This window comes from Trichosurus vulpecula, chromosome 3, assembly GCF_011100635.1.
Source record: "Trichosurus vulpecula isolate mTriVul1 chromosome 3, mTriVul1.pri, whole genome shotgun sequence".
NCBI lineage: Eukaryota > Metazoa > Chordata > Mammalia > Diprotodontia > Phalangeridae > Trichosurus > Trichosurus vulpecula.
In genome coordinates, this window is record NC_050575.1 from 290,754,351 (window position 1) to 290,898,529 (window position 144,179).

At 38.9% G+C, this 144,179-nt stretch overlaps 1 protein-coding gene across 1 annotated transcript; it reads left to right on the forward strand.

Moving 5' to 3' along the window:
- The first annotated feature begins 1,450 nt into the window (after positions 1-1,450).
- Positions 1,451-115,406, forward strand: ELP3 (elongator acetyltransferase complex subunit 3). Its single transcript, XM_036751231.1, has 15 exons — positions 1,451-1,531; positions 4,487-4,586; positions 8,292-8,430; positions 16,802-16,872; positions 17,705-17,768; positions 20,527-20,595; positions 23,440-23,594; positions 36,756-36,917; positions 43,460-43,586; positions 54,702-54,895; positions 64,034-64,124; positions 67,004-67,069; positions 79,556-79,783; positions 80,529-80,610; positions 114,103-115,406. Exons 1-15 carry the CDS (start codon positions 1,513-1,515, stop codon positions 114,177-114,179), a joined length of 1,644 nt encoding a protein of 547 aa, XP_036607126.1. The 5' UTR covers positions 1,451-1,512; the 3' UTR covers positions 114,180-115,406.
- The last annotated feature ends 28,773 nt before the right edge of the window (positions 115,407-144,179 follow it).

Sequence of the window (144,179 nt, forward strand, 5' to 3'; positions counted from 1 at the left end):
AGTTCACAACCTTGGAGTCTTCTTTGACTCTTCCCTCTCCTTCAACCCTCATATCCAATCATTTTCTAAAGCTTGTCAAGTCTGCCTCCACAATATATTTTCTATCTATCGCCTCGTCTCCACTTTACACAGCCACCACACACTTTCAGGCCCACATCACCTCTAACGCTGACTATTACTAAAGTCTCCAACTCATTTTCTTGCCTCAGGTCTCTGTTTCCTCTAATCCATTCTCCATACAGCTACCAAATCTATCTATCTATCTATCTATCTAGCACAGGGTTAATCATATCACTCTTCTGCTCAAGAAGCTTCAATGGCTCCTTCTTGACTTTAGAATGATATACAAGTCCTCTGGCTTTTAAAGCCCTTCAAAATCTGGCTCCAGCTTTACCGTTCAGGTTTACTGCATGTCATTGTCCCAAACACACTCCCCATTCCAGTCAGCCCGTCCTGCTAGCTGTTTCCCCAAAAAGGCCATTCTCTTTCCTGTCTCCATGCCCTCTCTTCACCTCCACCCCATATAATCTTTCGTTTTCCTCAAAGCTCAGTTTGGGCTGCCTGCCCAGAGGAAGACCTTCCTGATCTTCTCTAGATGTTAGCGCCCTCCTCTGAGAAATTCCTGCTTCTATTTTGTATTGAACCTTCTACATACATGTTTCCACTCAATAAACACCTTAAAGGCAGGAACTGTTTCAGTTTTGCCTTTGCATCCCTGGTGGCTAAACCAGCGCCTGGCACAGCTGGCAGCTGATAAACGTCTGTTGAGTCAAATTAAAACAGGGAGAGATACAGGAAGCGGCGGTGTATTGGTGAGAGCCCTGAATTTGGAGGCAGGAGGATGTAGGTTCCAGTCCTGCCACATACCAGCTATATGCCACTTACTCTCTCAGCGCCTCAATGTCTTCATCGGTAAAACCAGAGGCGTGGACTAGATCATCAATTCTAAATCTTTTTTTATGCCACCAGACTCCTCTGGCAGTTTGGTGAAGTCTATGGGCTCCTTCTCAGAATAACGTTAAATGAATAAAATAAATATGTGTATATGTGTGTGTACGTGTATGTGTATATATGTGTGTATATGTATGTATATCTCTATGTGTGTATATATCTCTATCTATCTATCTGATTACAAAGGAAACCAAAAGTCTTGGCGAAGTTGTAAGAGCTGACGGAGAATTTTGGAACACGTTGCGTATCACGGATAATGCATAAAGGATTATCTGGACGTCTCCTACCTTCCTCAGATCACCCCAGTACAATTTGGTAATTACCACAACTTCCCGCACACAACAGATGCTAAATGGTCAAAACCAATTTCCTAATACCTTTACTTTGTCTCTTTTTTTTTCCCTATCCACAATATAGAGGGAGACGGGGGAGAGGAAGGAAGCGTCACTTTACGGCGATTTTACGGCAGTTTCGCGACAGGGCTTCGTTGCTTGCCGGCTGCAAGCGGAAGTTGACCAATATCCGCCGGGAGTTTCTTCCGCGTCGGGCGGCGTTGACAACATGAAGCAAAAACGTAAAGGTGCGAAAGGGAAAGTGCTGTGACCTGTAGACTCTGCTTTTGGGGTCCTGGGGACACCTTCTCAGCAGCCCTGATGGGCTGTGTTTGTGTCGCTCTTTCTTTGACTTTGTATATGTGTGTGAGTGTGTCAGTGAGTGAGTGGGTCCGTGACCGTGTGTGTGTCTGCACGTGCCCGGCGGGTCGGGGTGGTGTGTGTGTGCGTGTGTGTGTGTGTGTGTGTGTGTGTCCGTGTCCCCGTCCGTCCCTAGGCAGGCTTCATCCCGAAGCCGCTTCCTCTTCCTCGGCCTTTAAATCACGCGGGGGTCTCACGCGCCCCGATCTCTTGGGCTTCCCATTGGCCTTCAGAGGCTGCAGCAAACCCCCGGGTCAAGTTTGTTTCCTAGCTTCGAGTGATTTGAAACAGTTTTTGGTAAAAACGTAAAATCTGCACTCTTTGATTTAAGGTCCCTTAGGTTAGACCTTAATTTGCGTCTCAGGATAGTGCGGTCTCAACGTGCACAGTAATTTATTTCGATGAAACGTTATCATCTTGTAAAGCTTCTGGTCAGTTAAATTTATACTCTCCTCCGATGACCACACTCCTCTCCGAGGCCACCCTCACCCCCCTTTCTTATGAGGGGAGAGGGACCCTGATTGTGTTAGAGAAAAGGCGTCCCCACGCCAAAGTTTTGGAAGGAAACCTCTAAGTATTTGGACAGCGGGTAAAAGAGTCCTTGTCAGGCTTCTGTTCTGCCAGTTCAGTGTCTGGCACTAAATACAGGTTGTCCCAAAAAGTCTAACGGCAGTTTTAAGCTGTTAAACCTTTTAAATTGTGGTAGCTTAAAACTAAACCTTTGGAAACATCTTGTATTTCATTGGACTCTTTGTTTCCTTTCCACAAGGAAGACCTGGAGGAAAATAAATCTGTTTTGGTTTAGCTCCTTTTTCAAGAAAAAGTGTGTTGAGCTAAGAAAAGTTAGGAGATTGGATTCTATTTCTGGTTCATTTACAAGTTAGCTCTATGACTTGGACAACTCATAACCTTGCTGTGTCAGTTTCCTGATTTGTAAAATGAGAATAAGGCCTTCATCTTTCGTAGGGTTATTTTAAGGATCAAAATGTACATGTATTTTAAAAGGCATAAAACAATCATTTTAAATGTTCTGTAATAGTGATTTTGCTGCTGTTATTCAGTCGTTTCAGTTGGGTCTGACTCTTTGTGACCCCACTTGGGGTTTTCTTGGCAAAGATACTGGAGTGGTTTGCCATTTCCTTCTCCGGTTCATTTTACAAATGAGGAAACTTAAGCAAACAGGATTAAGTGACTTGCCCAGGGTCATACACCTAGTAAATATCTGAGCCTGGATTTGACCTTAGGTCTTCCTAACTCCAGGCCCAGTGCTCTATCCACTGCACCAGGCAAGCTGACCCAGTGGTGTTTATATCTGCCTTCATTATTAGTTAGAGGGCGTATCTCTTTCTACTAAGAATTCCACCCATGAAAGTTTATCAGTGGGGCCCATTAACCACCTACAAATATCACAAGGCACTTCCCCTTGAGCAAATCTTTCTCTGCTAGTATTTTTTCCTTCCTCATGTTCCCCAGTATTTACTTACATTTGTGGATATAAACTTCCCAGGAACAAATGTTGGTGGGTTTTTTTCCTTTGTATCCGACACCAAGCACCACACTTTTCCAGTAGGGACTTAGTAAATGTCTGTCAAATTGTATATGTGACCGCTTGAAAAGCAAAATGATAGATAACTTTGATGCAGTGTTTAAAGGCTTGCAAAGTGTTCTTTTCATGTTAATTGAATGTTCACAATAGCCCTAAGAAGTAGGTACTATTATTGTCCTCACTTTTTAGGTGAGGAAACTGAGGCAGCTGGAGGTTAAGTGACTTGCCCAGGGTCATACATCTAGTAAATGCCTGAGACAAGAGTTGAACTCAGATGTTCTTGGCACCACACACCATGATCTGTCCACGGGGCCACCTAGCTACATCATGTAGAGTAGTACAAGAAGGGGTGGTGGGGATGTTCCAATTATTTGGGGGGAAGAAGCTTCAATTACCTCCATTTCTTTCCTGTGGGTAAAAAGTTTTGGAGAGCACCCTCCACAGATTTATGCCCTTCTATCACTTTTGGTTCCTTTTCCTCTTTAGTTAAGGAAGAAGAAGAGAATCTTCTGTTAATATTATCACAGAATTTCAGAGTGGGAAGTAATGTCAGCAGCCACTTAGTCCAACCCTGCCTAGAAAAGAATCCCAGTTACTACACTCCTGACAAGTGATCAACCAGACTGCTCAGAGGTTTAGTAACAGAGAACTCACTACCTCCACAGGTGGCCTATTCTATTTCTAAATACTTTATTGTTCAGAAATTTTTCTTCCTTCACCCCCAAATTTTCCTTTAAAACTTCTGCCCCTTGCTTTTAGTTTTGCTCTCTGGAGCCAGACAAAACAAATTTGATCGCTCTTCCACATGACAGCTTTTCAGACATTTAGAAACAGCTATGTTGTGTCCCTTCTCAGTTTTCTCTTCCCCATGCTAAGTATCCCTAGTTCCTTCCACCAACCCACATACAACATTAACTCTTCACCCCCTCGTGGACTCAATCCATCTTAATACTAACTACCTCCAGGATTTGTGTATATATACATGTTCATATATTAACCCAATACCTCTGCCTTTGCTACCATAAAGTGGATCTTTTCTTTATGTTGTCTTCCATCCTGTGAATGAATACCTTAAAATATAGCTGCTGAAGTACAGCCATTCCTTACTTAAACTGTAGATAATGGCTTCATTTTTATTAAAATGTAAAAAACATAGAATAGTAGGATGGCTAAGGTTAAAAGTCTTGCTTAAGTTTTTAATTTTGCAGGGTTAGATCAATAATCATAGTATGCATAAGCTTTGAAAAGTTTATACAATATAATATTTTGGTTTTGAATATTGATTTTTTTTTTCCAGGAGATCTCAGTTCTGCTGAGCTGATGATACTGACCATAGGTGATGTTATTAAACAACTGATTGAAGCCCATGAACAGGGGAAAGATATCGATCTAAATAAGTAAGTGAAATTTATTTCTTTTAGTGCTCTAAAAAAACTTATTTATTGACACTGCAGAACTGTTCATGTCATTTTCTAAAACTTCTGACTTTGTCGTATGTCATCTTCAGTCTTGGAAATTTAGGTTTCCTGTCTCCCATACTCTCAACCTCAAAAAATATCTCTTTGTACTCTATTTTCCTTCCCTTCTGTCCTAGGAGAAAAAGTGATCGTCCTTTTGAAGATGAACCTTTCCATTCATGTTTATAATCCTGTCCCTTTCCTCCTCTGAGACCTGGAGGTAGTGCTTATTTCCATTCTGACATTTTCAACTTTTTCACCCTTTCCCCTCTACCCATTCTTCCTCTTTACCCCACACCACCCTGTTTGCATAATAAACATTTCTTGATTAACATGACATTATACTTTTTTGGTTCTCCTGCTATGTCTTTAGCAGCTGCCCTCTAAACATGAACATTCCTATACTTTTTCTCTGTGTATTCTCTCCTTTGGACATCTTGTCTACAGCCATTAGCTCATTGTGTAAGTTTGAAATCTGATATCTCTGAGTTTTTGTATCACATCTCCAGCTATCTTCTGAGTATTATTATTTGTATGTGTGGTCATTCCTTGAAACTCTAAAATCATACTTCTTGTTTCTTCCCCTGGAGCCAGCTTCACCTATGTCTCCTGTTAGACTTTACTCCTTCTTTCGGTGGTACCACCATTCCCCTACTCATCCCTCTACCTGGCTTTACCTGTATCTTCTACTAGACTTTACTCTTTCTTTCGGTGGTACCACCATTCCCCTACTCATAATCTTAGTATTAATTTTGATTCTTCCCTTGCGAATATCAGTCCACATACCCAATTAGTTATTGTGTCCTGTTGTTTCTTCCTTTACTGACTAAAATCAGCAGTATTACAATAGTCTGCTCTTTTTTTAAAGGTCCAGCCTACCCCTACACCCTTCATAAGCCTTTCAACAACCATTCCAGCCTATAATAATCTCCTTCATCTAAACTCTGATGTAGCAATTGCTATTGGGACGACTTTAGGAGCTTACTTTACATTTTGTTATTTTGTCTTCTTATTTATCTTTGAATAAATGAATGACTGTGTCTTATGCCTCCTTGTATCCCCAGCAGCTAGAACAATGTTCTGCGTGATAAATGCTCAGTTTGTGGATGGTGATAACCCCCCAAATATCCCTAGTCAAGTAAAAAGTATAATTGATTGTCTTGTAGTTTGTATAGTACTTTGAATTTATGGCCTCTTTGATGTGGATACTCCATCCAAAGGTACAAATGCAACCCATCTATTTTCATTTTGTGCTGCTCTTGCCCCTATCTTCCCGTAAAGCCTCAACAAAGTGTCTACTGAACATGCTGAGGCCCTTCTTATAGGTCTCTTGACATTGGGCAGATGCTAGTGGAATTGTATCTATTGGTTATCTCCTCCTCTTACTATGTGAATAACTCTCTCTCTTCTTTTTTTAAATAAATCATCACCTCTACTTCCTTTCCTCTCCCTCTTTTTAAACTCTTTGCAGTCTGGCCTCTGATGTCATCATTCAGCTGAAACTGTTCTCTCCAAAGTTGCGAGTGATTTCTTAATTGCTAAATCTAATGGCCATTTCTCAGGCCTCATCCTTCTTGATCTTACTGCAGCCTTTGACACTGTCAACTCTTAAGTAAACCCTCCTCTCTAAGTTTTCATGGCAGTGCTTTCTCCTGGTTCTTCTACTGTCGAATAGCTCCTCACTGTCCTTTATTGGATCTTCTTGTAGCCCATGTTCAGCCACTGGGCCCTCTTTTCTGTTCGCCCTACACCAGCTCATTTGTTGATCTCATCAGCTCCAGTAAGTTCAATATTCATCTCTATGTAAATGACTTGCCGATGTATTCATCCAGCCTTAACTGCTGTCCTGACTTCTAGTCTCACATCACTGACTGCCTGTTGAACATTTCAAACTGGGGGTCCCAAAGACATCTTAGATTCAGCATGTCTCAGACAGAACTTAGTGTCCTTTCTCCCTGGACTTTCTCCTTTTCCCAATTTCCCTCTTATTGGTCAAGGGCACCAACATCCTCCAGTCACCCAAGCTCACAGTCTCATCACTGTCAACCTCAGCTACTTACTCACATGTGCCCACATATCCCATCAGTTGCCATGGCTTGTTTTTTCTTTTATGGGGAGTGGGAGTGGGGTGGGGCAATCAGGGTTAAATGACTTGCCTTGGGTCACAAAGCTAGTAAGTATCTGAGGCTGGATTTGAACTCAGGTCCCCCTGACTCCAGGGCCTTGTTTTTACTTTCACAACCTCTCTCACATAAATCTCTCACATAAATGCTGGTCCTTATCACCACATACCTGGACTGGATTATTGGAGTAGCCTGCCGGTTGGTCTTCTTGCCTCAAGTCTCTCCCCACTCTATTCAGCTGCCAGAATGATCTTTCTAAAGTGCAGTTCTGACAGTGTCACACTCCATGCTCAGTAAACTCCAGTGGCTCCCTGTTTTTACCAGAAACAAGTATAGAATCCTCTGTTTAGCTTTTTAAACCTGGGCTTCTTCCTGCCTTGCCATTTTTCTTACACCTTGCTCCATCCCTATACTCCATGACCCAGGGACACCAGGCTCACTTATACATGACACTCCCCCTTCTATCTCCCTGCCTTTGCACAGGCTATCCACTTGTCTCTCCTCACCTCTGTCTTTTGGCTTCTCTGGCTTCAGATCCCATTTAGAACTTTGCTCTTCCCTCTCCCACTCCCCCCACTAGTGCCTTTCCTTCAAGATTACCTCCCACTTACACTGTTTGTCTCTTTTATATACATACTTGTTTGTGGGTGATCTCCCCTATTAGAATGTGAATTCCTTGAGAGCATGGATCATGTTTTTGCCTTTCTTTGAGTCTCCAGGGCTTAGCACAATACCTGGCACATACAGTTATCCCTTCTACATCACCACTTTCCCCTGATTTCAATATATTGAGGGTCAGCATAGGACATCAAATGGAAATTTTTGAAGAGTTTTGCAGGAGCTGTAGATAACACTGAAGGTCAGCAGATGACACAGAAGAAATTTAGAAATGCAGAAATGCATAAAATATTTGTATAGTATTGTATAATATCAGCATATTTTATCTTTTAATACCATAATAATTTAGACTTCTTCTCTGGTATGAAGGGAGGGCCAAAAATTTCTACACTGATTTTCCAGATCATGGGGGTGCCACATCCCCAACCCCTACTATGTGGAAGAGATAGCTATAGTGAATTCTTAATAAATACTTGTTGATTGACAGTTTTGGTCCCAGCATTGAACTTGGATAGGAGACATGAAAAATGTCTGTTGTTATTAGTTCTCATTCCAGGGAAAGATCCTTCCTTTATTCTCACTGTCCAAAAACAATGTTTTGTCTATAGTTCCTGTGGTACTAGAACAAAAGTTGTAGGCATCTGGAATTAGAGTTTCAGAATTGTTGGTGCCTTCTACAGTAATAAGACCTATTGGTATTCCAAGGCCAAAGAAAGCCAACATTCAGGCATGTCGACTCCAGCTCTCTAAGCGTTGAACAATTGAAGCTATTATTGCCACTTGCCGGATGGAGAGGGATACCTGGAACTAATCAGCATACTCTTGCCTACAAGCACCTTAATTGTTTTGGTAGTCTGTCTGGGAATGAAAATAAGCCTTTTCATGTCAAGTGATTGTTTTTTAGAGTGAAAACCAGAACAGCTGCCAAGTATGGCCTTTCAGACCAGCCTCGACTGGTGGATATCATTGCTGCGGTCCCACCTCAGTATCGTAAAATCTTGGTGCCCAAGTTAAAAGCAAAGCCAATCAGAACTGCCAGTGGGGTAAGTGATGGCTTTTTACAGTAATAGCTAGAGAGGTAAGCTTGATTGTCTTTAAAATTTGCTACACATGCTGTTCCCATTGTAAATTGCTATTTTATTGCTAGGAAGACAAGGCATATACACAGAAAAAGACAGCTATCCATACAGAGGACATAATGTCAAATGAGTGGTATAGAAAGTGAGTACTGTAGATATTCAGAGGAGGGAGAGACAGGTGAATGTAGATGGGAAAGACGTGATGTGAGGGATAAACTTTCAATGGGTAAAGAAGAGGGGATTAGGGAAATATTGTAAGTAAAGGTGGGGAATGTACAAAGTACTGCAGTCCCATCTCAGTGTCATAAAATCTTGATGCCCAAACATTAAGTTCCTACTGTGCCAAGCACTGTGCTAAGCACTGGGGATACAGAGAAAGGCAAAAGAAAGTCTCTGTCCTGAGAACCTGTAGCTGGGTGGGTAAAGAGCTAGCTGCACTGGGCCCTCTCCTTAAATGCAGGATCTGGGAGGAGCTCTCCATTCAGAGGGAGGGAGAGAGGGAGGAGTCTCAAGGCCAAGGAGTACTAAGAAGGTGCAAACTTCAGAGTTGATTCAATGCTGCAGGAAGATGAGTTGCTGGAGACAAGGATGAAGTCTAGAAGATTATCCCAGTGGGAAATGATTGACACTAATGGGAAAGTTTAGAAGAAGGGTGGGTTGAGGGAGAGAGGTAATGTGTTCTGTCGGCGGCCGGACGGGTGTGCCCCACAATAGCACCCCGTTCTCCCCGACTACCGCCTCACACTCACCCTGCCCACGGGTCTTCGGACGTCTCCGGTTCCTCCCCCCGGGGGATGCGAGAGGAGAATCACCAGGCAGCTACCGGAAGCGACAAGCAGCTTTATTGCAATGGCGTACCAGAAATCTTACAAAAGTCCCACTGACCCTCTCTGGGGTGCTCCTTATATTGGGAGTTTCAGGTTAGCTCCTCCCCAGTTCCTCCCCGAAGGTGGAGCCCTTCCAGTTGGAGCCGCCCCGGTACTGACGTAACAGAAGCCACACAGGCACTGCTGCGTCAGCAGGTCCAGACTCCCTGGCGTCTCACTACCCTTTCAGGAGGCCCAGGTCCAGAGCGCCCCTAACAACTCCCCCTTTTTGTTTAATGACATCGGCTTTTACAGCTTCTAAGGAGCAGCGCAAAACCCCAATCATACAAGAAATCAAGCAGGGCAGGAACAAACAGATGAGAAAGGCTAGTATGAGAACAAGTCCTCCAATGGAGGCCCATTGGAGCAACTGGTGGACACTGAGAGTGTCCCACCAGGCCTTAGCGTTGGTATAGTTCTCTTCCCAGTCGCCATTGAATTGTATAGTGGCATTCTGTATGGCCGCAATGACCTCATCTAGCATATGCAGTTCAGTTGTGAAATTAGTGGCAGTGTTATAAGAAGTGTCTCTAATTGTGCATACTGGGAGGCATTGTAGGGAATAGGGGTTACACAGAGATTCGGGGTAATGACCCAGTGCGTAGGATTCACTGCCAGGGGTGGCAAGATGGCAGGAGCAGATGTGGATGGGGTCGCCAACTGGATCATGGCAAGCAGGCAGCTAAGGGCATTGTTCAAGGCAGCCCTCCTTCTCTGGACGGTCCTGTTTTTCCCCCCCGCGGCCTCCGTTCCCTGGGGCGTCGACGGGGGCGCAACCTCACGGACCCGGCGGATGGGCACCCAGATTTGTTCTCCTGTGGCATCTGTGGAGACACAAAGATACCCTCTCCCTCCAATTACGACCCTCCCCGGCCCGTGCCACACCCCTTTCTCATCTTTCCACCAGACCGGGCTGCCTTGAAGGCACGCAGTTGGCGGCGGTGTCTCCTTTTGGCCCGGCTCCTGTCTTTCACACCGGCCTCCAGCATAATATTTTAGCGCAGGCGTGAGGCCATCATCACGAAATCGTAAAAAATAAAAAATTGGCAGTAATAAAAAATGGGCAGTAAAGGTAGCTGTAGCGAGCTGCGCATGGGTCAGCCTACCCACCACTCCCCCTTTTTGTTTTATGAGAATAGGACTCACATATATAAGGGATTTAATTAAACATCTTTCATCCTCTACGTTAAACTTATCCCAGTGTAAAAGCCAAATATTAGAATCCTTTCCATCTATTGTACATTCAGTTCCTCAGCAAGTCAAGTGCATTGTTTAGGACCTACATAACTCAAACAAGTTCTTTCTCTGGGCTGATGACCTTGCCCGTGCAGAGAGTGCAGAGAGTTTCCAAGGGCCTTGGCAATGTTACAAAATAAGGAGAAGCAACATGGTCTCTAGGAAGGGGTTACACAGAGAACTCTGTGTGCTATCTGTTGCTGTTCCCCTGAGCAAACTTATTCAAGGTCGAGTCTTACCAAAAATTATGCAAAGGAGTGCACAAAACTTTCCTTCATAAAAAATCTCTCTTTCTCAGACAGCTTATAATTTATCCTGATATTATTAATTTCCACCTTCTCCACATAATTAAAAAAAAGGAAAACTAAACTTAACAAGGTAGGGTTAGCAAGGCTGAGAAAGTAACTTAACCAGTTTTACACAATTGTTTTCATTTTGTAGTTTCACCAAAATTCAAATTAAAGATCACTTTGTCTAACCTCATATCTGGTCACTTAAATTTTACAATGTAGGAGAATTTTACTACAATTCAGAAGTACAATAAGAGTACAAACAGAAAAATTTCAGATGACATTAACTGCATTCCCAAATCATTACATACATTAGGCTTACCAAGCATAGAGGCTTTTCTTCTCATAGTTGCAGAGCCTGGCTGTGGACTGAAAGGGGGAAAGGTGCTGGGAAGCTGCAGAGTCCAGCACCTGAATTAAAGGTCTAAGGAATTATTGAGGGGTCCCTGAGAGATCTTTACCTTCTTATAGGGGTTGTATTTTAATTTCTACAGTTTCTATGTATTATGATTTAATTTATTTGAGGACTTTTAGGGGAAAGGCACATCAGAATAAAAGGGCCTAAATAAGAAAAAGCAGCTTGTACACAGGGCAATTATTTTGAAAAGAAGCCAACTCTCTATTGTATATTTGCAAATCACTTTCTAAACTTTCCAAGTAGCAAACGTAGGAAAATCACAGCGAGCTAGAAATGTTTTCACCCAGGCGGACTGGGTTATATCTATGGAGATAATTCCTATCCGAAGAAGTATTTTTGTTTCTCAGGACTACAGTAACAGTCTTTTGGGTACACTATGTTCAGATTGGCTTTCACGTTTAGCTTTCATTTCTCTGTTTTGGAAGCTTTAAACCACTTGTTTCAAATTCAAACAGGAATGAGGATCACTAAATTGCACATAAGGATCTCTGTAGTTGTATATTGAAAAGTACTTATTAACTCTATAGATTTAATACCGTTATGTCATTAAATATTTTCCAACTTTTTTATCTATACTAGTCTCATGGTGATTCTCATTCACCACACAGGAATTAAAACATCTTTGTATATACTTCTGACATAGAGCTGGAATTCTTAACCCCCCAAGGAGTCTACGGATTGGAGGGGGATACAGAATATCTTTTGTCATATAAACTGATTTTTCTTCACATTCATACGTGCATTATTATTTTGAAAAAGGTTTTATATACTTCACCAGATTATCTATGGTTAACAGAATCTGCTAAATCAAAATCTTAATGGTTCTAATTTTCTCAAGTAAATTTTACTTCTGTGTTCACTCCTTAAAAACTTTTTTGGAAGTGAGAGCTTTGAATTTGCCAGTCTAAGGTGAGTGGGACTCTGGAAAAGATCCAGTGGTACCATGTCCCTTTCTCCTCATACTGGGAGACTCAGAGTGTCTCTTCCTTATGCATTTTCCAAATTTGCCTTAGTGCCAAATGGTATGAGAAATTCTGACTTTATCTTAAGCATCAAATCAGGAGTAACACATTTCTTTAAATTTCAGGGAAAAGGTCCCCGCCTCCTCTCTTATCTCTCCTCACATCCCAAATTGGCCAGATTTGGGATGAAGAGAGAAAGAAAGAGCATTATTTTCAACAACTATAAACCGTTAAACAAGAAGACATTTTCCTCTCTCCTGCTCTCCCCCCCTGCCCTCCCGCTCCTCTGAAGAGACTGGAGTCAGGGAGGGAGAGAAAGAGACAGCGGACATTACAGGGTGTCAGGTTACACACACACAGAAACACAGATACAGCACACAGACACAGAGACAAAAAACACAGAGAGGATTTTTGAATCCTATGCACAAATTGCTTGGCCCTCTGATGTAACGGAGGCCAGGTGCCGTGCTTTATTGGGGTCTTGGAGACCCTGCTTTTAAGATGATCAGAGGCAGATCGCTGGCTGGTCTCTTCCAGTTGTTTAGGAGACAGCTTTCTCTTACTAACTTCTTCAAAACTTTCATATAATGTGAGGAGTTGGGGGAGGGGCTAAAGGAGACTTCATTCTTTCCTCCGGATCATATTCTAAGTTGCCTTTTTCTGGTATCTTGTCCTTGGAGTCTACCGAGTGTGCAAATTCCTCCTCTTGCTCTGTTCCGGGAGCCACATCTGTAATTCGGGGAGTGATTGTACACCCCTGATCTTGGCCATCTTGTATATGATTCTTATGAATGTGGCCTGATCCGTGGCTTAAGTTTCTCAGTTTCCATTTCTCTTTCTTTATACTTTTGTGTCACATTCATTGGCTTTGTGTTCAGCATCTCAATCTCTAAGTTCTGCAACTGTTGGTTTAGTAGCTTATTATCTGAACCAACCTTCTCAAGTTCTTTCTGTAATGTCTGATTCCTCAAAGTTAACTCAGTGATTTTCTTTCCAAATTCACCTGACTTTTGTTCAAATTTGTCTTTAAGTTGTTCATGTTCTTCTGGCCTAACATGTTGAGAAAGCTTAGCTTCATAGTTCTCAAGTTCTCTCTTTAACTGCCTAAGTTCAGCCTGTGATTTTTCATATTCCCTTTCCATCTCTACGAACTTTTTTGCTTTCTCATTCACTTCATTTGATAGTAAGCTCTTCATGTTTTCAAATTTTTCCGTAGGGATGGAGAGGGCCAACTTTGTTGCTAACTCCTTTAATTGGCCTTCCATCTCCAAGGCTTTTCTTCCTCTCTTCTCTCGCTCTATTTCAGACATGCTAAATTCTTTCTGTAGTCGCTTATTTTCTTCTCCTAGTCTCCCTTTATCCCTTTTAAATTCCTCTACTAACTTTTCATTTCTTTTGATTTGGTTCTTTAGCCTTCCTGCTTCAGCAGAAGCTCCCTCATATTTTGCTTTCATTTCTTTCAATTGCTCCCTTAGTTCTTCTGTTAATCTGTTATTTCCTGAAGCTGCTTCATTCGTCAAGTGCTCCTTTAGAGCAAGAAAATGAGTCTGCATTTGCTTTATTTTACCTTCTGAATCATACATTCTCTTTTGCACATCTTTTAAAGCATCCTCCAACTGCTTTATCTGGTCATCAGAATCCTCCTTGACTCTTTCACATTCTAATGCCAAAGCTTTGCATACTGCCACCTTATGGGCCAGTTCATTTTGGAGCTTAATCTTATCTTGCTTAACTGAATCACAAAAGGCTCTCAAGGCATCTAACTCTTTCTTTAAAATCTCATTTTCAGAAATGGCAGTTTGACTGGGTAAGGATAGTTCCAATGGTCTTAGCATGGAACGACAGTTTTTGGCTACATGCCCTAACTTGCCACATGAGAAGCATTTAATGCCGTTAAATGGCGCACGGCAAGCGTTCTTCATATGCCCCTCTTTCCCACAGTTGAAGCAAGTAAGCCTCCTTCCATTCCCGCCCCACTGTGCCATCAACTGAGTTTGTTTTTCCAGGCATGAAGCCATCATGGTCATAGGGTCTCGGTGTGGCAAATCCATCATTTTTTCAATAATTTGATCAAGGGAGGGATTATGTGGCAGCGATGCAAGCGCTGCACGATATTGCGGTAACAGCCCTCCCTTCACCAACTGCACTATCAGAGGTGGTGCTGCGCCCGTCTTGCCAAAGGTGGCATGGACTACTGTTTTCACCCTGCTAATAAAGTCCAGAGGTGATTCATTATTCCTCTGCTTGAGGGAAGTTAAGGAGACCTTGCTCCCAGGAGTGCCTAATTTTTGGAGGGCCTTAATGTGACAGGTATTCACTGCCCTCCTCACCAGGTCGTCATAATTTAACTGGTGTTGTAAAGACACATAAGGTCCTTGTCCGAGGATCATGTCTAAGGCATCCTGCTCGTCTGCAATATTATGCTCTGCAATAAACTTCTGCGCTTCCCTACGGACGTAAGCCTTGAAGGCTACTGCCGTGGCGGGCTCAAAAATCGCCTCGGCAACCTCCTGAAAATCGAATGGGGTCCAGGGGAGCGCAAGGCAGGATGATTCTAAAGCCTTTTGAACATAGGCTGAGCCTGGGCCATATTTCTGGACTGCCTCCTTCAAATCTTTAATAAACTTAAAGGGAACAGGTCGGTGATATCTGTCCTCGTCTATATCGCCTGGATTTTCTATCAGCACCGGTAGTGCCATCGGGGAGTCCCACTCTGCCCAATCTACATCCTCCCCGTCCTTCACAGCCTGGCGTAGGCTGAAGGACAGCAGGCTCTGTGGGGGCCGGGCTGCAGCTGCACCCTTTGTACTGAACGAAAAGCCTTTCCGCGGCCCCAGTGTCATCTCTGCCAGCAGGGCGGTGGCCCCTTCCTCCTTCTCCCTGAACTCATGAGTTCCCTCCCACTTACGCCAGCCTGTCTGTTCCTCTTTTCCCTCTTTGAAGAGGTGCCGAGGCGGTAAAGAAGCACCTCCTTTGCCTAGGGAGTTCTGCTCTTCCTTCCTTTTGGGGGCTGCTAACAACCCCTCCCTCGGAGGGGGACATGGGAAGTCCTCTTTGCCTTGCTGTAAAGCCTCCCAAGGGTAGATGGATTTTGGCTCGGGAGTTTTCTCTTCCTCATCGTCATCATCCGAGCCTGCCAGGGATGCCCCTACTTGGGCCCCCCTTTCGTCCCGTATAGGGGGTGGCTGGGGCGATAGGGCAGTCCCAATCGCCGAGTAAATCGTAAAATCCTTGGGGTCTAAGAATGTGGGGTCCGTTTTATGGTAAGAGGCCATTTGCTGGCCCACCAAACCCCATCTCTGTGGATCTACCCCCGTGTGTTCTAACCACGGGCTAACTACCCAAACTTTCTCCACCCACTCTCTACATGCTCTTATATGAATTCTAACGCCTTGCTCCTTACAGACCTTGTAGATCTGGCAGGCGAGTACGCCTTTGTCCTCCGGCTCAACACGGGCTTTACAGACCTTCGGTCCCATCCCAAGGGCTCAACCTGTCTCCTTGGGTTCTGCCTGGTCTTCCGCTCCCCTTATCTATTGGGAGCAGGAGCGGCCTCACTGGTCAAGCCCCACGTTTGGGCGCCAGCTGTCGGCGGCCGGACGGGTGTGCCCCACAATAGCACCCCGTTCTCCCCGACTACCGCCTCACACTCACCCTGCCCACGGGTCTTCGGACGTCTCCGGTTCCTCCCCCCGGGGGATGCGAGAGGAGAATCACCAGGCAGCTACCGGAAGCGACAAGCAGCTTTATTGCAATGGCGTACCAGAAATCTTACAAAAGTCCCACTGACCCTCTCTGGGGTGCTCCTTATATTGGGAGTTTCAGGTTAGCTCCTCCCCAGTTCCTCCCCGAAGGTGGAGCCCTTCCAGTTGGAGCCGCCCCGGTACTGACGTAACAGAAGCCACACAGGCACTGCTGCGTCAGCAGGTCCAGACTCCCTGGCGTCTCACTACCCTTTCAGGAGGCCCAGGTCCAGAGCGCCCCTAACAGTGTTCTGTTCTTAAAATGTTGACTTCCCAAAGCCTGGAATATACTTTTTTCTCATCTCCGCCTTTCCGAATCCTAGTGGAGATAAGACTTAGCTCAGTGTGACTACCTTTATAGACTTCCCATTTCATCATCTTCACATTTTGCAGTAGCTCTTTGTTTTCTCCATTGTCCCCTTTGCTCTGTCTCGTTTGATGCTTATCTGAGTTAGGGTCATATCTGGATATAATGCAGATTGGTAGTTTGGGATTTGCAGACTATAATTCTTTAATTCTACAGCTTAATACTTTTAAAGTCATTGAGAACATGTGACTTACTTAGGGAATTGAGGTCATAAAAGAAAACATTAGCTGATGCTTTTGTAAAATTGTTTTTCATCTGCATGTGTTATGATCTGGAGCCATTGCACTTCAGAGATATAAATAGAACTAGAGAATATGCACTACCCAAAACAGTTTTGGGAGAGGGAAAAGGGAGTCTGAGAAAATTGGGGCAATATGTAGACCTTGTTGTTGTGGGGGTGGGGTAGAAGAGTGATGTTGATTTATTTATTTTTTACAAATCTTCCCATTACAGATTGCTGTTGTGGCTGTGATGTGCAAACCCCACAGATGTCCACATATTAATTTTACAGGAAATATATGTGTGTAAGTATGATGGTTATAATTAGTGATGGGTATGTTCTTTTATCAATGACAGTAGATGCTCATTAATCTCCAGATTGGTTTTAATTCTGGTAACTTAAGTTTAGGTTTCATAAGAAACAAAAATTATAATTCACTTCTTTAAAACAGCCTGCACATGACTTATAAAATGCTCCCATTTTTAAAAAAATATATTTTCGGTATGCTTCTGTCTATTTTGCATTTAGTGACTTGTCATAGTATTTACTGAAGAACATATAATAAAATCAGAAGACAAAAGAACACATATTTGTCCTATTAACTGGATAAATCAAACCTGAAAATATGCGTAGACTCAGCTATGAGTGCTGGAGAATTAAGGTAGAGTTGTGTCAGAAAAAGGAATTTTGATAAGGAAAGACTTCTATAGAAATATTTCATATTTGTCTCCATGGATTTTAATTAAAGATAGGGAGCATATGGGTGATCTCAGTTGGTAAGAAGGGGAAGAGGTAGTCCTGTATATATTTAAAACCAAACCTTTCTTCCTGAGGATTTAATTAGCATTCTGAGGAAAATATTCATAATTTATTTCCATTAAAAATGCCTAAAAATACAACCTATTAATGACTGTGTCCTTTAAAAGTGCAATAATGTTATTCTTTTATGCATTTCCACATCTTTGTTGATAGCAAAACATTCACTGAAGTTGGTGCTGAGTTGGACATTTCTGTTAGTATCTCTATGATGGAACTCTTAATTTCAGTAGCGTGGAGAACATAGAATCTTGGGTATTTTTTGAGCTCTTGAAATAAGGTTTGTAATAACATTTTAATCTGTTTTTCATTTTGACAAGTTACTGTCCTGGTGGACCTGACTCAGATTTTGAGTATTCAACGCAGTCTTATACTGGATATGAGGTAAAATATCTTTTTGTTACTTTATTTGTCATAATTAAATACTTTGTCAGACTTCGTATTCAGTGTAGTGTTCCACAAGAATTTTTTTTAAAGTTAGATGAAGGAAAATCCGTCCCCAAAAGGAAAAAGCCTACCTTTCCTAGTAAATGGTATATGGACCATTCAGTGCTTGGAAATAGATTTAGTGCTCTTTTGGTTGGGCAGAATATCATTGTTCTTTTTTTGAAAGGGAAATAATTACTTAAGAAGCTTAATTATATAAAATGCTAATCTAAAACTATGAATACTGAGAAATTTTCCCTAGTAGGCAAAGATGAACATAACTTTCCTGTTTGCTTCTAATGGCCAGTGGAAACAGAGTGGAAATAATTTCTTTAACAAAAGTAATAGCGTCTGTACTTTGAGTTACTCTTGATTATGTACAGTTGTTTTCCACAAGAGTCGGCGTTCTGTTCCTTTGCTGCTTTGAATTTTTTATTGGTCATTTTATTCATTATTTCCTTGTTCTTTTTTTTGTCGTATTTTTAATTTTTTCCTAAAGTGATTTTTTTTAAAGTCATACAATATATGAGAGCAATTTAAAATGGAAGGTGGTGATAATTATGCTAACAATCTTCATTTTCTCCAAAGCATTCATAATTTGGGGAACAAAAAGAAAACTCCTGTCCAGTTGTTTTCTCTAGATTAATGCCTGTAGGCTGTCCCTTACCTCTTTATGTGCTGTCTTTTGTGTGCTGTTGCCTTGGGCTACCTCCTCTTCTTCCTCATGCTACTGCGTGCTCCTTCTGTGAGGTGTAGGGTTGTTAAGGAAGCTATTTCTGTCTTTGGTTTGGTAGAACATTTAAAGAAGGGAGAAGATGTAGATTGGGTTGGCTGTGAGGATCTTTCTGTGTGTATTTAGAATATAGATACTCTTTAAGAGTATTGGAATGAAATAAAGCACATTCAGAGATTTTTAAAGTTGAGCTAGTGAATTTTTTTTAGAGATGAACTCTAAAAAGCTATATTGAAATCTACTTTATTTTATCTCATTTCATTACTACTTAGATCTAGTGTGTAGTGTCAGGTGCTTTGTAAAACAAGTTAGATACTGGTATCTTGTGATCATTTCATTGGCTAACTTTGCTACCTATCTTCTTATTTTCTTCAGTCATCTCTCTCTTTCACCTGTGTACTACTTATCTTCAGCTTTCAAAACACTTGTGTGTTCTGTTCAACTCTCCACATCCGCTTTTGGACTTTTAGTCTGTGTGTGGTGTAAAAATTGGGTGACACTAGGGAGTACTAAGAGGCAGCATTGTATAGGGGAAGGAATGTCGGACTGTGTATCCAGAGACATGGGTTCTTGTCCCAGTCAGTGTGACCAAAGAGTTTCATTCTTTGGGGCTTCACTTGCTTTCAGCTATTCAAATGAGAGAAACATCAAAGGATATAAACAGTTTCAGATGAGATAATCAAACTATCTATGGCCATATGAAAAAATGTTCTGACTCACTATCGATTGGAGAAATGCAAATTGAAATAATTCATACCTATTGTATTGACTAATAGGACAGAGGAGGAAAGTGAGAAATGTTGGAGGAGATGTGGGAAAAGTAAGACATTAGTGCACTGTTGGTGGAGTTGTGAACTGATTCAACTATTCTTTAGAGCAATTTGGAACTGTGCCCCAGGGGCGGGCTATAGAGAACTAGCAGTGTCACTACTAGGTCTGTATCCCGAAAGAGATTAAAAAAAAACAGAAAGGAAAGGGACCTATATGTATAAAAGTAGTTCTAGCAGCTCTTTTCTGGTGACAGAGAATTGGGTGTTGGGGGATGCTTATCGATTGGGGAATGGCTGAACAGGTTGTGCTATGTGATTGGGATAGAATGCTGTTCTGCTGTGAGAAATGATGAGCAGGATGCCTTCAGAAAAACCTGGAAAGACTTGCATGAGCTGATACAAAGTGAAATGTACTGTGTACAAAGTAACGGCAGCGTTGTAAGACATTCAGTTGTGAGTGACTTAGTTACTCTCAGCAGTACCGTGATCCAGTACAGCTCTGAAGAACGTATGGGAAGCGTGCTATCCATTCCCAGAGAAAGAACTGATGGTGTCTGAATACAGGCTGAAATCTGCTTATTTTTGCTTTCTTTATTTTTCTTGAGGGTTTTTTTTTTGATCTGTGTTTTCTTTCATAACATGACTGTTATGGAAATGTTTTGCATGAGTACACATGTATTACCTATATCAAATTATTTGCCTTCTCAATGAAGGGGACTGGGGGGGTGAAGGGAGAGAATTTGGAACTCACAATTTTAAAAACAAATGTTAAAAATTGTTTTTACATATAACTGAGGAAAAATAAAATACTAAACAAAAAAAACAAATGAGGGGATCAGACTAGGTGATCTTTAAAGTTTTAATATATTCCTTCTCTAACATGTTCATGCTATGACCCTGCTGTGCAAATCATTGATTGTTTAACAGATAGGTGATCCAGAGGAACATCCTATAACTCAAGTGCTTGCAACATTGGGCAATGGTTAAGGCAAATGTTAATCCCAGCCCACACTGCTGAACCTTGGAGGGGTGGAAAGAGAAGGGGGCGGGGCACTAGTAAGTAAGTAAGTAAGTAAGTAAGAGGAGGAGGGAAGGAAGGAGAGAGAGAGAACTATTTACTTTCTTATTTTTAATCTACATTTATTTGACAACTGACAGCTAATTAGATGACCAAGAAAAAGAAACTTTGGATACTTTTTCTTTTTTTATTTAGCCAACTTCCATGCGAGCTATCCGTGCCAGATATGACCCTTTTCTTCAGACAAGGCACCGAATAGACCAGGTAAATATGTTAAAACATTTTAAAAACCATTTTCTGTCTGTAATAAAAGAATTAAGAGCTTGATGGTAGATGTTTGTTGAGCACAGTGCCTGGTGCCTGAAAGCAAGGTAATGAACGCTTGCTTGATTGATTCAAAACATAGCCAGTGAATTTAAACTAGATGTAGATTAAGAAGTGAAGTAACTGTAGTTTTCCTCTTTGTATAGTGGATCATTGACTTCAGGTGAGAGTAGAAGACCTTGTCATCCCTGCTGACACTTCAGATAAATCAGAAACACCACTTCCTTCAAGGGAAGTTGAATTTTTTTCATTTCTAAAGGCCCCTACTGTGTTTTACTGCATGTTGTTCCATTTCTCCATGTTACCACCTCTCCACTTTGGCTCCCGTGAGCCTGATGAAGAATGTTCTATGTTGTAGGTAGGCTGACCCTTTCCCTTTGTCCAAACTATGCACTTTATTTTTGCCCTGGGATTTTGTTTTGTCTTGATATTATGAGTACAAACAATGTGCAGAGATGCACTATGACATAGCTGTCATAGTGCATCTCTGCACATTGTTTGTACTCATAATAGTAGGGAGCAATTCCTAGATCTAGGAAAACCTCTGGCTTTGTGAACCTAGGCAAATCACTTAATTCCTTAGTGCCTTCAGGTAACTATGAATGAATGAATGAGCATTTAGTAAGCATTTACTGCGTGCCAAGCTCTGTATTAAGTGCTAGGGACATAACTACAAAAGCTAAATAGTCCGTGCCCTCACATTCTAACATACGTAGCGCAACTAGAGTTTGAAGAAAGGGAGGAAATAGAGGTCTCATATGCAGTGACTTGATTTGGAGGTGGCTGGGAAGTGGCTTAGTGGTTTTGGGCAAGAATAGGTAAAATTCGCCTCTTAGTGCCCAGGGTGCCAGAAGCAGGATTCTCAGTTCTGGTGGGAGGTGAAGGAAGGCTGGAGTGCAGTAAATTGCACTGATAGAGGGAGTTTCCTCTAGTAGTTCTCTATACCATAGTTACATTCCCTTAACAACAGCAACATGAAATAACAAAAACTACTTTTAGGTTTATACAGTTACATACAAGAAGGCAAATTTAATGCTTGATGTAGAATAAGATAAATGTATGTATTTAAATATTTAAATATTTATACTTCACATGTCATCTCAAAACCACACTCTTAATAAATAAAACCTGACATTAGTTAGGAAGGACATTTGTGAGTAAGGGGGGAGGCTCCAAACATTGTAACTTGAGAAGTCTAAAGAAAAAAATGCCCCGAGAGCTATCACTTGTCATGAATTGCAGACCTACTGGTAGTTTTACTAGCCTGGATCCAGAAGTTAATTCTCTCCAGGCTCTTCTTCTAGCCCCTTACCATCATGCATAGACCATTGGTGCTTCACAAGGCACTCCCATTCTCCATGCAGAGGACAGGACATGCTTACCCTAGACCAGTACCAGCAGCCCCAACCAAGAGAACATGTTATCCAGGCCTACTATCTATGTATTCTAGGATCAAGGTTTCTTTGATAAGCCCCCTCTTATCTACAAATATATCTTCGAAATCATACTTCTTAGAGCACCTAATCTGAAGAAACCCTAAACTAGATTGGGAATAGAGGAGAGAAGAAAGCAGAATAATAGTGACTAGCAAGAGGTAGTGTTACCCTTCTATCTCCTACTACCAAATAGGAGCAGTCATTTTTATGTTTTGTGTTGTTTTTTTAACCTGAGACAGACAGCTATCTAAACCAGTAGTTCTAAAAGTATGGTCCAGAGATCTTGAGTCTTGGAGTCCTTGTGATGCTTTCAGGGGGTCCATAAGGTCAAAACTATTTTCATAACAAATATCAATGGATATACATAATTTTTAAGAGTATAAAGGGATCTTGAGACTAACAAATTTTGAGAACCACCGATCTAAAATCCTGCCCTCTAGCTCTAAAGGTAAAGGAGAGAAATGTCCTTTCTCAAAGTCATGTGTCTACCAAATGGAACTGCTTATCATGTGGGTCACAAAGGGTTCCTTTTCTGGAATTGTCATAACTATTTACAAGGACCAAAAAGAGAACAGAACAGGCCTTTGAGTCATGTATGTGTGGCAAATGAAATTTGCTAGCTCCTTGAGCTCTTTGGGAAACTTGCTCTCTGCTTGTATCAGGATTGAAAATTTTGCAAAAAGCTTGTGCAAAGATGGACTTCATGATTTCTGCTCATGAATGGAGTCTTTGCCCCCTTACTGATGTTGAATTGTAGTTGAGGAAACAGAAAGTTTGTCCACAGAATTGTCATAATTTCTAGTTTCTAATTTTTAGCAGGGAAATAATGCTCCTTTATAGCTTGGCTAGTGATTAAAATAATTTTGCTTTTCATACTTTGCTTCTGAAAGTTAAAAACTAAAACTTCTGCGAGTACTTCAGTCACCCTACTTTCTCTTCTATATCATTGTAATTTACTTTTTAACTTAACAGTTCTTTATTTTTCCTGTCTCTTGAGTTTTCTGTTAGCATATATTCCTAATTCATGGCATACATAGCTATACTTTTTGTGTTCTGCCCTCCTTTTTGACATCTCCTTAGTTTTGTCTTAATTATCTACATGGAGTTGTTCATTATTTACTTAATAATTCCTTTTACCTCATTCTGGCTTTTCAGGTTTTTCTTTTAACATGTTTGGAGCCCTTCTTATTAGAAACAACTCTTTCGCAGAATTAAGTAAAATGTATATAGATAGTTACTAATTTTTCAATTTCAATACTGATGAAACATTTCACAAAAACAAAATCTAGAAGTTTAAGGCACAGTTGTTAATGTCTTTTATCATACTAGTGAATTTTATTTCTTTCAGTTGAAACAACTGGGTCACAGTGTGGATAAGGTAGAGTTCATCGTGATGGGTGGAACATTTATGGCCCTCTCAGAAGAGTACAGAGATTATTTTATCCGAAATTTGCATGATGCCTTATCTGGACATACTTCCAACAATGTATCTGAAGCAGTCAGGTGAGAGTTTTTTATTTCACAAAACATTTTCTGAGTGCAGACGATCATTTTAAATATTTTCGACATCTGGGGTGTAAAGGTCTATAAGGAAACATTCTTATTTCTTCAGATCTTTTTTCAGTGGATTTTGTGCAAGTGGAAGTTTTGTTGACACATCCTCTTTTATAAAGCAGTACTGTCCATTGGTAAAAGAATGTACTTCTTCATCTAACTAATGATATAAAAATATTGTATGAGCATATTCCAAGTGTTCCTCAGATTGGTCTGAACTGCAAAGAGGAGGTGGGTTGCTATATAGTTGAGGTTCCAAATAACACAAGATAAAAAGAGATATATACTTAGAAGGGAATGGAATAGAATGTCAGAACTGGAAGCGACAACCTTAAGAGATTTTTTTGGTTAGGAACACTTTGGCTACTTCAAATTCAGTGAAAATCATGTTGTTCTGCTTACCTTAAAGAGATTTCTGTTTATTTTCAACTCAGTTACCATCTATGGATAATAAAGTGTAAAAGAATTACATGATTCTCTGAATGGAGAGATAAGTTCACCTTATGTTGCTTAAGAACTCAGATCATTCATTTGCTTTTTCTTGATTGTCTTTTTAAAAAATTGATAACTTTCTGGTTTTTATTCACAATCATTTCTGAATATACTTTTTTTTCCCCTCTGCCCCTACCTATTGAGTCATCCTTGTAAGAAAGATTGCAAAAGAAAGGGAAAGAAGAAGCAGTTGAGTATAACTGAGGAATGCATCAACCAGGTCTGACAGAATATATAGTATTCCATACCTATGGTATTCCACCTCTGCAATAAAGGGAAGGAGATGCATTTTCTCAGCTCTTTACCACAGTCAAGCTTTATACATTGTTTTGTTTTAGTCTTCTTTCTCTTTATGGTTTTGTCATTGTGTATACTGTTTTCTTCATAGTCTTTACCTTATCATTTCGTAAACTTTCAGTTCTTTGGGACCACAAAAAAATGCTGCTATGCAAATTTTGGCATATATGAAATCTTTCTTTCTGGATGATTTCTGTATTTTCGTGTTGCCCTCTCCTTGTTCTTCTGCCGAGCACCATTCCTTCTCAGTCTTCTTTGCTGGATCATCATCCTTATCTCACCTCACTATAGAAGCATTCTCCTGCTGTATTAAGCCCTCTTCTCTCTACATTTCTCTCTCCATTTACTCATCATCTCCCCTGGGTCCGGTTGTCACCTCCATGCAGACAACCCTCAGTTGTATTTTTCTGACAACCCTAGTCTCCCAAGCTCTGATCCTGCATCTTTAGGTGCCTTTTGTTATTTCAAACTGTTCCTATAAACATACAAAACTAACGTTCAAATTGAACTTCTCTTTCCCCCCCAAACCTATCCCTCTTCCCCCGGTCACTATCCTTTCAGTCACTCAGGTTTGAAACCTTGGTTTTGTCCTTGCCTCTTCACTCTCCCTTATCTTCCATATTCAGTCAGTTGCCGAGTCTTGTTGATTCTACCTCCACAAAAATTCTTGCTTTTATACCTTTCTTTCCATTTCACATGGCCATCACCCACATCATTTCTCACCTAAATTATTCTAGTAGCCTCCTAATTGGTTTAGACAGGTCTGATCATGTCAGTCCCCTGCTTAAGAAACTCCCTAGTACCTCTGGGATCAAATACAAACCCCTCTGTTTGGCATTAAAAACTCTTCATAAGAGCAGCTATGCCCAAAGGGCTATACAACTGCATACCCTTTGATCCAGAAATACCACTGCTAGGTCTATATCCCAAAGACATCCAACAAAAAGCAAAAAGGACCTATTTGTACAAAAATATTTATAGCAGCTCTTTGTGGTAGCTACAAGTTGAAATCAAAGTGATGTCCATCAATTGGGGAATGACTAAACAAGCTGTGGTTTATGATAGTAATGGAATATCACTGTGCTATAAGAAATGACAAGATAATTTCAGAAAAACTTGGACTTACATGAACTGATGCATAGTGAAGTGAACAGAACCAGGAGAACATTGTACATAGTAGCAGCAATATTCTTCACTGAAGAGCTGTGAATAACTTAGCTATTCTCAGCAATAGAATGAGCCAGAATAATCCCAAAGGACTAATGATGAGGCATACTATCTGCCTCCAGAGAACGAACTGATATTGATTGAATACAGACTGAGACATGCTATTTTTCACTTTCTTTCATTTTTTTTCTTTTATTTGAGTCTTCTTATGTAAAATGACTAATATGGAAATGTTTTACATAATTGCACATGTATAACCAAAAAAAAACCCAACTCCTCATAAACCGGCCCTGACCTACCTTTTTGACATTATATGTTATTCCCTGACATGTATTCTTTGGTACAGTCCTACGAGCCTTTTTGCTTTCCTTACACATGATATTCCATTTCCTTTTTTAAAAAAATATTTTCCAATTACATGTTAAAAAAATAACAATCATTTCTTTTAAAATGTATGTGTTTGTTTTTAGTTTGCAACATTCATTCTTACAAGATTTTGAGTTCTAAATTTTCCCCACTCCCCCCTGCCCAAGACGGACTGCAATCTGATATAGGCTATACATGTACAATCATATTAAACATATTTCCACATTAGTCATGTTATGAAAGAAAAATCAGAGCAAAAGGGAAAAACCATGAGAAAGAAAAAACAAAAAAAAAAGAGAAAAAAGTATGCTTCAATCTGCGTTCAGACTCCATAGTTCTTTCTCTGAATGTGGATAGCATTTTCTGTTATGAGTCTTTTGGAATTGTCTTAGATCATTGTATTGTTGAGAAGAGTTAAGTCTATCAAAGTTGGTCATCACACAATGTTGCTGTTACTATGTACAGTGTTCTTCTGGTTCTGCTCACTTCACTTAGCATTAGTTCATGCAAATCTTTCCAGGTTTTTCTGAAGTCTGCCTGCTCAACATTTCTTATGGAATAGTAGTATTCCATTATATTCATATACCACAACTTGTTCAACCATTCCTCAATTAATGGCATCCTCTCAATTTCCAATTCTTTGCCACCACAAAAAAGAGCTGCTATGAATATTTTTGTACATGTGGGTCCTTTTCCCTTTTTCATGATCTCTTTGGGATACAAACCTAGTAGTGGTGTTTCTGGATCAAAGGTTATATACAGTTTTATAGTCCTTTGGGCAGAGTTCCAAATTGTTCTCTAGAATGGTTGGATCAGTTCACAACTCCACCAACAATGCATTCATTAGTGATCTAGTTTCCCCACATCTTCTCCAACATTCGTTATTTTCTTGTTTTGTCATGTTAGCCAATCTGATAGGTGTGATGTGGTCCCTCAGAATTGTTTTAATTTTCATTTCTCTAATAGTGATTTAGAGCACTTTTTCATATGTGGCTATAGATTTTATAGTTTTAATTTCTTCCTCTGAAAACTTTCTTAGGGAGTCCATTGATGGCTTATTCAGTTTCTTTTTCTGAAATGAGGTTATTTAAGTATTTTATTTCCTCTCCTGTTAGTCTGGGCAATGTACATTTTTGTAAATATTCATCCATTTCACTTAGATCGTCAGATTTATTGGCATAGAGTTGGGCAAAATAGCTCCTAATTAATTGTTTTAATTTCCTCTTCATTGGTGGTGAATTCACTTTTTTCATTTTTGATACTGGTAATTTGGTTTTCTTTTTTTTTAAATCAAATTAACCAAAGGTTTATCAATTTTATTGGTTTTTTCATAAAACCAGCTCTTAGTTTTATTTATTAGTTCAGTAGTTTTCTTAATTTCCATTTTATTAATCTCTCCTTTGATTTTCAGAATCTGCTTCTGACTATTACCTCCCCCAGTCTGCTCTCCCTTCTATCACCCCCCCCCATTTTTTTTTATCCCTTTCTCCTCCTACTTTCCTGTAGGGTAAGATAGATTTCTACATGCAATGGAGTGTGTATATTATTCCCTCTTTGAGCCAGTTCTTATGAGAGTCAGGTTCACTCACTCCTCCTCCACCTCCCCCTTCTTCCACTCTACTGCAAAAGCTTTTCTTGCCTCTTTTATGTGAGATAATTTACCCCATTCTACTTCTTCCTTTCTCTTTTTCCCAGTACATTCTTCTCTCACCATTTAATTTTATTTTTTAGATATCATCCCTTCATATTCAACTCACAGCTATTCCCTCTGTCTATATATACTCCTTCTAACTACCCTAATAATGAGAAAAGTCTTATGAATTACAAATATGATCTTCCCATATAGGAATGTGAACAGTTTAGCCTTACTAAGACCCTTATGATTTCTCTTTCCTGTTTACCTTTAATGCTTCTCTTGAGTTTTGTCTTTGAAAGTCACATTTTCTATTCAGCTGTGGTCTTTTGATCAAGAATGCTTGAAAGTCCTCTATCTCATTGAATGTCCATTTTTCCCCCTGAAGATTATACTCAGTTTTGCTGGGTAGGCGATTCTTGGTTGTAATCCTAGCTCCTTTGTTCTCCAGAATATCATATTCTAAGTCCTCCAATCCTTTAATGTAGAGGCTGCTAAATCTTGTGTTATCATGACTGTGTGATCATACTTGAATTGTTTCTTTCTGGCTGCTTGTGATACTTTGCTCTTGACCTGGGAACTCTGTAATTTGGCTGTACTATTGCTGGCAATGGATTCTTTAAATTTCTATTTTACCTTCTATTTCTAGACTACCAGGGCATTTTTGCTTCATAATTTCTTAAAAGATGTTGTCTAGGCTCTTTTTTTTTTTTTAATCATGGCTTTCAGGTAGTCCAGTTATTTTTAAATTATCTCCCCTGGATCTTTTTTCCAGTGAGATATGTCACAGTCTTCTATTTTTCTTTCATTCTCTTGGTTTTGTTTTGTCATTTATTGATTTCTCATAAAGTCATTAGCTTCCATTTGTTTCTTTCTAATTTTCAGGGAATTATTTTTTTCAGTGAACTTTTGGACCTCCTTTACCATTTGGCCAATTCTGCTTTTTAAGGCATTCTTTTCCGTATTGGCTTTTTGGACCCCTTTTATCATTTGGCCTAGTCTGTTTTTTAAGGTGTTATTTTCTTCAGTATTGTTTTAATGTCTCTTTTACCAAGCTGTTCATTCTTTTCTCATGATTTTTTTGCATCACTCTTTGTTTTTCTTCCCAATTTTTCCTCTACCTCTCTTACTTGATTTTCAAAATCTTTTTTGAACTCTTCCATAGTCTAAGACTATTTCATATTTTTCTTGGAAGCTTTGAATGTAGGAGCTTTGACTTTATTTTCTTCTTCTGAGTGTGTGTTTTGATTTTTATTGTCACCAAAATAACTTTCAATAGTCAGTTTTTTTCCCTTTGTTTGCTCATTTTCCCAGCTTATTAGTTGACTTTTAAGTCTTTGTTAAAGTAGGGCTCTTCATCTAGGGTGGAGGGCATGCTGTTGCAAGTTTCAGGGAATTTATACAGCTGTTTTCAGAGATACTTCTAGGGACCTGTAGGTTTTCAGTTCTTTCAAGGTGGAGAGGTGTTTACTACTCTCCTGGTCTGTGAGAGACCACAGACACTGTCCACCCTGGAATTTTGAGGAGGGTACTCCTTCTGCTGTGGCTGCAAGCTCTGCTATGCTCGTGCTCCTCCTCGTCCTCGTACTGCCACCTAGGACCTGGATCCAAGTATGGGCAAAGCAACAGAGTCCTGTCTCAGCTAGAAAAAGACCCCGTCATCTCCTTCTGACCAGTTGTTTGATCCCCTTACTGTCTGTGGGCTGAGAGCTCTGGAAGTAGCTTCTGCCGCTGCACCTGCTGATTCAGTCACTCCCAAGGCCTGGTCCTGGTTTGCTGAGGGCAGGGCTGTGCTGGTGCAGGCATGCACTAGACTGCACTCCACTCTCACCCAGATGCAACAGACCTTTCTTAATGATCTTCTAAGTTGTCTTGGGCATCTGTGGACTGAGAGGTCTGGAGATTATCGCTGCTGTGAGTGATTTGGTAGCCCCATTGCCTGCTCCAGCTTTGATGGAGCCCAGTCTACACTGTGCTGGACTGTGCTCCTCTCTCACTCTGGTGCAAAAGACCTCTTACTGATCTTCCAAGTTGTCTTGGGCTAGAAATTTGTTTCACTCTGTCTTTTTGTGGGTTCTACTACTGTAGAATTTGTTTAGAGTCATTTTTTTAAAGGTATTTGGAGGGGTTTTGGGGAGAGCTCAGGTGAGTCCCTGCCTTTACTCCACACACATATGTATTTTTGTAGCTATATGGAGCAGATTCAAATATATAAGATTAAGAACCGTTCCCTTATAGACAAATAATCAAAGAATATAAACAAACAGATCTCAAAGATTAAAAACAAGTGATTCAAAACAACCATATAAAAAAGCCACCTAAAAATTAGAATTGTTATTAAAATTAAATTAAAATGATGAGGCTGTACTTCATACCCATCATATTGGCAAAGATGACAGGAATGGAAAATGACAGTTGTTGGAGGGGCTGCATGAAAACAGGCATACTAATGCACTTTTGGTGGAAGTGTGAACAACAATTATGGAAGGTCTGGTATACATGCATACCAGACCTTTATCAGAGAAACTCGCTATTAAGATTTTTCCCAGTTAATCATTTCCCTTCTAATTTAACTGCATGGATTTGACTTGTGCAAAAACTTTTCAGTTTTATGCACATTTATGTCCATTTTATCTCACTTGGTAAAGCATTCTTCCCCTGCTCATTACTGATAAGAGGAATCTTGATAAAAGCAATGTGGTATAATAAAGATTGGAAACATTAGAAGGGATATGGGAACTGAGTTCAAGAACAGAGCAAGTATAGTTTCCCAGAAGACTTGATTAGTCTAAATGACACTAACACTGTGCATGCAATGCAGTCTACTAGTTTTTATAAAGTAGCAGCTTTTGGTGATTACCAAAATTAGATATAAAAATTGCAGATTGGGAGATGAAAAGAAATTGAGGGAGAGATCTGAGTCATCCAAACACCAAAATGTAAGAGCATAGAACAACCTGGTCATGCTTTTTAGATAATTTTATTCTTTATTAATCAGTGCTGCCCAAAAGCAATTTTATGCCCCATCTTTAATGCTTCCTAGCTATTCTCAGTAGAAGCTATTTAAAATGAGTTACTCATCAAGGATTTTTCAAGAGTAGATGAATCAGTATTTCTTCTTATGGAATCTGTAATTTGTTGCAGTCTTTTCATTTCTCTCATAGTCTTCTTTAAGTTCTTTGACTTAATTCGATATGTTCTCTGATGGATTATTGCCTTGAATGTGGTAGAGAGAGTAAATGTTTTGCTAGGCATTGGCTGAGTCATTTGAGTGTCATGTGTGGTTGTAGCCTTGGACACCACTGAATGGAGTAGGAGAAAAACTAAGCCACAAGGCTGAATTTTGCTTCAACCTTGCCTTAAATTTGACAGACTTCAGATTATTTTAGTACCTCTGGACCTCTGCTCTCTCCTAGACTTAAGGCTTACTAAACTCTACTCTCTGATTCAACTTGGCTTTTTACCTACCAGTCTGTACTTCAGTTGAGGTTAGGAGAGGCAGCCAGCCACAAGTGTGTTGAAGGATAGTTTTTAATGACTGTTTATAATTGCACATATACTAAATGCTACAACAGTTAACTCTGTATAACACATAGGAATTTATTTTGTAATAAATTACATTACAGGTCTTACAGTGAAAGGTCAAAGATAGAGAGTATATTACCAAGAAGGAGTAATATTCAAACCCTAGCTGCTTGTCTCTCCCAACTCTTAATTCCACTCACTAGACCTAGCCTTCATAATTGTTCATTGGCTAATATGAGTGGTTTCTGACTGTATTTTTAATAGATGGGGTTATTATCTACCTCTCATATTCTGCAGGATGCTAGAGAAATCCTAATTTGCAAAATGAAAATAGGATTGCAGAAAATAATCAGAGTGAAAGTTTTTTATTGTTATCTATAGAATATTAACTACTAACTTTCATTGTTTGTTTCTTCCATTTCTCTTCCTGCAATTGAATTAACAAAGGTGATGGTGTTTTTTTTTAAACCCCTGAAGAAAAGCATTTTGAAATGAAGTTGAAAATAATTATGTGAGGGCTAGTTTGTATTCCTGTCCCTTGTGCCCTCTAAACCTCTACTCATGAAGAGACGTTATCACGCCTGCAGCAGCTTCCTGTTTCCTTGATTGGGTCTTTGATGCTCTCCCCTCCAGTAGAAAGATTAGCTTGTAAATTCCGCTGGCCTCATCCTGTGATTGCCTCTCTAGTATACAAAATTCACATTTGTGCAGTTGCTTTCCCAGTGGTATTTTCAGTGAGTCACTGGTGTGTCATTTGGCAGTGAACTTGCTGACTTAATGGCATGAATTCTAAGAAATGGATTTTTTAGTATATAGGTTAAGTGAGGTTTTATATTTTCAACTGTGGCTTCATCTGAGCTCAGAATTCTTTTGTTTTACATAATTAAATGCCTTTTTAGCGTGTCAGTACTATTGTCTGTTGAAGGCTAAAAATATCAGTAGGCTACGACTTTTGCTTCCTGATGGAATTTGTTAACCAGAGAAGCAATAAAATGTGGTTACATTTTGGGTTAGTCCTTTTTCTTCAGTTGCTATCCTTTAGTGAATGCACAAATTGATTACTGTTGCTTTTTGTTATCTTCATGTAGCATAGTACTGTTGATAAAATAAGGTTTGAACTTTATCCAATAAGTAAAAAAAGAACCCAAAACACTCTATTTTCAGGTTCCTGGGTACAATTTGGAGATAATTAATTCAATTATATTGATTGCTTGGGGAAAACAGATTCATTTTTTAAATAATAGAATCTTCGAATTTTAGAGCTGAAGGAGACCTTAGACCTCTTATAGTTGAACCTTCTCTTTTTGTGACTGAAAAAACTGAGGCCTAGATTGGCAGAGAAAATGAAAGCAAACCAAAACCTGAATTGTTCTGATCCTAGTCCTGTTTGGTATTCTTTTCCCTGGTGTGGGGTGTTAGGTAGAGTGTGCAGTTGTAGTCCTTCTTAGTCCTCACCAGTATCATCTCATTCTGAATGTTGGTGTTTCTCGACACTGTCTTACAAAATTGTTTCATACCTTTTCATTCTCTTGTCACTTGCCTTTGCTTCCTTTTTCTGTATGTCCCTTCCTCCCTATCTAAATTAATCAGTGAACTCCCTGTTATGCTTTTATTTTCAGTCGTTAAGTCCTGTAACTTCTCTGTCACACACAAACACTACTCCCCTTCATTCCGTATTACAGGCCCTCATAACCACCAGCATACTGTCTCTACCTTCCATGCTTCTGCCGTACTCTTCTTTCTTTTTCAGTAGATCTGATCACAGTCATTTAATAAGAACCCTGAAATTCTATTCTTTGTCGAAGTTCATACTTCTTAACCTAATAATCAAGGCCCTCTGCAATGTTATCTTACCTTCCCTCCAACTTTCTCATGGTACTCTATACCCACCTGATGATGATGATGATGATGATGATGTTGATTGTAATAACTTACATTTATATAACACTTTAAAGTTTTCCAGATCCTTTGTATACATGATCTCATTTGATTCTCACAACAATCCTGTAAGTATTAAAAATGGATTTTAGCTGGGAAACTTATTCCACCAATGCAAGTCACCTGAGGCTTATAGAGGTTAAATCATTGAATTAAACAGAAGGGAACTTGACAGTCATATAGTCCAACCCCTCCCCTAAAATGAATCACCTCTATAACACACCCAATGACTGGTCATCCATCCTCTGTTTAAAGACTTCTCATGAAGGGTAACTAATTACCTCTAAAAAGAACCAATTTCAGAATAGCAATGATTGTAAGGAGTGCATATGTTTAGCACAAATTTGCCTCTCCATGGCTTCTACCTGTTTCTCCTGGTTCTGCCTTTTGAGGCCAAGCAGAACAAATACAATTTTTCCTCTGTGTGATAGGCCTACAAATTTTGAGGCAACTATCATGCTCCTGCCTCCCAACACCACACCCCCTAGTCCTTTCTTCTTAAGGTTACATATCTCCAGTTCTCTCAGGAGATGTTCATATGGCATGTACTCAAGGCCCTTTACCATTCTTTTTGTCCTCTTCTGGACTCTTAGCACTATTCCTGTTTATAAGCGTTCCAACTTTTAGAGACTCTGTCTTTAAAAAGGCAAGAGTTTCTTGTGATTGTAGCTCAAGTTCTGCTTTGGTATGGACAAGACTAGATTTTTAGCTTGTATTAATGTAATGTTTTAAAGTTACAAAGTACGTCATTTTAGTCTCTCAACTGGTTGCGAGGTTGATGCTACAGTTATTATTTCTTTTTTACCAGTAAGGAAATGACCAGTCAGGCTTGCTTAGGGCTCCGCACTGAGTAGGTATCTGTCTACTCAGTGCGTTTAAATGCAGACCTTCCTGACTCTAAGTCCAATGCTCAGTCCAGTACATCAAGCTGTCGTTCTCCATCCAGGGTGAAAACTAGGATTAGTTTGCAATCTGGAACAATTGCATGACTGAGTTTAAGAGCCAAAACCAGAGTCACCAAGTTAGCCATATTTTAATCAGCAGAACAAGGCTAGGAAACAAAAAAATAAGTATAGTACAGGAAGATAGAAAAGCAGATAGTATCAGAAAGGAAAGTTGATATAGGTGGCAGTATAATACCATGAAGAAAATGCTGAATTTGGAATCAGAAGACCTGAGTATGAATCCTAGCCCTGCTACTTTATTATCTTGAGACTTTGAGTAATTCATTTAATCTCCTTGGGCTCCAGTTTCCTTATCTGTAAAATGATGACTTAAAGTCAATTCCATCTCTAAACCTACGAAGTATATTAACTCTTTAGGCCTCTACGCTCTCTGTCTCTTTATCAAGTAAACACTGACGAATTTCCAGGGCTCGTGAATTGGGGCAGAGAGGGTTTTTATAGGATAGAAGTTCAGTTAATCATACTCGGTTTAGGGAGCAAACTCAGAAGGCCAATTTAGGCAAATCCCATTTGATCAGGGACTTTCAGGAATCAAGGACAAGGAATAAGATCAAAATGCCAACAAACCCTAATATAAACATGAATTTAATATGTAATTGAATCAATTCCCTGATATATAAATTTTATGAAAAGGAAATTCTACTTTAGTTATATAATGCTATGATTAACTGTTTTGGTATGGCATTTTAAGCTTTGCAGAATGCTTTAAATATATTATCTCATTTAATTTGGCATTGTTTTAAATATTGACTGGCAAATCTATTGTTCTTATTTCTCAGATTAAAAGCAGAGCCTTTTCATTCAGACCACATATCTAAGGCAATATAATTTAACTAGGAACAGATCTCCCTAAGTGTATACAAATGACAGAAGAGAAAATAATCTTGTGTTGGATTTGTAAATCTAACTTTAGAAGGTCACAGAAACAGATATCATGAACCAAAAGTAAGGGGGGAAGTTGGTTCAGCATGTTCTTTTGTCCCCTGTCTGTGTATGTGTGTGTAAGATTTGTTCAAAACAGTAGTAGTTGGGGAATGCTCTCCATTTGCTTGTGTTGTTAAATGTAAGGAGTATAATTTCAGTATTGGAAAAGATTTTAGTGGTGTATTCAGAGTGGAAAAATCAAACTTTTTCAATTTGCTTTTATTTCTTTGTTGTATGTTATGTTAATCTGAAGGAGAGGGTCTCAGACTGGTGAATGAGAATAATCCGCCAGTCATGATTATTACTGGTATTACACACATTTTCATTTCCATGTACAAGATACTGTATTGGCAAAGCTTAATAGCAAGTAATGTCAGTAACAAAGATAATAAGTTAGCCATCTCTGATTATAAGTCAGACAAGCCAATTAGCCTTGGTTTTGCCTTGATTATAAGTAATTGTGATGACCATCAATAAATGAAATGAGTATTTGTATTTCACAAATATGTTTGAACTTTTGCATCTTGAGTTTATAAAAGAACTAAGCTTGGTTATTATTTTTTATGGAAACAATAGTGATTAGAGCTCAATACTAGGGAATAGACAAGGTAGGTCTACCTATCCAGGGTATGCAACAGAATGTTACTTTTTAATAAATTCGTGTGTTTTAATGTCAAAAAAGTTCAAATTTGCACATGTATTTGTGATGAATTGGTTTTACTATACAATACAGAATATAGTACAATTTTCAAACCTTAGTTACCGTATATTTTATTATAGCTCTGCGTAAGTCAGCATACAAAGCATTATTCAAATTAACATTTAATTTTTGGAATTTAAGTAAAAACAGAGGAACAATTCATTATTTTCCTAATTATTCCCCAAAGTAGATAAATGCTAATATTTATCCTAGCGGGTTCAATTTCTATTAGCAACTGAGGAATGAACAAGTAAACAGTGAGCTAATTGCATACATTATTAAGAGAATCATTGTTTCAAGAAACAATAGAGTAGAAAACATGGCTGTATTTGGAGTCAGAAAACTGAATCCTGAAACTTTTTCAGTTAACTACTGATGTGGATTTAGACGAATGATACAGAGACTTCCCTGGGTCTTTTTCCTTATCTGTAAAATGAGGCACTCACAATATATTCTCTATTACTTGTATCTTTTTAGTGTGATGGACATAAATTCTGAAAAGAGAGGAAGCAGCCTAGCATGCAAAATGGGTTTTATTTGTAATAGAGTGTTAGGAAAGTTCTGGCTGGAAGCATTAAGAAGAATGACTGGTGGGTGGGAGGGGATACAATTACAATATTCCATTCTGGGTCCTTTCCCCAACAATCTTTGCTTACTCCTTCTTGCAGGTGATTGATGTGCTTTTCTGCATCCAGAGGTGATCAGCACTTAGAATATTGACTAAAGTAATTGGAAGATATTCTGATATTTAGCAGCCTAATATCTTGACATTAAGGAAAAGGTGTCAAACAGAAAGATTGATAATTATTATGGGCTATTTCTAAGATTAGCAGCCACTTAGAGAATGTGCACATTATAAAATATTTGCATTGACTAATTCATAGGAAGGGAGATAAAATTCATGTAAATACTTTTCAGTTAAATGTGATACCGATTGGTAGGACCAGAAAGATGATTTTATGTGAGAAGCCATTACTTCCAAGAGGAGTGTGATTGCAGAAGCACTGGATTCTCAGTTGGGGAAAAGAAATCCTGGCTTTATGGAGTAGGCAACGATTTCCTATAATTGGAAAATGTGGTTTATTTTTAGGTTTGTTTTACAGATACTCTGAAAGAAGCCTCACAAAATGCATTGGGATCACCATTGAGACACGACCAGATTATTGCCTGAAGAAGCATTTGAGTGATATGTTATCTTATGGCTGTACAAGACTGGAGATTGGAGTGCAAAGTGTTTATGAAGATGTAGCCAGAGATACCAACAGGTAAGATAGTGGTTACCTCTGAAAGCTGGTATGTGACAGTGGCATTTTATGCCATTGCAGTCCAAAGGTCCCATGTAAAATGATATATTACTCAGTGCCTGCAAACGGAATGTGAAAAAAAGCTGAGTACTTTAATTTTAAGTCACTTAAATGAAAGATTGTCTCCAACACAAGAAGCAGCTAGGTGTGTGGAGTAGATACAGTCTTAGACCTAGAATAAGGAAGACCTGAGTTCACATCCAGCTTCCTACAGTAGCTATGTGACCCTGGGCAAGTTACTTGTCTTGTTTGTTTAGGTTTTCTTATCTGTAAAATGGGGATGATACTAGCACCTGCCTCCCAGGGTTGTTGAGAAGATAAAATGAGATAATATTTGTAAAGCACTTTGCAAACCTTAAAGCACTATATAAATAATTTTTATTAACACAAACTGTGCTCACCCTAGAATGCATGCCATTTTCATCATCTCCTTTTGGAGTCTCTGGTTTCCTTCAAGACTCAGATCAAATCTAGTCATACATTCCAGAAACTGTGTTAAGCCTCTTTAAGAGTTTTTTTTTAGTCCCCGACTAACCAGTGCCTTTTCCTACCTAAGGTTACCTTTGTATGTGTTTTATATGTAACTGTAAATGTGTTTTGTCTTCCCTGAGGTCAGGTACTGTTTCACTTTTGTCTTTGTGTTCCCTGTGCCTGGCACATAGTAAGGACTTAGTAAATGCTGGTTAATTGATAGATTTCCCCAACTCCACCTTGTTAGGTTTTATGGGGAATATGAAGCAACTAGAGAATAGTGTAGTACACTTAAGTGTGGAAGGTAATGGTACAAAAAGTACTGTAAGAATTCAGAAAAGAAGAAAGAGGATTGCGCCTTGTAGCATTTGGACAAATTGAGGCTTGAGCTAACCTTTGGAGATCAGATAGGATCTGGATAGAGGTTAGTGCGGAGAACATGCCAAGTGGAGGGAAGCAGAATGAACAAAGACAAGATAAGAGTAGTTAGTGACATGTATGAAATGCAGGAAAGAGATAGGCCTGACAGAAGCAAAAAGTTCATGTGGATTGTAGTGAGAAATAAAGTTGAATATGTGCAGTATATTCAGTTTGTACATGAGGCAGAGCAGTGTAGGCTAGATGTGGGCCTTGGATGACAGTATTGTGGTGTAATGGTCAGCTCAGCACACTTGGAATCAGAAAACCTAATCTTAGGTTCTTAGTCTTCTACCTAATAATTTTGTAAATTACTTAGACCCACTGAGCCTAAATTTCCTCATCTGTCAAATAGGAATCAAAACATTTAATAGGTAGAATGCTTGTAAATGAATGAATGAGGAGGCCAAACAGGAAATGTTGATGTTGTAGAACTATTCATTTCCTCCTTTTCCCCTCACCTTTTGTTCAGTATTGTCACTTTCTTTATGGTATCCAGGGAATAAAAATTCAATCCAAATAGATCTTTGACTTATGTCCCTGGCTAGTAGCTTGGTTGTCCCTGGCTAGTAGCTTGGTTTTTGGACCCCATGGCCTAAAGTGTGCTTTAAAAGGAAAAAAAAAAATCATTTGCCAGTGGGTACTCTTTTTAGTCACTGTCAATTTCTGTAGTATGCATTTTAGAGAAATACAAAAGAAGAGGCATGAGCTCCTTCCAGCTCAGAATGGCTTTGTGATATTCAGAACCCCTGCATGGATGAATGAATATACATACAAAATTCCATGCAGTTTGAAGATATACATAGCCAGGCCAAACTCTTATGGAAATTACCTCATTAAAGTCTATTGCATTTTCCCATGGAAACAACTAATTTCACATTTTAGGAGTTGCATTCTTGACCTAGAACTTAGAGATAAAATCATTCATAGATATAACCAGTGTATGACTTAAATGCAACAATAAAAGAACTGTAAAATTCTGTAATAATTTTAAGTATTTAAAAATAGTCCAGATCCCGTAAAAGTGCGTAACATATTCAGGGTACCCAGTTTATACACTAGCTATAATAAATATTTAACTAACAAAGTTTGGAGAATAATTTAAATAGCCTAGGTCTGTTAAAGTCATCAGGAGAGTTTGATTTGATTCCTCTTTTGCTCTTGATAAACTTTCCTGTAGCAAGCAATGTTGTTTATTAGTAGGTTTGTTAATTTGTAAATAGGCAGCTGTGCTACCGGCTAAAAAGTGTGAGCGTATATGTGTGGGGTTTACTATGCTAATCAAATAAAAGTTTCAGCATAGTCAATTTGATATATTTAATAATATGCAGAATGATCACTGTACTGCATAGTAATTAAATGTACATGAAAAACAGTTCACTTAATGTCTATAATTAACATTACTTTTATAAGCCCATTTTTTGGGAGGTTTTCTTTTGTTAGTTCTCTGTTATCATATATAATTAGTTGTCATTAATGGTAGTTTTCCTTAATACCATATACTGTCTTATCATCATCACCTTATATATTGACATGTATAACACATTAAAAAACAAAGATACCACTGATTTGGTACTTAAACACATTCTGTGGTGCTAGATTTTCACATTTGTCTATTAATTATGCTCAACTAGATCTAAACTCTTCGAGGATAGAGACCTTATCATAGTTCTTGTTTCCTTTGTGACACCTACTACAACAGAATTAAGGATATAAAGACAATATCAAAGATAACTTTGAGTTTATAAATATCATTAATTGGGAGAATTGTGGCAGTCTTTAGAAGAAAATCATGATTTGGGCATATTTGTATCAAAGACCTGGCATTCAAGTGGAAATTTCTAGTAAACAATTAAACTTATATAAGCTCAAGTCAAGCCTGGAGATAAAGCCTTGGGAGCCATCTACATAGAGTTAAGAGTTGAAGCAGAGAGAGCAGCTAAGTTCCCAAGGGAGGAAGTATAAATAGAGGCAGGTACTGGGATAAAAACCTTGAGACTACCCAAGGTTTATGAGATAGAAGAACCTTTCAGGTATATTAGTGCCTACACTTCTGGAAAGCAACTTGAAATTTTGTTAAGAAAGTTACTGAAATATATATTCACTTGTGATCCAGAGATACTACTGCTAGCATATATCCTAAGGAGGTCAGTGATGAAAAGAAAGGTTCCATAGACATGAAAATATTTACAGTAGCATTTTTTGTAGTAGCAAAGAACTAGAAATACAAATAAATGCCCACAGACTAACAAATTGTGATATATAAATATAATAGAATATTACTGTGATGTAAAAAGCAATGAATGTCATCAACATGGAGAAGTCCTGGGAAGACCTCTATGAACTGAAACACTGTGAGGTAATCAGAACCAGGAAAACCATGTACACAATTACCACAACAATACAAATGGGAAAAACAACAACAAAGCAGTTGAAATTGAGCTCTATTAAATTATACCGACAGTGTTTGGACCCAAAGCAGAGGTAATGGCGATGCACCTCATTTCCCTCTGTAAGGGCAAGAGATACGGAATATTAGCATATGATGTCAGACTTGGTTAATATGTTAGTTTTGTTGAACTGTTGTTTTTTTCCCCCTCCATTCATAAAACTTTTATTCTACTTGCATTAAATTAATACACATGTTATTAAAATTTACACTTGTATTCATGAAAATTTCATAAGACATTAAACAAAGCTGGCCATCATCTCAAATTACTTCCTTGTTAACTATTTTTACAGCTTATGCATGTTAGGCAAGTATCAAAAAAAATCACAAAAGCAAAAAACCTGAAGTTAAATACATGGGTTTTTTATTTTATTGCTATGCTTGATATACAGTTACTTTATGAATATCAAGCAATTCATTTTTACTGCATCTTGTACCTTTATTCTTAGGTTGCCTAAACCATTTAAGTACAAATAAAATGAGTGTAGCAAAAATAATGAAAGCAAAACAGCAGGTAACTTTACAAATAATGGAATGTGAACCATTTCTGCCTTTCTCTGGAGTAAATTGACTGGATTAAAACTTTATCTTAAAGAACACTTTTGCAACTGCCGTCGTAAGTGTGTATATGTTGAGGTTGTGTTTTCCACTGATACATGTGGCATGACCTATAATATCTACAAGACATCCGTTTCTACCACAGCTGACAATGCTCCAGTCCTAAAGTGCCCACAATAGCTACACCTGTGACTGGAACCAATTATCCCTTTTTCCACCCCCCACGACAGACCAAGATATAGGCAGCTCTCTTTGCTTAGACATAGAAGCTGTTTTAACACTGGCATTATGAAATCAGTGTACTAAGAGTACTGTGTAAAACATGTATAAAAATTCCACACCCCCATATTGGCCACCTCAGATGAAAACAGATAACGCCCCAAATGGTAGCTAGCTCCACTCCCCTAATAGTAAACATAAAAACCACGTGGGAAATGAAGAAATCCAAATAGAAGTAACATAAATCTGTCATAAATCATAAAAAAAAACTATTAGTGGGACAGCATGAATGACAAATGGTCAACTGTATAAGTTTTAGAGTGAGGCGGGCAAAAGTTGGAAAACTGATTAATTCTCTCCTTCTATTGAGTTTCATCTCCTTGGGTGTCCAGTGTTTAGTGTCAGATTGTCTCCCAGTAATTACATTATTATGGGTAGCTAGGCACAGTGGATACAGCACTGGGCGTGGTGTCAAGAAAACCTGAGTTCAAATCTGTTCTCAGACACTTAACCGTTTGCATCAGTTTCCTCATGTGTAAGTGAGCTGGAGAAAGGAATGACAAACCATTCCAGTATCCTTGCCAAGAAAACCCCACACGGGGTCACGAAGAATCAGACACAACTGAAACGACTAAACAATAAGAAATTGCATTATTATTGTGCTGTCTTTGTATCATGCTTCACTTAATGTATCAAGTTCAGCAGTGGCTTTATCGGAAACTGTCTTTGCAAGGGAACAGGCTTTCTCTGGAGAGTTCAGGATCTCATAAAAAGAAGCTCCAGACCAGACCCATTCTTTTAGGATGCATTGGTTGTGTCTTCTTTTTGCTGATTTCAAATGCTTCTTGATATGCTTGTTGTAATTGATCCACAGTTCCTCTGTTGTCATCACTAGCAGCAATCTCAGCCAGATAATGGTGTGGTCTCCTTTCATTTTAAAATAGAAAACTTTGCTTTCTGCTTGTGAAGCATTAAGAATCAAGAATTTTTTCAGTTGAAATAGTGCATCATTGAAGATATCTCAATTTTCTCTCTTTTTTCTCAAGCCATCTGCTGTTTTTTTCAGCACCTTTTGTTCAGTACTTGAAATGACCCTCCAACGTGACCTTGGGCCCCTATGACATTTTTTCAAGCAACAGAGAAGAGGTTTTTCTCCTCATTAGATAATTCAGCTCCTTGCTCAGTTACAGCTTTCATGCAGGCTGCCATGTCACCATACTTCTCAGCCTACTCAGCCAATTTGGCCTTCTGTACCAGCTCATTTTTGTCCATGACTAAATACTGTGCCTGGAGTGAGTAGTGGCGGCAGCCAGCCAGCCGGGGGAAAGGGGAGGGGGAAGAGCTCAGCGGCTTCTGGGCAGCAACAGTGGCCACTGAACTATTTTTTTCTGCTTCTTTATACTTTGCTATGAGCCATAGTTCTTTCTAGAAGGAGATGGGGGAGTAATATATTTGGACATTTAGATTAAAAAAAAGGCCTCAGTTTTTAAAAAAATTAAAGAGGATGTTTATGTTCAGGTCAAGTTCATATTTAGTAACACGTTACAATTTGCAGTTTACAAGATGCTTGCTTCGCAGTAATTTTCAGAGGTAGTTCATGTGTTAGCTACATTTTACCGATAAGAAAACTGAGGCAGAGCTTAAGTAACATGCCTCCAGAGCTAGTAGTATTATAGCTACTTTAGAGCCACAGCTCAAACGTAGGTGTCCTGACTCCAAATCCAGTGGTATTTCTACTATATTATACTTTATAAGTGCATAAGAGAGGTAAGAATGATGATTACTGATATCTATATGGTGCTTTAAAGTTTGCCACTCTTTACACATATTTTCTCATTTGAACCTTAGAGCAACCTTCTGAAGTAGGTACTAGAGATATTGTTATTCCATTTTACAGAGAAGCGCACTGTGGCTCTGACAGGTCAGGTGATTTGTGCACGGTCACACAATGTCATTGTGAAGTTTTGAACTTGGATTGTCCTGACTCAAGTCTAGCACTCTCTCCACTATGTCAGGCTTTTTCTCAAGCATTCTGTGAGAGTTGTAAGGAGAGAGAAGTCACCTCTGATTGAGAGGAACAGGAAAGGCCTTGGAAAGGTCACCTTTAAGCCAAGTTTTAGAAGATGGGTAAGATTTCAACAGGTAGAAATTGTGGCATGGGTAATAGGCGTTAAACAATGTCTTATCCAGAATGGTTTAACTGTAGGCCCTTTTGAAGGCAAAAAGGTACAGCAAGTAATTATTTGAGTGTTAAAACTTTTCACAAACATCTTTAAGATTCTTAGGTTCAGTCTTGCTCTGGTATATCCAAATGATTGTCTTGCCTTGTGTTAATACTGTCCCTCACTTGTTTGTATAATCAATATATATGGTGCCTTTGTTTCTTTAGGGGCCACACAGTAAAGGCAGTGTGTGAATCATTCCATCTGGCTAAGGATGCAGGTTTCAAAGTTGTGGCACATATGATGCCAGATTTGCCAAATGTGGGACTAGAAAGAGACATTGAACAGTTCACAGTGAGTATTTATTTAAATAATTTTAGACTTCATATCTTGTGAATCCTTCCTATTATTTGATATGGTTTTGGAAATGGAATTGGAAATTTCACCAAAAAATGAAAATTGGAAATGTTGGCAGAGCTGTGAGATAAGTACACTAATGAGTTTTGACTTGTTCCAGATGATCTGAATAACAATTTGAAATTATCCCAGAAAAGGCACTAACCCATACCAAGTATGGTATCCTTTGACATTGTAATACCACTAGTAGGCATACCAGTCAACCAATAAGCATTATTTAAGCACTAATTATGTTCCAGGCAGTTGGTTAAGTGCTGGGAGGTTTAAAAAAAAAAGTTAAAAACAGTCCCTGCCTTCAAGGAGTTTAATTCTAATGGAAAATACAACATATATAAATCAGTAAATACTATAAAACATAGAGGTCAAAGACAAGGAAAAGTCCTACATACACAAACATTTTTTTTTCCAGTGATACCAAAGAATTAGAAACAAAATTTGGTGCCCATCAGTTGGGGAATGGTTGAACAAATTGTTCAATATGACTGTAAAATATTGTTACACCATACTAAAATAATGAATATGTAAAATTCAGAAAAACTTGAAAATACTTGAATAAACTGATACAGAGCAAAGTAAGCAGAGTCATATAAAGGAAAATAATATTGAAATACTTCAGAACTCTAATTGGTGCAATAACTATTTCTGACTTTGTAGGCTCATAGGTTTAGAACTAGACCAGACCTCAGAGATCATATAGTCCAGACCTTCATTTTGCAAATTGACAGCTGAGACCCAGAGAGGTTGAGTGACTTGTTTAAAGTCAAACAAGTAATAACTGGCAGGGCCAAGATCGAACATAGGTCCCCAAATTTCCACTTTCAGAACTCTTCCCAGTGTACCACCTTGTTTTCTTTGGAGAACTAATAGTTAGTCATGCCTCACTTCTCTTAACAGAAAAGTAGTGAACTAAAGGTATGGAATGAAGTATACATCAACAGATATTTTCAGTGTATTTATTTGTTTTGCTGTATTTGAGGGAGAAGAATAATCATTGATAAGTAACAGCTATATGTTTTAAAGCATCAACATAACTTTTTTATTAAAGAAATGCGATTGCTAATGTTTCTTCCCATTAACAAGCAAAGAAAATGTTATTTACAAATATATTTTTGGGAGGAAGGCTAAATATAATTCATTTGTTAAGCTGCATAGAAAATTTTCTTTTGCTATGTGCCTCATAAAAAATGGAATTGTGTTTATGAAAGAAACCTTCAGATGTGGCGCAATACATTTATTAATATCTCTTTTCTTAGCTTTCAAAAGCTATCTTTATTTAGAGCCAATGTACCCCCAAATAAAGAACCATTTATACAAAGAAAATAGGTCTCAGGCATCACTATTAGTAATTCCTCAAATAATGCCTCCATAATAATTTGTGGTTTTCAGTAGGGCCTACCTAGGGTTTTCAGTCGTAGTCCTAGGTATTTGAACAATAGGACTATTAACACCTAAAGCTCAGTTTTCATTAGCAGAACTCCTGGGAAGATCAATAACAGTCAGTGCTCTAAGGGCCCTATTAAAAGAATATAGTGTGTTCCAAATAATAGCAAATAGCCTAATCTCAATTAATTATTCTTCGTATCCAAGGAGAAAGGTTATTTCACCAGTATATCTTGCAGATAGTGTATTTACATAAGCAGATTTATTTATCTGCTTGTTTATGATCTTTTCAGTCCACAGGGAATATTGGCAGACCTATCTCATTTCTAACTACATCTCAGCAGTTGAATGGCAGAGAGCTAAAATGGAAACTCTGATTTATCCCTGGAGAATAATACTCTCCAAGTTAATGGTATCATTTCCTCTATAAATTTTTTGGTTAGATAATAACATTGTTCAGGCCCAGTAGTATTCAGAACCTCTTTTTCCAACTTCTGAGTGACTTCAGTTTGTATTCTAAATCCTGCTTACTATTTGTTCCTCAGTTTCTTTCATGTAACACCTGGCTCCTAATTAGCAGCACCTAGGTCTTTCTAGATTTAACTTTACTCCATAAATAGAGTTGCTGAGTCAGAAATCTACTAGTCTGATTACAAAGACTCTGTATTGTACTGAATCTTGCCTTCGGATGCACTCTCATAGGCTGTCATCTTCTCTCACTGAAAACAGGCACATTTTAGAGCCCCTTCTGGTGGGGCGACTGGCAGAGGACAAGAGAGTAGTGTCTGTTGAATGATCTATATCTACATTTCCATGAATTTCTTAATCATTGTGAAAGAAGAAATTAAAATTTCACATGGATTCCTTAGTAGAATAGGAAAGAAATAGTTCTCTGGTTGGTTTCCTGCATCATTCTCAAGATCTCTCACCATGTATAACTTGGTCAGAACAGTGCATAAGGAGAATTATTTAGCAACCTCACATGTGTGAAATTCTCTGTTCTGGGCTCTCTACCTCATATTCCCCTGCTTTAATAGAAAAAAACACTGAACTAGAAGTCAGGAGAACTGATTCGTAGTCTCATTTCTGCAGTGATAGGATTTGAGATCTAGAGCTACATGGAATTAATAGGAAAACTGAGGCCTGGGGTGGATAAGTGACTTGCCCAAGGTCTTATAGCTCTAAATTCAGTACGCTTTTCACTACAGATTCTAATCTCAAAGAACTCATATTCTGCTTTGGTAGATACAGCATACATTCAAATAAGTAAATATGATAATTTGAGGAAGGAGGGATCCTTTTGAAAGACTTTGCAGATTGAGGTAGCAACTGAGCTTTGATTTAAAAGAAGAAGAAGATTTTGAGAGGAAAAGATGGCAGGGGTTGGGGCAGTACATTCCAGTCACAGGGAAAATCCTGTGTAAAGACACATAGAAAGGCATTAGAATGCCAAAATCCAAGAGTAGCTAGTAATCCAATTTGACTGGAACATAGAGTGTATGAGTTAATATAAAGACTGGGAAGGCCACAGAGGACTTTAAATGCCAGACTGAGAGGATTGTGTTTTATCTCAGAGATATGAGAGAACTATGAGATTTTTGATTAGGTAAGTGTCATGGTTAGACCTGTCTGTGCCTTATGTAGGTATTGTTGACATCTGTATGAAATATAGACTGAAAAGGGGGAGAGACTGGAAGACAGACCAGTTAGGAGGTACAGTATCCCCTTTCCTTAAAAAATCCCCCACTATGCCCTGCTATCTCCTCAAGCTGTCATCCTGTGTCTCTCCCCCTCTTCACAGCCAAACTTGAAAAAGCTTTCGCCACTCAATGCTTCTACTTCCTCTTCTCTCCATTTCTTCTAAACCCTCTGCAATCTGGCTTCCAGCCCATCTCTCAACTGAAACTAATTACTCCAAAGTTAGCAGTGGTCTCTTAATTCACAAATCCAATGGCCTTTTCTCATTTCTAATCCTTCTTGCCCTTTCTGCATCCTTTCATGTTGTTGCTCACCCTCTCCTGGATACTTTCTTCTCTCCGGGTTTTCCTGATACTGTTCTTAGGTAGATCCTACCTAAGACCATTCCTTAATCTCTTTTGCTTCATCATCATCCATTCCATGTCCCCTTACACTGGATCTACAACAAGGCTCTTTCTTTGGCTCTTTTCTCTTTTTATCTTCTCAGTGACTTTATTGCTTCTGTGGGTTTAGCTATCATATCTATGTAGATGACTTGCAAAACGATGTTTTCAGTTCTAGTCATTCTCTTTAAAGATTGGATTGAATAGTTAAAAGATAATGGATAGCCATGGAAAAGAGCAGTTGTACTCAATATAGTATAATAATTTGAGAGGAGAGCAGAATCAAGTGAAGATTTTTTGAGGATAAGGAGATCTAGATATGTTTTAGGTAGGAAACAAGGTGCCTAATGACTGAAAAGATTGACTTGAAAGAGACTGATCTAAGGGGCACGCTCTCAAAGAAGACAGAAGAGAATAAGATCAGCCACATAATGACTTAAATGTGTGGACAAGAAAAAGAACAATAAGGTTTTCTTTTTTTTCTTTTTTTGCTTCAACCTGCATTCAAACTCCATAATTCCTTCTCTGAATGCTAATAGCTTTTTCCAACATGAGTCTTTTGGAGTGGTCTTAGAATCTTGCATTGCTGCGAGGATCCAAGTCTATCAAAGTTAGACATCACAGATACAATGTGGCTGTAACTGTGTACAATGTTTTCCTGGTTCTGCTCCCTTCACTTAGCATCAGTTCATGTAAGTCTTTTGAGATTATTCTGAAGTCCACTTGCTCATTATTTCTTATAACACAGTAGTATTCCATTACATTCATATACCACAACTTGTTTAGCCATTCCCCAGTGATGGGCATCCCCTTGATTTCCAATTCTTTGCCACCACAAAAAGAGTTGCTATAAGTATTTTTGTACATGTGGGTCCTTTTCCCATTTTTATATCTCTTCGGAATACAGCCCCAGAAGTGGTATTTCTGGGTCAAAGTCTTTTGGGCATAGTTCCAAATTGCTCTCCAGAATGTTTGGATCAGTTCATAACTCCACCAACAATCCATTTCTGGATCAATAGCCTTTTGGGCATAGTTCCAAATTGCTCTCCAGAATGTTTGGATCAGTTCATAACTCCACCAACAATCCATTAGTGTTCCAATTTTCCCACATCTCCAGCATTTATAATTTTCCTGTTTTCTCATGTTAGCCAATGTGACAGGTGATGTGGTACCTAAGAGTTGTTTTGATTTGCATTTCTCTAATCAATGGTGATTTAGAGTATTTTTTCATATGAGTATTAGATATCTTTAATTTCTTCCTCTGAAAACTGCCTGTTCATATCCTTTGACCATTTATCAGCTGGGGAAAACAATAAGGTTTTCAATCTAGATTCTTGCCTACAAGTCAAATCTATGCAGTTTAGCATCTAAAGGAGAAATGTAAAGTATAAAAGGAGATGATATTCATCAACTACAAGACCATTATTTGTGTACCTACTTCAAAAAGGTCTTTTGATTCAACAAAATTCATTCCGGTAATAAAAATTTGGGGTGACATTGGGCTCAACCTCATATAAATAGATCTGTTGGCGGAAGTGAACAAGATTTGTACAGTGGAAATTCTAGTTTTCTAGGATCCACATAATTTTTACAAGAAGAAAGGAACAAACTAGGATAACACAGTCACTATAAGAATATTTACACAAATATTGGTTATGGGGTTTCAAAATGATAGTATGGGAAACTGTCGTCAGGAGAGCTGGAGAACAACTGACACGTTTGCTCTTTGCAGACACCTGCATAACATTTGCCAAAGACCTTATAAATTGGGAACATAAAATACGACAGCTACAAAGAAAACTGTATATAGTTTACTAGAGTTGAATTTCTCTAAGGCCAAGTGGATATACAATGAATCTTGAGATGAAAGATGTTTCAAAACCAACAAGAGGGAAATCGAAGAAGTCAATAGTTTCATGTACTTGGAAGTACAATGGAAATACCATCAAAGGAGGATGCAGTAGATAAAAAGGCATCCTGGGCAAAAAATAAAAAAAAGATTAAAAACATCATTGTGTTGGACAATTATTGATTCAAAGGAGGAGAGCTACTCAAGAATTGTGATTCTTCCATTATACATGATACAAAACAAGAGCAGATTATAGTCAAAAAAGGCGAAAAAATGTGCTAGTATAAAGAGCAGTTAAAACACATATAGTGTCCCTTTACCAATGCCAAATGAAGAAATAGAACTGCAGACTTGGGTGACAAGCATAATAGATTGTTTACAATGCCAAAAGGATAATATCATAAATTTAGGAGATTTTCTGGTCTTAATGTTCATTGTCAAGATCACAGGCCTGGAGACAACTATCAAATAAACAGAAAAGTTTAGATCCAGAAATGGAATTCTTGTTTTTCTAAACATAACAGTAGAATGGACTGATGGTTATGTCATTCTGTATTCATATATGTTGGACATGAGAGATTTAAATTTTATAGGCTAAGAACAAATAACGTATGAAGCTCTGTCTTCATATCTCCTGCTTCCAAACTCAACACTGACACTTTCTAATCTATCCTGGGAAAAACATAATCTCTCAAGCCACTGTAAAAAAATGGGCCTAAGCAAACTTGCTTCTCTCTTATTCTAAGCTTGATTTCTTTCTGACTCACACCATCACAGTGAGTAAAGAATGTAATTAAATGTTTTATTTACAAGGCCTGGCAGTTGAGTCTTAGCTTGGGGATCAGCCCAGTTCTTGTTAAACTGTAGGTTGCATTTAGAAAAAGTAAACATAGATAGTGAAATTTTTACTAAAGGAGTTGCATAAGCAGAGGAAAGAGCTTTTTTTTTTTTTAATATATTCAACCAGTAGTTGATTCAGAATTCCTAAATACATGAAGTTTTCACAGTTCTGATTTCCAGTGGAAATTGGTTCTGGAGCAAAATCTAAATTAGTCTCCATCCACTCAAAGTTTGAATTGTGATGAGGTAAGAGAAAGGATTTAGAGGAAATGACCAAGAGTCTAAGAACTCTGAGTAACTTTTTCTGAAAAGGCCCACTGAAAATACAGCCATTGAATATTACTACTTTCAATACTGAATCATACAGAAGCCATCTAGTCCAACTTGAACCTAAAAGGAATCTGTTACAGTATCTCTAAGAAGTTGTTCTTTAGCCTTCACTGGATGACCTATAGTGATAATGAAAAAACCTAGTCCCTCCAAAAGCAGTCCATTTCACTTTTGAACAACTCTAATTATTTACAAGTTTTCTTTCTTGATATATCTCCCCGAAGGTTTCCTGTCCACTACTCAAATTTCTGGGCTCTGGAACCAAGAAGAACAAATCCAAGCTATTTTTTATTATATAGCCCTCCGTTTACTCAAAGACAGCTTGGATCACTTCCATCATTAGAGCAAGTTATTTTCTATCTGGTCTAAACATTCTCTTTTCCTTCAACTGATTCTTTTAGATCACTGTCCCTATTCTCTTGACTGACTATCCTGGTTCCACTTTGGAATCATCCTTCCTACAATGCAGTGCCCAGAATTCCACATCACCTGACCAGTACAGAATAACACAAGATTATTGGACCTCTCTATCTGGACATAATGCTTCTCTTAATGAAGGATGAGCTCACATTAGCTTTTCTGGCTGCTATTATACTTTTAACTTGAGTTTGCTGTTCAGAAAAACTCCAGTTTCTTGTTCCTTTTCACACAAACTGTTGTGTAGCTGCACCTCTCCTGTCTAATACTTCCTCAATGGATTATTTGGACCCAAGTGTTAGGCTTTACATTTGTCCTTATCTGTTACATATTAATAGATCCAGCCTTTCACAGTAGCCTATCAAGATCTTTTTGGATCTGGACTCTATAATCCAATTTGTTAGCTATCCCTTCCAGCTTGGTGTCATCTGCATATTTGACAGATATGACATCTTTGCCAATTCATTGATAAAAAAGCTGAAAACAAGGCCAAGTGTAGTGGGTCACTCTACAGGGATCTTCCCCCAAGGCCAAGTGCACTAAAGCACTCTACAGAGATCTTCTCTCATCATGGCATGGATCTAGGAACTACTACTTTTTGGATATAGTCATTTAGCTCATTTTGATTGCAGCTAACTGACCTATTGATTAATCCCGTGCTGGCTTCTAGTGATCAATACTTGGACGCTTCATTTTTCTTTCTAACCACTCACAAACCATCTCTTTTAATATTCTGCTTTTAAAATTGACCCAGAATTCAAGCAAACCAGCCATTAGAAAAGCAGGACAGCACTTTCCCACCTCCAAGCCTGATTTTTGGCAGTTTTTTATAGATTAGCAAGTGGCTTAGCCACCTCATCCATAAGCTATTATTATATGATGGGATAAAGTTTGGATAGGTCTGTTGGGGAAGTAGAATTTACTTACGGCAGCCAGATGAACTCTTACTGTCTATTCAGATCAGATTTCATTCACCATTTTGGTTCTTCCAGTCTAAATAAAGATCATTTGTTTTGCTGGAGAAATGGACCCATTCATTCCAAGCAACCGTCTTATCTTTTCATCTTTCTCTTATTCTCAACTTGTCTAAATTACTGTCCTTAGAATTTATCCCCAGTTCTTTCTTAGCCTTAACATTTCTGTCACTATTCTTACAAGACCATGCTACCCTATTCAATTTTTCATTTATCTAGCCTTACTTCAATCCTCTCTACTTGTCTTTTTAAAACCTAAGTTGACTGCTGAGTCTCCCCTGTGCATCTTCATTAATATTAGACATATCTTACTCTTAAACTTCTATTTTAAAGTTTTATTTATGTCTTTTGGTTTTTAAACAATTTCCCAATATTATCACCATTCTACCACCCCAAATCTCCCTTTGTTATTTAAACAAAAAGATTAAGCAAAACCAACTAATATATCAGCCACGTTTGACAACCTGAGTAACATTCAGTACCCATAGTCAAGAGGAAGGATGTTTGTTTTATCATCTGCCTTCCACAACCAGTATTGTGTATGCCTTTACTCTTGAGTTCAACCACTCTTTACTATTATCTTTATTTACTTTATTGTAGTAAATGTGTGTATTCATCTTCTGGTTTTACTTTCTTCACTATGTATCTCTTTATATAAGTCCTCCATGCTTCTCTGAATAACCCTTATTCTACGTGTATTATGATGCACTAGTATTCTATTGCCTTCATGTACCGCAATTTGTTCAACTATTCTCCAGTCAATTGACCCAGTTTTCTTTTAAACCTTATCCCCTACCTTAATTTCTTTTAAGTTTTATGCCACTGCAAAAAGGCCTACTATGAATATTTTGATATCTTTTGGACCATTCTTCCTTCCTTTGGCCTCTTTGGGCAAAGAGTGTCTGAACACCAGCAAGTGGGAATATTGAATCAAAGTGTCAGAACAGTTTAATAACCTTTCTTTAATGAGTCAAAACTTTTCCAGAATGTATTAATGTGCCCATTTTCCCATAGCCCCTCCAATACTATTTCCTTCTTTGCCAGTTTGATGGGTGTGTGATGAAACCTCAGTTTAAATTACATTTCTCTTAGTGTTTGGAATGTTTTTACATGGTCGATGATGGTTGTAAATGTTCTGAATACCTTTTGTTTATTTCCTTTGACTGCTTATCTCATTGAAATCCTTTGTATTTGTGTCTTCAGAATTTCATTCTTCCCTTCACCTTACATTAGCCAGCTTTCTATATAAAATTTTAGGATCTGGGGTCATACCTAGCCATTCTCTGAATTCTTTGAAATCCATTTTCTCAAAATCTGAGGCATTTAGACTATCTGACTTTCCTGTCTTTCTCCCTCATGAACTATAAGGTAGAGTTCAGCTGTATCTCAATGTTACCATCATGTCAGACTCAGCTACTTACTTCTTATTAGTCAGAATCAGATCAAGGATAGCTCTCACAATTTCCTCATATTTTGAAGAATGAAGTCATCGTTAGCACAAGTTAAGAATTTATCATCAACTTTGCTTTGAGCAGAGAATGAGCTCTAACATATATCTATGTGCTTCCTAGGTTCCTTTTAGTGGTGTCATTTGTTTCCAGTTGAATCTCCAGAAAGAGGATTGGTTGTCAAGTTTGGCAGTATTATCTCCCTGGAAACAGTATTTGTTGTTTTTCAGTCCTGTCCAGCTCCTCATATCTGATTTTTTAATGATCCCATTTGGATTTTTCTTGGCAGAAGTACCAAAGTGGTTTGTCTTTTCATTTTCCAGTTCATTTTACAAATGAGAAACTGAGGCACATTAGGGTTAAGTGACTTGCCCAGCATTACACAGCTACTAAAGTCTGAGGCTGGATTTGAACTCCAGGTCTTCCTGGTTCCAAGTCCAGTGCTCTATTCACCATACCACCTACGAGCCCTAACAGCTTATCTCTCTATTATTAATGTTAAGTTGGCATATGAGTACCTCACTGTCTCTTAGCAAGGAGTCATTAACCACCACTACTTTTCTTCCACTGAAGAGAAACTGATTCCCTCTCTCCTTGGATCACAAGTTCCTTCGTTACAGTTTCTAGCTCTACTTTCTCTGGGAAGTATCTTGTACCAATTATATAACTTGAAGTGTTAGTGGTCCTTTTCTTCTTTCTCTGCATCCTATTCTCTTACCGTCCAGCCTCCTGACTTAATGTTGATAGTTCTCTCTCTCAAGACTATTTTTCTTCTTCCTTTTCCTTGTGAAATACCTCTTCCATTATTTCAGAGATTACTTTATTCTGCCTGATAAGCTTATGATGAAAGAGGTTTTGTTCCTAGACCCTTTGCCTTCTGTCTACAGGTCACTGATTTTCACATTGTCCATATGGAGCTAATATTTGTCACTGGCAGAAATAGAGACAAATCCTATTTCTGCCACTTCCATGCAATATTCCTCTTGCTCTGCATACTTAAGAATAGAGAGATCCTCATTCCTGTCTTCTTGTTGTTAGCTCTTGCGGCTCACTCACTTGTCAAACTGCCTATTTGCCACATACGATTTCAGCACATTTATGGGCTTTTCAGATTGTAGCCTCCAAACATTTTTCCCATGGGGAAATTGACACCGGTTATGAATTGAACTTGATCTAGTCCTCTCTCCTCTGGGCTGACAGTTACCTTTGAAAGGAAACATTCTTACTACAAAAGATCAAAAAAGCTTTGATTAGCTTATGCATCACTCTGGACAGAAAACATTGCTCTACAAATTAAATTGTAAAAGACAGTCTATTAAAGAAATATGTAGGACAGTGTTATCCCTTCTTTAACACTATCCAGTTTTGCTGTGTTGCATCAAGTTCCAAAACAAAGAACTCTATGGTAACAATTGGGCAGCTAACCAATGAGTGGTACAATAAATCATACTAGGACTATCAGCCTAAACTTGCTTTAAAGTTTGGATTTTCTAGAACTGAGTTAAAAACTTCCTTTCAGTACCTTCGTTAGAATTGTACTTTATTCTTTTAAAACAAGTCCTCTGCTCCAATCAGGCTAAACACATATCAGCTGAGTGGTAAGGAAAGATAATCCAGGAGGATTGTGGGTAAGTAAGATAAACTTACCCAAGACTAAAAATTCACACTGAATAATTCAAAAAGTGCATAATCTGTATATGGATAATTGAGAGTTATTTATTCTTTGTCGTCAGGAGTTTTTTGAGAATCCTGCCTTCCGCCCTGATGGTATGAAACTCTACCCTACACTGGTGATACGTGGAACTGGTCTTTATGAGCTTTGGAAATCAGGAAGATATAAGAGTTATTCTCCTAGTTGCCTTGTAGAATTAGTAGCTCGAATATTGGCTCTCGTACCACCATGGACACGAGTGTACCGAGTGCAGAGGTAATGTGTTGATCTGTCTGTGTTATTTCTTACTTCAATACTTTGTTAACACTATGATCTCCTCATTTTGGATATTCCCTTCATTGGTGAAGATCAGAACTGTTCCATGCATGCCTTCTGACTTTCTTTTTTTTTTTTTTTAATTTATTTAACATATTTAGTTTTCAGCATTGATTTTCACAAGAGTTTGGATTACAAATTTTCTCCCCATTTCTACCCTCCCCCCCACTCCAAGATGGCATATATTCTGGTTGCCCTGTTCCCCAGTCAGCGCTCCCCTCTGTCACCCCACTCCCCTCCCATCCCCTTTTCCCTTCCTTTCTTGTAGGGCAAGATAAATTTTTATGCCCCATTGCCTGTGTATCTTATTTTCTTGTTGCATGCAAAAACATTTTTTTTTGTTTTTGAACATCTGTTTTTAAAACTTTGAGTTCCAAATTCTCTCCCCTCTTCCCTTCCCACCCACCCTCCCTAAGAAGTCAAGCAATTCAACATAGGCCACATGCGTATCATTATGTATAACCTTTCCACAATACTCATGTTGTGAAAGACTAACTATATTTTGCTCCTTCCTAATCTATCCCCCTTTATTGAATTTTCTCCCTTGACCCTGTCCCCTTTTGAAAGTGTTTGTTTTTGACTACCTCCACCCCCATCTGCCCTCCCCTCCATCATCCCCCCCCCTTTTATTTTTTTTTATCTTCCTCCCTCTTCTTTCCTGTGGGGTAAGATACCCAATTGAGTATGCATGGTATTCCCTCCTCAGGCCAAATCTGATGAGAGCAAGGTTCATTCATTCCCCCCCTCACCTGTCCTCTCCCCTCCTCCCACAGAACTGCTTCCTCTTGCCACCTTTATGGGAGATAATCCATCCCATTCTATCTCTCCTTATCTCCCTCTCTCAGTATGTTCCTCTCTCATCCCTTAATTTGATTTTATTTCTTTTAGATATCTTCCCTTCATCTTCAACTCACCCTGTGTCTGCTCTCTCCCTCTCTCCCTCTCTCTCTCTCTCTCTTTCTCTCTCTACATATATATATGTATATATATACACACACATAGACATATACATACATACACATTCACCCATATATATACATAAACATATATGTATGCATATTCCCTTCAGCTACCCAAATACTGAGGTCTCCTGAATCATACACATCATCTTTCCATGTAGGAATGTCAACAAAACAGTTCACCTTTAGTAAGTCCCTTGCAATTTCTTTTTCTTGTTCTTTTTCTTGATTACCTTTTCATACTTCTCTTGATTCTTGTGTTTGAAAGTCAAATTTTCTATTCAGTTCTGGTCTTTTCACTGAGAAAGCTTGAAAGTCCTCTATTTTATTGAAAGTCCATATTTTGCCTTGAAGCATGATACTCAGTTTTGCTGGGTAGGTGATTCTAGGTTTTAATCCTAGCTCCATTGACCTCCGGAATATCGTATTCCAAGCCTTTCGATCTCTTAATGTAGAGGCTGCCAGATCTTGGGTTATTCTGATTGGGTTTCCACAATACTCAAATTGTTTCTTTCTGGCTGCTTGCAGTATTTTCTCCTTGATCTGGGAGCTCTGGAATTTGGCGACAATATTCCTGGGAGATTTCTTTTTGGGATCTACTTGAGGAGGTGATCGATGGATTCTTTCAATTTCTATTTTGCCCTGTGGCTCTAGAATATCAGGGCAGTTCTCCTTGATGATTTCTTGAAAGATGATATCTAGGCTCTTTTTTTGATCATGGCTTTCAAGTAGTCCAATAATTTTTAAATTATCTCTCCTGGATCTATTTTCCAGGTCAGTGGTTTTTCCAAGGAGATATTTCACATTATCTTCCATTTTTTCATTCCTTTGGTTCTGTTTTATAATATCTTGGTTTCTCATAAAATCACTGGCTTCCACTTGCTCCAATCTAATTTTTAAAGTAGTATTTTCTTCAGTGGTCTTTTGGACCTCCTTTTCCATTTGGCTAATTCTGCCTTTCAAGGCATTCTTCTCCTCATTGGCTTTTTGGAGCTCTTTTGCCATTTGAGTTAGTCTGTTTTTTAAGGTGTTGTTTTCTTCAGTGTATTTTTTGGTATTTTTTTGGGTCTCCTTTAGCAAGTCATTGACTTTTTTTTTCATGGTTTTCTTGCATCCTTCTCATTTCTCTTCCCAATTTTTCCTCTACTTCTCTAACTTGCTTTTCCAAATCCTTTTTGAGCTCTTCCATGGCCTGGGACCAGATCATGTTTTTCTTGGAGGCTGTTGGTGTAGGCTCTTGCACTTTATTGACTTCTTTAGGCTGTATGTTTTGGTCTTCTTTGTCAGCAAAGAAAGAATGCAAAGTCTGAGACTGAATCTTGATGCATTTTCGCTGCCTGGCCATATTCCCAGCCAACTAACTTGACCTTTGAGTTTTTCAGTGGGGTATGACTGCTTGTAGACTAGAGAGTTCTATGTTCCACGTTTGGGGGGGAGGTGCCAGCTCTGCCACACCAGCACTGCTCCTTACCCAACCCCCAACCTGAACTGGGCTTAGATCTTCAGCAGGCCGTGCACTCCTGTTCTGATCCGCCACTTAATTCCTCCCACCAGGTGGGCCTGGAGCCGGAAGTAACAACAGCTGTAGCTGCCCCACCTCTGCTGCCCCCGGGGCTGGAAGCCGAACTGAGAACTCTTTCTATTCCCGCAGCTTTTCCCACTAACCTTCTCCGCAGTCTTTGGCGTTTGTGGGTTAAGGAGTCTGGTAACTGCCGCAGCTCACTGATTCAGGGCGCTAGGGCCCCCTCCGCCCGGCTTCTGGTCTGGATGGTCCACGCTGCCCAGGCTGGACTCTGCTCCACTCCGTTCCCAGCTCCCAGCTCCGTGTGGGATAGACCTCACCCAGAGACCATCCAGGCTGTCCTGGGCTGGAGCCCTGCTTCCCTCTGCTGTTTTGTGGGTTCTGCCATTCTAGAATTGGTTCAGAGCCATTTTTTATAGGTTTTTGGAGGGACTCAGTACGGAGCTCATACTAGTTCCTGCTTACCAGCCGCCATCTTGGCTCCGACCCCCATGCCTTCTGACTTTCAATGATTCTTGTCCATATTTTTCCATAAATATTCAGTAGAGGAGTTACGCAGTCTGCTAGAGAATTTCCTTGAGGATTTTTATTTTCACAGATACCAGTATAACACTTAGGCCTATCCATCTGTTATCTCTTGTTCTATTGCCTTTTGTCCTAAATATCTTTTATCACTTGCTTGTATCCACCATGTATCTCTCCATTGCGTTTTGGGTCACCAGCAATTTTGGTTTTTTGGACATAATGGTATTCCATTATTTGCAGCTATATAGCATATCCAGACAGATGTTGATATTGAAAATATGGGCTTTTTTTTTTAAATCAGGAAACAGCTTAGAATCATTGAAAAGTCTGTACAGTTTTCCAAATGCTGCCTAGCCACTATTTTTCTTAGTTCTCAGACCGGCCCATTGTCCATCTGAAGTTCCTATCCAGGATATGCATAGTGATAGACTAATTCAGTAGACTTTTCCTTCCTAATACATTTCATGGTTTGGGCAATATTGATGAAGCAAATTCCTACCCTGACAAAATTAAATTGATTGGCTCTGTCCACATTTTTACCAATTTATTATAACCATTGAATATTTTGAGAGGCTTAAAGATATCGATGATTGCGACACAGTAAATTTTTTTAAATGATATTAGTTTATTGTTTAACCCCAGAATCTTAATGAAATTTGAAAGTAGAAGGAAATGAAGATGCACACATAGTGTCAGAATTTCTCTGCCCCTTTGAAAAGATGAGGAAGAACATAGCAGAAAACTCTTCAGTTACTTCCTACTCTTATTAAGGGGACATTTACTTGGAAAATGAAGTCTTCTCTCAAACCAGTTTTGATTATTTGGAAAGGACGAAAATGATCTTTACAATACCCCTCTCCCCAGTAGCAACTTTGTTGGTCTTCAGATGAACAACTTTGGTGGGGAAGAGAGGAAATAAAGTCTCATTTGCAGTTAGAGGCTTCTGATGATCATCTACAGGAAGCCCTTCCCAGACCCTCTTAATTCTAGTGCTAAGTGTGCCAAGCACTTTACAATTATTAACTCATTTAACCTTCACAAAACCGTGAAAGGTACATGCTATTTGTAACCCTGTTTTACAGCTGAGGGAACTGAAACAGACCGGTTAAGCGATACCCAGGGTCACACAGCTAATAGGTGTCTGAGGCTAGATTGGCTCTCAGATCTTGAATCCAGACCCAGTGGTCCATCCATTGCATTACCAGCTGCTTCCATAGATACTGTCTACATATGGTACCCCCTTTTTAAGCAGGTGCTGAATTCAAAAACCTACCTTCAAAACTATTAGCAGAACTCTGAATGAGAGGCTGTGGTATACTCTTGAGCATTAATGCTACAGGGAAGAGATTTCAAATTCATGTATCTCTAGCACTCTTGAGTGTGGCCCAAACCAGATTAAAATATAATTGGGAAATATTTAACAAAATCAATAAAAATAGAATAAAACATAGATAACATTGTATTTTAAAACTAACTGAATATGTGGCCCACAGAAATCCTTACGTACAGATTGGTGGCCCCTGTTCCTATTTAAGTTTGACACAAATGATGGAGGGCATATATTGGATTTTCCAATATGAAAAGAAAATTGTTGAAGACTATTTCATATATGTTATATGAGAACATATGTGAGATCAACAGAATACTATATTCAGTAGTGGGGAGAGGGGCAGCCTAGTGTAATAGAAAAAAAACATTGGCCTTGGAATCAATAAACCTAGCTTCAAAGCCTGCCTCCGATACTTACAAGCTACATAGCTTCAGTAAGTCACTTAATAACAATAATACTACAAAAAAACAGCAGTCCTCATTTATTTACTTCTTTGTGATTCAAAATATGGGCATTAATCTCATGTGATCATTTCAGCCACCCTGCAGAGTGTTATTAGTATTATTTCCATGTTTTCCTTGAGAAAACCGAGTCCCAGAATGTTGTGACTTGTCCAGGGTCTTTCAGCTATTAAGTGTCTGAGGAGTATGTATGTGAAATATTGAAACCAGTATGGTAGACAAATAACTAAGAATATCTGTGCCCTATATCTCTCTTGCCACTCCAGATCCCATTTGTTGGTTTTTGTCCTGAGAGATATCAAAGTACACATCCAAGAGAGACTAGTTTTACCAAGAACTTCTGGCTAGAATTGAGTGACCTGAGGTCATTAGGAGTGATAGTGTTTTGTACTTAAAAGAACAAAGGAGGCTGGAATGTTTTATAATTTCTCCAATCTAAGTAAACAGATTCTAACCACCTTTGAACCAAATACCAGTCATAAAGAGACCAAGTAAGGATCAATGTGCCATGCATTGAGTTAATGCCCTGGGACCAAAAAGACAAAAATTAATCATCCTTACCCTTGAGGAGCTTACACTCTCTATCAGGAGTTAACGTATATGTAAAGATAAATACAGAAGTTGGTAGAATTTTTTTGTTGTCATTTAAAGGACTCATCATTCATTATATCTGTTTCTGCCTCTCTGTACCCAGTCTTGTCTCAGAAGAAAGGGGTTTTGTCTAAGTAGGCTGTATCACCTCATGTAAAACAACCATCTGTTAGTGCATCTTGCCTTCCTCGTCTCCTTCCACTTCTAGATTTTATTTTCTTTCCAATACTGTCTCTTCTGCTTTTGGTCCCGTTTGGTGGGTATCCCCCAAGGCTCTGTACTGGGCTCTCTGTACTGTCTCCCTTAATGATCTCAACAGCTCCCACGGGTTCAATTATCATCTCTGTACACATCATTCCCAGATATATCTATCCAGCCCTAACTTCTCGCCTAAGCTCTATTCTCACATCGTCAGCTATATTTTGGATATCTTGAATTGGATGCCCTGTAGGCATCTCAATAGCAATATATCCAAAGTAGAACTCATTATCTTTCCCTCCAAATTCTTTCTTCCAGATTTACCTAGTCAGGGGTACCACCATCCTTCTGATCAGCCAGGTTCACAACCTCAATGTCATCCTCAATTCCTCTGTCACACTCACTCTACATATCCAGTCTGTTGCTAGGTCTTATAAATTCTACCTTTGCAGCATCTCTCATGTAAATCCCCTTTTCTACACTCACTCATCCACTGTGCTGGTGCAGTCTTTCATTACCTCACTCCTGGATTATTACAGTAGCCTGTTGGTTGATGTACCTGCCTCGGGTCTATCTCCTCTCCAGTCTATTCCTCCACCCAGCAGCCAAAGCAATTTTCCTAAAGCACATGTCTGCCAATGTCACTCTTCTACTTAATAAATTCAGTTGGCTGCCTTTTACCTCCAAGGTCAAATATAAAATTCTCTGTTTGACTTTCAAAGCCCTTCAAAACCTGGTCTCTTTCTTCTTTTCTAGTCTTCTTACACTCTAGTTTCCTCCACATAATCCATGATCTAGTGACCCTGGTCTTTCTGCTATTCCTCGTGCACGTGATACTCTCATCTCCTGTCTCCATGCTTTTTTGCTGGCTGTCCCCCATACTTGGAATGCTTTACTTCCTCACCTCTCCTTATCTCCTGGTTATGCAGTGGATGGAAGTGTTGCACATGTAGTCAGGAAAACCTGAGTTCAAATCCTGCCTCTGACGCTAGCTGTGTGACCTTGAGCAAGTAACTTTACCTCTGCCGGCCTCATTTTCTCATTTCTAAAATGCAGATCATAATACACTTACTTCACAGGGTTGTTGAGAATACCAAATGAGTTAACATATGTAAAACAGTTCGTAAATCTTAAAGCACTGTGTAACTGCTTCCTTCAAGATTCAGCTCAGATCATACTGTCTGCAGGTGGCTTTTCCAGGTCCTAACCATTAACAGTCCAAAATGTTAGGCGATAAAAGGTTCAGCATTACTATTAGCCTTCAAGCCAACTGATTTATAACTTTTTAGTGGTGATATAGAGTGAATTCCTCTTTAGATATGGATTGGATCATATAATCACTACTATTTCCCTCAGCTCTGAAATTCTGTGATTCTATGAAAATAAAGTAATGGTTTAGCTTTTTTACATTAGTTACTGAGGTATGAAAATACAAAAATACATAATTAGTACAATATTTAACATTTCCAGAATAATGAAGAAGGGGCATAAATGATTTAAACATTCGTGGAATGATAGGACTTAGAGCTGGATAAGAGTTTGGAAGCTGTTCTCCTCCAACCCCTTCATTTTGCAAATGAGGAATTTGAGACCCAGAGAAGTGACTTCCCCATGGTCAGACATTGGCAGAGCCAGTTCTCACACCAGGGCCCCTGACTCCAAATTCACCATTCCTTCAACTACACCCAGATGCCTCCTAGGTTTATGTAGCATATCTTGGACATAATAAGAGCAGTAAATATGTTTATTTCTAGCCAAAGTGAGGGCATTCTACTCTGGATATTATTCACTTTATTTCTGCTCCTTTGTTAGTAAGCTTAAACAACAACTTATTAGCTATGTAACAGCAATTTATTTAATTTCTTTAGGTCTCAGTTCTTCACGTGTAAAAAATAAGAGAGATTAGATTATCTCTCAGAGCCCTTACTAGAATGCTGATCTAACAGAGATCAGACATTCTGTTTTAGTAGATTGTGGTCCTGAAAATAACAAGTTAATTTTCCATTAAAATTTTTAAAAATCACCCATGCACACAATTATCTATCTTGATCTTAGAGAAAGAAAGTATTCATTTTATAGCTTTTATTTTAGGCCTTTTCATTTTACGGCATCGTTATAACCTTGGCTCAGCTAATTAGCAGAAACAGCACTTAGAGTCTCTCCTTAGACTTAGCTCGACCACGTGAAAAGGTTCTTTTTCTCCCACAACTTCATAGACCTTTTTTCTGAAGTACTCTTAATACGAATTGTCAGGATTTTTGAACATAGGACATCTTATCAGCTCTAATGAGGTAAATAAACTAGATGATTGACTAATTGTGTTTTCTTTGCATTTGTAGGGGCAAATGAAAAGAAACATGAAAAAATCAAATCCATTTAGAGAATTGAAGTACAAAAGAAAGATAGTTGGCATATTCTCTGAACAAAGACAGCTAGTACTTAGAGTTGAATAGGAAAACAGATGCCCAAAAGGCAAGCAGTATTCTCATTGTAGATTTTTCTTTTTCACAGTGTTTCTTGTGCCATCTTCAGATATTGAAGTTTGTTGGATAGGAGTAATTGGAACAACTTCAATGATAATCATACTTTATAGTTATAAAATACTAACATTTTATACATATATATGTGTATAGTGTGTACTACATACATTTTTTCATTTTTCTTTGCTAAACTAAGGTGGGTAGTGCAAATATCTTGAAATCAAAGGTTCTTAGAGTTGGAAGTGATCATCTATTTCAACTAATACCTGAACAAGAATCCCCTTTATGATAACTTTCCTGATAAACATTCATCCAACTTAAGGAAACCCATTCCATTTTTGTATAGCTTTCATTATTAGGAAATTTTACTTCATATTGGGCCAAATCTATTTCTCTAATTTCCACTCATTTGTGGATCTCTTTCCTTCGTGTATTTATGTTGTTTTGACCATACAAGTGTTAAAAAATATATTGACAACAGGAGAGAGCTTTTGAAGTTTTATATGCTTTCTTACCAGGGCTGCCTTTCTTTGAATGCCTATGAACACTGTAATAGACTGCCAGAAACAAGAATTGGGCCCTTAAAGATAAATTGGAGATTAGAAAAAGATTCAGTACTTCCATTTTACTTCAGTAGGATTTTTCTTACTTAAACGAGTTAATGTTTTCAAACTTTTATTTCTAGTTTCACTTAGAACAAACCACTTTGTATCACCATCAGAAAATTATAGGTGTTTATTAGTAATTTTTATAGTATTTTCTAGTGCTACATAGTAATTTTCACAAATGTACCTTAGTGCAATCCTGGGAGATAAGTGAGTATCATAATTCTGTAGATGAGAAACTGATGAAAAGATGTGAGAAGTGAAATGCCTTGCACCTGATCTGTGTGTGTGGGGGGGTGCGTGTGTGTGTGTGTGTAACTGATTACTTAATCTATGGAACAATCCTGCTTTAATACAGAGCATTTATTTTTATGTCCCAATATCTGGTGTTTTTTTCTCCTCTACAGAGATATACCAATGCCTTTAGTCAGCTCAGGAGTGGAGCATGGGAATTTGAGGGAGCTAGCATTTGCAAGAATGAAAGACCTTGGGATACAGGTAAAAAAAATATATTAGGCCCTTATGATTGAGATCAGAGTAACTGGATAAACCAAAGGAGCTTTCTGTTGGGTTGCACCTTGCAAGCGATGGCCAATAAACTCATTAGGCATTGTCATTGTTTATCTTACCTGTTCTCAGCAAGTGAGTATTGTGGCCAGTGATCACTCAGGGTGCACTATCTCATGCCCTCACCACCTTCACGGACCAGCATATTTGGTTATCTGCATCTATATCTTCCACTTCCCTTTTAGTCAGCAAATACTTTTTGAGCACCTACTAAGTGCCCAATGTTGGGCTAATCTCTGAAAAATACCAAAAACCCTTAAGAGATCCTCTTAGAGAATTCATCACATAGATGAGAATACAAAAATAAAATACATAAAGCAGTTAACAAACAATAGAAGACAGTTTTGCTGTTTCCTACCCCCATTCGCACACCATGATTAGCACGAATCACAGGGAGTAGATACATCCTCTGTCATGCTCACAGCCTCATTAATATGCAAACAGCAGCTATAAAACATATTTTGGAATTCAGCTAAGCATCTTTGACTCTGGTCAAGTCTGTCCACTACAAATAGTTGGACAGTGGATAGAACACTGGCCTTGGAGTCCAGAAGTCCAGCCTCAGGTACTTACTAGCTGTGTAACCCTGGACAAGTCATTTAACCTCTACTCATCTCAATTTCTTCATCCCTAAAATAGATATGATAATAGCACCTACCTTCCAGGACTTTTGTGAGGTTCCAGTGAGATGATACATGTATAGCACTTTGCATACCTTAAAGCACTGTATATATGCTAGTTATCATTGCCAGCTACAGACAAGAAGGATGCATGTTTACATTCATGATAGCAGTACAAAGATCATGCTTTTTTTTTCTTTTATGGTAATGTATTTTTATTCTGAATTTAAACACAAAAATATGAACATTTCCACATATGCAGCAAAATACAAAAAGAGAACTGTATTTGAAATTCTGTTTCATACTGCTTATTTTCTTAAGCATATAATTCCAAATATTTTCAAAACTGACCTGCTTGTCTTTGCTTCCTACTGAATTTCCTTCTGTTATCTGCTGTGCTTTAAAAAAAAAATTTCAGTGGTCCTCTTTTGGGAGCAGGGGGAGGCATCACTAATTGCTAATCCTTTATTTCCCTCCAGTCCCCTTTCTCAGTTCAAAACTGAGGGAAGAAAAATACCGTGTAACAAATAGGCGTAGTCAAGCAAAACATGGTGGTCATTTCCAAGAATATATGTCTCTTTCTGCATCTTGAATCTGTTATCTAGCTGTCAGGAGGTAGGCAATGTTTTATCATAGGTCCTTCGGAGACATGGTTGGTCATTGCATTGATCAGAGTTCTTAAGTCTTTCAAAGTTGTTTTTCTTTACAGTGTTGTACTTATATAAGTTGTGCTCCTGATTCTGTTCATTTCACTCTATCAGTTCATACTACCCAGGATTCTCTGACATCTTCTTTTCATTTTTGCAAATAATATTTATAGTGCAATAGTATTGTGGTTATATTCCATTACATTCACATCCTACAATTTCATCATCAAAGTTGTTTTTCTTTATAGTTTTGTCAGAGTATAAATTATTCTCCTCATTCTATTCATGTCACTCTGCAGACATTCATACCAAGTCTTCCCAAGTTTCTTTGAACTGATCCTGCCGCTATAAAAATTAAAAGCAAATGGTGTTTACCTTCCTTTTCTGGCTTTCTTTGATTATTGTTTAGGTTCTGATTGGCTCAGAGTGAATGTAAATAGCAATTGTTTCTGTTTTGGCCAGAAACCCTGAGGGTCTTCCCTTCCCAGATTGATTTTTTTTTTTTGACTAGGTAAAAGAGGCCATTCTCTGCCTCATTTCTTACCCAGCCTTAATCACTGACTGGGCATTGCCTCAGTCAAACTAAGGCCTATTAAAGACCTTAGCTTAAGAAGGCCAAGGTCTCTCACTGTATCCAGAGCTACCTCCAGTCATCCTCATCTATATCTTGCCACTGGATCCAGATGGCTCCAAAGGAGAAAATGATGCTGGTGACTTTGCACAGCCCTCCTTCACTTAAATCCAATTCACTTGCATGTCATGGCATCACTTCCCTGATGTCATGGTCCTCTTTAAGAATGAAGGACAAACAACCACAAACATACCTGAATTAGGAACTTTGCAGATAATTCTAAGGTGGAAATTTTTTATTTTGTTTTGTTTGTATTTATGTTTCATGGAATCATAGAGTCTTAGCGTTGAAAAGGATCTTAAAAGGCATCTAATCTAATTTCCTATCACATATATGAATCCATTCTACAGAATCCCTGAGAGTCATTCAGCCCCGCTTGAACATTTCCAATGATGAGCACATTTCCCAAGACAGTTTCATTTTTTAAAGTTCCTAGTATTATTTCTTATATTGAATAGAAGGTTGCCTCCATATAATTTCCACAAAATTCTGTCTTCTATATATAGACTGATTGTCTGTTTTTCCCAATAACCCTTGAGATATTTGATGACAACTATCCTGTTCCCCCTCAACCAAATCTTCTATTAAAAACTCCAATTGTTATATTCTCTCCCCTGGCTCAGACTATTCTCTGATTTTAATAATAATGCCTTACATATTGGTGCCTAAGTTCTAGATAAAGCAAAATTGTACTTCACATATGTTTTTTTGTATTCTCCATCCCAAAGTATATTAAGCATGATTTGGTAAATGTTTCATTTTGAAGTTGATTCATTGGATTTCTCTGAATGAACCATGTCATTCAGACTTAATTCTGAACCTCAGGGTTTAGTGGAAATGCTCATCAAAGTGCTGAGCCCAGGCATTTATTGTGTGTTTTTCTCCATATTCCTTTTTTTTTTTTTTAAACAGTGCCGTGATGTGAGAACCAGAGAGGTTGGAATCCAGGAAATTCATCATAAAGTGAGGCCGTACCAGGTTAGTTTCTTGAATTTTTTTCCTTTTCATAAGATGATTGTCAGACCCAGGTTCATGACAGCAGACTTGGAAGATTGATAGGTGGTGAGCCAAGAATAAGGGAGTGATCAGAATCAACATTAATTAAAGAAGACTAGAGTTTAGGAGAGGTTAGTTCTAGGAGAGTTGGATCCAGCCACCAGACTCATTTCTCCTAAAGTGCTGTCAGAGTGGGAGCTAGGAGATAAATGCAGAATCAGAAGGTTGGTTCTTGTCTCAGCATTTGTGTGAGGGGGACTGAAGGTTTTTCTGCTTCTAGTCTGGGTTGCAACTAAATTGGAGTTGAGAATGTAGAGATTCTTTAATGGTTTGGGGCTGAAATATTCAAAGTTAATAAGTACATACCCTCAGAATCTTCCTAGTCGGGTGGTTATATTTCTCAAGAATTGTGTTTTTCTGTAGTTCTTGTATAACCTAGCGTCTGGTTCCCAGGGCCATCTCCTGGCATTGAGGATCCAGCATTTGGGGTCTGTGATGTTATGTGAGGTCAAAGCCCAGTGTAGTTCTTAGGCACCTGAGCAGTGTTGATGCCCATGAAGCAGATTTGGACATTCCTCTTTTGTCCTCCCTTTGGTTTAGTGATCTTGGCACAGCTGTATTCCACTATGCAGGTTTCCAAGTTTACAGAATAGATAACTTGAGAAACTGATGCTTTGCTTTTTATAGGCAATTATAAAAAGTCACTATATAAGTACAACCCTTAGCTTACCATGGAAGCACAAATGGAAAGTGTAAGCTTTTTTCATTAGCATAAAAAACTTTCAAAGGCTCATAAAAGATCTTTAAAAGATCATAAAAACAAATACCTCTTAAATCCATTTTTAAAAAGGTAGCTTTATTGTTGCCTTTTGTTTTTATGCCATAGTAATTTCACCATAATCACCCATCTGCACTGAAAAAAAAATTAAGCAAAGACAAGTAACAGAATAACTGCCTCTTAGCATGTATTCTGTGTGACACATCCATATATGCCAGCCCACCTCTTTACTGAGAGGAGGAAAGGTTTTCTTAGTTCTCTAGGAATGAGATTTTTCATTAAAATTCATGATAGCTCAACTTTTTTAAGGCTATCGCTTTTTATATTTAGTCACTGGGTTTAGAGTTCTCTTGATTTTTCTTCCATCTGAAGCCATTCTTTATTCAGTTGCTATGCCAAGGTGTGCCACTGTTGTATGAAGGATTTCCAGAATGTATAGTAGAAACGTTCCCTTCTTTGGGCTGTATGTTATAGATTCCTGCCAAGTACTTCTTATCATAATTTATACTTCTCTGAACTCTGAGATAAAGTAGGAGTAGAACCTGCCAAGGAAACAAGTTTTTTGTTTTTTTGTTTTTTTATGACAGTGCAGAATAAACAGTGGGATTAAAATAGTGGAGTACCTCACTAAAACTCTGGCTTATTAAGATTTAGAAGATACTCAAGTTTACTTGGGTCAGAATCTTTTTCCAAAGAGAAAACAAAATTCTCCAAAGAACCCTTCCTCTAGAATTAAAGTTATCCCTTTATAGTTAACGATGGGCTTCTTTCTAGGCCAATTTTATATCCTTCAGGAAAAAAAAAATTCACTGTGTTTACTGATAAGATAGCATTTTCTCTTTAAATATGTAGTTTTTAAAGTTTATTACATTAAGTCATTTATATTATGTCTCTGGGCTATAATATCTCATAGGCAAATGTCACTGTCAGTAGGAAAGTATTTCATTTGTAGAAATTCGCTGCAAAGACAAGTTTTCAGGGAGTCATCAGGTGCTTGTTGATTGAATGAAGAATTAGTTACATAATATAGGAATCTGTTCCTCAGCAACTCCTTTGGCTATATATAGTTGTATTTTTTATCCCAGAATTACATATTTTTAGGAATATAGTATGTTACTGGTAATAAATCTTAAGCATCTCTTTTCATCTAGTCTGTGCTCCTTACAAAAGTCACCTTTCTTCCACAGTTTCTTACATACTTTCCCTATATTAAAGTATCCTTCCTGTCTTCAAAAAGACATTATTATGTAAAGGAGAAAGATTTTTTTAAAACACAGTTTAATGTTTTTAGACTCTTGTACTTAAATAAAAATTTCAGTCTTAGTAAGAGTTACCTCTCAGGGAAGAGTAAGTTATTTCCTAAGTGAGGAAACACGACAAGATTATAAGTGACTAAAATTTCACATTGATTCTTGGAGCAGAACAGGAATTAACTTCCTCAGTTGGTTTAGCAAGTCATTTTATTTTTGAACCTTGGCTTATTTTCTCCTTCTCCAAATCAGAACTATAACACATTTGCTGCTTTCCTTGTGTACAAATGAGGTAAAATTTAAGCTGACCAAAGTAAATACTCTTAAAATAATGTGATTATTTTAAGTCATCATCTTCCTTTTCTTTAATATCTGGTCAAATCATTGGTATCCCATATAAAGTCCCAATTTATAGTAACCTAGAAAATTAAAGAGCTATCTCTTGAAATAATAAATAGATGCTTTTTAAAATGTTTTATTGATAACTTTTGTTTTTACATAAGTCATTTTCAGACATATACCTCACCCTGTGAGCTTACCTCGTAACAAAGAAAACGGTTGAAACCAACCAACAAAGCAGCCGTGTCTGACAGTGTACACAACATTATACAACCTTAGTTCCCTCTTTCTCCATCAGGAGAGAGATATAGTTCCTTATCTTTTTGATAGGGCCAAAATTAGTCATCATAGTTGCATACAATTCAGTTAAATAGATGCTTTTTTTTAAAAGTAGTCTTTAATGTTTTACATATTGAATTTGGTCAAAGTTTTCCCCTTGACTCACATTTATAAAATTGTAAATACTTTCCTACCAAAAAACAACTGACCCCCAATTGTAACACATCATCTATGTAATATATAATCTTATGAGAATTCCCATATGTTGTCCCTGGTTCTGTTGCTTGGATGAAGTGAAATTATAATATTTGCTTATGTAGGCTAATAGAATGTGGAAAAATTTTGTTAAAATGTGCCATAGTCCCAGTTGCAAGTAATAATTGCTCTTAACATTATCTTATAGCATGAAATGCCTGCCTTTAAAGACTAGTAAAAGTTGGCTTGACTTTAAAGAATCTTTCATTAAGGCTTTATTTATGGTATGTCAAAAATTAAGTTATTGTGATTTTAGTGTATAGTTTTACTCAGTAGACTTGATAATTGTCTATCCCAAGATCTCCATTGTGGTGACCCTCATTTCAGCACTTGGACAGATTACAGATCTCATTAGTGTGAATTCTGCACTCCCTCCATCAGTATTTATCATAATCCAGCTATACCTTTGCAATACTGTGTGAGATTTCTTGGTTTTCTCTGTAAAACCTGCACAAAAGATCTACCCAACGTTTTGTAGACCTTCCCCTAGTTCCTTTAATGGTTCCCAGTGCAATAATAATTCTACATGGCTGGCTTACTTCTTTTTCCAGGCATGGGTCTTATATAGCATACTGAAAAGAAAATTGGTACTAAAAATAAGAGCTTTTAAAGCAAGGAGCAGCTTAGGATCATTGACAGTGCTATGCCAAATACATGGATGATCGTAAAAGATCATCTGGAAACTTTGAATAACTACAGAGAAAACATGGGAAGAGAATACAGATTAAAACAGCCTTGAGGCTTCACCTCATGCCATGAATTGGTAAATGTGGCAAAAGTTGTGATCTGTCATATGGACATCAATTCATTCACTCTTTTTGTGTGTGTGTGTGTGTGTGTGTGTGTCAACATTATTTAAAATTTAAAAATTATTGATTTTTAAATAAATTTAAATAAATAAATAAATTTAAAAATTATTGATTTCCACAAGATTTTGAGTTAAAATTTTCTCCCCGTTTCTACCCTCCCCCCCCACTCCAAGATAGCATACATTCTGATTGCCTCGTTCCCCAGTCAGCCTTCCCTTCTCTCATCCCACTCCCCCCTGCCCCATCCCTTTTCCCTTTACTTTCTTGTAGGGCAGGATAGATTTCTATGCCCCATTCCCTATATATCTTATTTCTCAGTTTCATGCAAACACAACTTTTTCTTTTGAGCATCTGATTTTAAAACTTTGAGTTCCAAATTCTCTCCCCTCTTCCCTTCCGACCCACCCTCCCTAAGAAGGCAAGCAATTCAACATAGGCCACACGTGTATCATTATGTAAAACACTTCCACAATACTCGTGTTGTAAAAGACTAACTATATTTCCCTCCATCCTGTTCTGTCCCCCTTTATTCAGTTTTCTCCCTTGACCCTGTCCCTTTTCAAAAATGTTTGCTTTTGATTACCTCCTCCCCCATCTGCCCTCCCTTCTTTTATCCCCTTCCCCCTACTTTCCTGTGGGGTAAGATACCCAGATGAGCGTGCATGTTATTCCCTCCTCAAGTCAAATCCGATGAGAGCAAGATTCACTCATTCCCCCTCACCTGCCCCCTCTTCCCTTCCAACAGAACTGCTTTTTCTTGCCACTTTTATGTGAGATAATTTACCCCATTCTATCTCTCCCTTTCTCCCTCTCTCAATATAGTCCTCTCTCATCTCTTAATTTTTATTTTACTTTTTTTTAGATATCATCCCTTTATATTTAACTCACCCTGTGCCCTATTCCCTTCAGCTACCCTAATACTGAGAAAGGTCTCATGAATTACACACATCATCTTTCCATGTAGGAATGTAAGCAAAACAGTTCCACTTTAGTAAGTCCTTTATGATTTCTCTTTCTTGTTTACCTTTTCATACTTCTCTTGATTTTTGTGTTTGAAAGTCAAATTTTCTATTTAGCTCTGGTCTTTTCACTGAAAAAGCTTGAAAGTCCTCTGTTTTATTGAAAGCCTATATTTTGCCTTGGAGCATGATACTCAGTTTTGCTGGGTAGGTGATTCTTGGTTTTAATCCTAGCTCCTTTGACCTCTGGAATATCATATTCCAAGCCCTTTGATCCCTTAATGTAGAAGCTGCTAGATCTTGTGTTATTCTGATTGTGTTTCCACAATACTCAAATTGTTTCTTTCTGGCTGCTTGCATTATTTTCTCTTTGACCTGGGAACTCTGGAATTTGGTGACAGTGTTCCTAGGAGTTTTCTTTTTGGGATCTTTTTCAGGAGGTGATCGGTAAATTCTTTCAATTTCTATTTTACCCTCTGGCTCTATGATATCAGGGCAGTTCTCCTTGGCAATTTCTTGAAAGATGGTATCTAGGCTCTTTTTTTTGATCATGGCTTTCAAGTAGTCCCATAATTTTTAAATTATCTCTCCTGGATCTATACTCCAGGTCAGTGGTTTTTCCAATGAGATATTTGACATTGTCTTCCATTTTTTCATTCCTTTGGTTCTGTTTTATAATATCTTGGTTTCTCATAAAGTCACTAGTTTCCACTTGCTCCAGTCTAATTTTTAAGGTGTTATTTTCTTCAGTGGTCTTTTGGACCTCCTTTTCCAGTTGGCTAATTCTGCCTTTCAAGGCATTCTTCTCCTCATTGGCTTTTTGGAGCTCTTTTGACATTTGGGTTAGTCTATTTTTTAAGGTGTTATTTTCTTCAGTATTTTTTTGGGTCTCCTTTAGCAAGTCATTGACTTGTTTTTCATGGTTTTCTTGCATCTCTCTCATTTTTCTTGCCAGTTTTTCCTCTACTTCTCTTACTTGCTTTTCCAAATCCTTTTTGAGCTCTTCCATGGCCTGAGACCAATTTATATTTTTCTTGGAGGCTTTTGATGTAGGCTCTTTGACTTTGTTGACTTCTTCTGGCTGTATGTTTTGATCTAATTTGTCACCAAAAAAAGATTTTAGAGTCTGTGTCTGAATCTGAGTCTGCTTCCTCTTTCACTGCCTGGCCGTGTTCCCAGCCAACTACTTGGTCTTTGAGCTTTTTGTCAGGGTATGACTGCTTGTAGAGTAGAGAGTGCTTTATCCCAGGCTTTAGGGGCTGTGCTGCAGTTTTCAGAGCTACTTCTACTCCACTGTCACTGCAAGCTCTGCCACAGCAGCGCTTCTCCTCCCCCAAGAACCGCCAACCAGGATTGCGAGCCCTGCACTCCCACTTTGGTCTGCCGCTTGATTCCTCCTGCCGTGTGAGCCAGGGACTCTGGAAGCAGCTGACACTGGAGCTCTGGAAGCAGCCGCAGGAGCTTCCTGCTGCTGTCACAGCCGCCACTGCACCACCTCCACCACCCCTGGGGCTGGGGCCAGACCACTTTCTATCCTGATCTAGCAGTTTTCCCACTAACCTTCTCTGTTGTCTTTGGCATTTGTGGGTTGAGAAGTCTGGTAACTGCCACAGCTCAATAATTCATGGCCCTAAGACCTGCTCTGGGCCGACTCCCAATCTGGTCTGTCCTGGTGTGGCCCACGCTGGGCTGCACTCCGCTCCCAGCACCGTGCCATAGACCCTTCCCAGCAACCATCCAGCCTGTCCTGGGCTGGAGACCTGCTTCCTTCTGCTATTTCGTGGGTTCTGCAGCTCTATAATTTGTTCAGAGCCATTTTTTACAAGTGTTTGGAGGGCTTTGGGGGGGAGCTTAAGCAAGTCCCTGCCTTCCAGCCACCATCTTGGCTCTGCCCCCAGTTGATTCACTCTTGATGGAGCTGTGCAGTTGTCTAGTCATTCTGGAACATTTGGAATTATACAAAAGAAGATTAACCTTTTCTATCTCCTCTTATCTAACAGTCTCAGTACTGAGAAGTTCCTCCAAGGAGGTCAGAGATCCAGTATGTATCAAATTAGTCATGGTAGTATTCTTTAGGGTTGCAAAGAACTGGAAACAAAGTAAGTGCCCATTGATAAGAAAATAACTGAAAAAAGTCCATATAGTATATAAATGTGTGGGGCATGATATTATATAGTAAGAAATCATGAACATGAGGAATCAAGAAAAACATTGGAAAATGTTTATAAAGTGACATATAGAGTGAAATAAGCAGAACAGAGAACAATATGAACAATGACTACAAAAGGAGAAAAGCAAATTCACTAAAAGAAAATTAAAATAATAGTAAATGAAAAAAAAAAACACCGGCGATGCTCCAAGAAACGATAATGAAATGGACCCTCCCCCCTCATTGTGGAGAGAAGGAGCACCAGATTTGAGACTAAAGCTATTTTGTTAGATGTTGCCACTCTGTCAGATGTGTCTCTTTCTCCAAAGAGAAAGATGATCAGGTGGCAGGACTTGGGCATCACTGATAAACTGTCGATGTGCTCCACTCGTCTTCCTTTGGTGTCCATACTGAGTGGGCCCCCTCTCTCTAGTAACATTATGGGAGGACATGGTTAAGAGTTCCACTGGATGGACTGTGATCCCCATAAATGGAGGGAATGTTGCCATCGGCAATGACACATCCATTTGAGATCTCATTTCAGAGACTTCATAGTGTCTAAAGGTGGGATGCAATAAGCGTAGTGTCATCTGTAAACAGAAGCATCTGAATAATTCACTTCGGTCATCAAGTATCTAGTGGGTGCAAGTCTGTGCCGGGCTGCAGGAATACATTGAGAAAGATGGAACAGCCTCATCTCTCAAGGAGCCTTCAGACTATTGGGAGAATACAGCATGTAGATGGATAAGTAAACATTGTAATTTCAGATGTGAGGGAGCACAGAAAACCTTCAGTGATTTTTTTCTATTTTCTGAGGATTTAATGCTTGTAATCTTCCTTCATCCTCCTCCATAATGTTTTACAAATGGCTTTACATTAATCTGGTGTAGCTCTTGGCCTCCATGTCTCTGCTTGCAAAGGAGACTGAGTCTTGACTGACTAAAACAGTCTCTGGGCTGTTTTGGCCTCCTTATTTTGGTTTTACCTTGGTTAAACTTCTGTAGGAAAGGTGATTAAGTTAATATCTTTACACTTTTATTCATTTATCAATTTTCAAAGTCATTAGTTTGCTATTTAAGCTGTTAGGTTGAAACTTAAAAGCTGTGTCTTCTCTTCTTTATCCTCTCCAATTTGATTATGATTTTTGACCTTTTTTCTAACTAATCAATGACCTGGCTGCAAAGAGCAAGCAGATTCCCACATTGGTTCCGGGAACATACTTTCATTAAACATATTTTTGAGATACTTTGTACTGTCCTTTTCCTTAAAGTTGACAAAGGTCATACTGTACACAAAGCTTTTTTTCCTTATTAATTTTAATGTTACAATAGTACACTAGCATGTCCCACGTAGTAGTACCCCAACCAACATCACTTCTCAGTATCTTCATTAATATAGTTTAACCAAACCTCTACCCATAAAGTTTTAATATTTCTACTATATTTGTCATTCAGTCTCCCATATACAGCATATTGCTTCTGTGGAAATAGATGTTCTCTGTAAACAATGTTTTGCCTAAAGTTTTGTTTTCCAAGAAGTCAATAAGCATTTATTAAGCACCTACTATGTACCAGGGATGCAAAGCAAGGCAAAAAAGAGTCCATGCTCTCAAGGAGCTCACAGTCTAGCGGAGACAGCTGTTTACAAACAAATAGATGCAGGATAAATTGTAGATAATCTCAAAAGGAAGACACTAAGATTAAGGAAGACTGGGAAAGGCTTCTTGCAGAAGGTGAGACTTTAACTGAGACTTGAAGGAAGCCAGGAGGTGGAAATGAGGAAGAGAATTCTAGGCATGAGAAACAACTGTTGAACATTCCTGGATTTGGGAGATGATACATCTTTTATAAGAAATAACAAGGATGACTGTGTCACTGGATTGTACAGTATGTGGAGGGAAGTAAGGAATAAGGGAGGGTAGGAATGAGCTAAATTAGGAAGGGTTTTGAAAGCAAGCTGATTTTATATTTGATCCTGAATGTAGTAGGGAGCCACAGGAGTTTATTGAACAGGAAAGTGGCACAGTTATCTGTACTTTAGCAAGATCAATTTGACACATAAGAGAGAGGAGGATGGGGGCAGTTAGGTGGCACAGTGAGTAGAGCACGGGCCCTGGAGTCAGGAAGACCTGAGTTCACATTTGGCCTCAGACACTTGATACATTTACTAGCTGTGTGACCTTGGGCAAGTCACTTAACCCCAATTGCCCTGCCAAAAAAACAAAAAAAAAAAGAGAGAGGAGGATGAACTGGAGTGGGGAGAGACTTGAGGCAGGCAGACCCACCGGCAGGATATTACAATAGTCCAGGCATGAGGTGATGAAGGCCTGCACTTGGGTGGCAGCAGGGTCAGAGGAAAGAGGGGGGTGTATATAAGAGATGTGGTAAAGGTAGAAAAGAGGGGACTTGGCACATGATTGGATACGAGAGTTCAGAGTGGGGAGATGAAGATGACCGTAGCCTACCTAGGTTGTGAGCCTGGATGACTGGCAGGATGGTGGTACTATTCAACAGTGAGAGGGAAGATAGGAAGGGTGGGTGTTTGTGGACAAAAATAATGAGTTCAGTTTTAGATATGTTGAGTTTAAGATATCTATGACACATTCAGTTCAAGCTGCCCAGTAGACAGGAGATCAGGAGAGAAGTTAGGGCTGTACAAAGAGATCTGAGAATCATCTGCATAAATATAGTTGGATCCATGGGAACTGATGAATTCACCAAGAGAAATGGATAAAGGACCAAAAAATAAAACCTTAAGCAGGTTATGTCTCCACTTACTTACCCAGGTTTCTGTTCTGCTTTGGCTAAGGAAGAAGCCTGCCCTCTAAAGAAGCCTTGCTCCCCAGGATGGTTAGATGTGACCCTTGAAGGTATTCCAAGGATTTCATGCCATTTGTATCACTTAAAAAAAACATGAAGAGGGTGGAGTTTTCCAACTATAGTTGGACTTGAGTTCCTGACAAAATTTTAGGATGTATTATTCAAGAGAAAGGCCAAATGGCACCAGCCTTGGGGTCAGGAAGATAGGGGTTCAGGCCCTACCTTTGACACATTTGGTGTAGGCTCTGTGATCCTGGTGAGTCATTTAACCCTTCAGTGTCCCCAGGCTCCCTTCCAAGACTGTAGGTTTGCAGAACTGCATTGGTAGGAGTTTCATTACATTGAAAAAATCATCCTACCACCTCCCCCCCAAACACACACACACACACACACACACACACACACACACACACACACGACAGGATCATTGTGTTCCATTCTGGGCACGACAGTTTAGGAAGCATGTGACAGCCAGAGTAGTGAAGAGCTTTATATTCATATCATATGAGGGTTGGGTGAAAACATTAGGTATCTTCGGCATAGAGAAGACTCAAGGGAGACATGATAATTCTGTTTGGGTATTTGAAGGATTGTCATGTTGGAAAAGGGGATGTACTTGTTCCCTTAAATCCCAAAGGGCAGCACCAGGTGTAGGGATTGAAAGTCTCAAAACAATCAGTTTAAGCTTGATTTCAGGAAAACCTCCTAGGAACTGGAGTCACCCAAGGTGATTCACTCGTCAGGATTGTCGTATTGCAAAAGGCATTCTTTGTGGTCATTGTTGTTATTCGGTCTGGTCTAGCTCTTTATGACCCCAAGGACATACTATCCATGGCATTTTCTTGGCAAACATACTGGAGTTGTTTGCCATTTCCTTCTCCAGGGGATTAAGGCAAACAGAGATTAAGTGACTTGCCCAAAGTAACACAGCTAGTAAATGTCTGAGATTACATTTGAACTCAGGACTTCCTGACTCCAGGGCTAGCACTCTATCCTCAGAGCTGTCTAGCTACCTCATTGGCAATTGCATCTCTGGTTATAACTTTGACTAAATGCCTAATGAGCTCCCTTCTGCCTCTGACATTATCTCTTGTGTATGGGTGTATCTGTGCATATGTATGGGTGTGTCTGTACACCTATCATTGTTAGAGTTCAGCTTTGTCAGCAATCAGCAAACTAATGGACTGTGCCTGTATTGACATTTCAACTCTTAACCTAATCGTTTGTTTATTGAACAGATTCTGTTCTCACCTAGGCCCTGAATGATAGTATAAACCTATCTACAGTTAATCACTTTGGTAGGCTCACCTTCATCTTCTAATAACCTCTACCCATTAGTTGTATTAACATTAGGTTAACATATAAGCTTCAGAGCCTGTCACTTAACCTCTTTGGGTCTCATTTCCTCTTCTGTGAGTTGAGCTAAAGGATCTCAGAGACTCCTTCTAGCTCTAAACTTCTAAAATCCTATGGTTCTGTGGAATCTGTGTAGGTGTAACCCACCAGTTTGCTAATGGACATTTGCCATGACCACTGTATCTATATGAATAAATATGTATATTTATGTATTAACTTTGTATTATGAGTTTCCCTTTTATGTAATACATATCTATGAAAATATGAGGAGGTATGCAACAGCCTATGGAACATAATTTCAGGGACATTGTCCTCACCAAAAAATAAAACCAAAACCCTGCTGATTGATGCCTGAAATGTAGTTAACTGAGGGCACAGTTTCATTCCACAAATCACACTAAGGCATATTTGGGCACCTGAAGGGTATTGGGAAGAGGGTAGTGCTACCATGAATTACCAGAAGGGAGGCCGGTGATTCAGAAAACCAACTTACTTATGCTAGTTTGAATTTTTACTTAGGGCTCATGCTGAGAGGAAGTTATACCAGTGTTCTAAACACTAGTCAGACCTTTGATCAGAAGCAGATGTCCATCATTAGAATGGGAGCAGCTAGGTGGGTACAGTCGATAGAGCACTGAGCCTGGAGTCAGGAAGACTCATCTTCCTGAGTTGAGAGCTGGCCTCAGACACTCACTAGCTGTGCTACTCTGGGCGAGTGTTTACCTCAGTTTCTCATCTGTAAAATGAGCTGCAGAAAGAAATGGTGAGCCACTTGTGACCCCATTGTGACCCCCTTGGGGTCACAAGAGTAAGACGCAGCTGAAACGACCGAACAGCAATAACAGCATTAGAGTATTTAAGTACTTGCTCTGTGACCACTCCCCCCCCCCAACTAGGCAGTAGTACTCATCACTCTAATGGCCACTACTACTGCTACCATTCAGTCCCATATGCGAAGGGGGCCTCCGATGGCATCTCTGGATCTCCTTAACTCACAAGGTCCCTTGGCCAGTTCCATCTCAGAATACTTGTTCATTTAAGATGGGGAAAGAACAAATACCGAGACAGAGGTGGCTGCATGCTCATCATCACCGTGTCCAAATGGGGAGAGAGGGTTGCTGTCCCTTGCCTAAGAAGCCGTCGCTGGGAACCAGCAAAAAGAAAAAGAGTAATAAAGGAATAAGTTATGTCTACTCAGTCCTGCTTCAGCACCTGCAGCCATGATAATCAGTTCTTTTTTTTTTGTTATTAAATAGTTATGACAATACAAGCCCCTTGGGCACTCATGGCCAGAAACAGGCGTACCTCAAGCTTCTACATGGTCTCCTAGACTGAACTCCATTTCAAGAATAGACATGTTAAAAGTAATAATAATAATGGGGTTTTTTCATGAAAATTACCCTATATGAGTTAATGTAGTTTTTTTTTAATCAACTTTCAAAAATAAATATTCCATTCTTTTTTTCTTCAAACAGGTTGAATTAGTTAGGAGAGATTACGTGGCAAATGGTGGCTGGGAGACCTTTCTTTCGTATGAAGACCCTGAGCAGGACATTTTGATTGGCCTTTTGCGTTTGCGGAAGTGTTCAGAGGAATCATTTCGTCCCGAATTGAAAGGAGGTGTTTCCATAGTCCGAGAACTACACGTATATGGGAGTGTAGTTCCTGTGAGCAGTCGTGACCCTGCAAAATTTCAGCATCAGGTATCTAACCTTTTCCCATTTGGTTTCTGATTAAGAAAAGCGCCTAAGTTGGAAAAGCAAGAGAGAAAGGTGGAAAGGTTGAGAGAGAAGCAGGGAAATAAAAAGGAGGCAAGGAGATAAAGTGACAGAGGATTCTGCATTTATTTAATTGTTCTGTGCTTTTTTTTTCCCTAAATGAAACAGTTTTTTTTTTTCATCTCCCTGGGTTTTAGGCAGGATAATGTATGGTAGAAACCAAAAAGAGAACAATGCTTTAGGAGCTAATCAGTAAAAACCAGCTGTTGGCAGTTGTATGGTGTGTAAAAAGTTGGTAGTTGAAGATTATTGCCTCATTTCTTATAACTGTTAGGAACTGCAAATGTTCTAAAAAGTTTGCGAATAGCTACCCCAGGCTTCCACTGTCCACAAGTTGAGTGAATCAGGGCTTTTCAGCCTGTTTCTTCCTGCACCTCCCTAAAAGAGGAACAGATGTTGAGAGGAAATTTCCTTCTCACAATGATTAGCTCCCATCATCTGAGAAGGGCCTTTTAATGGTACTTTCACCATAAAAATTAATGCCTTTGTTATCAGTCAGCTACAGAGCTCTTCTCAAATAGTTGAATGATTATTCTTTCCTTACTTTTTAAAGAAATCTTTTTTCACTCTTGTTTCAGCAGACTAAAGCAGTCTCTAAACTAGTCTCTAAATTACAGCCTTCCTATTTGTGAACATTACTTTCTTTTTCTTTCTTTTGTCCCTCCCATAGGGATTTGGCATGCTACTCATGGAAGAGGCAGAAAGGATAGCTAAACAAGAGCATGGAGCTCGGAAAATTGCTGTCATTTCAGGTAACATTTCTGTAAAAACATGACTGGCAAATGCCAAGCATTATAGGTTAGTGCTATAATTGAAAAAAAAATCTCTCATCTAACTTAGCCTCACTTTGTTATTTGTATATGAAATTGGGGAAAGCTGAATAGATGAAGAACACATGGCTAAAGCCAAGGAAGGAAGACCTAAGAAGAGTTGAGTAGGCAGAGCTTTAAGAGCCCCTCTATTGTTGGAGAAAGTGGGAATAAAGCCCATGCCGAGATAGGTACTGTTTCTGCCTTCACCACTACCACACAAGTCATCCTCATCTAGAGATCTCTCTTTTGTGCTCTAGATGCACCACCTAAGAAAAAGTCATTTGAAATTAGGCATATAAGTAAAATGTACACTTTTTAGAGAACTATCACTGCTAGCGTTCAAGAAACTCTACTAGTTAGATGTAAGAGAAAAGTAAATGCTGTGACCAGGTATTTAATTTTAAAACCCCTAGCTTAATGTATCCCATTTCACACTGGTTTTGTAGCTTCGTAGCAGAGTCTGCCATGGGGCAGTACTACACTGTGTGTCAGTCCTCTTTCTCTTATCTACAGATTTTTAGAGGAATGAATGAGGAAAAAAAAGGAATTATGCCAAGTAGAACATAAAATAAAATTCACAGCAAAAATGTACACTCTCCCATAGCATTTTCCATTCTTTTATCCCTGGGATAATTATCATCACTAACAGAAAACTAACATGCAGGTAGAAGCAGGATTAAAACCCAGGTCACCTTTTTTCTTCCTCCAGTGATCTTTGCCTAATATTATACTGTCTTCCTGAGTGCCAGACTTCATCTTCCAGAAGCTCAAGAAAGTGAACTTCTAGAAAAAAAAAAGGACTTTTAATGAGCTTGTGAAAAATAAAGTCTACAAGTTCCTCAAGATCAATAGCTGTGCCAAGGTTTTCACTAGTTTTAATTATGAAGATGTAATATCCAGGGCTTGCTTAATGAGCCAGTCTTCTTCAGGCAGGATTTTCTCTATTAATAGGACAGACATATAAAGCATTTCAGGACATAATATTCCCCACAAATGTATAAAGACAACTTTCTTTGATCCCACTAAAAGAGGGGTAGCTAATTGAGGCTGCTTCCTTATTAGTACATTCAAATGAGTAAAATTGTTCCTTAGATACTGTCTTCTTGTATTTGGATATGCTCTGGATGTGTGAAAGCATAACAATGGAACAAAATTGACTCAGGAAATCAATATGGGACATAACACATGTGTAGGGTTGACATAAACTTGCCACTTACTGCCCATACTGTGTTAATTCTTCTCCCCATACTCTGCCAAGCATGCAACTGATAAATTTAATAGTCCTGGTTCCATACTGTGAACTATGAACATAGATGTGAGAACTTTGACTCTGTTGATGCCTTTGGCGTCTGTGCCTGTCATTCAACCAGATATGGTGAATTTGGTAACTTGATCACTTGTCAAAATTATATGGGACACCATTCCGCTTTACATTAATACATTTATTTTCATAGTAACCATTTGAGATAGACTAGAGGATTTATTTGCAAAGACTAGACCACAAAAGGGGGAGGAATTGACTTGCCTGAAGTCATACTCAGTTACTTGTAGGAACTTTAGTTTCTGACTTGATGAGCTCACTGGAGGAATACCAGGAAACTGTCTCTCTTTTGGCTTTTCACCAAATTCTAATTTAATGGCTCAATTTCATAGTTTCTGCTTACATGGTTATGTTTTAATGTCACAAGCAAGAGGCCTGTCTATAAGTAGTAGAACTTTGTCGAAAGATGGAACCTTATTCAACTACTTAATTAACTACTTTGGACCATGCATTCTTTGTCTGTAAAGTGAGGAAGGTTGAATTAGACCTCTAAGGTTCTAGCTCTCAAATTTTGTAATTTTTCTATTTCTCACAGTTAAGACCTTAGAATTCCCAAGTTTTCAGATTATTTGCACTGGTTATATTCTTGGTCAACTGCTTCCTAACATCAGTAGGTAACATCAGCTCAAAGCATTGTGATAGGCTGTATCACAATAGAAATAAACATAAAGTATTGTCTCTGCCTTCAAGGAGACCACCTAGTATTTACCTTCTCAAATTTCTCCCTAGATTGTAAAAGAAAAAATTTCCTCCATTTTTTAGTTCCCAAAAATTTCTCCTACTCCTTCAAGCAGCAAAGTCTGCTATTAAGAGTTGGATTATCACCAAGTCAATAACTTCTAATGAAACCAGGTACTTAAGAGATCAGCTTTCTTATATCCCTTTGACTATCCATAAACATATATTTCTTGAATATATTTAAAAAAGCACCTTAGCAAATTAATCTTATTTATTTAGAAATTTTCCTCTTTTTTTTTACTCATTTCCAGTATGCTGTACTCCTCTTTAATATTTAACCAACTCATCTTTTCCCTCTACAAACTTATAAAGAGCATCATGTAGATAACTTTTCAGAATCTCTCTCCAGTAGCATATTAAATACTATCCCTAATAATTACTCTAAAAACTGAAGATCTTTGGTAGAAACAACTGTTTTTGTACTGTTTCTCAAAAGAACAAGTATTGACAGCTTCTTTTCAAGAAATGTTTAATGGTACCCCAAAGAATGGTGTTTCCTATCTTAGTCTCAGCAGCCTGGCTAGATGTAAGAACCAGACATGTAACTGTTCTATTCCTTGAGCTAATTGCTATTCAGTGAGGTGAACAATCTCTCAACCTCCACCACCACCATCCTGGTCCTAATCGGTATTCTGTTTGTGTTCTTTCGAGTAGAAAATTAATATGGACATTGTCCAAGAATTTCACAAGGCTAATAGACCACAGGAGGATGGTTGGGAATGAGACAGATGTCTGGATGAGAGATGACAGAAACCAATATGGTTTAGAGAAATTAAGATAAAGGATGACTGCATCCTTCAGAACTATTTCAAAAGTCAAAAAAGAGATGAGAATGAATAATTAAACCTTGAATATGGGGTAGGCCATGGGGTGGCTGTGGGGACAAAGGCACTTACAGCATTGCTACAGCTATGTGCCTGTGGACTCATTTGCAATCACCATTAACCCAAAGAGCCGTTTGACTACTGCATGTCCTAAATAGTCAAATACAGAAATTAGTAGTCTTTAAGAGCTGAAGGTGATATGTGAAAGAGCCTCAAGTGGCTCCAGACTGTCATTGATTTATAGCAGGAAATAGAAGTCATTTCCATTAATCTGAGCTGGCAAGTGGCAAGTGTTGATGAATTAATTTGACCCCCATGTCACTTTTGGAAAAACCGAGGTTACTCATAGTTGTAGTTCTCTTTAGATTACAAACTCATTGAGGGACAGTCTTATTTCATCTTTGTATCCATAGAACTGGGCATAATGTCTTGCACATAGTAGAAGTTTAAAAGATATTTGTTGACTTGAGTAGGAGCAATTCTCTTAAGGGTAGCCCCTCCACAGAGTGACAGGGGCCAAGTATCTTCTAAATGGCCCTTGATATACGCAGAACTTCTTCCCTACTACTTATCTGGAACTGAGGCAATTGCATTAGGGAGGAAGACAGATACCTGCCTTACTTTTTTAGATGCCTCTTCTCTCCCTGCCACCATTCCCCCCCCCCCCCAAGAAAAACAACGCCAAAAACCAAACCACATTTAATATTAATCTGAATGAATACACACCTTCCTTTTTGCTCTAAACAAGCCTCTAAGCAAGGGACATTGGGTGCTTCCTGTGACTGAGGGAAGGGAGGCAAAGAGAAAGGATCCCAAGACTTAGAGTCAGTCAACTTGGGTTTGAATCGTAAGTTCTGTGAGCCTGGCTAGTTACTTTTTCATCCTAAGCCTAAGTTTTCTCACATCTAAAAAACAGTATTGCCTGTATTTCCTGTCTCATCAGGTGGTTGTGATGATAAGATGATTTAATATGTGTTCCATTTTGTAAATTATCAAATGCTATATAAAAAATTGCTGATATTATAGATCTAAGCTTTCTTTTTCTTTGCCCATCTTGGATTCTCATCTAGCTCATCTTTTGGTAGCCAAATAATCTTTTTCCTTCCTTTTCTTGAGGGAACAATTCAAAATTTTCTCTGGAGAAGCAAAAAAGCCATTCTACTGTATCTTTTTACCATTCATAGCACCCCAGGTCACTGGAAACCCAGGCTTGCAAAACTCCTATTTTTAAAAGGTAACTTTTCTATCCTAAACTCCCTGCCCCCAGAATTCTTTTCTTCTTGTCAGACTGTGAGATCCAAGGTCTGAGAAATTCTGTCCTATTAGTTTCTTCTGTCTCCTCTCTTTTGGGCCCCCATTTACAACCCCCCTCTTCCCCAACATGCCCACAGCAGTCTTCCATTCAGTATGCTGACACACTAAGCTGGAGGGGATATAACACTAGCTCCTTCATGACAATGCATACCACCAGATCTGTTGATTATGTATCCTGTTTTCCCCTTCCCCTGTGGAGAGAGAAATCCATCCCACCCCCCATATACAAATACACACAAGCACATGTGCTCCCTTTTCAGTGACTCATTCTCCTAGTTTTTACTGAAGGAAGAAAGATGGTTTTGCTAAATATCAGTGCTATTCATGCCCTTCCTCAAAAATCTAAATGCACCAAAATCCAGATATATCTTGTAGTTAGCAAAGAAAGCTCTTTTTATAGGTGTGGCAGGGAAGCTGGGCTGTAGAAATGAAGATTTAAGTCAAAAACATTTTTGTTCTGTACCTTATGAAACCATGTAAATTGATTTCAAAAACAAAATCCACCTTAAAAACTCAGTCATTTTGTTTGTATTACCACATGTAATACCTTTTATTTCATAGGTATTGAGGGACTTGGATTTGATTTTTCTCCCTCTGCAGTAAAGGGAATGGACTCAGACTGAACCACATAGCCAAATAGAAGAAGAATCCATTCCTTGCCTTTGGGTGATTCCCCCTTCAGGGAATAGTTACATTTATTTACATTCCAAGGCTTTACTATTTCTTTGGATCTCTTCTGGCTACCCCACTCAGGAAAAAGAGTCTTTCTGCTAAATTTGCTATTAGATTCAACAAACTTTTATTAAACACTTACTGTGTGGTATGTACTGGGGACAGAGAGACAACAAAAAACTTGCCTTGCTCTTAGGGAGCTTACATTCTACCAGTAAATATAACATGGCAGTAGAGGATAATTTGAGGGAGAAAATGTTAGCAAACAAGGGGACCAAGAAGAGCCTCCTCTAAAAGGTAGTATTAGAACTGAATCTCAGAGGAAGCTAAGGATTCTAAGAGATGTGAATGATGAGGCAGGGCCTTCTACACCTCTGGTACCAGTTGTGGAAAGACATGGAGGCAAAAAACTTACTTCTAAGTAGCATTTTTTCCATAGTTCCTTGAGTCCATTTCCATCTTGACTTGAACAGAAACAACATGAGGCTTTCTTGTTTTTGAAATTATTCAGCTGCTCTATTTATTCACACACTTATTCCCCTCCCCCATAGATTCACACAAGACTGGTGGCAGGCGGGGGAAATAACAAAGGCATCCAGTTCCTGCTCTCCTGCCAACTTTCATTCATCTTTGTGGTTCTTACTCCCTCATTATTAAAGACCTAGTGACTCACCAATAATTATACTGTAACCAAGTGGGAAAAATACTTGGAATATATAACCAAGTTTCCTCTTCCTGCAGCAATCTGAACACTTAAAGGAAGAAACTACTTAAAGCAAGGCTGAAAGTGTTTGTGAAAGACAGAGTAGGCAAGTTAATCTACAAATGTCTAAAAATTGATAGTATCTTTTTCAATTTCAGGGCTAGGGTTTAAGCATCTTTGGTCTGAGAGAAAGAGAAACTAAAGAGATGCTGTAGCTCCCAGTTCCTCATTAGATTTGAAGTGCATTTGGGAGGCCAGAAACCCTTCATGGGAGATTATGGAAGTGAAGAATGGATGGGTGGTGACTACTGACAAGTTCTTGCCTCCCATCGTCCCATGGAATGGCAAACAGCCAGCTGTGTCTTTAATTTAACATTTTGCCTGCCCCGGCAAGCACTCTTAGAGAAGCCTCTGTTAGCAATTGTTCCTACCTCCTGTTTCAAAGCAGTTTTTTTTTTAAGTAGGAGGCTTTAATAATAATAAGTCTCATTTTATGGATCTTTACATTATCTTGTTTGAGCCTCACAACAGTCCTGTAAGGGTAGGTAACAACTTCATTCTTATATATCCTCATACAGATTCCTTCTATATTCCTTACTGAACCTCCCACAATGTGCAGTCCTCAAAACAGCTAAATGAAACAAATAGTCATTTTGACCAATAATATATGTCACCTGATGCTTCAGTAGTTTTACATTTGTTAAAAGAAATTGCTGCTAGGTGCTTTATGTTAATATCAGTGTTCCCCAGTTTCATAATCTGAGCCTTGTTTCCATTCAAGGTTGTTTCTAATGACCGAGTTATAGTCATTGTGTTCTTTTGGTTCTGCTTTGTTCGCCTGCTTCACTCTGTAGAAGTCTTCCTATATTTCTTTGAATTTTCTGTATTTGTTATCCTTGTGGCACAGTAATAAGGCACAGCAAGTGACTTGCCTAAGCATGGAAGGTGGGATTTGAATTTAGGCCTCCTGAGCACCTTTTCCCACTAAAGAACTCTAGACTCAGCATTAGAAGGCCTGGTTTCAAATCTTCGTTCTACCCACTTGGTACCCACATAACCTTGGGCAAATCATTTCCTCTGTCATGGCTTCGTTTTCCTTGTCTGCACAGTGAGGAGGTTAGAGTCACTGACCTCTGAACCTCTGATCCTGTGACCCTACATGTCATTGCCCCTATTTTATAGGTGAGACTGAGCGAAGTGCCCAAGGTCACACAACCGGTAAATGCTGGAGCCAGAACTCAAACAGGCATCTTCTGATTCCAAACCCCATATTCTTTAAACACTCCTTGCTTCTTGATCCAAGCAAAACTTTTTCCTTTATTTCATTTTTTATAATGTGTACACATAAAGAAATATACAGGTAAACGTGGTAATTGAAATTGTTTATGGCCATCCATGAATTCCGAAAAAGTTATCTAACTGAAACGTGCTATTCTAAGAGGTCCTTAAGGACACATCTAAGTATACCAATCTTTGTTCTTTGTATCTAGAAGTGTACACTTAATAATGCCACAATAATAATTTGCATGATACTTTTTAGTTTGAAAAATACTTTCACATCAATAATCTCATGTAACCTCTAGAACAGCCTTATAAAGTAGACAGGACAGGCATCATTAGTCTCCATTGTTTGGAGAGGAAACCAAGGTGAGAAAGGTTAAGTGTTTTGCTCAAGGTCACATAGGTAAAAAATGGGACTGGGACCAGAAGAGAGGTTTTCCAGGGCTCTGCATTTTAATATGCTGCCTCTTGGTCCAAGCAAACTTTAGCTCTCAGTTATAAGATAGCTGAAGAAACGCTGTTAGAAAACCACTGCTCCTCACTCTCCCCCCATATAGTTCTTGCAATAATGGTTAGATATGCTAATTAGGCATCTTGAGCACTGGAATATGTAGTAATTTAATTACTGCATCATTCATTTGCTCACTGATTTGGAGGCATCACAGTGACAAGTAACAGAAGGGGGATAGAGCTGTGCCTCTCCTTAAGGGGAGGATTCAGCAGTCACGTCGAGAGCTGTGAGACACCCTGTGGACGTCAGTCCTGGAGCCTGGCTTACGTCAGCTCTGAAGGGTAATTGCTTTTCTTTGGCTTGCTAACGAAAGGAAAGTTACTGGTAAATGGAGTTTCTTGGAACCCTACCAAGCTGGGAGGACAGATGAAAGCTGGAGCAGAGCATTTGCCCAGCCCAGGTAGCATGTGGTTATCTTTCAGACAGGAAAAGTAGAGACAGTGCTAAGACTAACCCAATCTGCAATGCTGCAGCAACAGAGAATTGGCTTCCTTTTTTTTCCTCAAGAGCAGGAGGGACAAGGAAATAAGTAAAAAGAAGACAGTTTGGTTTTTTTTTTTAAATAGGGATGCGACTGAAAGAAGCTGAAGGTTAACCTTTCTTCTATGGATTTCTTAAATCCTCCAAAAAAGACCTAGAGCTTGGCCTTGAATATCAATGTGATTTGTTAGTCATAGTGAAGAGAGAAACTCAGAATATATCTATCCTTCCTCCAAAACCTTACTGAATAGTAACAGTGTGGTATAATGGAAAGAATTCTAGATTTGTACTCACAGAACCTGGATTTAAATCATGGCTCTGTCACTTTACCTCATGTAGGGTCCTGGACAGATCGATTAACCTTTCTGTTCCTCATTTTCCTCATCTGCAAAATGAAGAGGTTAGTCTGGGTGATTTTTAAATAAATCTAGATCCTGTTATAATACTAGGATCAATTTCTCAATAGGTTAATGATAGGTGACAAGATGAAAGTGGGGGAAAGAGATATGTATACCTGCTGGTCTAATTCCCTATATAAAGCCTTAGGTAGAGGGCACAGAATGGATCACTACAATCCCCTCAGGTCTAGAAGTCAAAGCTCTGGGTTGAAATCACTAGATTAGGTTATAATATTCAAATGGTATTACCCAAATCCAAAGAGTATTTATTAAGTGCCTACTATGTTCGAGACAAGGTACTAGGGGCTGGCTATACAAAGACAAAGTAAAATATAGCCATTGCCCTCAAGGAGTTGACTTACTATCTAAAGAAAATACCATGTCAGTTAACTGGCATGATTAAATAAATAATGGAGTGTCTCTGGTTAACTGAAAGGTAATCTGTTTGCAGTGAAACTTTCTAGGTTGTTAGCCTTATGTTGGATATTGGGCCTCAACCCACCTGTTACTTTCACTCTGAAACTCTTTCAGTAATACAAAGTTTTCTCTGTTGATTTCTCATTTACATACTTCTAGAAAAAAACTCATTGACCACCTAGAGATTTCCATTCCAGTCATATGGTGATCTGCGGTACCAAAACAGAGAGCATCCATAGAAATACATTTGAAATTGTGTCTGATTACTTAGTTAAGCAGAAAAAACTCGGAAGGAAAAGATTATCTTTTCCCAAAACTTTTCATAGGTAGAAAACAAGAAATTCTAGAAGTCTGTGAGAAATGTCATCTGTTTAAAAATTACTTGATTACACATTTTTTTCATAAATCAACCAATCAGTAAACATTTATTAAAGCACTTACTATATACTAGGCTCAGTGCCTAGTATTCCTAGTGCTGGGAATAAGGAGAAAGGCAAAATACAGTCCTTGTTTTCAAGGACTTGAAAAGGTGTTCACAGTCTAATAGGGGAAATAACACACAAACAGCTCTGTGCAGACAGGCTATAGGATACTTTGGAGATAACGGCAGGGAAATCATTAGCATTAAGGAGGATGAGGAAGACCTTCTTCTGGAAGGTAGGGTTTTAGTTGAGACTTCAGAGAAGCTAGGAGATGGATGAGAGAGAATTTTAAGGAAAGGGATTCAGTGAAAACGTTTGGAGTCAAGACCTATGGAGTATCTTGTGTGAGAAACAGCATGGAAGCCAGTGTCACTACATCTCAGAATAAAACATGGTGGGGAGTAAGGTCTAAGAATATTAGAAAGATAGAGAAAGACCGGATTATGAAGGGCTTTAAAGCCAAATGGAAGATATTTTATTTGATCCTGGAAGCAATAGGGAGGTACTGGAGTTGATTGAAAAGGAATGGGCTATGGTCAGACCTGTATTTTGTGAAGATCAATTTGACAGCTAAGTGGAGAATGGACTGGAGTAGGGAGTTCCTTGAGACAGAAAGACCAATAAGCAGACTAGTCCAGACTTGAGGACCTACAGCAGGATGGCAGCAGTGTCAGTAGAGAAAAGGAGAGGATCGGGGAAGGTAGATTTCAAAATGTTACCAAAGAGTAGCTAGGTAGTCTGCTACCATGGAAAGAGCACTAGATTTGTACTTAGAGAACTTGAGTTTAAATCATGGCTCTGTCGCTTTACCTCATGTCTTTTCCTGGGCAAATCACTTAACCTTTCTGTTTTTCAGAAACAGGGATTTGGGGAAGGTAGAATCAACTGGACTTAGCAACTGGTTGCCTATGGGGGTGGGAGAGACTGAGGAATTAAAAGATGACACCTAGGTTGTGATCCTGGATAACTGGGAAGATGCTGGTACCCTCTAGAACAATAGGAAAATTAGGAAGAGAAGAGAGTTAGGGAAGGGTGACAGATAACAAATTCAGTGTGGAACAGGTTGAGTAGAAGTTGGGACATCCAATTCAAGATGTCCAAGATGTTGGAGATGAGAGATTGGTATCAGGAGACAAGTTAGGGCTTGATAAATAGATCTCAGAATCAACATCATAGAGGATTCATTGGAGCTAATGAGGTCAAGTGAAATTGTATAGAGAGAAAAGATAAAAGGGTTCAGGACAGTCTTGGAAGACTGTTGTTTGTTCTTCATTTTCAAAGAAGACCCAGCATATGATGGGTGGTGTTTTGACCTGCACGTGAATTGGATTAAGTGAAGCAGAGTTGTGCAGTGTAATCAGCCTTACTCTCTCTTCCTGGGTTATCAAAGTCCAGTGGCAGGACAGAAGACAACTGGCAATGGCCTGGGATACAGTGGATGATGCCTGACCAAGCTCTAAGCATCCCACAGCACCTGCTTCAGCCACCTTCATCGTTCTCCACTGCCCATTCTGCTAAGGAAAATCTTCACATGTTTGGGGTGGATATCCCCCAACTCACTGAAAAGTGTGAGGCCTCTCAGTTACCCTCAACCTGGTTTAGCCCATCTGCCAAGACAGTTTACCAGAGTGTAGGTGGCTGTGCATACTGCAGCTTCTTGGAACCACAAGTGAGAGTTGGGTGAAGGTGGACAGCAAAAGTGGATGAGCAGCTCTGAAAAGGACTTAGCAAGCCCTCACAGCAGAGATGCCAGTCTTCCTTGAACACCCCATACACCCCATTAGCAAATATGACCTGAACAAAGATCCAGTAAAGGAGACTGAAGAGAGTTCAAACAGAAGGAGAAACAGGATAGAGTAGCATCACAGAAGCCCAGAGGGAAGAGAATGTCAAAGGGAAAAGGGTGATTGACAGTGTCAAAGGCAGCAGAGAAGCCAAGAAGGATGAGGATTGACAAAAGGCCATTAGATTTGGCGATTAAGAAGTCAATGGTAACTTTGGAGAGAGCAGCTTTGGGTGAATGATGAAGCTGGAAGCCAGACTGTAGAGTTAAGAAGTGGAAGCATCAGTTGTGAACAGCCTTCTCAAAGAGTTTAGCCACAAAAGGGAGGAGAGATATAGGCCAATAGACAGATCAAGTGAGCATTTTTTGAGGACAGGGGAGAGAGACATGGGCATGTTTGTAGGCTGAAGAGAAACAGCCGATAAATGGAGATTGAAGATTAGTGACAGAGTAGGGATGATAAGAGGAGGTGATCTGCTGAAGAAGACAGGATGGAATCGGATCATTTGTGAATGCAGATAGATTTGCTTTGACCTGAAAAAGAGCGAATTCTTCATGTGAAATAAGGATGATGAAGGAAGAGATGGTAGCAGAAGGCACCTGAGGGATATGAGATAAGAAGGAGGGGAGAAGAGGGAGTTCTTAGCCAATCACCTCAATTTTTTTAGTGAAAAGAGGCAAGGTTCTCCACTGAGAAGCTGGAAGAAGGGGGCACCATGGGACATTTTGAGGAGAGATGAAAAAGTTTGGAAAAGTAGCTGTGGTGAGTAAGATAGAAACCAGTGCTAGAAGCAGTGGTGAAGAAGACTATATAATCAGGAAGGAGCCAGGTCTCAGTGAGAACCAGAAAATGGAAGGAGTAGGAAAGGAAAAAAGATTTAGGGTGAAAGTAGATTTGTTACCTATGGAGCAGGCATTCCAGAAGACACAGTGGAAGGGATGTGTAGCTTTAGAGTGGGACATCAAGGGAATTAGGTTGAAAGAGAATGGGAATAAGGGAGCAGTGGCGGGGGCAGGACTGGACAGAGAATGGTGTTTGAATCACAACTGAGAGTTCAGAATCACTGGGATAGGGAGGATATGAGCAGGTGGGAGTTTGTTGATCTTTGATAAATGAGTACAGGTGGTTTTTCTTCATCCTTAGGGGGTTAGCTTCAGGGTGGAGTGATCCCCAGTTGTCAGGCAGGAATGTGAAGCTAGAAAACTGGGGAGGACAGGCCCAGGTAGGCAGAAGTGGAGGTAAAATTGTAAGCATTTGGAAAGGTTGCCAGAAGAGAGTACAGTGGAAGGGGCCTCAGCAACAATCCAGTCAAACCCTTCCTCATTTTACAAATAAGAAAAGTGGAGCCTAGGGAAGCACTGACTTGTTCTCGGTAGTTTGGTAAAGCCCTGGGCCTGGAATCAGGAAGACCTGAGTTAAATCCAGCCTTAGGTACTTATTAGCTGCGGGACCCACGGCAAGTCACTTAAGCTCTGTCTTCTTCAGTTTCCTCATCAGCAAAATGGGGGAAATAATAGGTACCTTCCTTCTAGGGTTGCTGTGAGGATCTAATGAGGAAATAATTAAAGAGCATTTAGCACACACCTGGCCCATAGTAAGCACATTTAGGGTCGAATGCTAGCTATTATTAGAACTCAAATATTCTAGAAGTGATTCTGAAAACTAGCCAGGTACCTGTAAAAGTAGAGATAATAGTGTAAACATGAAGTTGCCTTTGCACAAAAAAGGCTTTAGAAAGCTTAGGAAAGGAGAGTTCAGAGCTCTAATATTTAAGTCAGTATTCCCTGAAACTAGAAAGTAGTTCCCCCATTATCTGGTGCACAAAAGAGTAGCATGTCAGTCTACAGTCTCTACTGTTCTGTAGGATTTCTTTTGCCATATTCTTTCTGTCTTTGACAAGCAAGTTCACAGGGGATGAGGGGGGATTGTTTTTTAAGGTTTGCTTCAGTTCATCACATTCTCCCCAGTAAACATTCATATTCATCAAGCCACGGATCCCCCTATTTTGTCTGTTGAGAAGCAGCTAGGTCCAAGAAGCAAAACGAGCTGACAGTTTTATTGCCATTCAGCGGCTCTGACACCAGTAGCAACAAGCAGTAAAGCATTGTCCTTTAGGAGCATGGGGGCAGTGTTTGCTGCTTTTAGCCTGTTGATTGATGGTAATAGATATAAATTAGGAGGCTTCCTCAGAATTCATCCTCCAGTGCAGCCTGCTCATAGTTTGACAGAAGTCCTCTGGGAGTAAAGAAAGTGCCTTCACGTTTGAGTGAAACATTTTATTTGTAGGACCTCCCTTAGAAACATTTTAGGAGTAGTTAATTTTTAGTGCATTTAGAAAATTCCAGCCTTTAGCATTCAATGCCTAAGATGGGTGGCACTATTATAACTTGAAATGTATTTGCTAATTTATGTTGCTAGGCTCCTATTTGACTAAGCTGGACTTCCATTACTTTAGTTTCCACTGCCCTTCTTGAACTTTGTGTAGCATTTAATACTGTTGACCATCCTGATGCCTGGCTATTCTCTCCCCAGTTGGCTTAAGTGATGCTGCTGTCCCCTGCGTCTCCTACCACACTGAACTACCACTATATCTCTGTCTCCTTTACTGGTAGACTATCTCCTGGCCCCTAAGGCCTGCAGCCAATTCATATATTTCTTGGAGGCTTTGGATATAGGAGCTTTGACTTCATTGTCTTCTTCTGGCTGTATGGTCTGATCTTCTTTGTCACCAAAGTAAGATTCTATAGTCTGATATTTTTATGCTGAGTGACTGTTGGAGGTCAATCTGCTTCCGTAGCTTTAGTTATCACCTCTATACAAAATGACTAACAAATCCAAATCTGGCCCATATCTCTTCCCTGAACTTCAGTTCCACATCATTAATGGCCTGCAGAGACATCTACCTGCCATTCTTTAAAATGCATATGTCCAAAACTGAGCTCATCACTTTTTTTCCTCCTTACCCTTCCTAACATCCCAACTTATTTTGGCATCAATACCATTTTTCCAGGCTTGAAACCTCAGAATTGTTTTTTATTCTTCCTTCTTTTCCACATTCAATTAGTTGCCACCTCTCCCTCTCTCCAGTGTCTCATTCATCCTTACATTAAGCCTAAAATTGCTTCTTTGCAGTTTCTGCCTATTGTTCCTTGTCTCATCCTCTAGGGCCAGACAGAATAAGTGTCTTCCAAATGTCAGCTGTGTAACTGTCTTGCTTTCTATTCATGCCCTGGTCTCCTTTTCTGCAAGCTAAACCTCTCTCATTCACCTTTTTCTTCCCTCCTATTGCCACCCTTTCCTGGACTCCTAAACTGATCTCCATACTCCTAATCACTCTTTTTTTCATAGAACCTTTTGTAATAGAAGATCTCTTGCTTGGAATTTCCATTTACAAAAGAAATAAGAATAATTTTGTTATTTGACAAACAAAGATAAGATTTGCTGAATAAAACACCATAGAGTAAGGGTTCTTAACATTTTTTGTGTTAGGGACCCCTTTGGAATTCTGTTGAAGCCTATGGACCTGTTCTTAGAATAATATTTTTAATGCCTAAACCAAAATACATAGCATTGCAAAGGAAACCAATTATGCTGAAATACAGATGTCAAAAGATTCAAACAAAAAGCACCAACATTATAGATCCTAAGATGAAAATGCCTCCTAAACTCTGAAGGAAGCAGTAAAAAATAAAATAAAACACACACACACACACACACACACACACACACACATATAAAACTTACACATAGGAATCTTTATATGCAAACCAAAAACATGGGAATTAGTTACTGAAAGACATGTACTATTTAATCTGACTAATAACCTGGAAGATAGCACACTTAATTTAATTTTAATTTTTTTTATTGTAAACAGTTCAACACTAATAAGTCCCTTATGATTTGTCTTTCCTGTTTACCTTTTCTATTGTTCTCTGGTCTTTTCACCAAGAATGCTCGAAAGCCCTCTATTTCATTGAATATCCATTTTTTTTCCCCTGAAGGATTATACTCAGTTTCGCTGGGTAGGTGATTCTTGGTTTTAATCCTAGCTCCTTTGACCTCTGGAATATCATATTCCAAGCCCCTCGATCCCTTCATATAGAAGCTGCCAGATCTTGTGTTGTCCTGATTTTGTTTCCACAATACTTGAATTGTATCTTTCTGGTTGCTTGCAATATTTTCTCCTTGACCTGGGAACTCTAGAATTTAGCTACAATATTCCTAGGAGTTTTCCTTTTGGGATCTTTTTCAAGAGGCAATCAATGGATTCTTTCCATTTTCTATTTTACCCTCTTGTTCTAGAATATCAGGGCAGTTTTCCTTGATAATTCCTTGAAAGATGATATCTAGGCTCTTTTTGTGATCATGTCTTTCAGGTAGTCCAATAATTTTTAAATTATCTCTCCTGGATCTGTTCTCCAGGTCAGTGGTTTTTCCAATGAGATATTTCATATTGTCTTCTATTTTTTTCATTCTTTTGGTTCTATTTTATAATTTCTTGATTTCTCATAAAGTCATTAGCTTCTGTTTGCTCCATTCTAATTTTTAAGGAGTTGTTTTCTTTAGTGAGCTTTTGGACTTCTTTTTCCATTTGGCCAATTCTGCTTTTTAAGTCATTCTTCTCCTCATTGGCTTTTTGGAGCTCTTTTGCCATTTGAGTTAGTCTATTTTTTTAAGGTGTTATTTTCTTCAGTATTTTGGCGGGGGGTGGGGTGTCCCACTTTAGCAAGTCGTTGATTCATTTTTCATGATTTTCTTGCATCACTCTCATTTCTCTTCCCAATTTTTCCTGTACTTCTCTTACTTGATTTTCAAACTTCGTTTTGAGCTCTTTCATGGCCTACAGCCAATGTTTATGTTTCTTGGAGGCTTTGGATGTAGGAGCTTTGATTTCATTGTCTTCTTCTGGCTGTATGGTCTGATCTTCTTTGTCACTAAAGTAAGTTTCTATAGTCTGTTTTTTTTTAAATGCTATTTGCTCATTTTCCCAACCAGTTACTTGATTTTTGAGCTCTTTGTCAAGGTAGGACTCTGCTTCCAGAGTGGAGAGTGCTCTGTCCCAAGCTTCAGGGGTTTTGTGCAGCTGTTTTCAGAGATACTTCTAGGCACCTGTAAATTTTCAGTTCTTCTAAGGTGTTATGATCAAAGGAGAGGTGTTTACTACTCTCCTGGCCAGTGCTCTGGTCTGTGAGTGACCTCAAGCACTCTTTTCTACCTTGAAACTGTGAAGAGGAGTCCCTCTCCACAGCCACCACAAGCTCTGCCACAGCAGCGCACCTCCTCACCCCAGGACTACCACCCAGGACTGTAACCCAGATCCAAGCAGGACAAAGCAAGAAAATCCTGCCTCAGCACCAGCAAAGAGATCCCTGCAATCCCCCTCTGATCAGTCACTCGATCCCCCCACTGTCTGTGGGCCTGGAGCTCCAGAAGCAGCCACTGTTGCTTCCATCACCTCTGCCACCCTGGGGCCGAGGCCAGACTGCTCTCTTCTCTCACTGAGGTTCGAGTCTTCCCACGGACCTTCTACTTTGCCTTTGGTGTTTGTGGGTTGAGAAGTCTGAAAACTGCCACAACTGCCAGTGATTCAAAGCCCTGAAGCCTTGCTCCAGGCCTGTCTGTTCCAGCGTGGCCTACACTAGACTGTGCTTCACTCCCAGAACGGTGGGATGCGTGTGTGTTTTGTCCTTCGTTCTCAAAGAGGACCATGACATCAGGGAAACGATGACATGACTTGCAGTTGACTTGGATTTGAGTGAGGGAAGGCTGTGCAAGGTCACCAGCCTCACTTTCTCCTCCTGAGCCATCTGGGTCCAGTGGCCTGATATTCACTAGGACTACTGGAGATGGCCCAGGATGTATTAGGAGACTCTGGCCTTTCAGGCTTTTCAGGTTCTTGCTTTTTGAGTGAGGGAACACCCATTCAGTGAATAGGCCTCTTTAAGAAGTGAATTTTGGGGAGGCAATCAGGGTTAAGTGACTTGCCCAGGGTCACACAGCTAGTAAGTGTCAAGTATCTGAGGTCAGATTTGAACTCAGGTCCTCCTGACTCCAGGGCCAGTGCTCTATCCACTGCAACACCTAGCTGCGCCCCCCCACCACCACCATGTGATAGAACTTTCCTGTCCATCTTCCAGGTTGTGTTGGGCTGGAGATTTGTTTCACTCTGTCTTTTTGTGGATTCTGTAGCTTCAGAATTTGTTTATGGTCATTTTTTACAGGTATTTGGAGGGGTTTGGAGGAGAGCTCAAGCAAGTTCCTGCTTTTACTCTGCCATCTTGCCCCCAATCATTATACAATCTACCAAAGTAGTCTTCCTAATATACAGATTTTTGGTTGTTCTTCGGTCATGTCCAACTCTTTGTGACCCCATTTGGGGTTTTCTTGGCAAAGATAGTAGAGTGGATTGCCATTTCCTTCTCCAACTCATTTGACAGATGAGGAAACTGAGGCAAACAGGATTAAGAGACTTCCCAGGGTTACATAGCTAGGAAGTGTCTGAGGCTGCATTTGAACTCGGGTCTTCCTGACTCCAAACCTGGTGTTCTATCTACTGAGCCACATAACTACCCCATTCAAAACCTTTTAGAGGCTCCCTGTTGCCTATAGAATAAACTACAAACTCCTTATTCAGGTAATTAAAGCTATCCACAATATGGCTTCAACCTATTTTTGCCTGCTTTATTTGATATAAACCACAATTCATGTTCTTAGTTTCAGCTAAATTTGACCTCTAGTCACCTCCTATTCTCATTCCAGAGTCTCTTAACTCTGCAGTTTGCACAAGTTGTCCTCCATGCCTGTAATATACTTTCTCCTTGTTCCTGCCTGTCAGAATTACTTTTTTTCTGTCTTTCTAAAGCCTTTCCCTAATTTCTCCTCTTTCCCAGACTCCCCTAACCAGCAGATGAAAGTGTTACCTCCCTCCTCACATTTTTCTGAACCTTTATTGATCTTTGTCCCTGTTTCTTATCCCCAGTAGACTTTAAGCTCCTTTAGTAGAGAGATTGGTTGGATTCTCCATGCCTATCATATGGTAAACATATTGTAAGTCTTTAATGAACTTAAATCACATGGTCTTATTTAACAACAACAAAATCACAAAGCTGTTCAGTACTTTGATGTTTCTCTACTAATGTTGAGTTGGTCATTCTTGTTAGGTACATTCTTTTACCCTCTTTAAAAATAGGGCTTACCTTTTGAATAGAACACTTGGAGACACACACCAACATTGCCTTCAAGCCTTCTTCCTTTGAATCAGGGATACAGAATTTTTTTGTGGCATTTTTTTAATACATAAAATATATTTTGTGTTTCCTTCTATTACATGTAAAAACATTTTTCAACAGTTTTTTTTAAATTTTGAGCTCCACATTCTTTCCTTCACTCTCTCTCCTCCCTCCTCCCTGAGACAGTAAGCAATCTGATATAGGTTATATATGTTCAATAATGTAAAACATATTTCCATATTAGTCATCTTTGTGGAAGAAGACTTGAACCAAATAAAAAAGGAAATGAAAAATAGTGTGTGTCAGTCTGCATTCAGACGCCATCAGTTCTTCTCTTGGAGGTAGATAGCATTTTTTCATCATGAGTCATTTGGAATTGTCTTGGATTGTATTGCTGAGAATAGCTAAATCATTCAGAGTTGTCATCATACAGTGTTGCTGTTAGTGCGTACAGTGTTCACTTGGTTCTGCTTACTTCATTCTGCATCAGTTCATGTAAGTCTTTCCAGGTTTTTCTTAAATCATCCTGCTCATTATTTCTTATAGGCCAATGGTATCCAATTACAACCATATACCACAAATTGTTCAGCCATTCTCCAATTGACAGATGTAAGGTCCAGAATCCTGGCTGGGGAATCCTGTACCTCCTCTATAACCATGGAATGAGTTTGATACCAAAGGAAGAGGCCAGGAGGTTCCAGACTGATTATAGGAGTTTCATCAATCATTATGAATACTTACAAACAGGGGCAATCTGGGGAGGCTGCCAGATGATTCAGTAGATCCCTGCAAAGACCCCTAAAAATCCCCGTGGTAATTATAGAAATCAGACAGAGGGAGGAGATGAGCCTTTGGGTGCTTCACTGTCTATTGGTGAATATTTGGGGGTTTTCTGCTTAGTTAATGTTTTGGCTAATAGTTTATACTTAGTATTAAACCTGGTTCTCAGACATCCAGCACTGTTGAGTAAGTGCCAAGGCACTCAAGGTTGGGTACTGGTCCAGTCATGTATCAGTCATATACCAGTCACAGTACCTAAGTTATGACTTATTATTTGAGTTATGATTCAGTATTTGTTAGGATTTTTTTTTGCAGGTCACCATGTCCAGGCTTCTACCTTTCACAGTGTTTAAATTAATGGCTTTCATTTCTTACTATGTATTATGGCTTTTCCCCAATATGGACCCCCACAGTGGGCATCCCCTCAATTTCCAATTCTTTGCCACCACAAAAAAAAACTGCTATAAATATTGTTGTACAAACAGATCCTTTTCCCTTTTTTAAAAAAAAAATTTCTTTAGGATACAGACCTAGTAGAGGTATTACTGGATCAAAAGTATGCAGTTTTATAGCCCTTTGGACATAGTTCCAAATTGCTCTCAAGAATAGCTGGATTAGTTCGCAACTCCACCAGTAATGCATTAGTGTCCCAGTTTTCCCACAACCCTTCCAGCAGTTGTCATTTTCCTGTTCTATTAGCCAGTCTCGTAGATGTGAAGTGGTATCTCAGATTTGTTTTAATTTTTTGTGTCTTCTCTGATGAAACTAATGGATCATTTCTTAGAATAATGTTTGTTGCTTACATTGATAATTGAAGTACAAAATTTCAGTTAGAGGTTAATAAGAGTAAAGATGTAATTTTTTTCCCAACCAAGCTCACAGATCCCCTGAAATCTGCCCTTGGACACTATAGACCCGAAGTTAAGGACCCCTACTCTGCATGATAAGGAAATAATGGCCTCTCTCCCTAAATTTGTGTAGTCATATGATTTACCAGTAAACTCACTTCCTTAAACTTTATTGGTCCACCCTGGGAGGAGAAGTCAAAGGGAGTGCCATCAGTTTAACAAAGGGTGGCAGAAAGAAGCATTTATTAAATGCCTACTATGTGCCAAGCACTATGCTAACTCCTGAAAATACCAAAACAAATGTGAAGATACCCCCTGCCTTGGAGAAGCTTAAATTCTGAGTGAGAAAGACAATACCAGTAGAGGAGTGGTGTCCAGGTATCTGGTTTTGAGAGTTGCAGGATGGTGAATGGAGCCCTAGGGGGAGAGTCAATCGTCACATCCTCTTGAGTATACGTGGCAATATTGATTTGATTTTGGTTTCAGAACTGAAAATGGATGTGGGGCTTGGAGGGTACTTGTTACACAGGAAGACTGCAGATGAGATGGTTCATGACTGGAGAATGGTTCAAAAGGATTACATGCTCCAGAGTGTGGTGTGAGGAGTGAGGCAAGGCTTCGGGCAGAGGAGCCAGTGGCTGGGGATACAGGATCTTTATAGCTTTTAGCATTTGAGCCAAATGCTTCAAATTTGAAGAAACAGATTAATGCATCACTGCAAGGAATTGAGTCAACAAACTTCCTCTGTAATCTGGCTCTAGGTTTATAGTACTGTACTTGTAGACAGTCACAACCTGGGTCTGAATCCTGTTTCTGATACTTAATAGCTCTTTGACCTAGTAGATGTCATTTAGCCTTCCTCTGCCTCAGTTTCCTTTTCTATAAGATGGGAAATAATAATACTTATGAGTTGTTGTGAGCACCAGATGATCTTAATCTATACAACACTGTGCAAACTTTAAAGCTCTGTGTAAATGCCAGTTTTCGTTACTCCCCTTATGGGCTCCATGTTCAAGACAAATTGGATTGCTAGCTGTTTTCCAGTCTTATCCTGCCTACATATTGATTGGTATAGCCCAGCAGTGTCAAACTCAAATAGAAACAGGGCCACTAAGCTGTACATAACCCCGCGGGCCATATTGATTTAGTTTTAAAATGTAATATATCTATGTTTTACTGTGTTTTTATTAATTTTGTTATATATTTCCCAATCAGCATTTTAATCTGGCTTGGGCCACAGTGCTCTTGAGCATGGACACATATTTGTCATTTCTAACACAGACCATCCCCTGTCCCAGAAATGCTCTCCATCTCCATCTCAGAAATCTCTCTTGATATAGACGCCCTCCCCCATCCGCTTTGCAAAGGTCTAGTGGCACAATGGATAATGCATCTGATGATGTATCAAAAGATTAGCCAAAATGCTCATCTGTCTTCTGACACCAGATTCAGCACCCTTGCACAAGAATGCCTCAATAAGTCAGTCATAAAGCTCATGGAAAAGCTATCCACATCCAGAGGAAGAACTATGGAGTCTGAATGCAGATTGAGGCAAACTATTTGCTCTCTCTTTTTTTATTTTTCTCTTTTGGTTTTGTTTCTTTCTGATGGCTCATTCCATCGTTTTATAATTCTTCTTTACAACTTGACTATTGTGAAAATAAGTTTAATGTAAAGCTATATGTAAAACCTATATTGGATTACATGCCATCTGGGGGGAAGGGGAGAGGAGAAGGAGGGGGAGAAAATTTGGAACTCAGAAACTTGTGGAACTGAGTGTTGTAAACTAAAAGTAAAAAATAAATTTTTTTTAAAAGTCAGTCATAGAGGAAGAAGGAAAGATAATGGATGGACAACCTGAACTGGGTACTGGTCCCTACCCAAAGAATATAATCAGAGAACAAAAGGATAATTTTCCAGTACACTGAATAAATTCCTTACGGAACATTTATGGGAAAATATATATATAAGAATCACTCAGTATGAGAAAGTGTGACAGGATTGTGATCTGAATTAGTAAATTTACCTACACTGATGAAGTCATGAATTCACTAAAATATCATTTGTGGAGATGAAGAAAGAAAACAGGGATTCATAGCAAATTGTGGGAAATAGACATATACTTTGCTGATTTCATCATCTAATATGGGAGCTGGGAAGAAACCAGAGTAACCTCCTAGACCCCGAAACTATATCTTAATAACCTGTCAGCCTGAGAATATCACAGAATTTTAGAGTTGGGAGGGACCCAAGAGATCATTTATTTCAATACCTTTCTTGTTACCTTTGTGGAAATTAAAATACGCATGTGACTTAGGCCAGAGAGTGGATTATCAACAGAGCCACAATAAGTACCCATTCCATACTCCAGTCTGATACTTTTTCCATTATGCCAATTTCTCCAGTTTGCTTAGAGGGAGGTTGTAAACCCTTAAGTTGCTGATTGTGTGTGGACTAGCAACTCAAGGAGATCATTACCATTTAAGTAAACTTTAAGTGCAGGTCACAGATGCCTTTAAATTTTTTAAATTTCATTTTAGCATTTGTATTATTCAGGATTTAGAGTTTTATTACCTTTTGCTACAATGATTATGTTAACACACTTGTTTTTAAAGAAAACCTTCTAGGAGTTTTGTCTTAGTTTGTTTCTCAAAACACCAATTAAAACTTAAGCAAAAAAACATTCTATCTCAATCTCACATTAAGGCTGTTTGTCCTTGTACCCCCAGAGCCAGGAACATGTATTAATGGGCCAATTGGGGAGGATACTTATTGTTTTTTGTTTCTTAACATAGCTAGGGGCAAAGGGATGACTGATTGTTAATGCACAGGCCCTCTGTAGTCATATTTTGTTAAATTGCTCATTCTGCCCAGTAGGGACCTGTTTCCTCTGACTGTGAACTTCAGTGGAGATGATGTAGCGAACACTTCATAGGGTGAGAAGAGAGGCTCCTTCTCTTCATGTAGCTGACAAAATGCATTCATTCATGCAACTGCACATTTATTGAAGTCTACTGTGTGCATAGCTAGTGCTCAATACCCAAGGCATTCCATCTCCCTACTCTGGCTATTTTCACTGGCTATTCTCCATGCATGGAATGCTTTCCCTTCTTGTTTCTGCTTCCTCATTTAGCTGGCTTCCTTCAAGTTCCAGCTAAAATCCTACCTTCAACAGGAGGCCTTTCCTGATCCTTCTTAATTCTATTGATTATCTCTGATTTATATGTACATAGTTTGTACATAGCTGTATGTTGTCTCTCCCATTAGATTGTGAGCTCCTTGAGGGTAGGGACTATCTTTTATCTTTCTTTGTATCCCCAGCACATCTGCTAGGTGCTTACTGTTTATTGACTGACGGCTTCGTACACCAGAAATAAACCCTTTAAGTGCTAGTTAGGGTAGCTAGATGATGCAGTGGATAGAAGGCCTGGAGTCAGGAAAACTCATCTTGAATTCAAATTTGTCCTCAGATACTAGCTGTGTGAACCTGGGCAAGTCGCTTAACCCTTTTTGCCTCAGGTTCCTCATCTGTAAATGAGTTGGAAAAGGAAATGGCAAACCGTTCCAGTATCTCTGCCAAGAAAACCCCATATAGGGTCATAAAGAATCAGGCACAACTGAAAAATGACCAAAACCAACAAGTGGAAATCACGGCCTACCCCCTTCTTGGAAGCATGGCCACTCTTATGTTGCATTCATGGGCCAAATTTTCCTATCCATCTATTATTCCAACTTCCTCCTCTATGCCCAGGGGTCTCAATATAGAGAAAGATCTATCTATAACAAAGATATTCCTGGACCCAGATGAGGTTAAAAACTCAAGAGTTTGAGTCACAATTACCAGCAGGGGGCAACATATAACCAAATTGCTAACTAGCCTTCACCCTTCCCCTAGGGACAATGTGGAAGAGCTATGTGATAGGAGAAATTACCTGTGGATTAGGCAGCATATAGTCTCATGAGCCAGCTACAGGATGAACTAGCCACATGTTTTACCCAAAAGAAATGTCAGCAGTGAATTGTATCTATGATGGACCCACAGTACTCTGTGCTCAGCGCTCTCTGGATTTGTGAAATCAGTGTCATTTCAAGAGTGTGCTTTTAAGAGATTTTTGTGTTTTTCCAAGTAGATTCCATGTTACGCAAGGGGTTTGTGCTTATAAAATCTTATTACACTTATGGATAATAACTACATATACATAGTCATAAGACTGTATGCTTTACTTAGGTAACACCATTAATTTTCTCAAGCACCAGAAAGGCAGTGGGTTCTGATGGAAAGACAAATGGACTTTGAAGATTTGGATTTGAATTTTTGCTTGGCCACTTAGTAATTATTTGACCTTAGAAGTCAATTAGCTTCCCAAGGCCAGTTTTCTTATCTATAAAATGTTAACAGTCAAATTTGCCTAGCCTACCTAACATGTTAATTGTTAACATTGTAAACTGCAAAGCGCCATATAAAGGTGAGCTATTACCATCTTTTATCTATTATCAAGTCCTCACTTGATCCTACAAGTGAGCAGACTTGGGTCTAAATCCTAGGTCTTCTGACCCCCAAGCCCGAGGGTCCTTTATATTGTATACTTTGCCTGAGCTAAAACATTTTCCAGGACCTTATGAGTCTAGAAATATAACAATGTGTAGTTAGCAATTGAATGTAATTCCTTTGGGAAATAAGAAATGATAACAAGAGAGGTATCTAATATTTAAAGGAACAATTTTTTTTTTAAATTAAACTTTCAAAACAATTTTTAAAAAAAAGAAATCTTCTTTCCTTCAAGATCCTCAAATTCTCCTGGGGCACTTTACCTGGGCCTCTCCTTTGCCCCATCACCTTTTACTTTGTATCATACTTGTGTGTGAGGATGTTTTCTTCTATTTTAATTGTAAACTCTCAAAGAGGAAATGTTTCATTTTTTTATCCCTAGCATAACATAACATTCAAAACTGCCTTTTTGTAGGAGAGGGACTGAGAAGTTTGTTGATTGGAATGCTGACATCCAGTTCCAGCCAATTTACAATTAGAATTTGGAAACTGGTCATTAACAAACTATTCATTCCCTATGGTGTGGGTCCTGAGTTTCTCTTGAAAGATTTGATCTATGGGTTTGTTTGTTTTTTCTTTATCCCATCTTTGTAGAATTGTCCATTTATGTGAATAATTGAAGAGAAAAGGAGGATCTTTTCCTATACTCCATGCTTATGTTCCACAGTACATGCTTTAGCAACAGGATTTAATTAAAATGAGAGGAATGGCATTGGGGCAACCTCTTCTAGGACCCTTCGACCCCAAATCTGCCCCAGTGAACAAAGAATTGAATGGCTTGTACAGTTGGTGCACTCTGAGTGGTCCATAGCATTCATCTTGCGATCATTTTAGTGCTCATTCACCATCCAGCATCTTCTTTTTCTGGGATGGAGTAAACTGTGGACATATTGGGGTTTTGAACTGTGTGGAAGCACTAATTGGATTCACTCCCTACTGGACCTTTTCATTCCATGTTTGGAGGGGCTGGGCTACTGCTGCTCTGATTTAATGGTCACATGTTTTCCCTCCCAGTTTTCTACCCTATCCATTCCAGGTAAAGGTGACTTGTTACTTGTAGAACACAGAGAGAAGCTAAGGAAAAGCTACTGTTATAGTGGAATATAAATAATTCTCATTTATTCTCAAAACCTCAGTTCTGTGAAGTGTCCTTTTACCCACCTCACAATACCACATACACACGCTTTCTTCACCAGTAAAATGTAAACATCCAAAACAGAAAATCCGAGCAGATTGAACCAGGAGTTAGATTACACAGTTTGTAAACTTTATGGAACAAGCATACATAGAAAACAGAGGGATAAAAGCCAACATAAATGTTGCCAATTAATCAAATAAAGTGAATTAATAGATAGTAGAAAAGCAAAGAAAATGCTTTTTTTTTTTCTGTGTACCCTTTCAGGCTTATCTGAAATTCTTCTACTTCTGACTTTGTTGCTTTCTTTCCTGCCTCTCCTTCTTGAGTGAATTACTTCAGATAGGTTTTTTAATATTTTTGTGGGCTTTCTAATTATCTTCATGGCATCACAATATTTTACTAATTTATTTAGCCACTGTCCAATTGTTGGATATAGTTGTTTCCAATTTTTGTTATAAATAAAGCAGCTATCAATGTTTTCATGCAGGTGGATTTTTTATTGTTTTTGTTTTTTGAGATGACTCTCTGAGCTGACAGTGATGATCAGTTTTGTGATTCTTACTGCATATTGCCATATTGCTTTACAAAATTTTTGCCCCAATCCTGCAGATGAAATGTTAGCATGCCTAATTTCCTAACATTAGATCTTTTTTTTCTTTCTTTTTTGGGGGCTATTTTTGCCATTCTCTTGGGTGTAAGATGATATCTTAAAGTTACTTTAATTTGGATTTTCTGATTATTAGAGAATTTTAGCATCTTTTCATGTGGTTAACAATCTAGATTTCTTCCTTAATAAATTATCTGCTCGTGTCCTTCGACCCTGCTCTATTAGGTAATGTGTATTATTAGTTTTACAGTAGTGCGTCAGTTCCTTAAAGATTCTGGATGTCCAATCTTTAATGTATTTACTGCAAATATTTTTCCCAATCTATTATTTTTTCTTTAATCTTAGAGATTTGGGTTTTTTTACGTGCAAGACCCTTTTATTTTTGTATAGTAAAATCCATCAAATTTTTTTCTCCACTAATTATATTATTCCTTTTTCTTCCAATTTCAATGATTTAAAAAAAAAACATTTTGATCCCAAATCCAAATAGAGCTTGTTGTGGTATATGGTATGAGGCATGGGCCCAGTGATTGTTTTTTAACTAGTTTTTATAGTAATGTTTGTTGAATAGTGATTTCATTCCCAGAGCTTTTAAATGGGAGTTTATCAAATGCTGATCTTTTCCATACAGTGAGTTCTTGTCATCTGTTCCTTTGGCTTGTTTCTCTGCCCTTTTTCAAGAACCAGGCAGTGTCTTCAAGCTTAGCAGTACAGACTCCCTGACCGACTAAGAGCAAAACACCTTTGTTCCTAAACCCCCCCCCCCACTTATTATTTGACAGTAATGTCAAATAATCCACATCCACCTCAACTCTATCCTGCCAAGGTCTCATTATAGATCTACTTGCCTTTTCCATTATGTGGAAAGCTCATGTTCCCTCATTTTAAAATGTCCTTTATGTGTATTCCTCTTCCCTCTCATGCATCTTCCATCATCTGGCACTAAGAGAGACCCAGCTGACACGACATCCCTGGCCATCCTTTCCAGTACTGGTTGTACTTTCATATCCCCAACTCACTGATATCAGAGTGATAGTTGCAATACCATTTGTTCCCCATTACCTCTTCTACACTTACCTCTGCTGCTATCTTTTAGAGCCCTCTCCTCCCCTGAGGTTCACTCCATCCAAATTTTTCACCCAATCCAGATCATAGTGGTTTTCTAATAATATCCAGGATGTACCCATCCTCCTTTATCATTGAGGCTAAGATCTAGTTCACAGTCTTCTTCACCTCGACTCTTGCCCTAATGCTGGGGAACATCAACTTCTGAGTTTTTCAGTCACCTGAACACTCTTGATCCACTCCACCTCAGTTAAACTCAAGAACAATCAATACCTTTGATCCTGCTACCACTCAACAAGTGCTACTCCCATGATCAAGAACTCTGAAGTTCCTTTATCTAACCATAACCTCCTGTCATTCCATTGCTCCCTATGCCTTATTCTTCCTGAAGTCAGTTAGTCAATAAACATTAAGTGTATACTATGTGCCAGGTACTGTGCTAAGAGTTAGGGTTACAAAGAAAGGCAAAAGACAGTCTCTGCCCTCACGGAGCTCACAGTCTGCTGGGGGAGACACAAACAACTGCATATGAATAAACTATATACAAGATTGATTGGAAATAATCAGCAAAGGGAAGATACTAGAATTAAGGGGATAGGAAAGGTTTCCTGTAGAAGGTGGGATTTTAGCTGGGGCTTAAATGAACCCAGGGAAGTCAGGAGGCAGAGATGAAGAGGGAGAGCATTCCAGGCTTGGGCCACAGTCAGTGAAAATGCCCAGAGTCTGGAGGAATAGGAAGGATGCCAGTGTCACTCAATTGATGAGTACATGGAGGGGTAGGATGTAAGAAGACCGGAAGAAGGAGGGAGGGCAGGGACCGGTATGAAAGTCTGAGTGCCAGACAGAGGATTTTATGTTTGATCCTTGAAGTGATTAGAAGCCACTAGAGTGTGAGTAAGGGGGTTTACATTGTCAGACCTGTGCTTTAGGAAGATCAATTTGACAACTGAGTGAAGGACAGACTGGAGGGGGGAGTTGTGGCCGGGAATCCAGCCAGTAGGCTATTGCAAGTAGTCCAGGTGTGAAGGATGAGGGTCTTCATTGGGGTTGTGGTTGTATCAGAGTATGCCTGTATTTGAGAGGTGTTAAAAAGGTAAAATTGACAGGACTTGGCAACAAATTAGATATAGGGGATGAAAAAGAATTAGAAGTCAAAGATAACACCTAGGTTTAGAGGCTAGGTCACTAGGAGGGTGATGGTTCTCTCAATAGTAATAGGAGAATTAGGAAGAAAGGGAAAGGCCTGGCGGGGCAGGGGGGAAAGGAAAAAGATGAGTTCCATTTTGGACATGTTGAGTTTAAGATGTCTACTGGACATCCAGTTCAAGATGTCCAGTAGGTAAATGGAAATTCAGAAATGGAGGTCAGCAGGGAGGTTAAAAACAGCTAAATAGATTTGAGAATCATTAGAATATAAATGATGATTGAAGTTATGGGAGCTGATGAGATCACCAAGTGAAATAGTATAAAGGGAAAAAAGAAGAGGGGTCAGGACAGAGTCTTTGAGGACACCCACCATTAGTGGGCATGACCTGAATGAAGATTCAGCAAAGGAGACTGAAAAGGAGGAATCAGATGGATAGGAGGAGAACCAGAAGAGAGCAGTGTCACCCAGACCTAGAGGGAAGAGAACATCAAGGAAATGATGGCGATCCACAGTATAAAGGGCTGCAGAGAAATCAAGAAGGATGAAACTTGAGAACAGGTCATTAGATCTGGCAAATAAGAGATCATTAGGAACTTTGGAGAGATCAGTTTCAGTTGAATGATGAAATTGGAAACCAGACTGTAAGGAGGAGTTAAGAAGAGAATAAGAGGAAAGGAAGTGGAGGCACCTATTGTAGATGACCTTGAGGAGTTTAGCCACCAAAGGGAGGAGAGATATGGGACGATAACTAATGGGGATAGATGGATCAAATGAGGATGAGGGAGACGTTCATAGGCAGCAGGGAAGCAACCAGTAGACAAGGAGAGATTGAAAATAAGTGAGAGTGGGGATGATAGAGGGGTCAGTGTGTTGGAGGAAATGGGATGGGATCCCTTGGCATTGTGCTTGGAGATGGGTTTTTTTTAGGTCCTTCAGTCAAACAGTTATTAAGTACCTACTAGGTGGCATGCTCTGGGGGTACAGAATAAAGTTGCTATAAAGTAGTGTCTGTTACCATAGATAGACCATTATAGGGATCATGCAAAAATAGCATTATTATTTTTTAGAAGCACCTTGGCAATGGTATTTATTATGTTTATGTCCAGTTTGTTTCTGGGTCCTGAACAAAAGCCCATATTAGCCTTGCTTTCCTCATGTACACAGCAAGTTCCACTAAATGAAATCCACTACCACTTGTTCAAATGATGGTCGGGGTGAAAAACAGAGAGATATTTGAGTAGTATGACATTCCTTTAAGATTGTGGGAGCCTGATCCTAGGTGAGTATTAGTTCTGATTGCCTTCTTGATTCACTTGCTTTGAATACCAAGCTGTGTTTTGAGTAAGTCAGCTTCAAATTGTCATTTATTTCATGTCCTCTCTTAGCTTTTGTGTGATAAGAGATGAGCTGGGTTATACAGGGCATTCAGCAGACACAGCCACCAAACAGCCTGAATTGACTGGTGAAAACTGAAGAGGTTAATGAGAAATCCATTGCTTATTCCTCTTCCCAGAAATAGGTATTCTTTGTCCTTAGTCACAGCAGTTGAACTTCCTCAGGAAGTTACCCACTGGCACAGTACAAAAATACCTGAAGGGAAAATACAACTTCATTCACCTTTGGTCTGGTTAGTTATTACCAGCCTTTATCTCATTACTTTTTCCTAGCCTTACTACTTACAGATAGTCAAAGCCTCATCAGGCCCGGTCTACCTTTTAATAATTATGCTTATTAAGTCCTTTAGCCAGTCTGCTGAAGTTGTGGTGAGATATTTGTATATAGTAACTGAATTTGGATGCACAAAGTAAAATATTACTAATGAATTTTTAGCACTGTTGGTATTTTAACAGATGTTTTAACAGTTGTTCCAGCCCTTGGTGGAAAGAAAATCTCTGGTAGAAACCATAAAAAAGAATTTTTGTACCTGGGGCAAGAGGCATGAAATCATTCTTATTTAGGGAGGGGAGGGGCAATTAGGAGGAAACCAAAACCTTAGACATCCGTATGATGTTCAGAAGAGAAGATCCACCTCTTGTGGATCATCTGGTACCTTCCAATCGAAACCAAAAGCATTTGTAATCAATAAGGTGCATTTACTGAGCACTTATACAGGTACTGTATTAAGCACTGAGGATAGATGGAAAGAAAGGTAAAAACAGCTCCTGCCCTACAGTAGGGAAACAAAATTCAAACAAGTATATACATATTTGTATATACATTCTACATGCATACAAGAATATATGTACTATAACAGGATAAATCAGAGGGGAAGACATTAGCAGCTGGAGACACTGGGAAAGACTTCCTGCAGAATGAAGGATTAAGCCCAGTCTTAAAGGAAGCTAGAGAAATGAAGTGATAGAAGCAGAGAGTGAGAGCATTTCAAGTGTGGGGAAGAGCCAAGACAAAGGCACAGAGCAGGAGATGAAGTATCATGGAGAAGGAACAGCAAGTTGGCCAGTGTAGCGAGACTATCATGTGTGTAAGCGGTGGGAAGGGGTCACATTGTGAAGAGCTTTAAATGCCAGTGGACTTGATGTTTGGTCCTGGAAGTCATAGGGAGGCAGTGGAATTTACCGAGCCAGGAGATGCCATGGTCAGACCCACACTTTAGAACAGTCACTGGGGCAGCCGAGTGAAGAATGGATTGGAATGGGGAAAGATGAGGTAAGAAGTCAATTAGAAGGCTATTATAATAGTCTAGGTGGGAAGTGATGAGGACCTGAACTAAGGTGGTGGCTCTGTGAGTAGGAAGAAGGGGACATAGAGTCACTCGCATGGAGATAATGAGTAAGGTGTTCCTAACATGGGGTCCATTAATTGGCTTTTAAAAAAATATTTTGATAACCACATTTCAACAATTAGTTTTCCTTGTAATCCTGTGTATTTTATTCTATGCATTTAAACACATTATTCTGAGAAGGGGTTGGGCTTTAGCAGACTGCCAAAGGGATCCATGACATACAAAAAATTGAATAACCTTAGTTCTGGAGGGAAGAGGAAAGGGGCCAAGACAGAGCCTTGACAGTCATCCATACATGACATCAATAAAGAACTAGCAAGGAAGACTGAATAGTTGAACAGATACAAGGAAAACAAAGAGAAGCGCCCAAAAACCCAGAATGGAGAGAGTGTACAGAGGAGAAGGTGATAACGCATTCGCTGCTTCAGAGTGGTCAAGGAGGTCTAGTCCTAAGAAAAGGCCATTAGATCATTGACTGAGCTTGATGGCACAATCGGCGCTCCTGGGGAGGCTGAGGTTGGTGTTTTGTGTGAGCTCAGGAGTTCTGCGCTTCAATAAGGCAGTCAGCCGTCGCATTCAGTCTGGCCCCAGGCTTCCCAGGAGGGGCACGCTGGCCCATGGTCGGAAACAGAACAGTGTGAAGCTGCTTTCCTGATCAGCAGTGGGATGGGGCCCATGAGTGGCCACTCGGGAGACACAGTGTCAGAAACTGACCGCACTAGTCTTCAGTTCTCATCTTGCTGCTCTTTTCTAGCCACCTCACCTCTACTCATTTCTAATGATGATGTTACTTTTAGGATCTAGTAGCAACCATCAAATAGTGTTCCTAATCACAGTTTGGGAAAACACGTCAAGTTTTATTGTTTCCAAAATTATGAGCATTCATTTAGATGATCCACCTATTAGGTTAGTCTGTTACTATTATCTTGGATAGTTGAGGAATGAAGAACTGGGCCTAGAACTGAACAGACTGGACTGCTTTGGGGAAATTATTACAACGTAGTGTTCCCAAACCGCTCCCTGCAGCAAAAGCCCAACTTTTTCTAACAGCAGTTTTTTCCCACTGATGTTATGTGACAGTGAATTAGGAAATGTCGTGACCTCAGAAGAAACAAAATTGTAGGTGACCCAAAGGGCAATGAGTGCTCTTGTAGTAAATATGTAAATAGTTTATAGCATGTCATCAGTAATGATTTGCACATGAACAGGGGTATAAGACGGGTATTTCTGGAAAAAGGTGAGCCGTTGATGTAGAGTGAGGGATAACAGACAGCCTGAGTGAGGCCTTCAGGACGTGCTCCTTCCTTATGGGGAGTGTACAGAAAGACAGAAAGTGTACAGAAAAGAAGGTGTGGATGGGTTTTCATCTCCATGGGCAGAGGGATTGCCCACCCTGAGAAGACTGGGGATCTAATTGAAGTTGTCTTAACTCCCCTTACATTCAGTTAAACAGAGGGAACAAATTAAGAAACACCAGCATTTTACCTTCCAAGTGTTATTGCTTTGGAGCACAGAACATTCTCTTTTCTGAGCAGGTATAGCCAGTCCATCTTATTATTTGCATGTCCATCCCCAAGTATTTATCATATATAAGCAATCTTAGAAAACACTTTGTTTTCCCTTTAAATACAGTAGCAGTAGACCCATTTTCATGAAGCTTAAATTTGATGTTTTCATGTCCTATCAAGTAATTCTGATTTCCTAACAAGCTCCTATAAGGTTTTTCCTATGAGATAAGCCCTGGGGTAGTGATAGGGGAGCAGAGCCCTTGGCTTGATTCTCTTTGTATCTCCCCAGCACGTATTGCAGTGCTTGGTCCATAGGAGAGAGAGGAGACTCCTCTTTCTGAGTTCAAATCTGGCCTCAGACACTTACAAGCTGTGTGACCCTGGGCAAGTTACCTGACCCTGTTTGCCTCCGTTTCCTCATCTGTAAAGTGAACTGGAGAAGGAATGGCAGACCACTCCAGTATCTTTGCCAGTAAAAGCCCAAATGAGGTCACGAAGAATCAGTCATGACTGAAAAGACTGACCAACAAAAGGAACACATATTATATATGACTGCTGTTGAACTAGTAAGTGGTGTTTTACAGGAGGCAGCACAGTACTTTGGAAAGACTCCGGATCTAGAGGTAGAATGGCCAAGTGCCCTTTCCAGCCCTCCCGCTTACTGCTGGTAGGACCGAGGACAAATCACTTCACTCTCTAGGCCTCGTTTCCTAGGATCAGAGATTCAAAGCCAAAAGAGATTGCAGAGGTTAATGAAGTTGTCCGATATCACACAAATGAGAAGGTTCAGCTTGCCGACCTCTAAAGTCTCCTCCAGATCCAAAGCTATGATCTTCTGACCTACAATTTTAAAAACATTCTTAGCATGAGACTTTTTTTCTGAGTCTTTAGCTCTTTGAGAAATATTAAGTTTCTTAGAGCTTCATCTACCTTATTTTTCTGTTTCTTTGCAGGAGTTGGCACCAGGAATTATTACAGAAAGATTGGCTATGTATTAGAAGGACCTTACATGGTAAAGGAGTTGAACTAACATTCGTCTTTATCCAGGACCCTTTATATGGCAAGAAGCAGAGACTTCGTTTATAGTGATAAGGAAGAAGGCGTGGGACAAACAAGGATAATGAAACCAAGGAGGAGTTTTTTCCCTCATTCTAAAAGAACAATGGATTTGGTAATAAAGGTCCATTTTAGAAACCCTGACTCAGAAACTTTTTTGAAAATCTGCTCAGACCCTCAGCCCATGACATAGAACACCTGCACAGAGCACATGCCTTCACCTTTGGGGCTGTTGTACTTCTGTGGCAAGAGTTACTTAACTGAACTATTTCTGTTTATCAGGAAAGCTTCGGTTTTCATCGGAGAATGAGAATTGTTTTTCTTCTAAATCTGCTCTGACATTGACTCTTCATGTATGTTTTCTTTTGAATACTGCACTGCTACCTTGGTTTGGACTGGTCTAGACCAGTGGACTCCAAATTTTTTTGATCTCATATCTCAGAAAAAAATTCTTGAGTATATACTCCAACTTTTTTTTGTTGTTGTTCAGTCATTTTTCAGCCGAGTCTGACTCTTCATGACCCCATGTGAGGTTTTCTTGGCAGAGATACAGGAATGGTTTGCTATTTCCTTCTCCGGGTCATTTTACAGATGAGGAAACTGAGGCAAACAGGGTCAAGTGATGTGCCCAAGTCACACAGCAAGCGTCTGAGGCTGGATCTGAACTCAGGTCTTACGGACTCTAAGCCCAGCACTACCTCCACTGTGCCACCTAGCTACCCCCAACACTCCTACTACATTGTATTTATTTACTTATAAATTATATACCTATGATTTACAAAAAAATACACATTTTAAAAGGATGAGATCTGTGGTCCAGGTAAACTTGCCTCCCTGTTCCTTATCCACAGCCACCCACATTTGGAATTCCTGTCTCTCTGCCTTTACATTGGCCATCCCCAGTGTCTGAAAATACACTCTGTCCACACCTCACGGAATCCTTTCCTTCAAGTCAAAACTAAAACACCACCTTCTGCACAAAGCCTTTTTGCTAGTATCCTCTTCCCCCTACCTAAGAACTTTCTATTTTCTTGGTTTATTGTGTATATGTTTATATGTGTACATTTGGTCCCCTTCTTTCCCATCCCCCACCCCAAGAATGTAAGCTCCTTGAGAGTAAGAATTCTTTTTTTTTCCCTTTAGGTCTTTATATTCTCAGTACCTATTACACAGTAAGTGCTTAATAAATGCTTGTTGATTGAAATAATTTGGCTAATTTCCATCTTCTCTTGTGTCAATCAATTATTCCTGCAATCTAATTAGAAGATGCTGCATTTTTATATTTTTAACAAATAGTTTTTAAAGCCACTGAAACTCTTTGCTTAGAATTTTAAACAAATTGGAAAATTCTGTTTCAGATTCAAATAATCTTTTCGAAGTGTTCATGTATAAGAGTTTTTATAGGTGACACAAACCATTTTGAGCAACAGAAGCTTAGTTTTAAATGCTGTGCTGATTGTGATGACTTTATAGCATCAGCTAACATCTTAAGGCACAATGTACCCTTAGGGCTAGGTTCATCATTGACCACAATGAAAAATAAATCCATATTTCAAATAATCACATATATTTAAATTTGGGGCCTGACTTCTTGGCAGATATAAGTAGAGCATCATTGTTTTAGGTCTGCCATGTTGTTTTTCACATACGCTTTCATTTAATCATGATTTTAAGAAATCTCTATTTCTAAACCACTCCCACATTTTGTAAGTTATTTTAGTTAATCCATTTACCTGGGCTGCAATACATTACCATACACTAAAAGTGAACAAATAGATGAGGGTACCAGCGTCAACCTCCCCATGTCTTGAAATCCCTACTCTTTCCTCAGGATACTTCATGTGCTGTATGCTACATATGAGATAGTTGGACCTTTGAACCAACTGAAGAAGCTAGTGCCGGTTCACATATTTAGTATTAGTAAAGATGGATCTCATTGTGTGTGGTTTTTTTTTTTTGTTAGCAAAATACAAATAGAAGTTCTAAATATTTTCCTCAATGTATTCCGGCAATTGTCTTGTGTACCCTTTTTTGGAGACCACTGGTCTAAACAAGTGAGATTTTCCCTTTAAAAAAAAAATCAGTGATTGTGTTGGTGTAGGAAACTCTCAGTGAGGAAGCAAATTGACATCTTGTTGTTTAGTCATTTTCAGTTGTATTCTACTCCTCTTGACCACTTTTTGGGGGGCTCTCTTGGTAGAGATACTCGAGTGGTTTGCCATTTCTTTTTCCAGCTCAGTTTACAGATGCTGAAACTGAGGCAAACAGGGTTAAGTGATTTGCCCAGGGTCACTCAGCTAGGAAGTATCTGAAGTCAAATTTGAACTCAGGTCTTCCTGACTCCAGGCCTGGTAGTTTAGCCACTGTGCCACCTATCTGTAGATTGATACCTGCTCTACAGCTTTGTTTGGGGTAGATGAGATGATAACTGATAACAGAAAAAAGACAGCTCCGCCAAGTGTTTCTTGCTTGTTTTCTCCGCAAAGGAGAACCAATTTAACATCATGCTACTGACCTAAGATGGGTAGGATATTGTCAGAGGTCACCAAGCTGCCCTTGGTGAATTCAGGTCACCTGCCCAAAGTAACTATGTCCTCACATCACAAGAGAACTGGGCAGAAGGGACTAGAGACACCGTCAGTAATGTCTGAAAGATGATGGAAATCACAGTAGTGGAGAAGGTGAAATGTTGTGGGGATTTCCAAGAAAGGAAAGAGATCAGCAGCAACAAACTACAGGCCAGCAAGCTTGATTTTAATGCCTCAGAAAATTCTAGAATGGATCATTAAGGAGATGGTGAGAAATAAAAAGAAAATTGCTGTTTACAGAGAACAGGCCCAGCAAGGTTCATCACAAACAGGTCGTGCCAGACTAACCTAATTTCCTTCTTTAACTGTTATGAAATTGGCAGATAAAGGGAATTCTGTAGATTTAACTTACTTGGATTTTCAAAAAGATGTATCTTGCTATTGTAAAAAAAATGGATATATGTGAACTACACAATAACACAATTAGATTCTAAGTTGATTGGACAGAGGGTAGAGGAAGGCAGAGTCAAGACAGTGAAGTGATAAGTATTAGAGTCTAGCTAGTCTGCCATATCTCCTTGGCAAAGATCCAGGAAATGCACCAGACCAAATTCTGATAGGGAAAGCCAAGGAAAAAGTCATTTTTTTCCAGCCCAGGTGGATTCAGGAGATTGGGAGGTCTGTAGACATTAGGGACAAGGTCTGGCTAGGATTATACAGACATTGTGGCACAGTCCAGTGCCCGGGGAGCAAAAGAGGGCTGCAACAAGACCACCAGGGCAGAGAGATCCCAGCGGATAAGTGCTGGGTGCAGAAATCAGTGCCATCTGTCAGCTCTTTTTGCCTGCTATCTAGTTCTGGATCATGGATCCAGGTCAGAGAGGAAAGGTAGTGAGCACTGGCTCACAGTATACATTTTAGTATACTGAGCAAGAAATGAGTTCCAAAAGCAAACAGCCATGTGGCTTTGATCCCAGGAGCAGAGATCACCATCCCAGACCAAATGGTCTAATAACTTAGTGAGGTACTGAGAATATCACAGAATGGATTAACAAAATTAAGTGTTTTTGTTATGCATAAATTATCTCAAAGAAGAAAGGGTGGGGAAGAGCAACACACTGGGAAGGTGGGGAGGAAGAAGAATAAAGAAAATTATCTCACAAATGGGGCGTGCAAGGAGTTTATACAATGGAGGATCATTGTTGGGGAGCTAATGACATGTAAACATCACTTTTCTGAACTGGTTCAAGGAGGGAAGAATACACAGTTGAATGTAGAAACATATCTTATTCAACAGGGAAATGCCCCTTGTAGGGCTGGGGGAAAGAGAGGATAGGTTTAGGAAGGAATTAGAAGCAAAACAGACTGTTAAGGGGGGAGGGAGCATAGAGAGGGGAAAGATATAAGAGAACAGGATATAGGGAAATATACATTTAGCAATCATAATTGTAAATGTGAATGATATGAACGCGCCCATAACACAAAAGAGGAAGTAGAATGGATTACAAGCCAGAATCCAGTAATGTTTTGTTTACAAGAAACATTTGAAAACAAAGATACATACAGAGTTAAAATAAAAGGCTAGAGCAGAATCTATTATGCTTCTGCTGAAATTGTTGTTCATCCTTTGTTCTTGAGGAGGACCAAAGACATGAGGATGATATCTTGACTTGCACGTGAACTGGATTTCAGTGAGGCAGAGCTTCACAAAGTCCTAGCCTCTTCCAGAGTCATCGCAATCCAATGGCAAGACAAAAGTCAAGACAACTGACAATGGCTCAGGATGCAGTAAGTGATGTTGGCCTTTCTAAATTAAGGGCTTTCCCTGGTCTCAGTTTGTCTGAGGTAATGCCTATTCAATGACTAAGGGCTAGTTAAGAAGAGAGACAAAAGATGGCCTAGTTTACCATCACAAAAATATCAGTCTGGAAGGGGAAAACCCTCAGAACAGAAAACAATTGCTATTTACACCCATTGTAAGGCATCAAAATCTAAACAATGAGCCACAGAAGCTTGAGCTGGGTCTAATATTGGCTATTCAATGAAAGCCAGAGTAATTTGCGTTTAAAGGTATGGTCAAGTATAGCTCCATTTGCAATACAATGGGCTTTTTAAAAGCCCATTTTTTCAGAGCTATATTTCAAGAAATCATAAATGAAAACTGCAAAGAACAAAAGTAAATTATCCCAGGTTTTTGAAAAAATAAAGTAAAATAATGTAAAAAAAAAAAAGTTTTAATCTAGCCTCCAAGCCCTAAAATAGCTTACAAAACATAAGCAACCAAAATTTATAATCCTGTGCACAATAAGGCTATGGTGCCCCTAATGAAGAGAGGAACCACATGTGTTGAGGGAAAAAGAAAGAAGAAAGGAGGAGGAGAAGAAATAGCCAACTAGCACTAGTCACAGATAAAGACAGTTCATACAAAACATTATAAAAACTTGGCTGACTCCTTCCCACAAGCTTAAACTGAGACCTCAACAGTAGTGAGGCACAAGGGTAAGAACTGTATGGGGTGGATAACTGTGAAGACTTCACAGGGTATGTCTAATGGAGAGGTTCTGGGATTTGGCCTTGTAATTTTGGGAAGTCATGCCCTTCCCCCTTTCTCTCTCAGATATTAGAAGATAATGAACTTCCTGTGAGCTATCTGTTCTCTGCTCTGGGAAGGGTCTCTCCTTCCCCCATCCCATTTCTCCTCCTAGACTTTCAGACGCCACCCTGGCAGTTGAGTTCTGATAGGGAAAAACCTGGACGAACCGGATCAATCTTGGTCCTCTGTGTAGTTTTTGCGCCTAGACTGTAAGCCCACCCACCCCAGCCAATGGTGAGAAGGGATAGAGGTGGGTGGGAATCTTCTTCATTAAGACTATAAATTAAGGAAGGTTCTCTTTTACCTCGCCTCCTCCCTTATGGAGGTGTGCCCAAGTCTTGCAAGGTTTGTATAATAAATTTACTTTGTTTCTCTTAAAGATGTCTCTCCTATTATTTAAAGATTCTGTCCCATACAGAACTATGTGTGACAAAGGTTTAACTCACAACATCTCTCTGGGGGTCCTTCTCTCAGCATAGAGTATGCAGAACTCTCTGTTATGGGTTTGTCCTTTGTTCTTGAAGAGGACCAATGATATTGTGAAGGTGATGTCTTGACTTGCGTATAAATTGGAATTAAGTGAGGCAGAGCAGCACAAAGTCATCAGCCTTACTGTCTTCTCCAGCTTTGACTGAAATTTAAAAAAAAAAAAAGGTAGTGGTAGCAGTCATGACCTCAGATAAAGTAAAAGTGAAAATAGACTTAAAGAGGTAAGCAGGGAAACTAAATTTTGCTTAAAAGGTAACATAGACAATAAATTAATATCAATACTAAGTATATATACACCAAATAGCATAGCATTTAAATTCTTACAGGAAAAATTAAATGTTATAGGAAGAAAAAGATAGTAAAAGAATAATTGTGGGGGACCTCAATTTATCCCTCTGAGAACCAAATACATCTCATTGAAAAAGTAACAAAACTTGAATAGAACTTGAATAGAATTTTAGAAAAGTTAGATATGGTAGATTTCTGGAGATATTGAACTGAAATAGAAAGGAATATACCTATTTCTCAACTATGCATGGCATCTTCACAAAAGTTAACGATGTATTAGAGCACAAAAACCTCAGAAATAAATGAAGAAAAGCAAAAATATTAAATGCATCTTCTGTCAACCATAATGCAATAAAAATTAATTCAATAAAGGACCTCTAAAGCAAAAGCAAAGATTAAAGAAGCAAAGATTAAAAATTAATTGGAAACTTAATCTTAAAGCATGGGTTGGTCAAAAAGGCTGATACCATAAACAAATCAGCCCAATTCTGCCATCAGGGAGTGTGTGAGAGTCCAGCTGATTAAGATCGGCAAAAAAATCACTGCCTTTGTTCCCAATGATGGCTGCTTGAACTTTATTGAGGAAATGATGAAGTTTTGTTTGCTGGATTTGGTCGAAGAGGTCATGCTGTTGGTGATATTCCTGGAGTCCGATTCAAGGCTGTAAAAGTTGGAAATGTTTCTCTTCTGGCCTTGTACAAAGGCAAGAAGGAAAGACCAAGATCATAAAAATTGTATGATGTCTTTGTCATAGTAAAAAAATTTTCATGTAAAAAAAAAAGAACAATACTTACAATACTACATAAACTATATGAAATAAATGAAGAAGGGCTTCTACAAAAATCTTTCTATGACACGAATATAGTCCTAATACCTAAATCAGAGCCAAAAGAGAGAATGAAAACTGTGGACCAATTTCTCTAATGAATATTAATGCAAAAATTTTAAATAAAATGCCAGAAAGGAGATTACAGCAATATGTCACAAAGACCATACACTATAAATAGGCTGGATTTATATCAGGAATGAAGGGCTGATTCAATATTAGGAAAACCATAAACATAATTGTCTAATTCTAGAAATAATAATAATATCAAATAGAATAAACAACCTTCCTTAAATTTATAAGTAATATCTATCTAAAACTAAGAAAAAGCATTATGTGGAATGGGGATAAGCTGGTAGCCTTTCCAGTAAGATGAAGGGTAAAGCAAGTATGTCCATTATTACCATTACCACTGATATTGTACTAGCAATGCTAGCTATAGCACACTAAGACAAACAAAAGGAATTGAAGGAATAAGTACATGCAAATGGGAAAATGAACTATCATTTTTTCTATGTCATATCATAAGAATCAACTCTAGACTGAACTAAAAAACTAATCAAAACAATTAACAGCTTCAACAAAGTTGCAGGATATAAAATAAACCCACAGCATTTCTGTATATTACCAACAAAATCCATCAGGGAGATAGAAAGAGAAATTCCTTTTAAAATGAGTACAGATAACTCACTTCCGGGAGCCAAGATGGCGGAGTAAGCAGTAAATCACTGTAGCTCTCCCATATTCACCTCCAAACAACCATAAAATAGTGCCCCAGAACAAATTCTGGAACAGAAGAGACAGTGGAAAGACAGGGTGAAGCAGTCTTTTAGCCCGGGAGACTTGGAGGATCAGCAAGAAAGGTCCATATCACTAGAGTAAAAGGGGAGCCCATTCCAGGACAGGGTCTCAGCAAAACAGTGGGAGGTCGTAAGTTTATCTGGTGGAGGAGGCAAATGCCACACCAGGACCCCTTAGCATAGCTAGGGGAACTGAGAGACTCCAGCTTTGAAAACCAACATGTGCTTCAGTGTAACCCCAGGCAGACAAGTGTCCTTCAGCAGCCAGACCTCTGCATGCTTCAGCACAGCCCCAGACTGTCAGGCATCCCCCAGGGCCTGACCTCCATGTGCTTCAGTGTAACCCTGCAGAAATGCAGAAAAACCTCACCTGTCCTCAGCACACACCAGACACCACTATTAGGACTGCAGCTCAGCACTAGGTAAGCTGCCAGACCCCTACAGCCTCAAGCAGCACCAGCTACCCCCCACTTCACCCCTCTTAACACAGCCCCAGAAACAAGGGTCCCCCATGAGCCTCAGTGCAACATCAGCATAGCATCAGGTAAACAGACCCTGCAGCCACTGGCACAAGAAGCCCAAGATACAGCTCCTTCCATCCTGGGAGCAGAGATCAAATTTAAAAGATGAGCATTAAACAACAAAAAAAGAATCTGACCACAGAACACTATTATGATGACAGGGAAGACTAAAACACAAACTCAGAAGAGAACAACAGTGCCAAAATACCTATGGACAAAAGCCTAAAGAAAAATGAGAAGTGGTCTCAAGCCCAAAAAAGAACTCATGGAAGAGCTCAAAAAGTAGTTTAAAAGTCATATAAGAGAGATAGAAGAAAAATTGGGAAAAGAAATGAGAGTGATGCAAAAGAATTATGAAAAAAGAGTCAACAGCTTGGAAAACTGCTTAAAAAGTAGAATTGGCCAAATGGAAAAGGAGATACAAAAATCCACTGAAGAAAACAACTTCTTAAAGAGCACAACTGGCCAAATGGAAAAGAAAGTACAAAAGCTAATTGAGGAAAACATCACCTTAAAAGTTAAAATTGGGCAAGTGAAAGCTAATGACTCTATGAGACATCAAAGAATCAATAAAACAAATTCAAAAGAATGACAAAATGGAAGAAAATGTAAAATATCTCATAGGAAAAACAACTGACTTGGAAAATAGATCCAGGAGAGACAATATCAGAATCAATGGACTACCTGAAAACCATAATCAAAAAAAGGACCTGGACAGCATCTTTCAGGAAATTATCAAGGAAAATCGCCCTGATGTCCTGGAACCAGAGAGAAAAATCAGCATTGAAAGAATCCACTGATCACCTCAGGAAAGCGATCCCAAAATAAAAACTCCGAGGAACATTACAGCCAAATTTCAAAACTATTAAGTAAAGGAAAAAAATATTACAAGTGGCCAGAAAGAAACAATTCAAATATTGGGGAGCTACAATCAGGATCACACAGGACTTGGCAGCAACATTAAAGGACCGGAAATCACGGAACATGATATTCTGGAAGGCAAGGAGCTAGGACTACAACCAAGAATCACTTATCCAGTGAAATTAAGCATAATACATCAAAGGGGGAAATGGCCATTCAACAAAATAGATGGATTTCAAGCCTTCAGAAGGAGAAGATAAGAACTAAACCAAAAATTTGATCTCCAATATCAAGACCCAAGAGAAGCATAAAAAGATAAAAAGGGAAGCAGAGAGACACACATAAAGGTAGAGGGGTGGAGCAAACTCTATTATGCTTCACCTGAAGGAAAAATGCAGGTGTAGCAATCCTCAACTTAGACAAAATAAAAGCAAAAATAGATCTAATTAAAAGAGATAAGGAAGAAAACTACATCTTGCTAAAAGCTGCCACAGACAATGAAGCAATCAAATAAGAAAAGCAAGGAATAATCTACCTGTCAGATCTATGGGGAGGGGAAGAATTCATGGCCAAATGAGATAGACAGCATTACAAAATGTAGAATACATTATTTTGATCATATTAAATTGAAAAGCTTTTGTACAAACAAAACCAATGCAACCAAAATTAGAAGAAAAGCAGAAATCTGGGAAACAATCTTTACAGCAAGTCTCAAATATAAAGAAAACTGAGTCAAATTCATAAAAATACAAGCCATTCCCCAATTGATAAATTGGATAAATGGAAAACGTTTAACATCAGTTGCTTGTGGTTAGGCCGAGCTAATATAATACAATTGACAATTTTACCTAAATGAATTTACTTATTCAGTGTCATACTAATCAAACTACCAAAAATGATTTTACAGAGCTGAATGAAATAATAACAAAATTCATCTGAAAGAAACTAAGGTCCAGAATATCAAGGGAATTAATGAAAAAAAAAATACTAGGGAAGGTAGCCTAGCCATACTCGATATTAAACTTTTTTAAAGCAGCAGTCATCAACACTACTTGGTACTGGCTAAGAAACAGAGTGGTGGATCAGTAGAACAGATTAGGTACACAAGACGCAGTAGTCAATGAATATAGCAATCTACTCTTTGATAAACCCAAAGAATCCAGCTTCTGGGTTAAGAATTCACTATTTCACAAAAACTGCTGGGAAAATTGGAAAACAGTATGGCAGTAACTGGGCATAGACCAATATCTTACACTATGTACCAAAATAAAGTCAAAATGAGTTCATGATTTAGGAATAAAGGCTGATATTATAAGCAATTTGGGAGAGCAAGGAATAGTTTACCTATCAGATTTATGGGAAAGGGAAGAATTCATAACCCAACAAGAAATAGAGAGTGTTGCAAAATGCAAAATGGATAATTTTGATTATGTTAAACTAAAAAGTTTTTGTACAAACAAAGCCAATGCAACAAAGATTAGGAGGGAAGGAGAAAATTGGGAAAGAATCTTTACAACCAGTGTCTCTGATAAAGGCCTCATATCTAAAATACACAGAGAACTGAGTCAAATTTATAGGAATACAAGTCATTCCCCAATTGATAAATGGTTAAAGGATATGAACAGGCAGTTTTCAGAGGAAGAAATTAAAGATATCTATAGTCATGTGAAAAAATGCTCTAAATCACTATTGATTAGAGAAATGCAAATGAAAACAACTCTTAGTACCACATCTCCCCTGTCAGATTGGCTAACATTGACAAAATAGGAAAATAATAAATGCTGGAGAGGATGGGGGAAAATTGGAACATTGTTACATTGTTGATGGAGTTGTGAACTGATCCAGCTATTCTGGAGAGAAATTTGAAACTATGCCCAAAGGGCTATAAAAATGTGCATACTCTTTGACCCAGCAATATCACTTCTAGGACTGTATCCCAAAGAGATCACACAAGGGCGAAATGGACCAGCATGTACAAAAATATTTATAGCAGCTTTTTGTGGTGGCAAAGAATTGGAAATCAAGGGGATGCCCATCAATTGGGGAATAGCTAAACAAATTTTATGTATGAATATAATGGAATACTATTGTGCTATAAGAAATGAGGAGCAGATGGATTTCATTATAAACTGGAAAGACTTATATGAACTTATGCTGAGTTAGGGGAGCAGAACCAGAACATTATTCATGATTACAGACACACGGTATCTGTGATGACTAACTTTAATAGACTTCTCATCAATGCAAGGTTCAAAGACAGCTCCAAAAGACTCATGATGGAAAAAGCTATGCACATCCAGAGAAAGAATTATGGAGTATAAATGCAGATCGAGGCAAACTATTTGCTATCTTTTTTTTCCTTCTTTCTCATGATTCATTCCATTGGTTATAATTCTTCTTTACAACTGGACTATTACGTAAATAAGTTCAATGTGAAGGTATATGTAGAACCTATATCGTATTACATACCATCTTGGGGGGGAAGGAGGAGGAGAGGGAGGGAGAGAAAATTTGGAACCCAAAAAATTGTGGAACTGAGTGTTGTAAATTAAAAGTAAAAAATAAATTTATAATCTTAAAAAGAGTCTCAAATATACAGAGAACTGAGTCAAATTTATGAGAATACAAATCATTCCCCAATTGATAAATGGTCAAAGGATATAAACAGGCAGTTTTCAGATGAAGAAATCTAAAGGTATCTATAGGCATATGAAGAAGTGCTCTAAATCACTCCTGATTAGAGAAATGCAAATTAAAACAACTCTGAAATACCACCTAACGCCAATCAGATTGGCTAATATGACAAAAAAATAAAATGATAAATGTTAGAGATTGGGAAAATTGGGATACTAATGCACTGTTGGTGGAATTGAGAACTGATCCAACCACTCTGGAGAGCAATTTGGAGCTATGCCCAAAACTCAACCAAATTGTTCATACCCTTTGATCCATCAATACCACTACTAGGTCTATATCCCAAAGAGATCATAAAAAAGGGAAAAGGACCTACATGTACAAAAATATTTATAGCAGCCCTATTCATGGTGGCAAAATATTGGAAATTGAGGAGATGCCCATCAATTAAGGAATGGCTGAACAAGCTGGCATACGAATGTAATGGCATACTATTGTGCAATAAGAAATGATGAGCAGGCACATTTAAGAAAACCCTAGAAAGACTTGTACAAACTGATGTAAAGGGAAATGAGCAGAACGAGGAAAACATTGTGCACAGTATCAGCAACATTGTGTGATGATCAGCTATGAATGACTCAGCTTTCCTCAGCAACACAGTGATCCAAGACAAGTACAAAAGACTCACAAAGGAAAATGCTATCCATATCCAGATAAAGAACTGATGGATTCTGAATGCAGATCGAAGCATAATTTTTCACTTATTTTATTCTTTCTTGTGTTTTTTTTTCTTTTGATCTATTTTTTCTTTCACAATTGTGATGAATATGGAAATATGTTTTACATGATAGCATACCTATAAACTGTATCAAACTTCCTACCATTTTCAGAAGAGGGGAGGGGAGGGAGGGAGAAAAATTTGGAAATCAAAATCTTGTAAAAATGAATGCTAAAAATTTTCTTGATATGTAATTGTGGGAAAAAACAAAATACCATTTGATGTAAAATAACTACAGCCAGTATAAAATACTTGGGAGTACACCTGCCCAGACACACACGCAAACTATATGAACTCAGTTACAAAGTACTCTTCCTACAAATACAGATCTAAATAGTTGGAGAAATGTTCATTGTTCCTGAGTAGCTGAGACAATATGATAAAATTGACCATACTACCTAAATTAACTTGTCATGTCAATCAAAATACCAAAGAATAACTTTAAAGAGCTAGGAAAAAAGCAACAAAATTCATCTGGAGGAACAAAAGTTCAAGAATATCAAGGGGAATAGTGAAGACAAGTGGGAAGGAAAAAGGTCCAGCAATATCAGATCTTAAACTATACTACAAAGCTGTAATTATCAAAACAATTTGGTATTAATAAGTAGAGAGGTTAGTCAGTGAAATAGATTAGGTACACAATAAATGGAAGCAAATTAGCACATTAACATAATGTTTTATCAACCCAAAGATTACAGTTATTGGAGCAATAACTCACTCAACAAAAACTGTTGGGAAAACTGGAAAACAGCACTGCAAAAACTAGACATAGACCAACATTTCACAAGATAAGCTTAAAGTGAGCATATGATTTATATATAAAGGGTGATAAATAATAACCAAATTAGTGGAGCATGGAAGAAATTACTCATCAGATCTATGGATAGGGGAAGAGCTCATGATGAAACAGGGTACAGAGGTAAAATGAACAATTTTGTTTGCATAAAATTTAAAAGATTTTGCATAAACAAAGCCAATGCAACTAAAATTAGAAGAGAAGCAGGAAATTGGTGAAAAAAATCTTTGTAGCAAGTTTCTCTGATAAAGGTCTCACATCTATATCTATCTATATGTATATATATGCATATATATACATATATACATATGTATATATACACATACACACATATATGGAATTGAGTCAAATTTATAAGAATAAGAACCATTCCCCATTGATAAATGGTCAAAGGATACGTACAGGGAGTTTTCATAGGAAGAAATTCAATCTCTCAATAGCTATGTGAAAAAATGCTTTAAATTGCCAATAATTAGAGAAATGCAAATTAAACCCACTCTAAGGTACCACTTCACACCTATCAGATTAGCAAAGTTGACACAAAGGGAACATAACGTGCTGGCTGGGCTATGGTAAAACAGGTATTTTGCTGTACTGTCAGTGGAGCTGTGAACTGTTCCAACTATTCTGGAAAGCAATTTGGAATTATGCCCAAAAAAATGATTAAACTGCATACCCTTTGACACAGCAATGTTGCTACTGGGTCTACACCCCAAAGAAATTAAACTGAAGAGAAGTATCTATATGTTTGAAAATACCTATAGCAACTCTTTTTGTGGTAGCAAGAAATTGGAAACTGACAGGACGCCCACCAATTAGGGAATGAATGGCTGAACAAGTTATGACATATACATGTGATGCAATACTATTGTTCTATAAGAAATTATAAAAGGTGTAGTTTCAGAAAAACCCAGAAGACTTGAATGAACTAAAGCCAAATGAAATGAGCAGAACTAAGATAACCTGCACAATAACAATAATAATATAAAGATAATCGATTTAGAAAGACTTAATAACTCTGATTAACTCAATGACCAATGATAATTCCAAAGGATTCATGATGAGACATGCTATTCACCTCCAGAGAGAGAGCTGATGGCCTCAGAGTACAGATTGAAGCATATTCTCTTCTTTCTATTCATTTTTCTTTCTTTCTTCTTTTACTTTTGGACCCAACTAACGTGGCCATTTGTTTTATATAACTACACATATTTATAATGGGTTTTGTTTTTCTTGCTTTCTCAATGGGAGGGTCTGAATGAGAGAATGGCGCAGGATGCCCAAAGGCTCTGCTCTGCAGCCAACTCATTGATGTGCCTGGGTCAAGAAGTTACGTTTTCTGGCTCATAAAGAGGGTACCATGAATAAGTGACCACTGGAGCCTAGGACAAAGATTCCAAACTACTCTCTCTCCCTCCAAGCATGAATAGAAGCTGCTGCTCTTTCTCAATGGCCACCACCCACTAGAAACAGTCCATACAAGTACCCAACATACCAGGAGACAGTGCTCTCTGGCTGTCCTCCTTGTGAGTCTGAGATATAGTCAGGTTAATTAAAAAAAAAAAAGAGGAACTGGTAGCACACTGATGAGTTCTCTTCAGCTAGAGAGGCTAAAAAAATTTTTTTTGATTGGGAGGCAGGATTCAAAGAATAGTAATTAATGATTCAATGTCAATGTGGTAGGAGGTCTCCAGTGGAGTATCTGAGGGATCTGTGTTTAACTCTGTGCTATTTTAAAATTTTATCATTTACTTGAATAAAAGCATAGAGGGTGTGCTCATCAGATTTGCAGAGAACATCAAGCCAGGAGAGCTAATACACTGGATGACGGCTAGGATACAAAGGGATTTTGTCAGAGTAGAGCTCTGGCCTGAATCTATTAAGATGAAATCCAATTGAAATAAATCTCAATTCTTGCTCTTGAGTGCAAAAAAAAAATCAACTTACCAAGTTGAAGGTGGGGAGATATGGTTAGATAGCAATTGTTCTGAAAAAAGATCCTGGGTTTTTAGTGGAATCCAAGCTCAATATGGGTCAGCAGTGTGATCTAGCATCCAAAAAAGCTAACATGGTCTTGGGCTGCAATAAGACGGGCATAGCTTGCAGGAATAAACAGGTGATGGTCCCACTGTGCCCTGCTCTGGTCAGACCTCACTGGAACATTGTGTTCAGTGCTGGGTACCACAATTTATGAAGGACATTGATATGCCTACCACATGCTGAATTAACTGGGTGTATTTAGCCTGGAGATGAAAAGACTGGGGAGGGGGAAGGAACTCACGATTGCTGCATTGCAAGGGCTGTCATGTGTATGAGAAATTGGATCTGTTTTGTTTGGCCCCAGAAGGCAGAACCATAGGGAATGGGGAGATGTTGCAAATAGGCCAGTTCAAGCTTGATGTCAGAACAAATTTCTAAACAATTAGAGCTGTCCAAAAGTAAGATAGGCTGGGTCTGGAGGCAGTGGGTTCCCCCTTCTTAGAGGTCATTAACCACAACCTGGACTTACCCAGTATATTCTAGTGGGCATATTTTTTTTTCCACATATGGGTTAAATTCTCAAATTCTGTGATTCTCTGATGATAGTCTCAGAGAGTCGCCTGGGGCACTGGGAGATTAAGTGCCTTAATAAAGAATAAAATTTTCTACTTAATTATGTTTCTTCCTCTAAAAAATAAAACTTTATTGAAAGAGCTTAACATAATTATTTGAGGAAGGGTGTGGGTCTGTGATTTCACAGCAGGGTAGAGAGGACACCCACTACGGAGACTCCCTCCACCTGTGCAGATGGGCAACCTGCCTTACCTATCACCTTACACAGTTGCCTGGAGCAATGAGGGTTAAGTGGCTTGTTCATGGTCACAACCAATATGAATCAGACTTGAATAGGTCTACTTGACTCCTCACCACACCACTCAAACATTAATATATTTTAAAAGATATTATTATATAAATATATAGCTATGAAATCACTATTAATCAGTACTTAATCTAATCTTAGTATTCCCTTCGTGCTTGAATAAAGCACCTTTTTCTCATTCACCTGGAACTCTCCCTAGCACTAGATTCTCCAGCCTTGTGTGGCTCTCAGTAGTATCACCAGGTGTTAAAACCCCATTGGAGCCTTTTGTTAAAAATACATGGGCTTTCTCAGTGAGCCGGTAACGGTTCTCAGTATTCCCTAACTAACCAGTCTCTCTGCCTGTCTCTTACTTAGCTCAAGAAAGAAACATGCCCTTTTTAAGCTAGCTGCTGCCAAAAAAGAAAGATCAGTCATGACACACAGGGCAATCATGCTGGTCTCAGCATGAAACCTTTAAAACTATGGATGGTGTTATTTCTAATCTGCAATGAATGGTCCCTTAGCAACCGTCAGACTCAAATACCTCTGCTGCTACCGCTTCAGCTGTTGGTTTTGTTGGCTGTGAGTTACAAAATCCAAGCCAATACTAGAAGAGAACTTTTAAAATGCACTTTAATAGAACATAAGGGGTTTTTTTCACATTTAATTTTATTTGTTGTTACATTTTAAATTCCGAACTATCTCCCTCCCTCCCTAACCCATCCCTCATTAGAGAAGACCACTATTTGACACAGATATGGATATAGATATAGATATATGTAAAACCATACAATGCACATTTCTATTTATCAGTTCTTTCTCTGGAGGTGGATAGCATCTTCCTTCATAGGAACTGGATTTGCAGTGGATTTGAATATTTACAATACTCAGAATAGCTTAGTTAAAACAAATATTATCAAGCATTTTATCTATAGACACCTTATAATATCAATAGGAAAGATTCAGGGAGAACAATTTTTAGAAAGAGTTGAAACAATTCAGCCCTCACCTATTTGTTGGCTGTGTTTTCTTTTACTGTCTCTGCTATGAGCTGCTTCCTCCTTCTGTCAGGAAAACAGCATCTCTACTGCTTTTCTGGCTTCTTCTGGTAGACATCCCTTCTATTTTCATCTGAGATCAACAAGGACAAGAATAGGGGAGGTAATCAGTGTACTAAGGGGCAAAGCATTTGTAGAGACTCCCCAGAATTGTAAAAGCATTTGAAATTGTCCCTTTCCGCCCTCGTGTTCAACAGAGTTGATTCATTCGAATAAAACCCAGTTCTATCTCCTTGGAATGAAGAGTTACTTCAGCTCATCTAGGGATCTTCCATTATCAAGGAGATTACAGTCTTTCACACGTGGCATGCCAGGTTGGTCTCTATTCACTCAAATTAAATGTTTGGTATGCCAGGGACACATCTTAACATTTAGTTATGCGGAGGTTAATTTCAAAACAAATGTACAAGATGTCTTCAAGAGACTAATTTTATTTGCAGAATAAGTGATTATTACAGGTATTTAATCAGTAATTTAATGCTGCTTTTCTATAAAAGCCTCTTAACAGATTCAAGCCTTTGTCAGCAAGAATAGCATCGTTAGTTTGTTGAATGTCTTTATCATTTGTTGCATTTCCTGGTATATATACATAAACATACATACGTATATACATACACACGTATACACACCAACGTGTTGATGTTGCTGTTGAGGCATTTCAGTTGCGTCCAACTCTCCATGACCCCATTTGCTCATTTTACAGACTTGGAACTGACGCAAACAGGGTTAAGGGACTTGCCCAGGCTCACATAGCTAGTAGGTGTCTGAGGCCATATTTGAACTCAGATCCTCCTGACTCCAGGGCCAATGCTCCATGCACTGTACCACCTAGCTGATAGACACATGTATTACATATATACATACACACACATATATACCCACACATATACATATGCACGTATATGTATGTGTATATATCTTATCTGTGGCAAAGATCCACTCCATAAATGCCAACAAGTTGCCTACGACTGCTTAAAAATCCATTCATAGTTTGTCTAAGGACCACATGTCTAGGGCTGACAACCATTTTAGTTTTCTCCAGGTCGCAGTTACAGGTAATACACTTTGCAGTGTTGCCACACAAAACTAAGAGAATGTTATACCACACATAATGTTGCATGGGTCCTTTAAGTATGCCTTTTGAACAACCCCTCCCATAATTATAGTCTCATAGATTTAGAGCTGGAAGGAACCTCACATCATAGAGTCCAATCCGTTCATTATAAAGATGAAGAGGCTGTGGCTCAGAGGGTTTTAGTGCAAAGATTGGACTCCCAGTGTTCATTCCACAGTGTGCCTATGTAAACACCTTGAGGGCAAGGGCTAGTTTCATTTTGTCTTTATATTCTCAGTCCCTAGCACAGTGTCTAGCATGTATCCAAGATTAATAAATGCTTATAGAATTAATTGAAATGCATATAAAATATTTTTTGAAAGAGCATTCACTCTGGATTTGGAGGACTGGGGTTCAAGTTGTACTTCTGATACTATCTGGCCCTCAGCTTTCTCATTGTAAAATGAGGGCATTGGATTGTGACTGACGTCCCCTTCAGCTCCAGATGAATTCATGGTATTGTTTTTAATGCTAAAGAAACTTTGAGATTAAAGTGAAATTCATATCTTACCATTTTTATTGTGACCTTTGCCCTTACCCTTCAAAGGGCCAATCAGAAAGAGTAGAGGCCAGGTGGGTATGGAAGTCAGCACCCCTCCCCCACGACAAAAGGGTGCCTGGTTGCGCTCCATCTATGCCTCTATACCACGGACACCCCAGGCATGTATTAGAGGGAAATGTCTTTTGAAAGCCTCCTCCCACCTTTGTGTTTGCCACAGCAGAAGATGCCCAGTCAGCTGTTTTAAAGCACACAAAGAGAATCTCCAGTGGAAGCTACATACAAAGGTGCCAAGTTGTTGGCACAGAGTATTACACTACTCTGTTGTGCTGTTCAGTCATTTTCATTCATGTCCAACTCTTTGTGACCCCATTTGGGGTTTTCTTGGCAAAGATACTGGAGTGGTTTTGCCATTTTCCTTCAGCTCATTTTACAGAGGAGGAAATGGAGGTAAACAGGGTTAAGTGACTTGTCCAGGGTCACACAGTTGGTAAATATCTAAGGCCATATTTGAACACAAGAATATGATTCTTCCTGAGTCCAGACCCAGCATTCTCCATTTTGAGGGCTGGGGATGGGCCTAGATCTATAATTTCTTTGATGTAGAAAATTCCTGGTATGAAAACTCCCTCTTCCCACTTAGCTCAGCCACATGTGACTTATAGTCCAAAAGAGTTGCTGGAGCACTCAGAGATTAATTTCCATGCTTACACAACTAATATGTGATGGAGATAGGGTTTGAACCCAATCTTCCTAACTCCAAGGTCATGACTCTTTTCACTATACTATGCTGCCTCTCACGTTGCAAATAACTTATACATTTATACATTTTTTGCCAAGTTGAACTGAGCAAACAGCAAAATGAAATATCGTTTAAGAGATTATTTAGGGTTGCCTGCCCCTTCTTGTTCGTGAATTCAGGGGTGGGAGAAATCACTGTCATAGAGTCATAGATTTTGAGCTGGAAGTCACCTCAAAGGCCATCTAATATAATCCCTTCGTTTTATAAATAAGGAAACCGAGTCCCAGGGAGGCTGAATGCCCAAGGTTATATGAGTAGCAAGCATCAGAAGTGGGGTTAGAACGCAGATCTTCTAATGCAGGAGTCACTGTCCTTTACATTCTACTGCAGTGCCCAAACACTGTGAACTGGCCTCAGGCAATCATTATTAGCAATGCCATTAGCAATTATTGGTATCTGGCCTCGCAGCATTTCTTATCATTTTTCACATGTTGGTTTTGTCTTCCCATACAGTATACTCTTTTTTTTGAGGGGGGAAGGCAGAGCAATTCGGATTAAGTGACTTGCCCATGTGTTTGAGGCTGGATTTGAACTCAGGTCCTCCTGAGTATACTCCTTTTTAAGATAGGCGTTCGATTTATCCTGGAATCTACGAACTTGATTTTTATATTTTGACAACCAGTTTTTTAAAATAATCCTATATGTCTTATTTTATGAATTTTAAAAACAAGGTTCTGAGGAGGGGTGTCTAGCTTTTATCAGATTGCTTGCCAGAGGGGTCCATGACCCCCCCCCCAAAAGATCAGGGACCCCTGTTTTAAAGGCAGGGATTAAGTATCTCACACACAGTGCCCAGAAGCATGCCTTTCACACAAACAGCTGATCCAATATTGGATTATTTGATTTGCTGCTCAATTCTCTGAATATTTTTCCATTAACCACCTGAAGTCACTTTCTTTCTTCTAGCTTGAATTTTGTTTGTTCCAGTCAGTTTCTATCAAGCCTTCATATATAACATGATGTAGCAAACGTGTCTGGAATCTTGAGCCAGCTCTGTCAATAAGGCATCTGACTGGAGAGAGTGAGCAAGTCCCAAGTACAAAATGTCAAGGTGGTTTTTCATTGAAAGGCACTGGAGCATGAAGACTCTCTTATTGAGGTCAAAGGTAACTCTACTTGATCCTTTCTCCCACTACCACCCTTGTGAGTTGTTTTAATCAAGGCTCATTTGCACATTAGCTCAAACCCTTCAGGAGGCAATTTCCCTGTCTTCAAGCCTGGTTTTGTCCTGAACGTTAGAAATGTTGGAGCTATAAAAAGAGTAAGTAAACAAAAAAAAAACCCACCACGCCAGAGACTGATGCTTACCTGCCATCATGATCCAGCAGGCAGGGGAAGGCCTGCTTTTCAGACAATCTTAAAACATTTTCTAACCCTAAAGAAGCCCACCCAGCACCCACTCTCTCTTCAAGAAGAAATGTGAGAGATTTTTGGGTCGTGTTTTCTCTGATCCCCATAACCTCTCCAAAACAGAAATGGTGCACAAAAGATACAACTTCAGCTGTCTCGATGGTCTAAAAGAAAGTTAAAAAAAATCTATGAACTGATACCCATTGACCCTGAGCTCACTCAGCACCCCTCCCCGACCTCCCACCCTACAGCAAGTAGCAGATCCAAGGACCTGACACAGGCTTACAACAACCCCGCCCCCAACAGACAGACAGACAGATAAACACACACACACACACACACCCCTCCCCCTTTCCAGTGCTATGTAGACCCCCAGATCAAGGCTGCAGAAGCTTGCCCAGATAATGACATATAGCAAGCATGGCTGCAGCCCTTCAGGAGCAAAAGCCTGCCAGGGGCCATGACCCAGTAGCAGCAGTACTGCAAAGCTAGGAACTGCCAGTGCCAGGCCAGAAAACTATGGAACAGAGGGAGTGGGACAGGATGCCAAGACAAGATATCGTGTGTGTGTGTGTGTGTGTGTGTGTGTGTGTGTGTGTGTGTGTCTGGGGGAGGTGTCAGGGGAAAAGAGTAAAGCAGCATGCCTACAAAGTCTGAGGGAAAGAGCACAACATCCAGCTAGGCTGGTGAATCATGAATTGAGCAGCATGGAAGGAGACTCTGAGGTCTAGCCTCCAAGGAAACCACCATCAGAGGAGACAAAGTCAGAAAAACAGCAAGGGAGAAAAAAAGACTGAAATTGCCAGAGATTTCAGGAAGGAGAAAACTCAAAGACCTTGAATAAATCAACAGATAAATCAACAGGAAAGACATTAACAACAAAAGGAAATATGGCCTCCAGATTTAGTAATCAAGTTCTGATATCAATGATATCAATGCAAAACAAAGGAAAATGATCCAGCACTTGATGAGATGGAGGACCCTATGGAATGTGGGGAGAACAGGGAACTACAACATGCTGTTCCTGAGTGGTTCAAAAGAGAAATAAGAATTACGACAGCAGAACTCATGGCCTGCAGAGCAAAGATAGGAATAAGACAACTGGAATCTGTGATGGCAAGTAAAAGAAGCAAAAAGGAGAACAATAGATTGGGAATGCAAACAATGCGAATACACAGAAGTGAAGGACAATCCAGAAGAAGAGAAGTGAACACCAACATTTTTAAAAATGTGCTCACTATGTAAGCAAAACATACTGATCTCGAAGATAGGATGTGCAGACACAATATAAGGATCCTAGGTCTCCCAAGAAGAATGTGACAGGACAAAAAACCTTAACACTATAATGCAGGAAGTAATAGAAAAGAAGGGCCCACAACTTCGAACATAGAAAATGAAACACCAATTGAAAGACTTCATAGATTGTATCCAGAAAAACAGCTAAAAACCAAGAACAAACTCCAAGATACATAATCGTTAAATTTAACAATTCAATTCAGAAATAAGATCTGAAAGTGATCAGCAGAAAGACTTTGAAAAACAAGAGAAAGGAAATTTGAATAATGCATACAATTAGCACCTACCAGAAAACATACAAGAAAATGGAATATGTTCTTTGCAGGGCTTCTTAAACTAGTCCCATTCTCAACTCCTTCAGCACTTCTTAAACTGTGGGTCTCGACCCCATAAGGGATGAGTTTAAGAAGCACTTTTTTTTCCTTTTTTTTTTTAGAGCAATGACGCTCAAGATGCATTCCAGGGTGAGCTATCCTGCAAATTTGAGTTTAACCATATATGAAAAAAGATAAACATTCAATAATAAAGAAATTTTTGAAACATTTTTAGAAAGAAAACCAGAGGAGTTTACTTGCTTCTCGAACACCCCAAACAACAGAAATGCAGGACAAGTGAATAAATGCAGCGGTCAAGGGTAGCAACAGAGTGACTTCAGAGAGACCGATAAGAAACTTCTTCCTAAACGCACACAAGGAGACAGGAGTAAAGGAGAAAGTCTGATGGAGGTAACAGTGAAGAGGCAGGTATGGACAGGACCTGGTGACACCCTGCCTACAGGGGAATCAGTGGTTTTGCAGGGCAGGAAGGAGGAGAACCTATATTACAACGTGAGAGAACAGATGAAAGAGGAAGGAGAGTAGCAAGGGTATAGAGAGGCACTGTGATGGGCTGGGATTAAATCAAGGTCTAGAAATGAAGGGAAAGTGACCCCTGCGGTCTCAGAAAGAAAGCCTACAGGGGAGTAGGTAAGGAGGAGTCAGGAAGGCCTGCAAAGGTAGGTGTATGGGACAGAATTTTTAAATAATAGGAGAGCCATCTTTAAGAGAAACAAAGTAAATTTATTCTACAAACCTTGCAAGATTTGGGCACACCTCCATAATGGAGGAGGTGAGGTAAAAGGTAACCTGCCTTAATTTATACTCTTAATGAAAAGATTCCCACCCACCTCTATCCCTTCTCACCATTGGCTGGGAGGTGGGCTTACAATCTAGGCACAAAAACTACACAGAGGACCAAGATTGATCCGGTCCATTCAGGTTTTTCACTATCAGAACTCAACTGCCAGGGTGGCGTCTGAAAGTCTAGGAGAAGAAATGGGGTGGGGGAAAGAGAGACCCTTCCTGGAGCAGAGAACAAATAGCTCACAGGAAGTTCATTATCTTCTAACATCTGGGGGGGGGGGAAGGGCATGCCCACAGTTCCAGGCCATCACCTTCCAAAATCACAAAGCCAAATCCCAAAACCTCTCCATTAGACATACCCTGTGAAGTCTTCACAATTATCCATCCCATTCATAGGGAAAGAGAAGATGCCTTGCTTTGGTGGTGGGAGGAGGTTCCACTGACGAATGCTTCCACTGGTAAAGACAGATGGTCTGTGAAGCAAGATAGGGACCTTGCACTCATTGTGGCTGGGGGATTTGGTGCTTGCAAAGTCTACTTGTCCTACCTTGGGGGGAGGGGTAAGTGGCACCTGGGGGAGGGGAGAGCATGTACCCAAGGAGGAGATTTTGAGGCAAATGGTGAAGAAAGATAACCAGGGTAGGGTATAGATCAGTTCGGGGCTGACTAATCAGGGATGTGATCGAGGAAGAGCCCTACCATGGGGCAACATACTCTCTAATATTTGCAATTATTGGCATTGTTATAGGAGTGAGCACAATGTAAAAGAAGAATCTACAGGGCAAGCTCTACAAGGCAGTGGCAGAAATTGCCTAGAGGGGGGAGCCTAGAATGGATACCTCAGAAGCTTTGACTGCATGTGAAATATAGAGTAGAAAAAAGAAGAGCAGATAATTATAGGGGTCATGAATCAGAGAATGGGGCCATAGGATAGATAGAAAAATGTCTAATGAAGAGACTGAGAGAAATATTTTTTGGAAAGGGGAGCAAAAAAATGAAATTTTAAAAGCTAATGAACAGTACTAGTTGAAGGGGAGGAGAAGGGGAAATATAATTGACTGAGATAAAAAAGTAGAGAGAAAAATTATATAATTGGATAAATGCAGGAGGAAAAAAAACTAATAAGAAAAACCCCAAAGGGTTTATTTTTGTTTGTAACAAGAGGAGGGGATGAGAAATGAGGGGAAGAGAGCCAGCTTAAAAAAATATTAAAGTAACTGAAGCAACATGGTACTATGTTTACTGCAGAAGAAGGGGGATCATAACTTGGAAAAAAAACAATATTAGAGACATATGGATAAAAGCCTAAGCCTAATTCTCATAATTTTAAGTGTGAATGGATTAAATAATTCAATAAAAGGAAAAAGTGACAAATTGGATCTCTTGCCTATAAGAAACACATTTTAAAAAACAAGACAATACAAAAATAAAACTTTGTGGAGGGATGGAAAAAAAGGCAGGAGCTGTAATCATGCTAACTAAGAAAACAAAAACAAACATTCAAAAAACACAGAGGAATAAACAAGAAAACTATATTACGCTGAAAGAAACCATAAATAGCAAACCAATATCAGTAATAAGTGTATACACTCCAAATGCCCTAACATCCAAATTAATAAAGGAAACATTCAAGCTACGAGACATAGGCAGTAACACAATAGTGATAGGAAAGTTCAATATACCTCTCCTAGTTTTGGATAAGTCTAGCTTAAAGATAAACAAAAGGGAAAATATGTAACTGAACAAATTGCTAGAGAAACTAGAGTTAAAGGACTTGTGGCATCTTCTAAAAGGAACAGCAAAAGAATATATATATTTCTAAGCACCACATGGAACTTTAAAAAAACTGACCACATACTACAGCACAAAGATATTGCAAACAAATGTAAAAAGGCAGAAAGAATTACTATATCCTTTATGAACCATAACACTATAAAAATAATAATTGGTTCTGAGACCAGAGACAGAATAAACAGACCCAAGTAGAAACTTAACAATGAAATCCAAAATCCTAAAGTGGGTCAAAGAACAACTTACAGAAACAATTAGCTACTATGTAAAAGAAAATAATAATAATGAAGCAACATACCAATATTTCTGGGATGTAACTAAAGCAGCCTTCAAAGAAAAACTCATATCCCTACAAACATATATTAACAAAATGGAAAAAGACAGAACTAATGAACTAAATGTGCATTTTGAAAAGTCAGAAAGCTGACAAACTTAAAATAAGCACAAAAGAGGAGATATTAAACAATAGAGAAGAGATAGAGAAACTGGGGGGGGCACACAGCAATGATAAAGCTAAAAACTGGTTCATTGAAAAGACTAAAAAAATTGCTAGATGTTCAGCTAATGGGATTGAAAAGAAAAGAGCTGAAAACCAAATCAATAAAATAGCAAACGAGCAAGATAAAATCAGAAGCAAAGCCAGAGGAAATAAAAAGAACAATCAGAACATATTGTTCACAGTTATATGCTAACAAAACTGAGGGCACAAAAAAGAGGAGTAGTTTCAAAAATATAAAATATCCATATTATCAAAAGGCTGGAAATCTTAGATCTTAAATATATAAATCTTAAATAATCCAATCTCATAAAAGGAAATAGATCCAATTGTAAAGGAACTCCCAAAGATTAAAAACTCCTAGTCCTGGATGGATTCAGGAAAATTCTATCAAACTTTTAAAGAACAGTTAGTACTCATTCTTCACAAATTATTCCCAAAAACTGATAAAAAAAAACCCTGCAAGAATCCTTTTATGAGACAAAGATAAGAAAACTATAGGCCAATATCATTAATGCACACTGACTCAAAAATTTTAAACAAAATCCTATCGAATAGACTATAGAGATTTATCCAAAAAGTCTTTCATTATGACCAAGTGAGATTTATACCCACAATGGTTCAATATTAGAAAAGCAATCAAACATAATGACTCATATTAAAAACCAAAACACTCCAAACCACATAATCATCTCAACAGATACAGAAAAGGTCTTTGATGAAGTACAACACTGTTTAATGCTAAACATACACATACAACTACAAAATATAGGCACAGAGAGATTTTTCTTTTTTATTCCATACTATATTATTTAATATTTTTTAGTTTTCAGCAATGATTTCCACAGGATTTTGAGTTACAAATTTTCTCCCCATTTCTATCCTCCCCCCACTCCAAGATGGCATATATTCTGATTGCCCTGTTCCCCAGTCAGCCCTGCCTTCTATCACCCCCCTCCCCCTCCCCCCATCCCTTTTCCCTTTACTTTCTTGTAGGGCAAGATAGATTTCTATGCCCCATTGCCTGTATACCTTATTGTCCAGTTGCATGCAAAAAACAACTTTTTTTGAACATCTTTTTTTTAAAACTTTGAATTCCAAATTCTCTCTCCTCTTCCCTCCCCGCCCCCACCCTCCCTAAGAAGGCAAGCAATTCAACATAGGCCACACATGTATCATTATGCAAAACACTCCCATAAATAGTCATGTTGTGAGACTAACTATATTTCCCTCCATCCTATCCTGTCCCTCCTTTATTCAATTTTCTCCCTTGACCCTGTCCCTTTTCAAAAGTGTTTGCTTTTGATTACTTCTTCCCCCTATCTGCCCTCCCTTCTATCATCCCCCCTTTCCCCTACTTTCCCCCTCATCCCCTTTCCCCTACTTTCATGTGGGGTAAGATACCCAATTCAGTGTGTATGTTATTCCCTCCTCAGGTCAAATCTGATGAGAACAAGATTCACTTATTCCCCCTCACCTGCCCCCTCTTCCTTCCCAACAGAACTGCTTTTTCTTGCCACTTTTATGTGAGATAATTTACCCCATTCTATCTCTCCCTTTCTCCCTCTCTCAATATATTCCTCTCTCATCCCTTAATTTTATTTTTTTAGATATCATCCCTTCATATTGAACTCACCCTGTGCCCTCTGTCCATATATATATGTGTGTGTGTGTGTGTGTGTGTGTGTGTGTGTGTGTGTATACATGTATATATGTATGTATATTCCCTTCAACTACCCTAATACTGAGAAAGGTCTCATGCATTACACACATCATCTGTCCAGGTAGGAATGTAAGCAAAACAGTTCCACTTTAGTAAGTCCCTTGTGATTTCTCTTTCTTGTTTACCTTTTCATGCTTCTCTTGATTCTTGTGTTTGAAAGTCAAATTTTCTATTCATCTCTGGTCTTTTCATTGAGAAAGCTTGAAAGTTCTCTATTTTATTGAAAATCCATATTTTGCCTTGGAGCATGATACTCAGTTTTGCTGGGTAGGTGATTCTTGGTTTTAATCTTAGCTCCATTGACCTCCAGAACATCGTATTCCAAGCCCTTCGGTTCCTTAATGTAGAAGCTGTTAGATCTTGTGTTACCCTGATTGTGTTTCCACAATACTCAAATTGTTTCTTTCTGGCTGGTTGCAGTATTTTCTCCTTGACCTGGGAACTCTGGAATTTGGTGACAATATTCCTAGGAGTTTCCTTTTTGGGATCTTTTTCAAGAGGTGATTGGTAGATTCTTTCAATTTCTATTTTACCCTCTGGCTGTAGAATATCAGGGCAATTTTCCTTGGTAATTTCCTGAAAGATGATGTCTAGGCTCTTTTTTTGATCATGGCTTTCAGGTAGTCCAATAATTTTTAAATTATCTCTCATGGATCTATTTTCCAGGTCAGTGGTTTTTCCAATGAGGTATTTCACATTGTCCTCCATTTTTTTATTCCTTTGGTTCTGTTTTATAATATCTTGATTTCTGATAAGGTCACTAGTTTCCACTTGCTCCAATCTAATTTTAAGGTGGTATTTTCTTCAGTGGTCTTTTGGACCTCCTTTTCCATTTGACTGATTCTGCCTTTCAAGGTATTCTTCTCCTCAATGGCTTTTTGGAGCTCTTTTGACATTTGGATTAGTCTATTCTTTAAGGTGTTATTTCCTTCAGTATTTTTTGGGTCTCCTTTAGCAAGTCATTGACTTGTTTTTCATGATTTTCTTGCATCACCCTCATTTCTCTTCCCAATTTTTCCTCTACTTTTCTTGCTTGCTTTTTCAAATCCTTTTTGAGCTCTTCCATGGCCTGAGACCAATTCATATTTTTCTTGGAGGCTTTTGATGTAGGCTCTTTGACTTTATTGACTTCTTCTGTCTGTATGTTTTGATCTTCTCTGACACCAAAAAAAGATTCCAAAGTCTGAGTCTGAATCTGAGTTCATTCTTGCTGCCTGTTCATGTTCCCAGCCAACTACTTGACACTTGAGCTTTTTGTCAGGGTATGACTGCTTGTAGAGTAGAGAGTACTTTGTCCCAAGCTTAAGGGGCTGTGTTGCCGTTTTCAGAACTACTTCTACACAGCAAGCTCTGCCATACCAGCACTCCTCTTACCCCAAGAACCACCAACCCAGAGGGCCACTCTGATCAGCCGCTTAATTACTCCCACAGGGTGGGCCTGGGCCCAGAAGCAACCTCAGCTGGAGCTCTGGAAGCAGCTCTACAGCTGCACCACTTCCTCACCCCCAGGGCTAGGGCCGACTGCGCACTCCTTTCATTCTAGCAGTTTTTCCACTAACCTTCTCTGTTGTCTTTGGCATTTGTGGGTTAAGAAGTCTGGTAATTGCCACAGCTCAATGATTCAGGGCCCTATGGCCTGTTCCACCTGGCTCCCGGTCTGGTTGGTCTTGGTGAGGCCCATGCTGGGCTGTACTCCACTCTGCTCCCAGCTGTATGCAATAGACCCTTCCCAGCGAACATCTAAGCTGTCCTGGGCTGGAGCCCTGCTTCTCTCTGCTATTTTGTGGGTTCTGCAGCACTAGAATTTGTTCAGAGCCATTTTTATAGGTGTTTGGAGGGACCTGGGGGAGAGCTTAAGTAAGTCCCTGCTTTCCAGCCACCATCTTGGCTCTGTTCCCCCCCGCCCCCCACCACCGAGATCTTTTTTAATATCGTAGAAAGTATTTATCTTAAACCAAAAGCAAGCATCATGTGCAATGGAGATACACTAAAACCTTTTCCAATAAATGTGAGAGTGAAGCAAGAATGCCCACTCTCCCCACTATTATTTGATATAGTTGTGGAAATGTGAGCAACAACAATAAGACAAGAGAAAGAAATTAAAGATCCAAACATAGGTAAAGAAGAGCTAAAACTGTCCCTCTTTGCTGATGCTATGATGGTTTACTTGGAAAATCCTAGGGACTCAGCAAAGATAGTAATTGATACAACTAATAGAAGTAGCAGGTTACAAAATGAATTCTCAACAATTAACAAAATTTCTAAATAATAACAACAAAACACAAGAAGCAATAATAGAAAGTGAAATTCCATTCTAAATCTACAAAATGCATAAAATATCTGGGGATCAATACATCAAAGCACAAAAAAACTTGTGTAGATTCAAATACAAAATACTCATTAAAGAAATAAAGAACAACCTAAATAGTTGGAAGAATATTCAGTGCTCATGACTAAGCTATGCCAATATAATAAAAATGATAATACTACCAAAATTAATTTCTATTGTTTATGCTATGACAATCAAATTGCCAAAGGAATATTTTATAAAAATTGATAAAATAATAACAAAATTCAGTTGAAAAAATAAAAAGATCTAGAACATCAAGAAAAATGATGAAAAGAAATAGGGATGAAGGAAGCATAGTACTTCCAGATCTCAAACTATATTGTAAAACAGCAGTCATCAAAACCATGTGGTATTGGTTAAAAAATAGAGATAGAACAATGGAACAAACTAGACATGGGAGAATCAGAAACAATAGAAA

Excerpts from the sequence above, each read along its gene's own strand:
- ELP3 (XM_036751231.1), top strand. Across the intron at positions 64,125-67,003 it reads TGAAAGACCTTGGGATACAG|TGCCGTGATGTGAGAACCAG; the intron begins GTAAAAAAAATA and ends TTTTTTAAACAG. Across the intron at positions 79,784-80,528 it reads CTGCAAAATTTCAGCATCAG|GGATTTGGCATGCTACTCAT; the intron begins GTATCTAACCTT and ends TCCCTCCCATAG.